This window comes from Pinus tabuliformis, chromosome 9 (genome assembly GCF_031772625.1).
Source record: "Pinus tabuliformis cultivar Carrire ecotype Pingquan chromosome 9, CPIR1, whole genome shotgun sequence".
NCBI lineage: Eukaryota > Viridiplantae > Streptophyta > Pinopsida > Pinales > Pinaceae > Pinus > Pinus tabuliformis.
The window spans coordinates 813,908,764-814,052,942 of NC_142307.1; positions in this window are offsets into that span (position 1 = coordinate 813,908,764).

The following is a 144,179-nucleotide window of genomic DNA, read 5'->3' on the forward strand; positions in this document are numbered from 1 at the left end:
AAACAGATAGATATATCATTTAGAGTAAACAAGATAGTTGATATACAATATGACATATGCATGAAATGTGCTAGCTCTATTATATTAATAAGTGAAAATTCCAGTCATGCAATACAACCATAAACAACCACTAGTTCAGACAGTGGAACGTTACAGTCACTACCGCGTAGTCCTCCAAAGAGATATACTAGCTCTGCAGAGTGGAGAAGCCAAGGCTCATTACAATACTCTCTAAGATTTCTCTAAGATACTCCTATCAGAAGCTTGTCTGACCAAAATCTTATACAATGAGTTATGAGGGACTATATATAGAGAAGAGTGGGGTGGCCCTTGACATTCCCCTTTGGACTGTTCATCTACCCTCATGACTCTTCATTTACTCTATGACTTTTACATCCAACTATTGACACTTGAACTTCCACTTCACAAGATGTTACATACAATCTGCACATGCACCCATGTGAGACAAAATAGGCTTGAGCAAGCTATACAAGACATCACTATGGCTTAGAGAACTGTGGGAAGACCAACTCTTCGGCATGCTCACAGTGGTCAATAGTAGCAAACTGATGCCAAGCTCGGTAGTCCGCGATGGTGTCCGTGTACTCTATCGTGACATCTTTCTGGAAATGAACTCTTGCCTCTGTAGCATCTAGGTACATTGTTCTAGTTCCTAGATCCAACTCATCTGATAACATGTGCATTAGTTTCATGAGTGCGGTTGAACAAACGACATATTTATGCATGGCGTCTGCATTGATCACTAAATCGGCATTGGTGGCTATGTGCATCAACTCGTCAAAGTATGATTCAAGCTCCAGTCAGACTTGTGCCTTTTTCTTTGCCTCAATGAGTGTCCCAATATATGGGATCACATATGCGTGCACACATACATACTCCATGCATGGAAAGCTTGTAAACTAGTGATGAGATGTGGGAGCTTTTCATAGTTCTGGATTTGACTCTGGATGCGTAACTTCAGCTCAACCACTCTAGGATTCATCATCTTGTGGAAGTGTAATGGGTCTCCCTTGTATCTCATTGTCCATGCTTGCATGTGGTCAAAAGCAATATGCATGTTTGACAAAATATCTTCTCTCCTTGTACATCATTGCTACGAACCGTTAAGATGGAAAACTACCTTGTGCATAGTACCAAACTTGGAATACAATGCTCGCATGACTATCTCAAGGGACAATACTTCATCTCGTATTGCCTTGTTCAACTCTACTCGGGCGGATGTTCTAACCAGCTCTCCTCCCTGCTTGGTCGCCTGTAACTCCTTAGCCATTCGCTCATTCTCAGTTATCAAGAAGCGAACACTCGAGCTAGTCACCTCGACATATTCTTTGGTAGCATCAGCTAATGATTTTGGATGCTTGCACATGTTGGACATGATCAATCGTTACTTAGACTGCATAGGAGATGTGTGATCATCCGGATTAGACACTCTGCGATTGTACAACTCTATGTGGCGACTCGTCGAATGATATATAAAGTAAAGCATCAACTTGGTGAGTCAACGCCCCAACCGATGGGCCAACTGGCATATAAGTAAAGCATTGGAATGGTGGCAAAAATCAATCAAGTAAAGCTTCCAAGTGTTTATGCAAGCTAGGAGGGCGAGCTACTTGGAGATTCTAAAATTAGGTGAAGTGCAGGCAGACTCTCGGGCCGTAGCACGGAGCTGAAGAAAACACAGAAAACATAGTTACAGGTCATGCGAAGGTGTTCGAGTGAGGGTGTGTGAGGGCATCAGCCTGAACAACCGAACGGGCGAGGGCGTCTGACAGCTTCTGTCTGAATGATCGTTCAAAGGCATTTAGATGAGAGCATGTGAAGGAATCCTCCTAGGGAACTGAAAAGGCGAGGTCGTTCGAAGGCGAATGGACAAGGGCATGCGAGGGCTGATGAGCCCCAAAAATGGATAATTATTTGGGCTCATTCAACCTCCTAATTCGACTTAATCCACCATTCTCATTAGTTTATTGCATGTTTTTTATTATATTTATGCTAATAGAGTGAATTGGGTTAGTCATTATGCCAACAAGTCTAATGGGTTCTTTGTGTAGCCTTTTTGGTCAATTTGGAGACAAAATTGAAGGTTTTAATGAGCACTTGGCAGCCAAATTCGTGGGAGAACAAGGGAGAGGATTTGTAGGAAGGTGTCCCCTTCATTTATGGGCCCTTACCTCGAATTCTCCACCATCAGCTCGGAGTTCAAGGGCCACCAAATCAATTAGCACAAGGGCAGCCAAGCAAGTCAAGTAGGACTGCTGTTAACTACAAGTTTTGGGCAGCCAAGTCCCTAAAGTTTAAGAGGACTGTTGGGGTCCTCAATTTGTATAAACAAGAAGGCTTAGGGCCTCATTTTGGTTAGCTGGTAGTTAGCTGGTAGTTAGTCATTTTGTAGCCAGTAGTTAGTCACTTTATAGTCATTTTTTAGTTCGATTTTTAGGCAGTAGATTAGCTTTGCTTTTAGCACATTTTCAAGTTCTCCTTGTGGACAGTTTTTGGAATGTAACATTTCTTGATCAATAAAGATGAATCCAGCTTTGTACCAGCCCTAAATCTCTCTTAGGAGGCTGCAGCTCTTGGGGTTGGGCCCATCTCAAGCACCCAGTACCTCCTTTGTTTATCTTTATGTGTTTTTGCTGCATTCTTAGAATAAAATCTGCTATTTATATTTAAATCTTGCTTTGTTATTTAGATTTCTTTTGATGGTTAAAGTAGCTTCTCATGTTTAGAATAGATTGGTAGGATAATAACAAAAAAAAGGCTCCAAAAAAGGGTCAGCAAACACTTTTGGTTTCACCTCTTCCTTATTGGATCAGGGGCTGGAGTTGGAATAACCGTGCTGTCCCAAACAAAAACACTAGTTTGCTTTACCATGCAATCCTTAGTGTGTTGTTTTCATTTGTAGAGGTTGGTTACATGTTCAGATCTTTGAATGCTTCATTTCATAGTTATTATACATGGTTTCCTTGCAAATATAGCTGTTGTCCATTCTCGTTAATGTTAGCTAGATCATATTAGGGTAGCATAACTAGATCTTTGTTTTCTTGCATGTCTTTGTTGGTTCAGTTGGAAGCACAAATTGCAGAGCACCTGTACCACTTCTCTATCTTCCCAGACTCCCTCAAACCCATCTTCTCCATCTCCTAACTTGGTTTCTTGCCTCACGTTGCCACATTGCCCTCATAACCCTACCTTGTGTGCAGCATTATTCCAGTCTTCTTAGAACAAGTCCAGCCATCTACACCTTCTCCTCAACTCCATCCTCCAAGTCTTGAACTCCCTTACACCCCTATTTCACCTCCATACTCATTCCTCCACCTTTTTCCCTCCATCCATGCTCCAAAATTCCATTACTAAACATCCTGTAGAAAAATTACAGAACATCCTGTAGAAATCCTAAACATCCTGTAGAACCCCTACAGACTTCCTGTAGAAGCTCACGAATGAGGTTTCTTGATAGCCAAACTCTGTGAAACTCTCTGGAAGGGTGTTTGGGACTCCTTAGACCCTCTCTGAACCTTCCCGACCTCTTCCAAGCATTTCTCCTCCTTGATCCACCTCTCCACAGTCAAAAATAGTTAAAAGCACATGCATGATAATTCCAACAACTTAATCAAAAATACAAAATGATGTTTTCTTCAGATAGAGGTAGTCTAGACACATGTATTTTACCTTCATAGAAGTAATGGCATCTCTTTCAGTAGTTTGCATGCTCTCCTTTGCGTGAGTAGGACTAGCTGGTAGAATTAGGGTTTGCTAGGGTTTGCGTTTCTTTTTGGCTTTCAGTTTCTTTTTGCAATTAGATTAGCTTCCTTCGAGTTAGCTTTCATCCATCAATTAAAAAGCTTCTTCTAAGAGCTCATAGAAGTTGGCTTAAGCTTCTAGCGGACTTGTGCCAGCTGACCAAGTGACAGCTGCAACGAGAGCTAGTACTTGTGCATACAACACCGTCGCTTCCAAGTTTGTTACGAACTACCGGGTTGATAAAATTAAAGAAGGGAGTTCCAGGAGTTGTAGCATTATTGCTACAATACTGGAGCCCACCATCTTTTTGGCGCCGTTGCTGGGGAAGCATCAGAGTATTGGTGATTGCTGCTTTTCTTCTATCTTCCACTACAACCTTCTGCTAAGTAGTTTATTTCATTTAATTTCCGCAAAAGTAGAGTAGACATTTCCCGCTTTCATAGATTAGCATTTCAATTCCGCAATTTCATTTCTGCAAGCGTAGATTAGCATTTCAATTCCGCAAGTGTAGACTAGCATTTCATTCCTGCAATTTCATTTGAGCAAAATAGATTAGTCATTTCCTGCTTTCATTTCAATTCCGCATTTTCATTTCAGCAAGATAGTTAGTTGCAGTTCAATCTATTTTAGTTTTTGCGGGTACAAGCAGAAAAGAGAAAAAACAACCAAAAAGATTTCCTTTCATGCCTTGTAGGAGTAGAGATAATTTAGAAAAATATTTGCACAACACCCCCCACTGCTTCACACAGCCAACCTTCTCTCTTCTTCGATGGTTGTGATTAAGAAGAAGCCATAGGTGGACATCAAGGCATATTTAAAGAACCTCTAGGGGAGAAGAAGAAGAAAACATTCCTCTGGAGAAAATGGCTACAAGCAGAAATGTTGGGAGCAGTACCTTATCCAAAAATGAATTTGCAAATCAGATCGAAGATTTCAAGAGTGATATGAGGCAGTTTCTTGCCATGTAACTGGATACCTTGCGGATCCAAAAGAAGCAAGAAGAAGCCAAGACGGCTTTGGCCATTTTTTGTCCTAGGTGCACTAGAAAGCATCCTAGGAACGAATGTCCATTGTACTCCATAGAAGTGTGTTTTATATGTGAAGAATACCATCCTACATATCAGTGCCCTTCCTTACCCAGAATCAAAGCTGCATATCAGAGAGCCAAAGGAGCCACTGAATCACTCTATTATATGAACCAAAGGAGGCCACATGAACCTAGATCTTATCAACAGGAACTGCAAGGGACATCCGAGACCTATTATGACCCCTATCAAGCCACTTTCATGCCTTCTTGGGGTCCCCCTGCTCATCCTTCATGGTTCACACCTCCTCCTTGTTCCTTCATAGATCCATATTATGCCCAACCAGCTGCTCATTTGTTTCACTCTTATGCTCAGCCACAGCCTCAGTGGAATGCACCTCATCAGGGGTGGAGGCCCCAGTACAACACTCCTCCCACTTCCGTTCCTCCACCACCTGCTCATCCACAACCATCGCCTCCTGCTCCACCAAGGCAACCCCAAATGCCTACCCAACCACAACCCCATCCGCATCCATCTCAAATACACACCTCCACTCAACTACCCGTACCACCATTTCCAAAACCATACCATGGAGCAGCTCAACCCAATTGCAAAGCTGAGGCACAACATGTCCAAACAACTGCTCTTGAGCTCAATGATCTTCACCATAGCTCAGTAAGAGTATTGCAAAAAAGAGACTATATTGAAAGCATTGAAGTACCACATCAGGCAAAAGAAGATTCAGAAGAGGAAATCAAAGAGCCATGGGCTTTACTTGATGAAGAGAAGACATCAGAAGCAGAGATAAAGAAAGATCCCTCATGGTTACCATCAAATATTCCATGTATTCAAGAGAAAGATCAGCAAAAAGAGGAAGATGAGAAAGTCATGTTAGAAGGTGACATGAAACATGATCCAGATCAGCAAAAGAACCAAGGATATCAGAGCTATATTGAGATATGGTTTCAGAAGGTCACTAAGTTGCAGCAGTACTCTCTTCTTCAGCTATGCTTGATCCCTTCAAAGTCAAATCATTTGGTCTCTGAGATCCGGATAGCTGTCAAAGCATGCATTTCAAGCCTCCACATCAGTTTATCTCTAATCTCGATGTGCACATGGCTCCATTGGAAGTATTCTTATACTTGAGAACGATTTTGTTTTTCAAGTAGGGTAGGGTAGAAAAAAAAAGAAAAAAAAAAGAAAAAAAAGAGAAAAAGAAAAAGAAAAAAATGAAAAATAGAGGAAAATAGAAATCTAAGGTGAAAACCTCCTCGGAGGCGCCTTAGATTGGCTCATTGATTGAAAACCTCCATGAGGTGGTCAATGAGTTGGGAAAAAAAAGAGAAAAGAGAATAAGATCTATGGGTGAAAACCTCCCTTGGAGGCGCTCAGGGTAGGCAATTAGGGTGAAAACCTCCATGAGGCACCCTAGTTGTTTTTCAAAAAAAAGAGAAAGAAAAGGAAAAATAAATCTAATTTCCATTGAATAATTTCAGGTTGCAGCAATGACATTGCAGGTCAGGAGGATCACTCAAAACAAAGACAAAGGAGTTTTTGTGCCTTCTAGAGGAAGTTTTATATTTCTACAGGAAACATCCTGTAGAACCCTCAAGCGAGCCAGATTCGATTTTGGAAGGGGATCTAAAGCTTGGAATTCATTGGTTATGCCTGCAAGCATCCATGTTCCCATTCCTCACCCTTTTCCATCATCTTTTCCACCTCATTGTGCTTCTTCATTGTGCTTCTACAGGAAGTTCCTGTAAAAATTGTAGGAAGCTAGAAATGGATTTCAAAAGGGTGGTTTGGCGAAAATGGTAGCTTCCTCAAGGGTTCAGAAGTCCTCTTGCACTTTTCAAACTCCTCCATCATCTCCATGCCTGCATCACAACCCAAGCTCAGTTTTTCTTACCATGCAACAAAACTGCAGAATGCCTTGAAGCAAAAATACATAGAACATAATTTGTTTTTGCCCTAACATGAAAACCATGCATCCATTTGAAAAATTGTTTTACAGGGAATTGTATAGGGATGATGGCAACATGCCCGAGCAGTTTCAGCCCATTCCGATGCACGGTTTCCAAGAAATCAACCTCCATCACCATCAGCCATTTTTGCATTTTCTCCATATACGTACATCCATTTCAAAACCTGTTTCATGGAGAGATGCATATGGGTGATAGTAACCTACCCAAGCAGTTTCAGCCAATTCCGATGCACGGTTTCCGAGAAATTGATCTCTGAAATCTTCAGCCATTTTCCATTTTTCTCGAAATCTGTGCATCCATTGATCGGGATTTTTCTATGGGAGGTGCATAATGATGATAGGAATGTGCTCAGCAAGTTTCAGATCAATCCGGTTTACCGTTTGGGAGAAATGGCGAAAACAAGTTCTGGTCCTGTGAAAATCCAGCAGCAGCAGCTCAAAGGTGCAGAATTGAACGTGGAAACAAATGCTTGTAGCTTAGATCTGGTCAGAGGACACCTGCACAAGGAAAACAACCAAAAAAAATCAGCATCCAAGCCACATGCAACCGCAAAAACCAGTGCATGCAGCAAATGACAAGCCACAGCACCTCACAGCAGCCATTGGACTTCCAGGTACGTGACTGAAACTCATTCCTCTGATTGCATGAATGTAATTTAGAAACTGCATGAGCAATGAGATGGTCAGGATTAAAAAAAATCAGTGGCCAGCTAACTGACCACCGTCATCCAGTTCAATAGCGCTCGGTGGGTGAATGAGACACGTGTGCTCAGCCATCTCAAGAGGGAATTAGAAAACAGGCAGTGGTGGACATGTTGAACTCCAGCGCACAGGACATCAGATGGTTAACAGATAGAAGAAGACATGCAGTTCATAACATCACTGCAGTTCGAAAAAGCCAGCGCACATGTTTTTGCCAGCTCACCGCAAATCATTCAACAACTAAAGTAGGCTCGGCTGAATCTCACGAATTGTTGTTCATCTGCACTTGCCACATCGTCAACTGAAGTTTGCACAAAATGATTAACTAGTCATCCTCCACCAGTTTCTCTACCTATCTTCGAGATTCTACTACATATCAGACTCGATCAGAAGTGCAGGGGCGCTCTACAGGCATTTCTACAGGAAGTCGTCTATAGGAAACGCAGAAAACAACTCTTCAGAAGGAAAACCCGAGAATTTTGTCAAAATTCAAGCTTGAAATGAGGTAGTCTTGGGGAAATCTATCTGCATATGACTTATTTGAATGATTAAAAACATAGCAGTGGATTGAAAAAAGAGTCAAGTTTAAAGTTCTACATGCATATTTTCCTTGAGTTCTACACAGTTCTCTGTTTCCTTCTCTGCACTCAAAGTTTGTCTCCTTCTTTCTCAAATTCCACTGTAAAGAAAATACATGCAACCATAGAAACCAACCTGTGTGAAAAAGGAAACAAATTTGCAAGACTGTCCACTCTCTGAAGCGAAACCTTGTGTTATAAATATTCTCTGTTTTGTCAAAGGTATTGATTTTTCTCAAAAATCGAGAAGCAAATTCAAGTTGGAAACAGTTCGAAGAAAAAATGGCAAATTGATGTTGTGAAAAAGAAGAACATGAGAAATTCCTGACTCCAGAAAGACAAACTTCACCGATTTCTCTATTTCTGGTTTTGAAAGTTTGTTTCCTCCCTCCTCACCTAAAAATGTCTAGCAGTCACCACACATCATGATAGGGATATTTTTAGAAATATGGCAAGGAAAGATAAGGAGGAAATAGAAAAAGATGAAAAGACCAAAATGGAGAAAGAAGAACTTGAAACGAAGGAGGGAATCAAAACAAAGGATGAGAAGGAAGATCCAGAACAAAAAAGAAAAACACTAAAGCAGAGAGGGCAGAGACTAAACAAGACAAGAAGAAAACCAAAACAGAGCACGAGGAAGCAAGCAAATAGAGGCAGAAAAGACCAAAGAAGAGAAAAAAAGGAGGAAGAGACACACCATGATATATCAGTGACAGTAAACCGAAACAGTTTCTACAGGAAGCCAAAAAATGGCCACTACAGGACTTTCTACAGGAACTTTGGGGAAAGGGCAGCAGAAGGAGAAATTGGCCGAGATTTTAGCTAGGGAGGCAACACCTGTGCTGGCCACCCTAAGCACATCCAATCCCTCCATGAACACTCATTTTTCAAGGTTCGGACACAATCTGGTCATGGTTCAACCTTCTACAGGAAGCTACAGGACTTTCTTAGGAAGTTCTGTATTTCTACCAAAAACATCCTGTAGAAGCCTTTGGGCAGGCCAAAATCAATTATGGAGAGGGATTTGAAGCTAGAAGTCTGTTGAGGAGGCATGCAACCACTCTTTTCTTCCATCCTCCACTGGTTTCATCTCCTTTCACCACCATTGCCACCATCAGATTGAATATACTTGCACAATCATACCAAAGCTGAAACTTCTCTAGGAAAAGGAGCACAGGCAGTGGGAAGAACAAAGAAGCATGGTTCCATGACAGAGAAGAGGACATCATTTCAGAAGTTTGGCATGACAGGGAGGCCACCAAGGCCATCAAATATGAGGAGATAGATTGGTTGCTCAGAGGATGAGCAACACTTTCAGTAGGGGGGTGATGATGAGCCCCAAAAATGGATAATTATTTGGGCTCATTCAACCTCCTAATTCGACGTAATCCACCATTATCATTAGTTTATTGCATGTTTTTTATTATATTTATGCTAATAGAGTGAATTGGGTTAGTCATTATGCCAACAAGTCTAATGGGTGCTTTGTGTAGCCTTTTTGGTCAATTTGGAGACAAAATTGAAGGTTTTAATGAGCACTTGGCAGCCAAATTCGTGGGAGAACAAGGGAGAGGATTTGTAGGAAGGTGTCGCCTTCATTTATGGGCCCTTACCTAGAATTCTCCACCATCAGCTCGGAGTTCAAGGGCCACCAAATCAATTAGCACAAGGGCAGCCAAGCAAGTCAAGTAGGACTGTTGTTAACTACAAGTTTTGGGCAGCCGAGTCCCTAAAGTTTAGGAGGACCATTTGGGTCCTCAATTTGTATAAATAAGAAGGCTTAGGGCCTCATTTTGGTTAGCTGGTAGTTAGCTGGTAGTTAGTCATTTTGTAGCCAGTAGTTAGTCACTTTATAGTCATTTTGTAGTTCGATTTTTAGGCAGTAGATTAGCTTTGCTTTTAGCACATTTTCAAGTTCTCCTTGTGGACAGTTTTTGGAATGTAACATTTCTTGATCAATAAAGATGAATCCAGCTTTGCACCAGCCCTAAATCTCTCTTAGGAGGCTGCAACTCTTGGGGTTGGGCCCATCTCAAGCACCCAATACCTCCTTTGTTTATCTTTATGTGTTTTTGCTGCATTCTTAGAATAAAATCTGCTATTTATATTTAAATCTTGCTTTGTTATTTAGATTTCTTTTGATGGTTAAAGTAGCTTCTCATCTTTAGAATAGATTGGTAGGATAAGAACAAGAAAAAGGCTCCAAAAAAGGGTCAGCAAACACTTTTGGTTTCACCTCTTCCATATTGGATCAGGGTTGGAGTTGGAATAACCGTGCTGTCCCAAACAAAAACACTAGTTTGCTTTACCATGCAATCCTTAGTGTGTTGTTTTCATTTGTAGAGGTTGGTTACATGTTCAGATCTTTGAATGCTTCATTTCATAGTTATTATACATGGTTTCCTTGCAAATATAGCTGTTGTCCATTCTCGTTAATGTTAGCTAGATCATATTAGGGTAGCATAACTAGATCTTTGTTTTCTTGCATGTCTTTGTTGGTTCAGTTGGAAGCACAAATTGCAGAGCACCTGTACCACTTCTCTATCTGCCCAGACTCCCTCAAACCCATCTTCTCCATCTCCTAATTGGTTTCTTGCCTCACATTGCCACATTGCCCTCATAACCCTACCTTTTGTGCAGCATTATTCGAGTCTTCTTAGAACAAGTCCAACCATCTACACCTTCTCCTCAACTCCATCCTCCAAGTCTTGAACTCCCTTACACCCCTATTTCACCTCCATACTCATTCCTCCACCTTTTTCCCTCCATCCATGCTCCAAAATTCCATTACTAAACATCCTGTAGAAAAATTACAGAACATCCTGTAGAAATCTTAAACATCCTGTAGAACCCCTACAGACTTCCTGTAGAAGCTCACGAATGAGGTTTCTTGATAGCCAAACTCTGTGAAACTCTATGGAAGGGTGTTGGGGACTCCTTAGACCCTCTCTGAACCTTCCCGGCCTCTTCCAAGCATTTCTCCTCCTTGATCCACCTCTGCACAGTCAAAAATAGTTAAAAGCACATGCATGATAATTCCAACAACTTAATCAAAAATACAAAAAGATGTTTTCTTCAGATAGAGGTAGTCTAGACACATGTATTTTACCTTCATAGAAGTAATGGCATCTCTTTCAGTAGTTTGCATGCTCTCCTTTGCGTCAGTAGGACTAGCTGGTAGAATTAGGGTTTGCTAGGGTTTGCGTTTCTTTTTGGCTTTCAGTTTCTTTTTGCAATTAGATTAGCTTCCTTCGAGTTAGCTTTCATCCATCAATTAAAAAGCTTCTTCTAAGAGCTCATAGAAGTTGGCTTAAGCTCCTAGTGGACTTGTGCCAGCTGACCAAGTGACAGCTGCGGCGAGAGCTAGTACTTGTGCATACAGCACCGTCGCTTCAATGTTTGTTACGAACTACCGGGTTGATAAAATTAAAGAAGGGAGTTCCAGGAGTTGTAGCATTATTGCTAAAATACTGGAGCCCACCAAGGGCGTCCACCGAATGACTAAATGGCATGGGGTATTGGGTTTGTTCTCCAATACCTTTTTTATCAACACCAAAGACAGATATTCTTCTCACTTTTTCTTTCATGAGAAAATGAGTGAAAATTCGCCATCATTTCCTTGTGGTTGAGCATCTCTTCCCTCCCTCCAAGTCCATTGACCAAACCAATGGAATTTTCCTCACTGCTTCCCATGCCTGAATAAATATCAATGGATCAAGTACTATAGAAATCAGTTGTCTATAGTGAGACTTTTTGGAAGCTTTTCTAGTGGTTTTTTCAGGTCTATTTTCTCTAAAATCTGGCAAGAATTTCTTGAAGTCACGCAACCCCTACACAATGTAAGTTCCCTAGGGATTTTTCAGGGTGTTGAATCCACATATATAGTCAAAACCCTAGTTTAAATAACGTAAATCAAGATTTCACCTCAATTTCTTTTGACATATTCTTGCACGAGAAAGTCTAAAAAATCGCACGAAAGACAACTCCGTATAGAAATTCTTACCACCAACAACATCATCACTTCCACTATGACTCGTTTCCATTAAAATTTTCATATACAGAGGTCTATTTATGTAAAGGGACCCACTTTTGAAAATTATGCACCAAATCATCGTCATTCCTTGACATTTGGAAATGATCAAAGAGGTATTTATCAAAGCCTTTGAGTTGATGATCCACCGATAACAATGGATAACTAGAAGGTTGACGTTGAGTTAGCGGTACATATTATCTTGATCTTTTCACACTCTTTGCATCCCTAGCCTCTGCACCCTTTTTATATTTTTTGTCATTATCGTGTTTTTTTAAAGCACCCACTGAATGAAACAAGAAGGCATCAAAGAAAGAAATGCGCTGATAGAAACTATTTTTTGAGGGAACCTTCCACTCATATAAAGGACTACGTATGAATCACCAAAAAATATTAATTTAATATGAAACAACCAAAATTTTGTCGCTCTGAGAATAACATTGTAATACATTGTATCATTTTGGCCCTCGGTGGTATAGTTCAATTTGCAAGGTTGGATACTGTGTAGTTGTGTATGGTTAATTTAAACATTAGAGGTTGGAATTAATTGATATTAATTGATAATATAATTTAACCATTTTATAAATTTAAATATAATAATTTATATTTTGAACTTCAGATAAAGGGAGGCAAAGACAGATCCACTAACACCTTGCTTATTGAAAGATCCATCGATTGAAGCAACAACTATAACAGATCATGGAAGAGGAGGGATTTAGTAGTTTCCTAGTTGTGTCACACTATTGGTTGTTTCATCATCCATGGTGGTCTCGTGGTGTTCATCCTCAACCTAGTCATGGTCCCAATTGTTGTGAATATTTATCCATGTCATTCATAAGGCTCACAACTTCTTTATGATGACACTTCCTCCTGTGCATCCGTTCCTTTGGTAGGGCTCTTACTTTTCTTCTTTCTTTCGCGGGCTTGATTTTGTGGATATGTGGGTGGAAGCAATCAAGAGTCTAGATGGAAAGCTAGGGAAAACCCATACTAGATCCCATTTGACATGATTAAGAGATTAAGAGCTAGAGAAAGTAATAGAAGAAGTAGTTGAAACAACAATTTTTCATGTTGATTTTTAGCTTGATATGACTACTATATCTATGTAGATCATATCAATAGAGGATAGTGAGGCCATGGGTTAGTAGAAGCCCATAAATCTAGTTGAGTACTCAAATTGTTAAATATCACCTTGCTTGAATGCATGTAGATTAGTAAATTGCCATGGGATGAGCTACTGATTGTAATGGTGTCACCCACTACAACGATATCTCTAAGAAATCTCTTTCTTTAATTAGTATATCTAATTTTAAAATAATAATAATTTTTCTGGGAGAGTTTATTTGGAAAGTGCCGGAAAATATAAAGTAAATTTAAGTACTTTTTATTTGACATTAAAAGTAGATAGTTATTAAAATATTTGTGTGACATTTGTAATTATGAGAATTTGTGAAGAAAAAAACTAGAGTGAGTTTGAAATGAAAAAATAGTTTGGAAGTTTTTCATTTTATTCATTAGCATCACGTGTCTTAAGTCTATTTTGGAATAGATTTTTTATAATTTTAATTTAATTATTGATAATTATTAGGTGGATATTTGTGTGATATTTGTAATTATGAGAATCTGTGAAGAAAAAACTAGAGTGAGTTTGAAATGAAAAAATAGTTTGGAAGTTTTTGATTTTATTCATTAGGATCATGTGCGTTAAGTCTATTTTGGAATAGATCTTCCATAATTTTAATTTAATTATTGATAATTATTAGGTGGATAGTAGGGATTGAAATTTTATAAATATTTTAAAATATAATTAGTAGTATTCACAAATCGAAGGTTGTGATTTATCTCCAAAATATGTCATTTACTTTTTTAAATTAAATCCATTAATTAAAACAAATATCATATGGAAAACTATGTGATATTGATAACCCATAATATTATAACAAATTCTATTTATAAATTAAAAACTATACAATAATTTAGAAATGAATTTAAAATATCAATACATATATCCTTAATTTATATCTTAATTCATAATAATAATAACTAATTTAAAATAAAATAATAATTTAACCAATTTTTATCATAAATATTTTAATATTTATTATGAATAGATAGATGATGATGATGATGATGATGATGATGATGATGGTGGTGGTGGTGGTGGTTAACGTTCGTTGAGACCAAATAATGGTCTATCCAACCTAAAGAAACAAATTATCTATTTTGATTTAAGATTTTATTCCTATGCTCAAAAAGCTTGGAGAGAAGCCTCCCGAGCTCACTATAATTTTGACATTGTAAAAGGCTAGGAAGATCAGTATTGTAACAAAGATTGTGAAACTGAGATCTAATGTGGTTATACGCGGGGCACTCTAAGAGGAAGTGGTTTTCATCCTCGATGTTCCTATTCTTACATATATGACAGATCCTTTCCGTCCATGGCGTTTTAGGAACTGCCCAACAACCTGTTTCACTATGGAGCTCATGAGAATTTGTTCTAATCTTTGCTATATTAATTTTCTTCTTTGAGCTAGTTAAAATAGAGAGATACTTTTGATCTTCTAGGGTGGGGTTGATGACCTTCTTATAATAACTTAATTTTCTTTTAAACATTATTTATATAATTCAAATGTAAACCATTTAATTTATATAATTCTATTTAATAAATGTGAACCTTCGTAACTTTTAAATTTTAAAGTATAAAAAAAATGAAATTATTTTTAAAATATAAAAAAAATCAAAATTTTTATATTTTAATGAATGAAAATTAAAAAAAAAAAAAAATATCCTTCGGAAAGAGACCATGCTTTGGGGCGGCATTGTCATATATAGCCCATAGGGTTTCCGTGTTCTTGGATTAGATACCCATTTTTTCTTCACAGGAATGAAGAAAGAGAAAGGCCGGAATTCTATTCGTCGCGACTAATGAAGTTTAAAATGGTTTTTTGAATCGTTCAACATGTGGATTTGTTTTTAGCATCTTCAACGAAAGTCAAGTCTCCAAACTGAGTCAAAGGTTCTATTACGAAAGTTAAATACATAATTTCAAAGTCAGTAATTGACGTCAGCTGGAATTTTACACGCAGCGATTTGGGGAAGACTTATGCACAGAGATCTGGATTCAACTTAGGAGTCTGGTTCATTCCATAAAGCCCACATTATAGAGTCATCTCTTAAACCTCGTTTCCGCGTTTTCTCTGTTCCCTGCCCTCCTCTTCTCCGCGTAATTACTTGCTATATACACACCCACACTCATAATATTCTTATTTATTTCTTTTGATATTCATATTGTTGCGATCAAATACTTCATCTGCAGCTGTGAAGAGAAGAAGTGTATAGATTGGGGCGATATGGAGATTAGACTATCATCTGCACGACTGATAATATTGATTGCCCTGCTTATGGTGGTGACCATGGTTAGTGAATGTTCGGCTGGTAGGCCACTGCATTTGAAATTCATATTTCAGGGAGATGAAATAGAAAATAAGATTAATATTAAGATGAAGAATGAGTGGTTGGAATCCCTTAGGGGTCCCGTAACTCCGTCAGGCCCCTCTCCCTGTCAGAACTACAGATCTCCCAGCGAAGGAGGTTCGTGTCCAGTTAACGAGATTAATGCAGTGGGTCTTAATGCATTAACAGATTGATCGATTGGAAATACAAGAGTTGGTGATAGTTCAGATCGTTCTGTTAGAAATAGCAATAGCTAGACATAGAATTCCAATCACAAATCACAAATCTATCAAAAAGAGAACGACCAAGGAAATATTTAGTACGGAATAATAAAATTGCCCGGATTATGAAAGCGAAAAAAAATAAGGCGGCTTGATAGAACATGCACGTACCATCTAATTTGGTCCAGCTGCATGTTCAGAAAGCACTTAGAATCCGGCAAAATCATGGGTGGCAAATTGTACTCTTTTAGATTTTTGTTCTTACTGTGATTGTTGAGATAGGCGAAAGAATATTCATTTATTCAAATCCTACGTGTCATTTGTGTCATATTGGATCACTATTATATAAAGGGGTTTTAGACGATTTTTGTAAGGGGTTTTAGACAATTTTTGTTGGATAAATTGTCTCAACTTAACACACAAAAAAAACTTGTGTATTGTTTTAAATATTGTTTTAAGCCAGCATTTCAAAAATTATTGTCTTCAAAATTTGTCTTTATAAAAACAATATATAACACAATCATTATTGTTTTTAGGAGACAATTTCATTTTTGTCTCTCTAGATACAGCACTCGGAATTACAGACAATATGTCTTTACTACTAGCTATTGTCTCTCTATAGAGAACAAATTTTTTATTTAAAGGTCACTTGTCTCTCTAGAGACAATATAAAACAATGAATCAAGAAATTTCTCACCATTGAAATAAATTGATATAAAAAATGTCTAATTAAAAATAAACTACAAAATCGTTGATTAATTCATGGTAGGGCACAGTGGAATCGAACCACCAACCTCTTTCTTGTGAGGTAGGTGCTCTTCCATTGAGCTAGCACACTTTAAAAAATTATGTGAAGAGTTATCGCAATCCTTAAAATTACATTCATAGGCATTGATTTAAGAAAAAAATGCTTGACACATGATCTATAATCTTTATAAAAACTATAATCATGAACATGCTATTTTTAACTCAGTAAAATAAGTCAAGGGAGTTACTTGAATGTCATACCCTGGAGCATGACTCACACAACTCATGGAGTCCATTCAATGTATTGCTAAAACACCATATTATCAACACAAGAATGAATTTGAGCACGAAAAGGCCAAGAATATCAATCATCAACAAAGCTTGCTAACAACCTTGCTTCTATATTGCCAACATACTATATGCTGCAAGTGAACGAAATTTTCCTAATCACCCAAGATATTGGTTTAAATTGTCAATATTACGTAATAATTGCCACTTGAATTTCAACCCATTTGCAATGAAGTAACTATAGAGAAACATATCTAACATAGTCCATCTCGACACTGATTTAAATTGCCAATTTGACATAATAATTCAAATTAAGAAAGGCATTAGCCTAAAGAAAGTGGAAGAGTTTCCACAGACAATGCAAAACCTTCCTAAGTACCCCTAGGGCTCAAGTTCGTTAAAAGACTTTGTACCATTTGAAGTCTCATCGAAAAGCATATTAAAATATATTATTAATTTGACAACATAAACTATTATTACAAATTGCACAGATAGAATTTGTAGTGGAGATCTAACTCAAAGGAACAAAAAGTGGATATCAACTTGGAATATTAAAGCAATATCTCAAAATCAAGGCATCATAAGTCAAGAACATCTCCAGAGAACCAATCGTCCCAAAATAACCTGTAAATTAGTGATATTAGAAAGTGGATCTATAGTCAAAGGATGTATGCATTATCATTCATTGGCCTCGAAAGCCAACTAGGGCCTCTCAAGATCGCATAGAGTCATATATATTGCAAATGTACAAACATTGTTGAAATATTCAAAGAATATTAGTTAAACAAAAAAAAAATAGATTTCAAACACTTTGGAATCTAATAATTCACGCCAGTCACTTGAAATTTTTGGTAGCTCTACATTATGGCGAGGGGTGAATAGTTTTTGTTGTCTTTTTTATACGAAGCGAGGTCTCTAAAATCCATAAAGGTTGTTAATGTCATCTGTACATTACGAATGTGTTTTTCATCCTATGCTAGACCGAAAAAGACATTTTTTTGTGGGGTTCTTTTTAGTCCTATAACTGCCTGCAAGATAAACTATTTATATTAATACCCGAAAAATGACCACAAAACTTGCTCTATATTTTTGTAGTTTCAAGAGAATAATTTCTTCTCCTGAAAACTACATAAAATAGAGCATGTTGTGGGCAAGCACATAAATCTCGCAAGTGCAAACAACCCTGAATTTAAATTTAAAAAAAACAAAAAAATCTATGTGTCTACAAGCAAGTGTTGCATTCCATTCTCCTATGCAAATGTGAGCCAACCAACAAATAACTAGCTGCGAGCACCCAATAAGATGAAGAAGTTTTAGCTACCCTTGGAGTATTATTTTGTGCATTGAAATGGAGAGAAGAGTCAAGACATTGTCATTTATTTATTTATTTATTAAAAATGTCATTTTATTTCATGAAACAAAGGGTTATATCGTGAAGCAATATTTACATCTAACAACAAGATTACAAGCAAATTACACAACTACAAAAGAAGAAAATGCTAGCATATGAGTCTTTTCCATAATAAGAAAGAATGTGTTTAACATCTTTATGAAAAACTTATAATTTGGCATTTACAAGCAAGGCCAATTCCTGCTAAAAAAGCCTCAATTCCCCTAATAGCTATGGGAGGAAGGTTCATCATGAAAATAAGTCATACACCTAGGTTTCTATAAATCCATTAGCCAGGAACTAAATTGTGTGCCCTAAAACATTGCAATTGTTTGTAATTATCTGAGTGTACCTAAGGAGAGGGCCTTTCCAAGGAAGAAACGGTGAAGAAAAAATTTGATTCGGCCTGAAATTGTGCTCAAAAAGTCATGGTGGACATGAATTTCCACTAGACATGCTCAGCTGGACATGCATTTCTGTTGCAAAACTTGCATGCAGTATTTGTAATGCCAACATTATGAAGCGACTTATTTATTTATCATTTTAAGATTTTTATTCTTCATGTAATGAAATATATTATCTAACACAACAATGTTTCACAATTTGAACCTTTAAACTTCTGATTGCAATGGATATCATAAAAATTGTCAACGGGATAAGATGTTTGTATACTAAATTACTTACCGCTACAACTTAAACTTCATCAAAATTGGTTGCTATTGTTTCCCACTGGTAGGTAACCACTAGCAAGGACAAATGACCTTTACCCTTAGTCTTATTTTTTACCTCAATCTTCCGAACATCCCTATATAAACAATGACCAATAATGGAATCATCCTCGTACCTTAAAATGAATTCAACATATAAGTATTAGAATCAATTTATCACAACTTCCTAAACAAATCAAATAAACAATGTAACATGATGAACACATCAATTATAAAAATAGTAAATACTTGTGTAAAAGTGCCTCGAATGAACCAAAAAGAAGAAAAAAGATAGGTTTGGCACAATAAGCCCTAGAGCTATCCCTCTTTAATACCACTTGTCATGATCTTACCTATGGCCCCATTCAACAAGGAAGGCATTCATGTACTTAAAATTTGGATTCTTTTGTGCAATCTATTTCCAGAATTTCCACCTTATAACAATTAAGGCTTTGGGTATAAGTTCTAAAATTGTAACAAATGAACTCATAATAAGGCTAATATGGCCTTCAAATCATGAGAACCACAATAGTCTATAAACAATAATGCAAAATCAAAGACTCCATAATATCTACAGCTTTACAAGTAGGAGGTTCCCTGTGAATCAACCCCAGATCCTTTCACTACAAATTGTTCAGATCTGAGCTCCATGCTTAAGAGAATTATAGATATGGGGTTGAATGTCCTCTTGCTTTCATGTATGAAAGGCCAAAAGATAATGGTCACATTAATTAGTTGTTATCAGAAAGATTAAATGTAAGAAAAATACGCAACTAAGGAAAATATGAAAAAACATGGATATAGATGCAATGGTTTGCATGCATTGGCACCACCAAACAGACACCCAATGATTTTGTTTACTACAAAAACATAGATCTTGTTATCTACAAACTATTTTGGAAGCATTAGAACAAAACTGAGATGTTGACCATGAGGCAACCAAGAAAAATTTTACTCAGGAAAAATGTAATTTTATTTAAAATATATATTATCACCAAAAGTACATGAAAGGTAAAATACCAACAAATTCATGCCTTCCTTTAAACCTGGACACAATGTATGAAGAATGGAATCATTGTGTTTTCATGATACCAGCAAAATAGAAATGAAAATATGCTTTATACCTCAACCCAAAGCTCACATAGTGCTTTCAAAATCAACACCCGGGAATGAGGATCAAGTTCCTTGTATGTTATGTTCTCCTCTCTACACAAAAAGGGAAGTCTTAGATCACAAAAAAATAAAATCCATAGAGGCACAAAAATATTAGAGGCTAAAACACTCACCCACGAGTTGCAATAATTGCAAATTCCCCTTCAACTACCTATATGTGAAAGTAAATAAGCTATTTAAGTCACAACAAATTTAAAAATTTGATTGTATTTAAAGTGGAATAACAGATTCTAGAACTATGTTGTTGAACTACATCAATCCTATCCTATTGTTATAATCTACCTAGTACGAGTGATCCTTAACCTTCTTACATAACACAAACACCCACATGTCACGCCTGAGAGCACTTTTAATTATAGGAGGAATCACCTACAAGAGAAATAACTAGAGGTTGAGATGTATTTCAATTGTTATGTTCAAGTGATCTTATTTAAATCTACATTAATAATAAATAATTGATAAAAAACAATTGATAAATGATATGAGAATGAGAAGAATGCACAAAAAATGATGTAATATTTGTTTCTGACTAAACTGACAAAGCCAAATGCAATTATCATTATGAAAAATGCACCAACAAAGTAGCAAAACAAAATTTACAACAATAAGTAATTTCTCCTGAGGTCAAAAACGAAATGGAAATATACCAAAATATTAATTTAAGGCTAAGCATGTAACCCAATGCAACTGTATGATGGAAAACCTACTAATTTAAATGAAAAAACACAAATTACAGTGATAATTTATGGATGTCCTAATAAATATAATTTTTTGTTTTTGGTATTTTTAATGTTTTCTTATGTTTAAATGCACAGAAACCAGGAAAAACATAATGAAGGTGAAATTATCGCAAGGTAATCTTGCTAAATTTGATTTAAAACTATACTAAAATGACCTATACGCCTACTTAGATATGCTGAAGATGCATGGTGTTCAACGTTTGATGCAAAAATTCATTTTAAATGAGAGATCAAGAACATAAGATTCAATAAACTAGTGCCTTTTATAGAGTCAAGAGAAAATGAAAAGATAAAAAGTGAATAGCGTGAAAGACAATCAGAATCATATCACTAAAACCTTATTAAGAACAAAGAATAAGCAATGAGGAAGGCCTAAGAAATATTGGTTGCAAATGAAAATTTGTCTTTATTATCAAAAGTAGCTATTAGAACAAAGTCCTAACAAGTTTCTGTTGGCATTATGACACAGGTTTGGCACTATGACATAGGTGTTATCCTTGATGGCAACTCACTCAGATGGCAGATCACAGTTCAGGCTCACAGAATGGAAGAAAAGGAATTATACACAGGTTCCCCTTCACCAAGCTGCGTATACATGCAGGCTCACAAACCAAAAGGCACGTATGCATATACATGCACTTTCACACAAGGAAAAGCGTGTACATGTTGGAAAACTTGGTTTTTGTCCATGGTATTTGGTCCCTAGTATTTCGACCTGTGGTATTGACCCAAGGTATCTTGACTGAAGTGTTAACCCCAGGTATTTGGTCCTAGGTATTGCTTCTAAGTGGTTTTGGACCATGGTATTGAGTAAGGCATAAGACTATAAAAGAAGAAGGAGATCATTAGGAAAAGGCACTCAAGTATTGAATATCTAATGAAGAGAAAGATCTAGGCCACTGTTCATTGTGTTATGGTGCATAGCTGGATCTGAATCAGGGAGCAACCTGAGTGCTTGAAGAAGGATAAATTTCTATTGATGGGTCAAGATCTTTAGGCTTGAAGAGAAGTATCTTTGTGTGGTTTTTATCTTTTATTGGAGCGTGTCATAATCTGTAAATCTGATGATCTCAGTATAACTGATGTTTGAATAGTTGTAAAGGTTAAATCATCTTTTACATATCTGTACACAAGTTCAATATAGAAAAGGCACGTATACATGCTGGTTCGGAATTTCAAAATAGCGTATATTCAAGTCTGCCTTTAGATAATAGCGTATGAACACAGGTTCGACACATTGAAGTAGCGTACATCTCATAAAATATGTTTTAGCTACTTTTGTTTGTTGTTGCAGTGTTCTGGGTTGTGCACTGGGTTCTGGTTACTGTTACTGTGTTCTGGTTACAACTTTCAGAAAAGTGATTATTTGATTCAGTTCTGGTTGGTGCAAAGGAGATTGATTGATGTAGATATATTTGATGTTTGATTGATGTTATTGATGGATCCAGTCTGAAAATTTATGAAACATGGTCCCTGGAAGAAAAGAGAAGGTTGTAGCCTTTTGTAGGTCAGCACTTATGTACTAGTACATCAGCTAGTACAAGAGCTAAGGGGGTTGTAGCTCGCTCCCGGGAGAATATGGAGAATGAGACAAGGTTGTAGCCTTCTACAAGTAGAAGCCTGTGTTCTGGTATAAGAATGCGCTAGTACAAAAATATTGTAAAAATAAGTTTCTTATTAAAAGAAGATAGAGACAAATTTCAACAGGTGTTGTTCACCCAAATTGGGTTTCCACCTTATATCTTGTGTTCTTTTGTGTGATTGTCTGCTCTGTTTTTACTATACCTGTTACTTCTTATATGGTTCTGATACACAGATTAAAGATCAACTGAGTAAATAATAAGCTTACAAGGTATACGCTGGTTGCTCTAAACATAGTTGTGTATATATGCAAGTTGCATTAACAGAAGTAGCGTATACAAATCTATTTATGGAAATGAAATATTGTTAAGTTGCTAATACTGATTCACCCCCTCCCTCTCATTATTATTTCCAACAATTGGTATCAGAGAAGGTGCTTTAGAAGAAGCTTGATCGCTTAAAGGAAGATCTATCATCATCAGCAACTACGAAAGAGAGGCATCCATCAGGCCACCAGTCTTTGATGGGAGAAACTTCGTCTATTGGAAGGTAGGAACCATAGCCTATCTTGAATCTCTTGGAACAGAAGTTTGGAATATCATGGAGGGAGGATACACATTTCCATTAGCAACTCCTACAGATATGGCAGGTAAAAAGCAGTATGAAACAAATTTAAAGGTTGTCAATACTCTATTGGAGAGTCTGTCACAATCACAATTCGTCAAGGTTATTTATCTCAAAACTGCCAAGGAAATATGGGACAAGATCATTCTAATCTATGAAGGAGACGATCAAGTAAAATGTGCAAAACTACAATCTCTCAGAATTCAATATGAAACTCTCAGAATGCACAATGATGAAAGTGTAGCTAATTATTTGTTATGTATAGATGAGATTGTTAATCGCATGAAAAACTTGGGTGAAGAGATAAAAGAAGTTACTTTAGTTGAAAATGTTCTAAGATCCTTGTCTTATAAGTTTGAATCAAAAGTTTTTTTCCATAGAAGAAAAGCAGGATCTTCAAAGTATTACTATGTCACAGCAGCACGGAATCCTAACTGCTTTCAAAATGTGAAAAGGGGGTCCATTAGATATGAGAGAAGCCATATTCAAAGCTTCAAGAAAAGGATAACTTAATGAGTTAGGACATACATCAAAAGGAGAGGAAGAATCAAACTTTGTCAAGAACCTTCAACAGGGTTCTGGAAGATTCAGAGGTAAACTACCTTTCAAATGTTTTTCTTATGGAAGAACAGGTCATTATGCTGCCAAATGTCCTCGCAAAGATAAACTTGATAAAGGTAAGGAATCGGAAAAATGGAATAGAAAACAAAGTGTAAATAAGAAGAGCTACTATACGGATGAAGATAGTGATGGTTTATCAAATAGTGATGAAGATGAAAATAATAATGATTATAGACTTCTGATGGTTTTTGAAGATGATGATTTCTTGGATGCTTTAGATGAAGATGGTATCTATGAAGAAATTTCTAAACTTAAAATCTATTTAGAAGAAAAGAGTATGATTATAGATACTCTTACATTCCAACTTGCTGAAAGGGAAAAACACAATGAAAAGTTAGAATGTGAAATTGTGGGTCTAAGAAAAGAAATTAAGAAAACAAAAGCTCGCAATCTTAAGTTTGCTAAAGAATCAAAAAATTTAGATGAAATTATCAAAGTGCAGTGTTCTCCTCTGATAGAGATAGGTCTTGGATGTACTGAAGAACCATCTCAAGCACATAAGCAATCAACCTCCAAAAGCTATCTTGATGCAGCAAGGAGAAATGAACAGGTTGACAATCGTCAGCAGAGGGTTAAAGCAGATCACCAGGTAAATCGATTTCAATGTATTTCAAGGATGAACAGAAGCTATAACCAACCACAAGTAAATCATTCTTAATTTGCTTCAAGAATGAATATCAATGGAAACTACAATCATCAGCTCAGTAGATCTGATAATCACAGAAATTTCTTTAATTGCCAATGTTTTTCATGTCATAACTTTGGACACAAACCTGCTCAATGTGTTGCTTACAAGACCATCATGACTAGAGAAGCACAAAATCAAATGAATATGATTCGGATCATGAAAAGGACCTACAATAACTTTTCTGCTCTTGAAAATGAAATAGAATGCTCTATCTATAACAACTTCGGTCATGAAGAATCTGAATGCAGAAGTAAATTTCGACAAACATCTCAGAAGGAGCAAGCTTCATTGGGTCCCAAAACATGGAAAAAGAAAGAACCCCAAACCGAAAGATGTGGTATAGCCTTATATGTAGAAGGATAATAAAATCAATGGTACATTGAAAGTGGATGCTCGAAACACATGACAGGTGATAAAGAAAAACTTCAGTCATATGGTGCTTTAGGAAAAGAAAGGAAGTCCTCATTTGGAAATGACACTGTTGCAGTCATAAAAGGTAAAGGCTCTGTTCTCATTAAAGAAAAAGTCAAAGATGGGAATGTTATGTAGGTTGATGTTTAAAGCATAATCTATTGAGTGTTAGTCAAATGTGTGATCAAGGAAATGAAGTAGTATTTCGATCAAATGGATGTGTTGTTTGTGAGCCTGATATGGGAGAAACAATGACCAAAGGCATAAGAACTCCAAATAATTTATACATAATCAAGGGAGGACATCAACAATGTTATCTAAGCAAAAATGATGAACACTGGCTATGGCATAGAAGATTCTGGCATCTAAGATTCCATTAGATAAGGAAAGCATGCAAATTCTAGGCTATTCATGATCTTCCTAACATCAGAATTCCAGAAAATACAATATGCAAATCATGTCAATTTGGTAAGAAAACTAGAACAGATTTCCCTGAGAAAAAAGGATCAGCGAGTAAGTTGTTTGAACTTGTTCATACTGATTTATGTGGTCCATCAAGGAAAAAGTCACCTCGTGGAGAAGAATACTTTATATTGTTCATTAATGACTTTTCCAGAATGTGATGGATAGGACTTCTATAGCATAAAGATGAAGCATTTGAAAATTTAAAAGCTTTCAAAGCTTTGGTTGAAAATGAATCAGATCACAAAATCAAATGTCTCAGATCTGATCAAGGAGGGGAATTTACCTCGGATGAATTCTTCGACTTCTGTGAAGAACATGGAATAAGAAGCGAAGTCTCTGCCCCAAGGACTCCTCAGCAAAATGGAGTGGTAGAAAGGATGAACAGAACTGTTCAACAAATGGCTCTTGCTATGCTAGATGATTCTAGAACTCCTACAACCTTCTCGGGTGATGTTACATTTGCTGTCGTCATTATTATCAACAAAACGAATGTTCGGGTAAATAGCACTCGAACTCCTCATGGACTTTGGTCTCGTAAGACTCCTACTATAAAATACTTCAAAGTTTTTTGAAGCAAATGCTACATCAAAAGGACTGATGAAAAACGTGGCAAGTTTGAACGTAGAGTAGATGAAGGCATTCTCCTTGGTTACTCTTCCTGAGGTAAAGGATGCAAGTGTTATAATAAAAGACTAGGAAGAATTTTTGAAAGTATTGATGTTGTGGTTGATGAAGCAAACAAAAATAAAAAGCAGGTAAAAACTGACGAGTGGGAAGATGATGAGGATTATCCTTCCACATCAAATTAGACTAATTCTGAAGAAGAAGAAACTAATGAAACACCAGAAGAGCAAATGACTGCAGAAGAAAAGACTCCATCCAGATATGTTCAAAAAAATCATCCAGAGACTCAAATTTTGGGACAGAAAGAGGCAGGTGTGCAGACAAGAAGAACTATTACAGATGCTTCAAGCTATCTAGCATTGCTCTCTTCCATCGAACCGAAAAATGTACATGAAGCATGCAAAGATGAATGTTGGGTCAAGGCCATGAATGAAGAGCTTGAGAAAATTGAAAATAATAATACTTGGGAGTTAGTTCCTAGACCTCATGATAAGAATGTCATAGGAACCAAATGGATATTCAAAAAAAAGCTGAATGAAAATGGAGAAGTTATTAGAAACAAGGCCAGACATGTTTGTAAAGGGTATGCCCAACAATGAGGTATAGACTTTGAAGAAAATTTTTCACCTGTCACTAGACTTGAAGCCATAAGAATGTTCCTTGCTCTTTGTAGCTTTCAGAAGTTCAAAGTATATCAAATGGATGTGAAATCTACCTTTCTTAATGGAGACATAGAAGAATAAGTATATATTGAGCAACTAGATGGATTCATTCTTGGAAATGATCCAAAACTTGTATGCAGACTCGAAAGGCTCTTTATGGTCTAAAACAAGCTCCAAGGACCTGGTATTATTTTATTGACAAATACCTTCGTCAACAAGGTTTTTCAAAAGGATCAGCTGATAGCAATCTATATATAAAAATTGACAATGATAAATTGTGAATACTTGTTGTGTATGTTGATGATATCATTTTTGGGAGTACTGAAGAAGCCATGAGTCAAAACTTTGCTTTGGTAACGAAAAAAGAATTTGAATTGTCCCTTCTTGGCGACCTCACATATTTTCTTGGTTTAAAAGTTCAACAAAATAAAGATGGTATCTTTCTATCACAAACCAAGTACCTCAAGAAGATCTTGAAGAAATATGGAATGGAATATTCTATACTAGTATGTACTCCTATGGTAACAGGATGTAACCTTAGTGCAAATGATGAATTAGCAGCAGTACATCAACCAACATACAGATCCATGATTGGTAGTTTGCTCTATCTAACAGGTACCCAACTAGACAACATGAATGTAGTGGGAATAGTTGGAAGATTGCAAGCAAATCCAAAGGAAGCACACCTTCAAGCAATCAAAAGGATTTTTAAATATCTTCAAGGGACACAAAAATTTCATTTATGGTATCCCAAAGATACAGATCTCACACTGCATTCATATACAGATGCAGATTAGGTAGGAAGCATGGATGGCAAAAAAAGCACTAGCGGTGCTGCATTCTATATGGGTTCCAAATTGGTGTCTTGGTTTAGCAAGAAACAAAGTTCAATTCCATTATCTACAGCTGAAGCAAAATATGTGGTTGCTGCATCTTGTTGCACACAACTCCTTTGGATGATGCAAACATTGCAAGACATTCAGATAACATGTACTCCACCCATCTCCATTCTATTTGATAATGCAAGTGCAATCAATATTTCAAAGAATCCAGTCATGCATTCCAAGACCAAGCACATACCTATCAAATGTCATTTTCTCCAAGAACAAGTACTTGAACAAAAGGTCAAATTGGAGTATTTTCCCTCTAAGGAATAGGCTGCTGATATATTCACCAAACCACTACCAAGAGAGACATTTGAATACCTCAGACAGAAGTTGGGAGTAGTTGATGCATCATCCTGTTGTTGACACTTACCTGTTTAAAAGAACAATGGTTGTACACAAATTTCATGAATTGTATCCGCGTACATACACTGGTTGATGTAGATACAATCGCGTATATGTTGGTTTGAAGAATATCAGTGGGCCAGACTTTGGATGAAAAGAGTCTAATATGGGTCTGACAGTGATCATCTAGCATAGGTTCCGGGGGAGCATATACTTCTAATAATGCATTGTTGGCATTATCTTGGAAGATCTTGGTACGATTTCACAGTTGTTTTTGATTCAAGCACAGAGGGAGACCATGGTTGTTGGTCTAGATGGTGATTGACAGATGCTACTGTTGATAGTTGCTGATGACTATCATAGTCTTGTTTTAGATATTTTGTCTCTATGTCATGTATATATTTTATTATCAAGATCATGTAACTACCTATTTTTTTCCCCACTATGCCTAGGATGGATGATGTAATGTTCTTGTTTTATCATGTATAAACTTTTGGTATATCCCCCTTGGTTGGATGGATGAGTCAATCTTGGTGTATCCCCGATGGATGCATGTATGAGTCTTTGGTGATAGGAAGGTCATTTATGATGTATAGAGTCATGTTCTTATTGTAAAAAATATCTTTACAGACCTTTCTTATAGTCAGGGGGAGCATGATCAACACACTTTAGCATATCAAAAAACTCAGCATGTACTCAGGGGGAGCACAAACCTTTGCCCTTGATGACATAGGGGGAGATTGACTTGGGGTTGCCATAAAGTCCAAAGGGGGAGATTGTTGGCATTATGACACAGGTTTGGCATTATGACATAGGTGTTTTCCTTGATGGCAACTCACTTAGATGGCAAATCACAGTTCAGGCTCACAAAATGAAAGAAAAAGAAGTATACACAGGTTCCCCTTGACGAAGCCACATGTACACGCGAGCTCGCAGACCAAAAGGCGCATATGCGTATACACACACTTTCACGCAAGGAAAAGCACATACATGTTGGAAAACTTGGTTTTGGTCTGTGGTATTTGGTCCCTGGTATTTTGACTCATGGTATTGATCCAAGGTATCTTGACTAAAGTGTTGACCCGAGGTATTTGGTCCTAGGTATTGCTTCTAAGTGGTTTTTGACCATGGTATTGAGTAAGGCATAAGACTATAAAAGGAGAAGGAGATCATTAGGAAAAGGCACTCATGTATTGAATATTTAATGAAGAGCAAGATCTTGACCACTAGTCATTAGGTTATGTTGCATAGCTGGATCTGGATCAAGGAGGAACCTGAGCGCTTGAAGAAGCATAAAGTTCTATTGATGGGTCAATATCTTTAGTCTTGACGAGAAGTATCTCTGTGTGGTATTGATATTTTATTGGCACATGTCGTAATCTGTAAATTTGATGATCTGGATATAATTGATGTCTGAATAGTTGTAAAGGTTAAATCATCTTTTACAGATCTGTACACAGGTTCAGTATAGCAAAGTAGCGTACGTCTCATAAAATATGTTTTAGCTACTTATGTTTGATGTTGTAGTGTTTTGGGTTCTGCATTCTAGTTACTGTTACTGTGCTATGGTTAAATCTTTTAAAAAAGTTGTGATTGTTTGATTCAGTTTTGGTTGGCACAAAGGAGATTGATTGATGTAGATATATTTGATGTTTGATTGATGTTATTGAAGGATCGAGTCTAAAAATTTATGAAATGTGGACCCTGGAAGAAAAGAGAAGGTTGTCGCCTTCTGTAGTTCAGCACCTATGTTCTAGTACATTAGTGAATATAAGAGCTAAGGGGTTTGTAGCTACCTTCTAGGAGAAGCTGGAGAATGAGAGAAGGCTGTAGCCTTCTGCAGGTAGAAGCCTGCATGCTGGTATAAGGCTGTTTGGCATTATGACACAGGTTTGGCATTATGACACAGGTGTTTTCCTTGATGGCAACTCACTTAGATGGTAGATCACAGTTCAGGCTCACAAAATGAAAGAAAAAGAAGTATACACAGGTTCCCCTTGACCAAGCCACGTGTACACGCGAGCTCGCAGACAAAAAGGCGCGTATGCGTATACACACACTTTCACGCAAGGAAAAGCACATACATGTTGGAAAACTTGGTTTTGGTCTGTGGTATTTGGTCCCTGGAATTTTGACTCATCGTATTGATCCAAGGTATCTTGACTAAAGTGTTGACCCGAGGTATTTGGTCCTAGGTATTGCTTCTAAGTGGTTTTTGACCATGGTATTGAGTAAGGCATAAGACTATAAAAGGAGAAGGAGATCATTAGGAAAAGGCACTCAAGTATTGAATATTTAATGAAGAGCAAGATCTTGACCACTAGTCATTAGGTTACGTTGCATAGCTGGATCTGGATCAAGGAGGAACCTGAGCGCTTGAAGAAGCATAAAGTTCTATTGATGGGTCAATATCTTTAGTCTTGACGAGAAGTATCTCTGTGTGGTATTGATATTTTATTGGCACATGTCGTAATCTGTAAATTTGATGATCTGGGTATAATTGATGTCTGAATAGTTGTAAAGGTTAAATCATCTTTTACAGATCTGTACACAGGTTCAGTATAGCAAAGTAGCGTACGTCTCATAAAATATGTTTTAGCTACTTATGTTTGATGTTGTAGTGTTTTGGGTTCTGCATTCTAGTTACTGTTACTGTGCTATGGTTAAATATTTTAAAAAAACTGTGATTGTTTGATTCAGTTTTGGTTGGCACAAAGGAGATTGATTGATGTAGATATATTTGATGTTTGATTGATGTTATTGATGGATCGAGTCTAAAAATTTATGAAATGTGGACCCTGGAAGAAAAGAGAAGGTTGTTGCCTTCTGTAGTTCAGCACCTATGTACTAGTACATTAGTGAATATAAGAGCTAAGGGGTTTGTAGCTGCCTTCTAGGAGAAGCTGGAGAATGAGAGAAGGCTGTAGCCTTCTGCAGGTAGAAGCCTGCATGCTGGTATAAGACTGCGCTAGTATAGAAATATTGTAAAAAGAAGTTTCCTATTAAAAGAAGATAGAGACAAATTGTAGCAGGTGGTTTTCACCCACACTGGGTTTCCACCTTATATCTTGTGTTCTTTTGTGTGATTGTCTACTCTGTTTTTACTATACATGTTACTGCTTATATGGTTTTTATATACAAATTAAAGATCAACTGACTAAATAATAAGTTTACAAGGTATACGTTGGTTTCTCTAAACATAGTTGCATATATATACAAGTTTCATTAACAAAAGTAGTGTATACAAACCTATTTATGGAAATGAAATATTATTAAGTTGCTAATACTGATTCACCCCCCCTCTCAATATTATTTCCAACAGTTTGGACAACACACACAATGGTATAAATAAACTCTATTGAATGGAACAATACTAGTAATAATACAACACAACCAATCCACCATGATTGATACTCCATGCTAGTACTTGATCTCAATCTCTCTATGAGGAATAAGTGCAAAAGAAGGGAAAGATGAAAGAATGAATATCTCACACAAGAACATAAAACCATTCTCTTTTCTTCTTACAATATATAGAACTAGAATGACAAAAGAATGAGGACAAATATTTTACACAAGAAAATCAAACCCTTCTATTTTCTTGTTACAATATATAGAACTAGAATGACAAAAGAATGAGGATGAGAGAGGAACAAAATAAGTTTAAATAATGACGTTTAACATATTTTTTGTAGTTCTATGTTTTGGTGTGACTCACTCTTTGGAATGATCTCTAGAACAATCAATATTTTTCGTTGCATTGCCTTCCCCATAAGAACAACCTTTCACACTTTTGGGAGCTCTGAAAGATTGTAATTAACTTATTAGATAACACAATAACTATGAAAGGGTATAAGTAAAAGAAATACTATAAAAAGGATTATAATCAGTTAGAAATTTCAAAAGAACATATTCTTGATAAGAATTTGTAGTAGAGTGAAAGATATTAAATTAAAATATATTACTGCTCATTTCAACAAATTTCAACATTTTCTTCATGACATTAGATGTGTTCTAATCCACATTAATTCTAATGTCAACAGAATTAATGTGGATTAATGCACATCTAATGTCATGAAGAATTTGTTGAGGCATAAGGAAAATCTTTGTGGCTCCTTATATCTCCCTAAGGAAGTGAAACCACTGGGGTGCTATGTGGAAATGATATTCCAGTTGATCAATAAAGGCAAGGGCGATGAAGAAGTAACCAAGGTTTGGGGTGAAATAAGGAAAAGGGATGGTGATGGTGATCAATGGTGATTTTAATTGGTTCATATACTGGGGGTTCATGTTTGTCATCTCTTTCTTGATTTTACCCCATACCTTGGTTATTTTTTCATCGGTGCCAAAGAGATTGATGATTAGACCGCTATCTCTCATAACTTCAACTCCCTCATTTTTATTGATCAATTAGAATAAATAACACCGCAGTGTTTTCACTTCCTTAGGGATATACAACGAGTCACAAAGGTTTTCATCATGTTTCACCAAATTTTCCATGACACTATATGTTTTTTCGTCAACATCAATTTTAGGCAAGTGAAACATGTAAGTTCTCATGTCGAACTAAATTTCATTGAGTTTCCCTATGTGTGTAGCGAATTTCATGCATCTCTCCCAAGTGATCTCTACCACATTTTGGGGTTTGGTGGGTATAATTATGGGTTTTCTAGTGATTAATGTAGACAAATAACTATAGGTTGAGATCTATTTCAATTGATATGTTCAAATGACCTTATTAAAATCTACATTAATAACATAGAAATTCCAAAAACATATTGATTCTATACCCTTCTAACCATGTTCCTAAAACATTCAAAACATATCCAAACAAAATAATATGTAATAAACTACAACATCCTATTATTTTCCTGTAGCTTTTATGCTTCACACTACATGTCTATAATATTTTTTCTAGAATCCAGACTCACTTTCTCCAAATATTCGATCTTGTGGATTATCTCATTCCAAGTAGTCTTGATTTCTAGCCTGGAAACACATATATAAACATTCACAAACAGTTTCCTTCCCCATGTTCATCATGCATACACCCAGCTTACATGGACTAAATTTCCTACTTTAACTTTCCATGCTTGGCATACCAAGAAGAGCTACCACTAGTGACAATGACTAGTAGTAAAGAAGAAATAAGACATAAATAGATTGAAAAATATATATTCCCACTGATACCATCAACTTAGGGTGAAGTGTAATGAAATGGCCTTTCAAAGAAAAAAAACTCTTTCAATCCAAGTGTGACATCAAGTTAGATTTTCCTATGGAGGAATCTGGAAACCTATTAACATAAAGCTTCCTAGAACTCTGAAAATTCTAGAAATAGAAAAATCTATGGCATGGGGATATTTTGATGGTGTGAAGGATCACCATGTATGTGTGAAGCAGGGGACATCCCATTCTTGCATGAAAATAATTTTATTTATTTCAAACTTGTTGTTGGGTAAGGGGCTAACAATTAAGTGAAATGTATGCTTCACTGTTACTTCCTAAAATTGCATCTATAAGATACCCAGTACCCTCTGTCAACCATTGAGGATAGGTATTACTTCTGAAGATTATATTTTTTTCATTTTTCTATACTCTTATAACAATTTCTCCACTTCCCCGCCAATAATATAAGAATACATGTGACAAGTGTTGGTGCACTAAGATGTCTTTTTATAGAAAATCTTAATTCGTACATTAATTGTCAACCCAAGGTAAGCATTTTTATCTCTAGAGTGTCAGCACTATATGTGCAGTGAATTCAAAGGTTATCTAATGATAAATTGTTGCAATCACTAATAACTATTTCTTCAACTCACTCCAAACAATTCTTAAAGAAATAACTATGGAAGAAATAACTCTTAACACACTATGTAACTCTATTTAGCTTCTTCCGAAATCAAATGAATCTGAATGAAAATGCAAAGGATCATGCTTGGCAATATTCAAATAGAATTAAAACTAACTCACTCAATCAACAAAGGGAACTGTAACAACTGCACAACAATGATAATCTACAGCAAATCTAAATTGAACAACAAATCCAATTGAACTGCAATCCTAATCAAACAATGAATCTCAATTGAATGAAAAATAATAATTGAACAACAAATGAGCATATAATGATAAATATATCTAAACAGAAAATGACTTATGTAAGCCAATTATGAAAATTTATCAATGTTATCTCTAAGATCTATTAAAGCATAACTTAGAATGGACAACACTCTACTATTGAAACTAACATAACTAGTCCAATCGAAGCATTACTCAGATATATCACATAGCTAAGTTTGAATCTAAATGAACAGCAAGATGAATCAAAATCATCAATCTTCACAATAAGTGAAATGATATTAACTTAACAGTAACAATCAATAAAAACTAAATAGAAAATATTATAACACAAGAAAGCAATAGAACTTCTCTTGACTGGGCCCAGAATCGCTAGAAGTCTCCACTACGAAATACTCAGAATATAAGTATGGATCAAATGCAATCTTTCTTCATTAAAATAAGCAACACGGTTACAACATCACTGAGATAATAATATTATAGGTCTCAAAAAAATAATTAGAAGCGATGAAATTCGGAACTGTATGTAGTTTTGCCTTTCGGCCTTATATATTACATTTAGAAAATAAATAGATAAAACAAAATTCTGAGGATCAGGGGTTCCTAAGGATTTCGCTATACATAATCTAATTCTATCATGAAATAACATCATTATGCTTGGTCTCTCGTTGCCTTTGTTGCCTCAGACGTTGTAGTTTTCCTTTTATGGCTTGATGTTGCTATGTCGATTGAACAACTATTGTTCAATCCACATGTTCTGTATATAAAGATAGCAAAAAGTCAGTTTCGTGTGGTATATTTATATAATTTGTTACTAAGTGCTTTTACCCAATTTTAGTTGTTATTTCCTTTACATTGATCCATAAACAAGGATAATCATGTCACGATAAATGCTTAATAACGTTATTTAAAAAGAGAAAACATACCTTTTTCTTGACCCAACATACTCCTCAGCTTACCTTGTTTCATTTCCGCTTGTAATTAAATAGTTGATGTGTAGCTGAGTTGGGGAATAGGCAGGATATACTCCTCCTTATAATTTCTAAAGCCATTTTTCTTCTTTAGTATAGAAAAAGCCTAGGGAACGTCTTGATCCTTCAAGGTGTAGTCACAACAATACTTCTTTGGAGGATACCATATGATTGGAGTCCTATACTAACATCCTATCCATTCTGGCCCCATGGTTAAGACCATGTTACTGTACTTGTGGAAACGAGAAGAGGGAGCTTTAAAGTTCTGGTATCCAATGGTTCTTGATTTCTAACATTAATGTTGGAGACTTCCCACCTTTGTCTGGCTGCAAACAAGGCTTCCTCCTTAATATCTTGGAAGTAATCCTTTCCATATTGTATAATGTCTGTGTGAAATGGCCCCAATTGGCCCACAACACCATCTCGCTTCATGAATTTCTTGTGTATGACAGAGAGATGCAGAGGTTTGGTTGGTTCCCCTCTCACCCATAGGTTGATTCCTTCTTCACGCTTCCTAAAAGTATTTTGAGCCTTGGCCCACTTGAGTTGATTAGTGGCAAAAGAGAGAAATGCCTGGAGTTGTACATCTGCTATAAAGGGGCCAAGGTTGTTGTCTCTATGATCTTTTAGAAAGAAATTGTACATATAAAATTCATAGGGGAGGTGATATACTTTCTCGTTCTATTCTCTGAAGCACTTGACAAAGTCCTGGATAGTCTTGATTTCCATAGACTTCCCAACATTAACAGCTTTGACTTTCGGCAGGAGGTATCTCTCCAGGAGGAATAAGGAATAATTTGTAGTAGGGCCTCTGCATGAAAGGGTGTCTAAATAAAGAGAGCAAATAGTTTAAAACTGCTCTTTAGCCTTTTTTAATTTGTCCTGTGCTTTCTCAAACCTTTTTCTGTTTAGCCTTGTATTGAGTAAAGGTCTCATCCTCAGTCACTATAAGTGCCTCAAACTTTTTCTTTAACTCTTTATGTATATGTGGGGCCACTACCTTTTCCTTGTGTTGCGCTAATTCCTGTTGAACCTTCGGTAGTTCATTCTACAACCTCCAGATAACTGCCTCTCTTACCAAAGGAATGTAAGCAGGTGTCTCCTCTATTTGGGATTCTCCATCATGGGTTTCCATCGGATCGATCTGAATAAAATCTTCGGCTACCTCTTGAATTATGCAGTGAACAATTGGAATGTCCTCTTCAACATCTGTTTGAACAACAACATTCACAGTAGGGTAGTCCGTTTGGGTCTCTTGTGAGAAAACATAGTGTTCTTTAGTATGCATTTTAGTGTCTTCTACAAGACATGGCTTTGTCTGATTTTGCTTTGGATAGGTCAAAAGATCCTCAGTTTGGGTTTTAACATCCTTTACAGAACAATGTTCTGTCTGTGTGCCTATGGTCTCCTTTTCTACTTTCAAATTCCTAGCTCTAATGGCTCCTTTTAACCATTGCTTTAGCTGCCCAATTATTTGCTTCTGTTTTCTATACTTCTTAAGCATGTTTCTGAGATTTTCCTTGTAGGAATTCTTTATTCTAGGACTTCCAACCAATGGTGGTTTGACTGCATTATCCTTTGGTTCCTGTACATGTGATATTGTGTCAGCATCTCGGAGGGTTCCAAATGGAACTGTATCGCTCGATGGAGCTTCACCTTCTAGCTCCTCTTTGTCATGGATTTCTCTTTCAAGAGATCCCAATAAAATGGTTTCTCCTGAAAGACTGTCATTCTTTGGGTTTTCTTCTAGGTAGGTCTTGTCCTCAGGGGACTTAGAAACAATAGTATTTCCTGGTTGATTTACATCTCCCAAGGTTTCATCTATAGTATTTTCTTCAGCCGAGGGGTCCATTGGACCAGTATCTACTGTCTAATTTTCTTCTCTAATGACTTCCTCTTCATGCATCTCAGCTTCAAGGGGTTTTTCCACAGAAGGGATTGGTTCCCTCTGTTCTTCCACAGAATCAGTAAATGGCAGGGTTTGCGCATGACCCGGGCTATTAGCAAAGGCAGACTGGTTGGGATTAAAATTTTGTTCTTCAACATTCCCAGATTGTTCTCTACCCTCACCAAATATCCCCATGTTATCCAATACCCTGGCCACTTCCTCCTCATAGTCTTGCAAAGGGGGATTTTTCGGACTTGGAGGTGGCGTGCTCGATGGTCTAGCCTCATTTGTTTGAATTGGGATACGTCATTAGGCTCTAACCCGCACATACCGCCTATGTTTTGTTGGATTCAAGGCCACAAAGGAATTATTTCTTTTCAGTGTCCTTCTCAGACCTGGGGTTCTTGGCCCTTGCTGCTCTGTTGCTATATTTTCTGGAGGTGGGGCCAAAGTAAGATTTACAATATTGTCCCAGGTTAACTGCTATTGGGCCAGTCCATGTATGATAAGAAATTTAATCAGTCCATGATGACTAATGATAGTATGTGGGTCCTTAGATTTCCTAACTCATCGAGCGACATCATCCAATAGAGAATTCAAATAAAATGACAAATTAACTGAAATTTTCTATTTTAGGATGGTAACAATTTGAGTTAACGGGGCTTTACCACATCCTAGCGACCATCGCATGTGATATACCATTTCAAGATGACTGCCAACTCCTACCAATGGTGTATTAACAATGAAGGGTGAATCGCTTTCCCTATTCTATCTATTTGCTCATCCTGGTCCTGGAAAATTGCAACCGCATTGTGCAAAAGGACATGATTTTCTATCCATTTAGTTCCCTCAGCCGGAAGTCTAGTGACTTCAGCTATGACCACTTCAAAATCTATTATATCCCTGCCTTTGACTGTGTTGCTACCATTCTGCAAGTTTAGCAAGAATTTGAGTGTTATTTCATCATGAAATCCCTGAAATTTATTTAGATATTGTAGCCATCCTGTGTGATCGATAATTTCCTGAGCTTGGTTCAATACCTTGAGCACTGAGGTCTCATTTTGGATAGTTCTTCCTCCCATGGTTGTTGTACTTCTGACTGGTTCACTTATAAGCAATTGTTTTACACTTCTGAAATTCAGAACAGCAATAGAGAATGCTAAAGAAATTGACATAGAAATGACGATGTTTTGAGAATTAATATCATATTTAGTTAAGTAATTTGTCTCGTTAGCCATAATTAACACTAGATAATGAGTCCACATGCCAGCCATAATGGTTGTCATCCTTTCCCCAATCATAAATACTTGCTAATTATTATGCATTCATAATGATCATGCAATCCTTACCCAAAAGTTAATTCAAATGATTATCACACAATTATCCACAACTGTCACTCACGCCATTCATACGCAGGCCATCCACGCTCTGATGATAAAAGGGTGTCTATGTCTTTCAAGCATGTGAAAAGCAAACGAAAGCATTGACAATTCATAAATGTCAACAACCAATACAAAAAAAATGGCGTGCTAATCGGTAAGGCAATTAAATCAATACACGTCATCAAATGTGAAATGGCTGGGAAAAGAATTAAAATAGAGATTTTAATTCATTATGACAAAAGATTTTCACCATAAGTGGTAATAATAACAAAGGCATAATTGGCGATATGTATTAATGACTATCATAAAATGATTGGACAATTAAAATATGATGAATATATAATATAAGTTACCATGTAGGTCGGATTGTAAGAGTGTTGTTCAAATGGGAAATTCCCTTTGGAAACAAATCCATAGGTGGTAATAGATAGAAATCATTTGACAGTTTAAGATGATACTCCAATACCATAAGCAGAGCCGTTTCTTCCAGCAGGCATTCATAGCCTCAACAAGGTTGCTTTTCAACCCCACAAATGAGCCAGAGTACTCCTTTTAGTATTTCAATGGTTCTTCTTTTCTTGTCATAAAGGGACCACTATGCTGGCATGGTGAACAGATGACCATAGTGCCATTTACAAAGATATAAGAAGTGATCAGGCTGTCTCGTGATGAGAATCCCTGCCCTTCTAACAATTTTAATCATCAAGAAGGTCATTACCTTGGTTTGGTGGCCAAATTGGAATGTCCCCCGTTACATCCTTATGAACATGGTAGGTTGGCTCGAGATGAGATCCCCTATCCTCTTTAAGACAATGTTTGATGAATTTTCATATTTCATTATTTCCATTTTTTCTTTTGAAATTTTTCCTGTAGCAAGAGGGAGGCTCATTTGCTCCTTAAGAGTCAGGGATGGTGTAAGAAGTAAAAGGATTCCAGTGAAAGTTTATACTCTTACCCCCATATCGTCGTATCAACAGGATTTATCCATTTGAAAGTGTAAACATAAGCCAACATGGTTTGAAAATAGTAAATCATTTTATCATGTGTCCAAATAAGAGATGTTCCGTTAGTCATTATAAAGATACATCGTATCATCTTTTGAATAAAGATAACCATCAAAAGGCTTCATAGGTCATAATGATATTATCATTACTCTTTTTTCTTATATTAGGCACAAATCCATTCAAATGGTGTTTATTCAAAACATAAAAGAAAAAAGAAAGATGACACAATGATCGGTAATTAAAGAATTCATAGTTTGTCCTATTTAAAAAGACCAAAAGTGCAGTTCAATGGATTGAGTAGCAATCATTCAATAGTTTGAACAACAAAAATTAAAAGAAAAAAAGCACACAAACGTGTTGTTCAATCGATTGAATAGCAATCATTCAATCATTTCAACAACAAAAATCACAAACACAAAAGTGTTGCTCAATCGATTGAACAACAATCGTTCAATTGTATGAATGAAAAAGGAAAAAAAGAGAAAGTGTTTTTCAATCAATTGAACATCAATTGTTCAATCGTTTGAACAAGCTAAAAGAAAAAACATAAAAGTTTTGTTCAATCGATTGAATAACAATAGTTGAATCATTTGAACAGTAAAAACAAAAACGAGAAAGTGCTATTCAAACAATTGAACAACAAAAAGCAAAAAAGTAAAATTGTTGTTCAATCGATTGAATAGAAATTGTTCAGTCATTTGAACAACAAAAATCAAAAACAACAAAATGATATTCAATCAATTGAAAATCAATTGTTCAATAATTTGAACAACAAAATGCAAAAACCAAGAAAGTGTTGTTTAATCAATTGAACAACAAAAACAAAAACGAGAAAGTGTTGTTCAATTGATTGAACAATAATTGTTCAATCATTTGAACAAAAAAACCAAAGATGTAAAAGTGCTTTTCAATTGATTAAAAAATCCAAAGACGTAATAGTGTTATTCAATCAATTGAACAAGAAAATAAAAAAAATACAAAAGTGTTGTTTAATCGATGGAACAGTAATTGTTCAATCATTCGAACAACAAAATCAACAAAAATGTAAAAAGTTTTGTTCAATCGATTGAACAACAAAAAACAAAAAATAAAAGTGATGTTCAATCAATTGAATAGCAATTGTTCAATCGTTTGAACAACAAAATCAACAAAAACGTAAAAAGTGTTGTTCAATTGATTGAATAACACTTATCAAGCACTCAAAAAAATCCTCATGTTTAAATGGTGATGCATAATCTAAATTGCAATCAATCAAAGAGAATATATATGTTATTTACAATTTGAAGAAATCTCAATATTTTTAAAGAAAATTTGTTGGGTCATCACTCCTTATAGTGAAGATTTGCATGGAGGGGTCCTCGCATACCTGCTCGTAAAAAGACTCGTTCGTGAGCGGTTTGTGATAGAGATGCACTCGATGCCCATTCACCTTAAAAGAATGGCTAGATCCATCAATCGTAGTCAAGGTAAGAGTACCATTACTATGCACTTCTTGAACCTTATAAGGGCCAAACCGTCTTGTTTTCAATTTTCCCAGAAAATCTTGGAATATAGAGTCGTAAAGGAGTGCCCAATCCCCTTTTTGAAACATATTCCACTTGGTAAGGTTGTTGTGCTACTTTGCCCTTTGTTGCTGAATAATTTCAGTCTATTGCAAATTGAGCAGTCGAGCCTCATCTAGTTCATTGATCTATTGAAGTCGCTTGGTTTGGGCTTCTGTTAGATCCAATCCCACTTCTTGGGCCATTCTTAGAGTCTTTATTTTGAATTCGATTGTAAAAATAGGTTCTTTACCGAACACAAGTTGGTACGGAGAGTATCCAGTAGTATTCCTCTGAGTCATGTGATCGGCCCACAATGCCTCTGGCAGTCTAGCAGCCCAGTCTTGCTAATGTGTGGAGACTGTCTTGGTCATAATCTCTTCAGTGACCTTATTGGTTCTTTCTACCTGCGTTTTCATTTGCGGGTGATGCGGGGAAGTGATCATGTTCGTAATATGATGGTTTCTGGGAGTGGCAGTAATCTTGTGTCCTATGAATTTCCCTCCCCCATCTGTGATCAATTCTCGTGGTAAACCATTTCACACAAATAGCCCAAAAAGGAAGTTAATCACAACTTCCTCTATGGCTTTTGGTAAATCTACTATTTCCACCCATTTTGTCACATAATCCATGGCAAACAATATGTAGGCCTTCTAATTAGATGGTAGATGGAATGGGCCAACAAAGTCCAATGCCCATCTCTCGAAGCATTCTATGACTAGTTGGGGTTGCAGAGGCATTCCATCAGATTGGCCAAGTCTGCCCATCCTTTGGTAGCTATCACAAGCCTGGGCATATTTCATAGAATCCTTAAAAATAGTGGGCCAATAATAGCCCATATGTAATACCTTATGCCCTTTCCAATGATCTGTGAAGTGTCCCCCAAGGGCTTGTCATGGAAATCTTTCAAGATGTCATCAATATCATCCTCGCAAATGCATATGCTTATACACATGTTAGCCCCTGAGTGAAAAAGATATCCACCTATCCAAGAGAATCGGGCGCTGCGTTGAATGACATGTTTCATCTCTCTTGTCGTAAAATTCCTAGGTAGCTTCCCTACTACTAGATAATTTTCCACATCTATGTACCATGGTGTCTTGATGACAAAGAGATGTTCATATGGAAATTGGTCATCTACTGCAAGTGGATCATTCACCTTTGGGATTCGAGATAGAAAATTGGCAATTAGGCTTTCCTTCCCTACATGATCCTTGATAGTAATTTCGAACTCCTACAAAAGTGATAGCCACCGTGTCACTCGACCATTTGTGATAGGTTTATGAGCTAGACACTGAATGGCAGAGTGATCAGTATACATAAAGACTTGGTTGCCAGTTGTATAATGTCTAAACTAGCTTATCGCATAAATAACAGCTGAGAATTCTTTTTCTGTTACTGTATAATTGAGTTTTGCAGAATTGATTTTTGCTAATATGATATATAACATAAGGTTTCCTGTCCTCCTCCTAGCCCAGGACAACGCCTATAACTACATTTGATGCGTCTGTGGATATGTGGAAATGTAGCTCCCAGTTTGGTCCACATAATACTGGTGCTATTGAGACTACTTTATTTAGACTTCTAAAAACTGTGTCACATTTGTCAGACCATTTGAAATCAACATTTCCAGTTAAAGCATATAAATGCGCAGCAATTTGTGAAAAGTTTTTAATAAACCTATGATAATAGCCTTCATATCCTAGGAAGCTATGTACCTCTGTCTAAGTGTATGGGGTAGGCAGTAAAAGAATTACCTGAATTTTTTCGAATCTACCTGTATCCCTACTACAGAGATATATTGTCCCAAGATTACGCCCTTGATCATCATCATCTAACACTTGACATTGCTTAAACATAACCTAGTAGCAATGCATCATTCGAAGACTTTTTCTTATCTTTGCAATGCTTGGTCGAAGTCATCCCCATATGGAGTAATGTCATATACACCTCAAGTCCTTCATTTATCAAATCAGCAAAAATGATGCGTATAGCTCTCTGGAATGTAGCCGGGGCATTACACAACCCAAATGGTAATACTCTATATGTGAATGTACCTCAGGGACAGGTGAAGGTTATTTTTTCTTGGTCTTCATGGGCAATCAGAATCTAATTGTAGCCTCTGAAACTATCTAGGAAGGAAAAGCTCTACTTCACTGCCAGAGTATCAAGGACTTGATCAATGAATGGAAGGCGGAAGTGATATTTCTATGTTGCCTTGTTCAATTACTGGTAGTCTACACAGATACACCAGTTCCTAGTTTTGTTGGGGATGAACACCAAATGAGAGACCCATTTACTGTCTGAAATAGGATAACTGAAGTTCACATCCATCAGCTACTATAAATCTTCTTTCATAATGTCCTTGAGATGTGGATTCAATCTTCGTTAAGGCTACCATATGGGTCGAGCATCCTTCTCCGTATAGATGTGGTGTGTACATGGTTCTGGGTCTATACCCTTCATGTCGAGATAATCCCAGGAAAAAGCCCCTTTGATATTTCTGCAGGGCATGTATGAGCTTTTGCTACTGATTGCTATCCAGACTATCATTAATGTTTAGAACTTTTCCTAGTTCAACTCAACAAGCTTGTTGTTATGAACGACAATCATCTGGATATCTTGGTCATCAGTATCCTTCAAAGCATCTTCCATGGATTCATTATCAAGGATTTCTTTCAACATTTGACACTTTACATTGGTCACATTAGTTGACTGATTGATAAAATTGTTGATAATGTCATCTTGAGTCTTATCTTTGAATTACATTGTTTCTGCTACTATGACTGGTAAACAAATGCTTTCCTCCAAGTATGTTGGTGGTTTTTTACATATTTTTACAATTGGTAGACTAGGCTTGATAGGAGGATATAACACCAAATTTTTTATGACATCCCCCTTTGCAATAGTCATGCTTCCTTCTTGGTAGTCAATATAAGCATCAGCTATCGCCAGCCAAGGCTGGCCCAGAATCTGAGGATGCCCATCCAATCGAGTCTTTGGGTTTATGACAAGAAAATCTACTGGATATTCCCATGAATCAATAGAAACTGCAATATCTTGTAAGGTCCCTTCTGGCCTTACCACTGAATGATCAGCTAGTTCTAATAAAGTGGTGGTTGGTTCTAGGGCTGTAATACCAACTTCTTGACAGGTTTATATTGTTAAAATATTAATGGCTACACGCAGATCAACTAGTGTATTGGGAAAAGAGCGACCATATATTTGAACTGTCACTATGGGATTTCCAGTATCTTCATACTTTACCAGAGTTTCCCCTCCCAAGAGTAAATCAGATAAGGTTCCTACAACATGAATGGTGGGTGAAGTTTTTTCTTTCCTCATAGGCTTCTTTCCACATAGCTATTTGATTGGTTTAGCATAGATGGAATATCTTGAATGGGCTGGAGGAGAGGAATTTTAATACAAAATTTTTTGGTTCCCCTACAAGATCAAAATCTAGGTAAATAGTAGGTTTAGGTATCGTTGACCTTTTAGGGAATGGGGGAGAAGTGAACAGGAGTTTTTCAGGGTCTTCACGCTAATCTGTCTCTTCCCCTTGATTTTGTTCAATATTAATTACACTTGGTGGTATATGTACATGTGGGGTTGCATTTTCAATTGATGGCTAATCCCCATTTTCCTAGTGGGTGATGATACGCACTGACCTCAATCTAAGTTCATTACATTCTTTTTGCTCAATCTCATAATCTGAGATTTGTAATTTGTACCAATTTGGACCAATATGCTATTAGGATTCGGATTCAGCTGAGCTGGCAATTGAAGGCGCAAAAGAGGTTGAGGATTTTGCTATAATGTATATGGAGCTGATAGTGCAGGTTGAGGCTGCCAAACTGTTCCCATAGGTGCATTGGATATCCCGATAATTTGTTGCCAATTTGTAGACCAGTTTAGATTTTGAGAGGTGGAGGAAGGCCACTGGGATTGATAGGGATTTCCCTACCAAACAGGAGTAAAAGGAGAATTTGGCCAACCATTACATGGAAAGGATTGAGTTGGCCTGGATGCCATAGGGAATGGCTAGGATTCAGTCTTTGGGTAAGGTGATTGGCCTTGCATTGTTGCCCCAAGGTTCTGTTGCTGATTAAACTGTGAAGAAGGAAACAACTGGGATGCGTCTTATGACATACCTGTAGGTTTTGTCCTGCCACTATCGACATTGATTCATCAGACACATTGGCTCTGTTTCTTCTTCTTCTTCCTTGAATACTTCTTTCAGGCCCGACACTGATGGACATTGCTCAGTGGTGTGACCTTTGGTACAGTTAGCACATGTCTAATGGACACTCCCATTGGTTGTGCTTCTTTTGACAACATGGACAGAAGATGACCAAGTTTTGTTCTGCTGAGGCTTGCTTTTTTTATCCTATAACATGTCAAACTGCATTATGAGAAATCTCGAGATGTCCATCTTCAAATCTTCCAGGAGGTTACTAATTTCCATCCGTGTTACACCTCCACTGTGTGGTTTTCTTCCCTTGATTGTGGGATCTTGGCTTCTTGCTCCTGTGTGTGTGCTTCCACACGAACACCCGATACACAAGTGAACAATCTCATCATAATATTCCTGAGAAATATCTCCTTTACCCATTAAATTTAGAGTTTCTAACTATTCTTCTTTCATCCCTTTAATTAAGATAGCCCTTAGGACTTCTTTAGGAAAGGTGGTGTGTGGAGATCTCTGCCAATTATAATTAAACCATTCTACATACCCTTCTAGAGTTTCATTATCTTTTGCAGTCATCTTAAAGATTTTACCTTTTAGCTCCCTAGTCTTGCAAAAGTCCTGGTATCTTGTGAGGAAAGAGGTTTTGAATGCATGGTCACTAATTGCTAGTAATGTAAATGAATGTATGTGATTATTGAAAAACACTAAGCTTTTTTTTTAAGTAAATGCATTGGTTATGTGCACTGGTTGTGACGGTATTTAATTCTGTTACCGGTAATTGGTAACTATGGTGACATGTGTTCTTTTAAAGAGTTCAAATAGTAATCTTCCTATATACAATGGACTCTTTCTAGATTGACTTTTGTGCTTCTAATTTAGGTGGTTTTTCATGCAAACGGTAAGATAGCAAGTGATCTTTGCAGGCTTAAAATTATGAAGTCATCAACCTGTATCAGCACAGTGTCAATGAACTATATATAAACTACTGATGGATTAATGATGGAATGAGAATTTCACATGGGATGCTACTATTTCACTTCATTACACAGTCTCAATGTATATAAGCCATATGCTGGTATACATCAATTATTGATGGACAAAAGTTTTTCTTTTTTTTAATGCTATATCTATAACTACCACTAAGGGTTGCATGCAATTCCTGTGGCAGTTGCATAATAGTTCAGTATTATTTGGATGCACATTTTCCTAGGTTTTCCCTATATAGGTTTTCCTCTATTGTTCAATGTTTGATGCTATGATTAAATGTAGAGCATAAGTGAATTCCTTTTTGTACTCATTAACGACCCCTAGTGTCACTTTGGTGATGATATTTGGTATGCATAGAAAGCACTTATAGTATGCCATAATTGTATGAATGTTCTATGTATTAATGTGCTTTAATAATTAGTCTATTGAAACTTAGCCTCCTTCAAAATTTGAAACACATACCTTGTAGTTGGATTCAAAATTTGTCCACATGGAGGGTGCTTTTTGCTTATTAAATTAGTGTAGAAATTGACTTACTTATGTATTTAATGTGTTTCCGTGAGATGATTTAGCATTTTAATGCACATAATCATGCATACATGTATAATTTATCTTTCACTATGCATAATACCAACCTGTTTTAGTATGATGTCAAGAAATCATGGAGTTCACAAGAATGTTAGAGGTATGAGTAGCCATTAGGATGACTTCTTGGTCTACTTTTATTGGCTAGAGGTGTGTATTTTAATTTCAAGCAGATCACTAAAGAACCATTCAATCTCGTGAAGCTCAAATGTAGTTTCTCTATTTCTAGTTCATAAGGACAAGACCCAAGTTAATTTTCTTAATGATGATAACAAAGCTTTAGAAATTGTATCGCAAATGTATTAATGTTGCTAGACAATGTTCTTAACATATCAGCTAAAATTGCTTCAAGTATTATGGATTCCTTCCAATAACAAATTAATGATCCACGCGGTAATGGATGTGCATACTAATGATGCGTAATTACTGTTACAACATTCTTTCTGTACACATTGGATTACTTAAATCTTGAATGACCTAGCTAATACTAAAATAATATTATGGATTATGTCCAATAAAAATTTAATGATCCACACACCCACGGATGTGCATACTAATGATGTGTAATTATTGTTACAACATTATTTATGTACACATTGGATTACTTAAATATTGGTTGACCTAGTTAATATTAAAACATGATAACAAGCAATACATATTACAGGTCTAATGGAGTATTTATGGATTCCTTACAGACCATAATTTTATACAATGCCCCAATCCATAGAACTTATAACTTTATAATTTTATTTTCTTGAGGCTTGCATGGTTTAATAAGGCTATTAACCATTGAATTAATTTCTATCCATGTTGGGGAAAACCAAGAGCATGTGGTCACAAGTGCTTATTTATAGAATTTCTGAATTTTATATTTACTGGCCGTCCCAGTAAACATACTTCAATTTTTTTTAAAGATAATTATTTTACTAATGAATTGATTCTAACATAAAATGCAACAAATTCAAACTCCTCCTTTCAAAATTTCTGAGTTGATCTATACGCCAAGTACGTGAGCTATGTTACAACATGGTTGTTCTTCTCAAGGAGTAAGAGCTTGTAGGTACCTTTAGACAGATATATATGTGGATAACTACGAGGATTTGGATTTGGGACTAGATTTTCCATTTTGTGGAGAAACTACTCCCCATATGGGTGGATGTCTCAATCTACACTTTCACTTATTGGGCAAAATGTGATGGAATTTTCACCCATCCCACTCCTTTTGTTCGAGTACCCACCGGATGTTTTATAGAAACATGGCCTAGATTCGACTAAAGAATAATATGAATAATCGAAGGATGGTTTTATTGCAAAAGAATCATATGAATTGGAGTCTCTTACATGAGGAGGTGATGAACGATTTCAGCCATAAAGGGAGAACTTAGAATTTTTGTGAGCTTTTTTCCTGCAGAAATTAACTGCTTAGGCTTCTTGGAATCCTTACTAGTTTTAGACTTTCACTTAATATTAGCATGATGATCTATAGGGTTGAAAGGCTTATTTATAGAACAAAAAGTGTCAACCCTAACAGATGATTTTCCGTTTGAATCTTAGAAGAATTCTCCACCAACATCGCATTAGCATGCCATGTTTCCACTACCGGCCGCATGATGATAATTTTCCTTTTTTTTAGGAGTAGGAATGGAAGAAATATTTTGGTAGAGGGACTCTTATGCAAAGATAAGGTGAACACATGGATTCAAGTATAAGCCTTAACCTTTGATAGCTAAATCATAAAATGTTGTATTTTCCCATGTATAGGTAGATATTAGGTTACCATTTTGGGAGGCTAAGTTGCTCCCAACGAAATATAATGAAACCCTATATTATGTCCCTGTTCAATGTACATCAATATCATTCCTTTTATGGCACAAGAACGAGGGCGAAACCATGAAACTTCAAATTCAACAACAATATTTAGCTTGTGGCACTTGTTTTCCTAATTGAAGTTATCAAAGAAATATTAATTTTGCAAAGCATGTGTTCAAATTTTAGTCTCTCATTAATTCCATACAATAATTTTTTTTTTTCCGAACCCAATATACATGAATTTCATATGAATAAGATTATTACAGCTAAGAATTAATACAAAGGGAGAAAAAATAGTAATTACAATCTCCATCAACATTAATTGTTCTGGTGAAGTAGTGGTTGCCTCACTTGTTAATCCCAACCAGTGTGCTAAGGCGTAACCAACCCACAATCCTTGATACCAATTTCTCTATGGATTATTTCTACGCTCTACATCATACTGCTTGTTAGGGATACTCTAGAGCTCCACCTCCTAGGGAAGACACATTTAGTACATATTTTTAGCCCAAACACTCGTAAAAATTAATACCCTAAATTTTTTATTTAAAAAAAGGATTCCCACATGGGCACCAAGGATATGAAGTTTCTCTCCTACCCACTTCCCCTTATACAGAGAGCTCGTTGAACATACCCGGCAATAGAAGCTGACTAGAGATACCATAAGCACTTGAGGTGTGGTTACATTGTAGAGTTCTTAAGGGTGGCTTGAGGAAGAGCTTCCTCTCACCCCATGCCTCTTGCATGCTGTATCAGAGTGCTCAAGGGTGGATCGATATGGAGAAATTTCATTGCAGAGTGCTCTTGCCATGGCACCTCTCAAACTTTGTATCACATTGCTTAGGGGTGGATCATGTGGATCATTTTCATTGCAGAGTGCTCGGGGGTGGCTTCATGCAGAGCTTCCTCTTGTCATGACAACTCTTGGCTACTACATTAGAGTGATCATGGGTGGCACGATGTGGAACATTTCTAATGTGAGATAGAGAAGAGGAACCCAAAACTTCTCAGGACCCTAGACCACAAAGAATGGAAGATTCAAACTTGCATAGGCAGGCTAAAGACAAGTAGAGTGCGGGGTATATGACAAAATTATAAAATTTTAAGAAAAAAGGGCTTTGAAAAGCACCAAAGACTTGTGGATTTGAAAAAAGGGGCTTAAGATAAAATAAAATTTTAAGAAGAAAAAGACTTAAGACAAAAATGATAACTTTAAGATAAAATTGTTATTTCATCTTAAATTATTGTTTTAAATATCTCAGGTTCTTCGGTTAGCATCACTGTGACTACTGAAATCATAGGTTTTAGATAGGGTTATGGTTTTCTTGCAAGTGATGAAAATAGATCTATTCATGCATATAAAGAAATCAGTCTACGGTCTTCCCTGACATATTTTCATGTACTCTGGTGCACTTCACCATGACTATTTCCACAATGAGAATAAGATAAGTGTTGGAATGATGTTGGACCTCTTTAGGTGGTTGCATCTAGAACCTTGATCGACGATCTTCCCTAATGGATCAAGGAGTTAATGACATGCACTACGGTTAGGTCAGTGTTAGGGTTTGTGTTGTGTCCACAGGTTAAGGTATTTTTCAGTGACAGTTTTATTTTTTACTCCCTTGAAAGGCTTGATAGTGTTTAGAAGATATATTTATGGAGGAGGATTTGATAGATTACTTGGAAGACCCGACAAAGAATATCTCCACCAAGACAAGCCCTCCACCTTAGTAGCTTATAATACAGAACGAAGGGAGACCTGGCTCACCAAACATGAAATTTTTTGCATCACTGGAAAATATCATGGAAGGAATTCCCTCTTCCTCAAAATATTCTAGAACCGATGAGTCTGCATCCTCCCTGCAACATAAGGAGGCGTCATCTGAGATCCTGACAAAAATATCAATGGATTTGACTGAACAACTATCTCTTTCACCATGTTTCTCAATTGAGGCCCTATATTTCATCGAGTCCTAGTTAAACTACAGTAGTGCATTAAAAACTTTCAAACCTGTTAGCATTGAATCTAATGTTTAGTAGCCTTCGGGAAAACATAGTGGTATTTTCCTGAGAATTTAATATTTCGGGGGCATTTTCGGGGGCTCTTTTGGGGAACATGGTTGGTCATGTGGAAGACCTACTGACAGTTCAACAAGGGAAGGCTAAAATATCTTACAATTTCAGTGTTGGCTCATTAGACTCACCCTATTGTTTCGTTCATGATGTAGGGCATGAAGGCAGATCACTAAACATGGGTATTCCTTGCACCGAAGATCCACCAAGGGTACATCCTCAAAATACAACCACACCCTCTGAAGAAGCTTCTGTAGTAGGCTAAAAGAAGAAGGCAAGGAAGATAAAATTCCCTAAGGTAAAAGAGAGGAACCAAGCATTAGTACTTGGGGAGGGTACCAGATTAGATGAAATTATGTCTACAACAGAAGTGGTTTTGGTCAGGAGAATTAGAGGTAGGAACTACTCTACAGACGTCTAAGGAGGTGGGTGTATGAGAATTTGGGACACATTCTAGATGTGATTCCATCTGTATGCACCATGAACACAAGATGCTTTTATTTCAAATTTAGTAAAGAGGAGCATGCAAACTAGGTTTGCTCGCATTACTTGAGCAAATAAATGTCCCCTATGTATTTGAAAAGGTGGAATCCCTTCTTTGACTTTGAGCAAGAATAGCCAGGTGCAAAGCCAATATGGTTGAGGTTCCCAAGCCCCCCCCCCCCTTCAACATTGGATGGAAGATGTCTTTCGATGTATAGGGGATGAACTTGTGAATTATCTTGACTTCGACAGATCATACTTGGAAACGAGGGAAATGTATTATGCCATGATCCTTTTCTATCTCAACACCAGGGATGGATTGGTGGAAATTATGATACTCCACTACCTAGGATATGTGCGCAACCAAATATTCGATTATCAAGGGATATCATTTAGATGTCGATGCTGCCGCGAAGCCAACCATGTTTACAAATAATGCCCCTTGTTAGAATATAGTATTATTTGATATATAAATAATGATTAATACAAGAGATGACAGAAAGCAACCCTTAAATAACATGATACAAGTTAACCCTCCCCTGTGCATTTTTACTACATCATATCACCCACAAAAAAAATTGACTGATAAAAAAATTTCCAAGTCGTCTTCTTTAATAATCCTAATGCACATGTATTTTTATCCCTGTGACATCGATGGTGCACTCCAACATGAAGAAAGACTAAATCATGTATTTTAGTCACCCTCGTGTAAATTGAAGAACCCTCTCATCGAAAATGATTGATAACTTTGAGTGTGCCAACCTACAAAACATCCTATATAAATTCTTGTGTTAAAAAAAACCTTCTTCCAACCATATATGATATATTTCTCCAAATACAAAGTAAATGAAGTACAATAATAACTAAGGGCCTAAAGCCGAAGGTAAGATGTAGTACAGGAGATGAAACCTAATAGAAACTAAATAGTATGCATCATTTTGTGGAAAGAAACCTCAATGAAGTTGAATTCTTCATATCGAGAATAAAAGTCATGTTCCATTTCAAGAGAATAAGTGTTTTAATGTCCAAGAATTCCATATGCACGAACTCAAAGTCTCTTAATGGCACCAAAAGGATATATTTGAAGATGATGCTTTGAAGACAAGATAATATAAAGTAAAAATGTCAAATGATTGTTTCAAAAACTTGGTCTAAACAACTTCAACGAACCACAATAACCATTAACAAGGTCCTTGCCTGAATCCTTTCTAGTCACTCTACTCATACCACAATATTTTTACACGTGCTAGACACCCAATATTTTGGGTTTGTAAAAAACGTGGATTAATAGTGAACAAAGTTGGAGATGGTTTCACATTTTAGTTATTTATAAATTACCTTGTGAATTAATGTATATAGAAAATTCATCACTTTAACTATCTTCTAAGAAGAGAGCATGTTCATTTTCTATTTGCAACAAAATTCAAAAATTAACTTGAAAACTCTTTTGAAATTCAATAAATAAAGTGACTTGGGGAAAAATCACATCCATAAAAAAAATTTGAAATGTAATTGTCCCATTTGAGAGGAAGCCTTGACCACTCTATGGCTCATTCCAATTAAGGAAATTGTATGGACTTGATCCATAATTATTTTTTGAAATGTAATTGTCCCATTTGAGAAGAAGCCTTCACAACTCTACCTTAGAATCGCTTTTCATCTAGGTGTCATTTCTACTAAGGGAATTCTTAACTTGTTGAAACTTGCATTGCTTCCTATCTTGTTGAAGATGGAAAACTATGTCAGGGGATCTCCCTAGTGAGAAGTCCCAACTAGACCTCAAATCGTTTGGTGTAGGAATCCCAGTAGTTGGTCATACAGTATCACCTTGGCCACAATTATGTGTAGATCCAAGTAAGATGTTCATGTTGGTAGCAAGGGTGTGACATATGCAAAAAGTCAAGGAAGGTGCATGAGCGGTTCTAACACACACAGGGTGAGGTGAGTGCACCCCTTGGAAACCTATGAAAGCACAGATTTAAGAAGGCAACATAGGAGAAGAGATGCATCAAAAACTAGAAGGAAAGTAAGCTAGCAATCCAAAGTGATGGCTAAACCAACAACACATTTCAAAAATATTCATACATACATATACATAAAATAACTACACATGTATGCATAAGCAAACAGATAGATATATCATTTAGAGTAAACAAGATAGTTGATATACAATATGACATATGCATGAAATGTTCTAGCTCTATTATATTAATAAGTGAAAATTCCAGTCATGCAATACAACCATAAACAACCACTAGTTCAGACAGTGGAACGTTACAGTCACTACCGCGTAGTCCTCCAAAGAGATATACTAGCTCTGCACAGTGGAGAAGCCAAGGCTCATTACAATACTCTCTAAGATTTCTCTAAGATACTCCTATCAAAAGCTTGTCTAACCAAAATCTTATACAATGAGTTATGAGGGACTATATATAGAGAAGAGTGGGGTGGCCCTTGACATTCCCCTTTGGACTGTTCATCTACCCTCATGACTCTTCATTTACTCTATGACTTTTACATCCAACTATTGACACTTGAACTTCCACTTCACAAGATGTTACAAACAATCTGCACATGCACCCATGTGAGATAAAATAGGCTTGAGCAAGCTATACAAGACATCACTATGGCTTAGAGAACTGTGGGAAGACCAACTCTTCGGCATGCTCACAGTGGTCAATAGTAGCAAACTGATGCCAAGCTCGGTAGTCCATGATGGTGTCCGTGTACTCTATCGTGACATCTTTCTAGAAATGAACTCTTGCCTCTGTAGCATCTAGGTACATTGTTCTAGTTCCTAGATCCAACTCATCTGATAACATGTGCATTAGTTTCATGAGTGCGGTTGAACAAACGACATATTTATGCATGGCGTCTGCATTGATCACTAAATCTGCATTGGTGGCTATGTGCATCAACTCGTCAAAGTATGATTCAAGCTCCAGTCAGACTTGTGCCTTTTTCTTTGCCTCAATGAGTGTCCCAATATATGGGATCACATATGCGTGCACACATACATACTCCATGCATGGAAAGCTTGTAAACTAGTGATGAGATGTGGGAGCTTTTCATAGATCTGGATTTGACTCTGGATGCGTGCCTTCAGCTCAACCACTCTAGGATTCATCATCTTGCGGAAGTGTAATGGGTCTCCCTTGTATCTCATTGTCCATGCTTGCATGTGGTCAAAAGCAATATGCATGTTTGACAAAATATCTGCTCTCCTTGTACATCATTGCTACGAACCGTTAAGATGGAAAACTACCTTGTGCATAGTACCAAACTTGGAATACAATGCTCGCATGACTGTCTCAAGGGACAATACTTCATCTCGTATTGCCTTGTTCAACTCTACTTGGGCGGATGTTCTAACCAGCTCTCCTCCCTGCTTGGTCGCCTGTAACTCCTTAGCCATTCGCTCATTCTCAGTTATCAAGAAGCGAACACTCGAGCTAGTCACCTCGACATATTCTTTGGTAGCATCAGCTAATGATTTTGGATTCTTTCACATGTTGGACATGATCAATCGTTACTCAGACTGCATAGGAGATGTGTGATCATCTGGATTAGACACTCTGCGATTGTACAACTCTATGTGGCGACTCGTCGAATGATATATAAAGTAAAGCATCAACTTGGTGAGTCAACGCCCCAACCGATGGGCCAACTGGCATATAAGTAAAGCATTGGAATGGTGGCAAAAATCAATCAAGTAAAGCTTCCAAGTGTTTATGCAAGCTAGGAGGGCGAGCTACTTGGAGATTCTAAAATTAGGTGAAGTGCAGGCAGACTCTCGAGCCGTAGCACGGAGCAGAAGAAAACACAGAAAACATAGTTACAGGTCATGCGAAGGTGTTCGAGTGAGGGTGTGTGAGGGCATCAGCCTGAAAAACCGAACGGGCGAGGGCGTCTGACAGCTTCTGTCTGAATGATCGTTCAAAGGCATTTAGATGAGGGCATGTGAAGGAATCCTCCTAGGGAACTGAAAAGGCGAGGTCGTTCGAAGGCGAATGGACAAGGGCATGCAAGGGCTGATGAGCCCCAAAAATGGATAATTATTTGGGCTCATTCAACCTCCTAATTCGACTTAATCCACCATTCTCATTAGTTTATTGCATGTTTTTTATTATATTTATGCTAATAGAGTGAATTGGGTTAGTCATTATGCCAACAAGTCTAATGGGTTCTTTGTGTAGCCTTTTTGGTCAATTTGGAGACAAAATTGAAGGTTTTAATGAGCACTTGGCAGCCAAATTCGTGGGAGAACAAGGGAGAGGATTTGTAGGAAGGTGTCCCCTTCATTTATGGGCCCTTACCTCGAATTCTCCACCATCAGCTCGGAGTTCAAGGGCCACCAAATCAATTAGCACAAGGGCAGCCAAGCAAGTCAAGTAGGACTGCTGTTAACTACAAGTTTTAGGCAGCCGAGTCCCTAAAGTTTAGGAGGACTGTTGGGGTCCTCAATTTGTATAAATAAGAAGGCTTAGGGCCTCATTTTGGTTAGCTGGTAGTTATCTGGTAGTTAGTCATTTTGTAGCCAGTAGTTAGTCACTTTATAGTCATTTTGTAGTTTGATTTTTAGGGAGTAGATTAGCTTTGCTTTTAGCACATTTTCAAGTTCTCCTTGTGGACAGTTTTTGGAATGTAACATTTCTTGATCAATAAAGATGAATCCAGCTTTGCACCAGCCCTAAATCTCTCTTAGGAGGCTGCAGCTCTTGGGGTTGGGCCCATATCAAGCACCCAGTACCTCCTTTGTTTATCTTTATGTGTTTTTGCTGCATTCTTAGAATAAAATCTGCTATTTATATTTAAATCTTGCTTTGTTATTTAGATTTCTTTTGATGGTTAAAGTAGCTTCTCATGTTTAGAATAGATTGGTAGGATAATAACAAAAAAAGGGCTCCAAAAAAGGGTCAACAAACACTTTTGGTTTCACCTCTTCCTTATTGGATCAGGGCTGGAGTTGGAATAACCATGCTGTCCCAAACAAAAACACTAGTTTGCTTTACCATGCAATCCTTACTGTGTTGTTTTCATTTGTAGAGGTTGGTTACATGTTCAGATCTTTGAATTCTTCATTTCATAGTTATTATACATGGTTTCCTTGCAAATATAGCTGTTGTCCATTCTCGTTAATGTTAGCTAGATCATATTAGGGTAGCATAACTAGATCTTTGTTTTCTTGCATGTCTTTGTTGGTTCAGTTGGAAGCACAAATTGCAGAGCACCTGTACCACTTCTCTATCTGCCCAGACTCCCTCAAACCCATCTTCTCCATCTCCTGACTTGGTTTCTTGCCTCACGTTGCCACATTGCCCTCATAACCCTACCTTGTGTGCAGCATTATTCCAGTCTTCTTAGAACAAGTCCAGCCATCTACACCTTCTCCTCAACTCCATCCTCCAAGTCTTGAACTCCCTTACACCCCTATTTCACCTCCATACTCATTCCTCCACCTTTTTCCCTCCATCCATGCTCCAAAATTCCATTACTAAACATCCTGTAGAAATCCTAAACATCCTGTAGAACCCCTACAGACTTCCTGTAGAAGCTCACGAATGAGGTTTCTTGATAGCCAAACTCTGTGAAACTCTCTGGAAGGGTGTTTGGGACTCCTTAGACCCTCTCTGAACCTTCCCGACCTCTTCCAAGCATTTCTCCTCCTTGATCCACCTCTGCACAGTCAAAAATAGTTAAAAGCACATGCATGATAATTCCAACAACTTAATCAAAAATACAAAATGATGTTTTCTTCAGATAGAGGTAGTCTAGACACATGTATTTTACCTTCATAGAAGTAATGGCATCTCTTTCAGTAGTTTGCATGCTCTCCTTTGCGTCAGTAGGACTAGCTGGTAGAATTAGGGTTTGCTAGGGTTTGCGTTTCTTTTTGGCTTTCAGTTTCTTTTTGCAATTAGATTAGCTTCCTTCGAGTTAGCTTTCATCCATCAATTAAAAAGCTTCTTCTAAGAGCTCATAGAAGTTGGCTTAAGCTCCTAGTGGACTTGTGCCAGCTGACCAAGTGACAGCTGCAACGAGAGCTAGTACTTGTGCATACAACACCGTCGCTTCCAAGTTTGTTACGAACTACAGGGTTGATAAAATTAAAGAAGGGAGTTCCAGGAGTTGTAGCATTATTGCTACAATACTGGAGCCCACCATCTTTTTGGCGCCGTTGCCGGGGAAGCGTCAGAGTATTGGTGATTGCTGCTTTTCTTCTATTTTCCACTACAACCTTCTGCTAAGTAGTTTATTTCATTTCATTTCCGCAAAAGTAGAGTAGACATTTCCCGCTTTCATAGATTAGCATTTCAATTCCGCAATTTCATTTCTGCAAGCGTAGATTAGCATTTCAATTCCGCAAGTGTAGACTAGCATTTCATTCCTGCAATTTCATTTGAGCAAAATAGATTAGTCATTTCCTGCTTTCATTTCAATTCCGCATTTTCATTTCAGCAAGATAGTTAGTTGCAGTTCAATCTATTTTAGTTTTTGCAGGTACAAGCAGAAAAAAGAAAAAACAACCAAAAAGATTTCCTTTCATGCCTTGTAGGAGTAGAGATAATTTAGAAAAATATTTGCACAACACCCCCCACTGCTTCACACAGCCAACCTTCTCTCTTCTTCGATGGTTGTGATTAAGAAGAAGCCCTAGGTGGACATCAAGGCATATTTAAAGAACCTCTAGGGGAGAAGAAGAAGAAAACATTCCTCTGGAGCAAATGGCTACAAGCAGAAATGTTGGGAGCAGTACCTTATCCAAAAATGAATTTGCAAATCAGATCGAAGATTTCAAGAGTGATATGAGGCAGTTTCTTGCCATGTAACTGGATACCTTGCGGATCCAAAAGAAGCAAGAAGAAGCCAAGACGGCTTTGGCCATTTTTTGTCCTAGGTGCACTAGAAAGCATCCTAGGAACGAATGTCCATTGTACTCCATAGAAGTGTGTTTTATATGTGAAGAATACCATCCTACATATCAGTGCCCTTCCTTACCCAGAATCAAAGCTGCATATCAGAGAGCCAAAGGAGCCACTGAATCACTCTATTATATGAACCAAAGGAGGCCACATGAACCTAGATCTTATCAACAGGAACTGCAAGGGACATCCGAGACCTATTATGACCCCTATCAAGCCACTTTCATGCCTTCTTGGGGTCCCCCTGCTCATCCTTCATGGTTCACACCTCCTCCTTGTTCCTTCATAGATCCATATTATGCCCAACCAGCTGCTCATTTGTTTCACTCTTATGCTCAGCCACAGCCTCAGTGGAATGCACCTCATCAGGGGTGGAGGCCCCAGTACAACACTCCTCCCACTTCCGTTCCTCCACCACCTGCTCATCCACAACCATCGCCTCCTGCTCCACCAAGGCAACCCCAAATGCCTACCCAACCACAACCCCATCCGCATCCATCTCAAATACACACCTCCACTCAACTACCCGTACCACCATTTCCAAAACCATACCATGGAGCAGCTCAACCCAATTGCAAAGCTGAGGCACAACATGTCCAAACAACTGCTCTTGAGCTCAATGATCTTCACCATAGCTCAGGAAGAGTATTGCAAAAAAGAGACTATATTGAAAGCATTGAAGGACCACATCAGGCAAAAGAAGATTCAGAAGAGGAAATCAAAGAGCCATGGGCTTTACTTGATGAAGAGAAGACATCAGAAGCAGAGATAAAGAAAGATCCCTCATGGTTACCATCAAATATTCCATGTATTCAAGAGAAAGATCAACAAAAAGAGGAAGATGAGAAAGTCATGTTAGAAGGTGACATGAAACATGATCCAGATCAGCAAAAGAACCAAGGATATCAGAGCTATATTGAGATATGGTTTCAGAAGGTCACTAAGTTGCAGCAGTACTCTCTTCTTCAGCTATGCTTGATCCTTTCAAAGTCAAATCATTTGGTCTCTAAGATCCGGATAGCTGTCAAAGCATGCATTTCAAGCCTCCACATCAGTTTATCTCTAATCTCGATGTGCACATGGCTCCATTGGAAGTATTCTTATACTTGAGAACGATTTTGTTTTTCAAGTAGGGTAGGGTAGAAAAAAAAAGAAAAAAAAAAAGAAAAAAAAGAGAAAAAAGAAAAAGAAAAAAATGAAAAAAAGAGGAAAATAGAAATCTAAGGTGAAAACCTCCTCGGAGGCGCCTTAGATTGGCTCATTGATTGAAAACCTCCATGAGGTGGTCAATGAGTTGGGAAAAAAAGAGAAAAGAGAATAAGATCTATGGGTGAAAACCTCCCTTGGAGGCGCTCAGGGTAGGCAATTAGGGTGAAAACCTCCATGAGGCACCCTAGTTGTTTTTCAAAAAAAAGAGAAAGAAAAAGAAAAATAAATCTAATTTCCATTGAATAATTTCAGGTTGCAGCAATGACATTGCAGGTCAGGAGGATCACTCAAAACAAAGACAAAGGAGTTTTTGTGCCTTCTAGAGGAAGTTCTATATTTCTACAGGAAACATCCTGTAGAACCCTCAAGCGAGCCAGATTCGATTTTGGAAGGGGATCTAAAGCTTGGAATCCATTGGTTATGCCTGCAAGCATCCATGTTCCCATTCCTCACCCTTTTCCATCATCTTTTCCACCTCATTGTGCTTCTTCATTGTGCTTCTACAGGAAGTTCCTGTAAAAATTGTAGGAAGCTAGAAATGGATTTCAAAAGGGTGGTTTGGCGAAAATGGTAGCTTCCTCAAGGGTTCAGAAGTCCTCTTGCACTTTTCAAACTCCTCCATCATCTCCATGCCTGCATCACAACCCAAGCTCAGTTTTTCTTACCATGCAACAAAACCGTAGAATGCCTTGAAGCAAAAATACATAGAACATAATTTGTTTTTGCCCTAACTTGAAAACCATGCATCCATTTGAAAAATTGTTTTACAGGGAATTCTATAGGGATGATGGCAACATGCCCGAGAAGTTTCAGCCCATTCCGATGCACGGTTTCCAAGAAATCAGCCTCCATCACCATCAGCCATTTTTGCATTTTCTCCATATACGTACATCCATTTCAAAACCTGTTTCATGGGGAGATGCATATGGTTTATAGTAACCTACCGAAGCAGTTTCAGCCAATTACGATGCACGGTTTTCGAAAAATTGATCTCTGAAATCTTCAGCCATTTTCCATTTTTCTCGAAATCTGTGCATCCATTGATCGGGATTTTTCTATGGGAGGTGCATAATGATGATAGGAATGTGCTCAGCAAGTTTTAAATCAATCAGGTTTACCGTTTGGGAGAAATGGCGAAAACAAGTTCTGGTCCTGTGAAAATCCAGCAGCAGCAGCTCGAAGGTGCAGATTTGAACGTGGAAACAAATGCTTGTAGCTTAGATCTGGTCAGAGGACACCTGCACAAGGAAAACAACCAAAAAAAATCAGCATCCAAGCCACATGCAACCGCAAAAACCAGTGCATGCAGCAAATGACAAGCCACAACACCTCACAGCAGCCATTGGACTTCCAGGTACGTGACTGAAACTAATTCCTCTGATTGCATGAATGTAATTTAGAAACTGCATGAGCAATGAGATGGTCAGGATTAAAAAAAATCAGTGGCCAGCTAACTGACCACCGTCATCCAGTTCAATAGCGCTCGGTGGGTGAATGAGACACGTGTGCTCAGCCATCTCAAGAGGGAATTAGAAAACAGGCAGTGGTGGACGTGTTGAACTCCAGCGCACAGGACATCAGATGGTTAACAGATAGAAGAAGACATGGAGTTCATAACATCACTGCAGTTTGAAAAAGCCAGCGCACATGTTTTTGCCAGCTCACCACAAATCATTCAGCAACTAAAGTAGGCTCGGCTGAATCTCACGAATTGTTGTTCATCTGCACTTGCCACATCGTCAACTAAAGTTTGCACAAAATGATTAACTAGTCATCCTCCACCAGTTTCTCTACCTATCTTCGAGATTCTACTACGTATCAGACTCGATCAGAAGTGCAAGGGCGCTCTACAGGCATTTCTACAGGAAGTTGTCTATAGGAAACGCAGAAAACAGCTCTTCAGAAGGAAAACCCGAGATTTTTGTCAAAATTCAAGCTTGAAATGAGGTAGGCTTGGGGAAATCTATCTGCATATGACTTATTTGAATGATTAGAAACATAGCAGTGGATTGAAAAAAGAGTCAAGCTTAAAGTTCTACATGCATATTTTCCTTGAGTTCTACACAGATCTCTGTTTCCTTCTCTGCACTCAAAGTTTGTCACCTTCTTTCTCAAATTCCACTGTAAAGAAAATACATGCAACCATAGAAACCAACCTGTGTGAAAAAGGAAACAAATTTGCAAGACTGTCCACTCTCTGAAGTGAAAACTTGTGTTATAAATATTCTCTGTTTTGTGAAAGGTATTGATTTTTCTCAAAAATCGAGAAGCAAATTCAAGTTGGAAACAGTTCGAAGAGAAAATGGCAAATTGATGTTGTGAAAAAGAAGAACATGAGAAATTCCTGACTCCAGAAAGACAAACTTCACCGATTTCTCTATTTCTGGTTTTGAAAGTTTGTTTCCCCCCTCCTCACCTAAAAATTTCTAGTAGTCACCACACATCATGATAGGGAGATTTTTAGAAATATGGCAAGGAAAGATAAGGAGGAAATAGAAAAAGATGAAAAGACCAAAATGGAGAAAGAAGAACTTGAAATGAAGGAGGGAATCAAAACAAAGGATGAGAAGGAAGATCCAGAACAAAAAAGAAAAAGACTAAAGCAGAGAGGGCAGAGACTAAACAAGACAAGAAGAAAACCAAAACAGAGCACGAGGAAGCAAGCAAATAGAGGCAGAAAAGACCAAAGAAGAGAAAAAAAGGAGGAAGAGACACACCATGAGATATCAGTGACAGTAGACCGAAACAGTTTCTACAGGAAGCCAAAAAATGGCCACTACAGGACTTTCTACAGGAAGTTTGGGGAAAGGGCAGCAGAAGGAGAAATTGGCCGAGATTTTAGCTAGGGAGGCAACACCTATGCTGGCCACCCTAAGTACATCCACTCCCTCCATGAACACTCATTTTTCAAGGTTCGGACACAATCTGGTCATGGTTCAACCTTCTACAGGAAGCTACAGGACTTTCTACAGGAAGTTCTGTATTTCTACCAAAAACATCCTGTAGAAGCCTTTGGGCAGGCCAGAATCAATTATGGAGAGGGATTTGAAGCTAGAAGTCTGTTGAGGAGGCATGCAACCACTCTTTTCTTCCATCCTCCACTGGTTTCATCTCCTTTCACCACCATTGCCACCATCAGATTGAATATACTTGCACAATCATACCAAAGCTGAAACTTCTCTAGGAAAAGGAGCACAGGCAGTGGGAAGAACAAAGAAGCATGGTTCGATGACAGAGAAGAGGACATCATTTCAGAAGTTTGGCATGACAGGGAGGCCACCAAGGCCATCAAAGATGAGGAGATAGATTGGTTGCTCAGAGGATGAGCAACACTTTCAGTAGGGGGGTGATGATGAGCCCCAAAAATGGATAATTATTTGGGCTCATTCAACCTCCTAATTCGACGTAATCCACCATTATCATTAGTTTATTGCATGTTTTTGATTATATTTATGCTAATAGAGTGAATTGGGTTAGTCATTATGCCAACAAGTCTAATGGGTGCTTTGTGTAGCCTTTTTGGTCAATTTGGAGACAAAATTGAAGGTTTTAATCAGCACTTGGCAGCCAAATTCGTGGGAGAACAAGGGAGAGGATTTGTAGGAAGGTGTCGCCTTCATTTATGGGCCCTTACCTCGAATTCTCCACCATCAGCTCGGAGTTCAAGGGCCACCAAATCAATTAGCACAAGGGCAACCAAGCAAGTCAAGTAGGACTGCTGTTAACTACAAGTTTTGGGCAGCCGAGTCCCTAAAGTTTAGGAGGACCGTTGGGGTCCTCAATTTGTATAAATAAGAAGGCTTAGGGCCTCATTTTGGTTAGCTGGTAGTTAGCTGGTAGTTAGTCATTTTGTAGTTCGATTTTTAGGCAGTAGATTAGCTTTGCTTTCAGCACATTTTCAAGTTCTCCTTGTGGACAGTTTTTGGAATATAACATTTCTTGATCAATAAAGATGAATCCAGCTTTGCACCAGCCCTAAATCTCTCTTAGGAGGCTGCAGCTCTTGGGGTTGGGCCCATCTCAAGCACCCAATACCTCCTTTGTTTATCTTTATGTGTTTTTGCTGCATTCTTATTATAAAATCTGCCATTTATATTTAAATCTTGCTTTGTTATTTAGATATCTTTTGATGGTTAAAGTAGCTTCTCATCTTTAGAATATATTGGTAGGATAATAACAAGAAAAAGGCTCCAAAAAAGGGTCAGCAAACACTTTTGGTTTCAACTCTTCCATATTGGATCAGGGGTTGGAGTTGTAATAACCGTGCTGTCCCAAACAAAAACACTAGTTTGCTTTACCATGCAATCCTTAGTGTGTTGTTTTCATTTGTAGAGGTTGGTTACATGTTCAGATCTTTGAATGCTTCATTTCATAGTTATTATACATGGTTTCCTTGCAAATATAGCTGTTGTCCGTTCTCATTAATGTTAGCTAGATCATATTAGGGTAGCATAACTAGATCTTTGTTTTCTTGCATGTCTTTGTTGGTTCAGTTGGAAGCACAAATTGCAGAGCACCTGTACCACTTCTCTATCTGCCCAGACTCCCTCAAACCCATCTTCTCCATCTCCTAACTTGGTTTCTTGCCTCACGTTGCCACATTGCCCTCATAACCCTACCTTTTCTGCAGCATTATTCCAGTCTTCTTAGAACAAGTCCAGCCATCTACACCTTCTCCTCAACTCCATCCTCCAAGTCTTGAACTCCCTTACACCCCTATTTCACCTCCATACTCATTCCTCCACCTTTTTCCCTCCATCCATGCTCCAAAATTCCATTACTAAACATCCTGTAGAAAAATTACAGAACATCCTGTAGAAATCCTAAACATCCTGTAGAACCCCTACAGACTTCCTGTAGAAGCTCACGAATGAAGTTTCTTGATAGCCAAACTCTGTGAAACTCTCTGGAAGGGTGTTGGGGACTCTGTAGACCCTCTCTGAACCTTCCCGACCTCTTCCAAGAATTTCTCCTCCTTGATACACCTCTGCACAGTCAAAAATAGTTAAAAGCACATGCATGATAATTCCAACAACTTAATCAAAAATACAAAAAGATGTTTTCTTCAGATAGAGGTAGTCTAGACACATGTATTTTACCTTCATAGAAGTAATGCCATCTCTTTTACTAGTTTGCATGCTCTCCTTTGCGTCAGTAGGACTAGCTGGTAGAATTAGGGTTTTCTATGGTTTTCGTTTCTTTTTGGCTTTCAGTTTCTTTTTGCAATTAGATTAGCTTCCTTCGAGTTAGCTTTCATCCATCAATTAAAAAGCTTCTTCTAAGAGTTCATAGAAGTTGGCTTAAGCTCCTAGTGGACTTGTGCCAGCTGACCAAGTGATAGCTGCGGCGAGAGCTAGTACTTGTGCATACAGCACCGTCGCTTCCATGTTTGTTACGAACTACCGGGTTGATAAAATTAAAGAAGGGAGTTCCAGGAGTTGTAGCATTATTGCTAAAATACTAGAGCCCACCAAGGGCGTCCACCCGAATGACTAAACGGCATGGGGTATTGGGTTTGTTCTCCAATACCTTTTTTATCAACACCAAAGACAGATATTCTTCTCACTTTTTCTTTCATGAGAAAATGAGTGAAAATTCGCCATCATTTCCTTGTGGTTGAGCATCTCTTCCCTCCCTCCAAGTCCATTGACCAAACCAATGGAATTTTCCTCACTGCTTCCCATGCCTGAATAAATATCAATGGATCAAGTACTATAGAAATCAGTTGTCTATAGTGAGACTTTTTGGAAGCTTTTCTAGTGGTTTTTTCAGGTCTATTTTCTCTAAAATCTGGCAAGAATTTCTTGAAGTCACGCAACCCCTACACAATGTAAGTTCCCTAGGGATTTTTCAGGGTGTTGAATCCACATATATAGTCAAAACCCTAGTTTAAATAACGTAAATCAAGATTTCACCTCAATTTCTTTTGACATATTCTTGCACGAGAAAGTCTAAAAAATCGCAGGAAAGACAACTCCGTATAGAAATTCTTACCACCAACAACATCATCACTTCCACTATGACTCGTTTCCATTAAAATTTTCATATACAGAGGTCTATTTATGTAAAGGGACCCACTTTTGAAAATTATGCACCAAATCATCGTCATTCCTTGACATTTTGAAATGATCAAAGAGGTATTTATCAAAGCCTTTGAGTTGATGATCCACCGATAACAATGGATAACTAGAAAGTTGACGTTGAGTTAGCGGTACATATTATCTTGATCTTTTCACACTCTTCGCATCCCTAGCCTCTGCACCCTTTTTATATTTTTTGTCATTATCGTGTTTTTTTAAAGCACCCACTGAATGAAACAAGAAGGCATCAAAGAAAGAAATGCGCTGATAGAAACTATTTTTTGAGGGAACCTTCAACTCATATAAAGGACTACGTATGAATCACCAAAAAATATTAATTTAATATGAAACAACCAAAATTTTATCGCTCTGAGAATAACATTGTAATACATTGTATCATTTTGGCCCTCGGTGGTATAGTTCAATTTGCAAGGTTGGATACTGTGTAGTTGTGTATGGTTAATTTAAACATTAGAGGTTGGAATTAATTGATATTAATTGGTAATATAATTTAACCATTTTATAAATTTAAATATAATAATTTATATTTTGAACTTCAGATAAAGGGAGGCAAAGACAGATCCACTAACACCTTCCTTATTGAAAGATCCATCAATTGAAGCAACAACTATAACAGATCATGGAAGAGGAGGGATTTAGTAGTTTCCTAGTTGTGTCACACTATTGGTTGTTTCATCATCCATGGTGGTCTCGTGGTGTTCATCCTCAACCTAGTCATGGTCCCAATTGTTGTGAATATTTATCCATGTCATTCATAAGGCTCACAACTTCTTTATGATGACACTTCCTCCTGTGCATTCGTTCCTTTGGTAGGGCTCTTACTTTTCTTCTTTCTTTCGCTGGCTTGATTTTGTGGATATGTGGGTGGAAGCAATCAAGAGTCTAGATGGAAAGCTAGGGAAAACCCATACTAGATCCCATTTGACATGATTAAGAGATTAAGAGCTAGAGAAAGTAATAGAAGAAGTAGTTGAAACAACAATTTTTCATGTTGATTTTTAGCTTGATATGACTACTATATCTATGTAGATCATATCAATAGAGGATAGTGAGGCCATGGGTTAGTAGAAGCCCATAAATCTAGTTGAGTACTCAAATTGTTAAATATCACCTTGCTTGAATGCATGTAGATTAGTAAATTACCATGGGATGAGCTACTGATTGTAATGGTGTCACCCACTACAACGATATCTCTAAGAAATCTCTTTCTTTAATTAGTATATCTAATTTTAAAATAATAATAATTTTTCTGGGAGAGTTTATTTGGAAAGTGCCGGAAAATATAAAGTAAATTTAAGTACTTTTTATTTGACATTAAAAGTAGATAGTTATTAAAATATTTGTGTGACATTTGTAATTATGAGAATTTGTGAAGAAAAAATCTAGAGTGAGTTTGAAATGAAAAAATAGTTTGGAAGTTTTTCATTTTATTCATTAGCATCACGTGTCTTAAGTCTATTTTGGAATAGATTTTTTATAATTTTAATTTAATTATTGATAATTATTAGGTGGATATTTGTGTGATATTTGTAATTATGAGAATCTGTGAAGAAAAAACTAGAGTGAGTTTGAAATGAAAAAATAGTTTGGAAGTTTTTGATTTTATTCATTAGGATCATGTGCGTTAAGTCTATTTTGGAATAGATCTTCCATAATTTTAATTTAATTATTGATAATTATTAGGTGGATAGTAGGGATTGAAATTTTATAAATATTTTAAAATATAATTAGTAGTATTCACAAATCGAAGGTTGTGATTTATCTCCAAAATATGTCATTTACTTTTTTAAATTAAATCCATTAATTAAAACAAATATCATATGGAAAACTATGTGATATTGATAACCCATAATATTATAACAAATTCTATTTATAAATTAAAAACTGTACAATAATTTAGAAATGAATTTAAAATCTCAATACATATATCCTTAATTTATATCTTAATTCATAATAATAATAACTAATTTAAAATAAAATAATAATTTAACCAATTTTTATCATAAATATTTTAATATTTATTATGAATAGATAGTTGATGATGATGATGATGATGATGATGATGATGATGATGATGATGATGATGATGATGATGGTTAACGTTCACTGAGACCAAATAATGGTCTATCCGACCTAAAGAAACAAATTATCTATTTTGATTTAAGATTTTATTCCTATGCTCAAAAAGCTTGGAGAGAAGCCTCCCGAGCTCACTATAATTTTGACATTGTAAAAGGTTGACATTGTAAAAGGCTAGGAAGATCAGTATTGTAACAAAGATTGTGAAACTGAGATCTAATGTGGTTATACGCGGGGCACTCTAAGAGGAAGTGGTTTTCATCCTCGATGTTCCTATTCTTACATATATGGCAAATCCCTTCCATCCATGGCGTTTTAGGAACTGCGCAACGACCTGTTTCACTATGAAGCTCATGAGAATTCGTTCTAATCTTTGCTATATTAATTTTCTTCTTTGAGCTAGTTAAAATAGAGAGATACTTTTGATCTTCTAGGGTGGGGTTGATGACCTTCTTATAATAACTTAATTTTCTTTTAAACATTATTTATATAATTCAAATGTAAACCATTTAATTTATATAATTCTATGTAATAAATGTGAACCTCCGTAACTTTTAAATTTTAAAGTATAAAAAAATTAAATTATTTTTAAAATATAAAAAAAATCAAAATTTTTATATTTTAATGAATGAAAATTATAAAAAAAAAAAAAATCCTTCGGAAAGAGACCATGCTTTGGGGCGGCATTGTCATATATAGCCCATAGGGTTTCCGTGTTCTTTGATTAGATACCCATTTTTTCTTCACAGGAATGAAGAAAGAGAAAGGCCGGAATTCTATTCGTCGCGACTAATGAAGTTTAAAATGGTTTTTTGAATCGTTCAACATGTGGATTTGTTTTTAGCATCTTCAACGAAAGTCAAGTCTCCAAACTGAGTCAAAGGTTCTATTACGAAAGTTAAATACATAATTTCAAAGTCATTACTTGACGTCAGCTGGAATTTTACACGCAGCGATTTGGGGAAGACTTATGCACAGAGATCTGGATTCCACATTATAGAGTCATCTCTTAAACCTCGTTTCCGCGTTTTCTCTGTTCCCCGCCCTCCTCTTCTCCGCGTAATTACTTGCTATATATAGTTGCATCTATATTTGCTATATACACACCCACACTCATAATATTCTTATTCATCTTCTTTTGATTTCGATATTCATATTGTTGCGATCAAGTACTTCATCTGCAGCTGTGAAGAGAAATTCATATTTCAGGGAGATGAAATAGAAAATAATATTAATATTAAGATGAAGAATGAGTGGTTGGAATCCCTTAGGGGTCCCGTAACTCCGTCAGGCCCCTCTCCCTGTCAGAACTACAGATCTCCCAGCGAAGGAGGTTCGTGTCCAGTTAACGAGATTAATGCAGTGGGTCTTAATGCATTAACAGATTGATCGATTGGAAATACAAGAGTTGGTGATAGTTCAGATCGTTCTGTTAGAAGTAGCAATAGCTAGACATAGAATTCCAATCACAAATCACAAATCTATCAAAAAGAGAACGACCAAGGAAATATTTAGTACGGAATAATAAAATTGCCCGGATTATGAAAGCGAAAAAAAAATAAGGCGGCTTGATAGAACATGCACGTACCATCTAATTTGGTCCAGCTGCATGTTCAGAACGCACTTAGAATCCGGCAAAATCATGGGTGGCAAATTGTACTCTTTTAGATTTTTCTTCTTACTGTGATTGTTGAGATAGGCGAAAGAATATTCATTTATTCAAATCCTAGGATCACTATTATATAAAGGGGTTTTAGACGATTTTTGTAAGGGGTTTTAGACAATTTTTGTTGGATAAATTGTCTCAACTTAACACACACAAAAAAAATTTGTGTATTGTTTTAAATATTGTTTTAAGCCAGTCATCTCAAAAATTATTGTCTTCAAAATTTGTCTTTATAAAAACAATATATAACACAAGCATTATTGTTTTTAGGAGACAATTTCATTTTTGTCTCTCTAGATACAGCACTCGGAATTACAGACAATATGTCTTTACTACTAGCTATTGTCTCTCTATAGAGAATAAATTTATTATTTAAAGGTCACTTGTCTCTCTAGAGACAATATAAAACAATGAATCAAGAAATTTCTCACCATTGAAATAAATTGATATAAAAAATGTCTAATTAAAAATAAACTACAAAACCGTTGATTAATTCATGGTAGGGCACAGTGGAATCGAACCACCAACCTCTTTCTTGTAAGGCAGGTACTCTTCCATTGAGCTAGCACACTTTAAAAAATTATGTGAAGAGTTATTGCAGTCCTTAAAATTACATTCATAGGCATTGATTTAAGAAAAAATGCTTGACACATGATCTATAATCTTTATAAAAACTATAATCATGAACATGCTATTTTTAACTCAGTAAAATAAGTCAAGGGAGTTACTTGAATGTCACACCCTGGAGCATGACTCACACAACTCATGGAATCCATTCAATGTATTGCTAAAACACCATATTATCAACACAAGAATGAATTTGAGCACGAAAAGACCAATAATATCAATCATCAACAAAGCCTGCTAACAACCTTGCTTCTATATTGCCAACATACTATATGCTGCAAGTGAACGAAATTTTCCTAATCACCCAAGATATTGGTTTAAATTGTCAATCTTACATAATAATTGCCACTTGAATTTCAACCCATTTGCAATGAAGTAACTATAGAGAAACAGATCTAACATAGTCCATCTCGACACTGATTTAAATTGCCAATTTGACATAATAATTCAAATTAAGAAAGGCATTAGCCTAAAGAAAGTGGAAGAGTTTCCAACAAGACAATGCAAAAACCTTCCTAAGTACCCCTAGGGCTCAAGTTTGTTAAAAGACTTTGTACCATTTGAAGTCTCATCGAAAAGCATATTAAAATATATTATTAATTTGACAACATAAACTATTATTACAAATTGCACGGATAAAATTTGTAGTGGAGATCTAACTCAAAGGAACAAAAAGTGGATATCAACTTGGAATATTAAAGCAGTATCTCAAAATCAAGGCATCATAAGTCAAGAACATCTCAAGCGAACCTATCGTCCCAAAATAACCTATAAATTAGTGATATTATAAAGTGGATCTATAGTCAAAGGATGTATGCATTATCATTCATTGGCCTCGAAAGCCAACTAGGGCCTCTCAAGATCGCATAGAGTCATATATATTGCAAATGTACAAACATTGTTGAAATATTCAAAGAATATTAGTGAAACAAAAAAAATTTAGATTTCAACCACTTTGGAATCTAATAATTCAGGCCAGTAACTTGTAATTTTTGGTAGCTCTACATTATGGCGAGGGGTGAATAGTTTTTGTTGTCTTTTTTATACAAAGTGAGGTCTCTAAAATCCATAAAGGTTGTTAATGTCATCTGTACATTACGAATGTGTTTTTCATCCTATGCTAAACCGAAAAAGACAATTTTTTTGGGGGGTTCTTTTTAGTCCTATAACTGCCTGCAAGATAAACTATTTATATTAATGCCCGAAAAATGACCACAAAACTTGCTCTATATTTTTGTAGTTTCAAGAGAATAATTTCTTCTCCTGAAAACTACATAAAATAGAGCATGTTGGTGGGCAAGCACATAAATCTCGCAAGTGCAAACAACCCTGAATTTAAATTTAATAAAAAAAAAAAAATCTATGTGTCTACAAGCAAGTGTTGTATTCCATTCTCCTATGCAAATGTGAGCCAACAAACAAATAACTAGCTGCAAGCACCCAATAAGATGAAGAAGTTTTAGTTACCCTTGGAGTATTATTTTGTGCATTGAAATGGAGAGAAGAGTCAAGACATCGTCATTTATTTATTTATTTATTAAAAATTCCATTTTACTTCATGAAGCAAAGGGTTACATCACGAAGCAAGATTTACATCTAACAACAAGATTACAAGCAAATTACATAACTACAAAAGAAGAAAATGCTAACATATGAGTCTTTTCCATAATAAGAAAGAATGTGTTCAACATATTTATGAAAAACTTATAATTTGGCATTTACAAGAAAGGCCAATTCTTGCTAAAAAAGCCTCAATTCCCCTAATAGCTATGGGAGGAAGGTTCATCATGAAAATAAGTCATACACCTGGATTTCTATAAATGCATTAGCCACGAACTAAATTGTGTGCCCTAAAACATTGCAGTTGTTGGTAATTATCTGAGTGTACGAAAGGAGAGGGCCTGTCCAAGGAAGAAAGGGTGAGAAAAAAAAATGATTCAGCCTGAAATCGTGCTCAAAAAGTCATGGTGGACATGAATCTCCACTAGACATGCTAAGCTGGAGATGCACTTCCATTGCAAAACTTGCATGTAGTATTTGTAATGCCAACATTATGAAGTGACTTATTTATTTATCATTTTAAGTTTTTTATTCTTCACGCAATGAAATATATTATCTAACACAACAATTTTTCACAATTTAAACCTTTAAAATTCTGATTGCAATGGATATCATAAAAATTGTCAACGGGATAAGATGTTTGTATACTAAATTACTTAACGCTACAACTTGAAATTCATCAAAATTGGTTGCTATCGTTTCCCACTGGCAGGTAACAACTAGCAAGGACAAATGGCATTTAACCTTAGTCTTATTTTTTACCTCAATCTTTCGAACATCCCTATATAAATGATGACCAATAATGGAATCATCCCTGTACCTTAAAATCAATCCAACATATAAGTATTAGAATCAATTTATCACAACTTCCTAAACAAATCAAATAAAGAATGTAACATGATGAACACATCAATTATAACAATAGTAAATACTTGAGTAAAAGTGCCACGAATGAACCAAAAAAAAGAAGAAAGATAAGTTTGGCACAATAAGCCCTCGAGCTATGCCTCTTTAATACCACTTGTCATGATCGTACCTATGGTTCCATTCAACAAGGAAGGCACTCACGTACTTAAAATTTAGATTCTTTTGTGCAATCTATTTCTAGAATCTCGACCTTATAACAATTAAGGCTTTGGGTATAAGTTCTAAAATTGTAAGAAATGAACTCATAATAAGGTTGATATGGCCTTCAAATCATGAGAATCACAACAGTCTATAAACAAGAATGCAAAATCAAAGACTCCATAATATCTATTCCATGTGAATCGACCCGAGATCCTCTCACTACAAAATGTTGAGATTTGAACTACATGCTTAAGAGAATTATAGATATGGGGTTGAATGTCCTCTTGTTGTCATCTATGAAAGGCCAAAAGATAATGGTCACATTAATTAGTTGTTGTCAGAGAGATTAAATGTAAGAAAAATATGCAATTAAAGAAAATTTGAAAAAACATGGATATAGACGTAATCGTTGCAAGCATTGGCACCACCAAGCAAACACCCAATGATTTTTTTTTACTACAAAAATAGAGATCTTGTTATCTACAAACTATTTTGGAAGCATTACAACAAAACTGAGATGTTGATCATGAGGTGACCAAGAACAATTTTACTTAGGAAAAATGTAATTTTATTTAAAAATTTAAATTATCACCAAAAGTACACGAAAGGTAAAATACCAACAAATTCATGCCTTCCTTTAAACTTGGTCACAATGTATGAAGAATGGAATCATTGTGTTTTCATGATACCAGCAAAATAGAAATGAAAATATTCTTTATACCTCAACCGCAAGCTCACATAGTGCTTTCAAAATCAACACCCGGGAATGAGGATCAAGTTACTTGTATGTTATGTTCTCCTCTCTACACAAGAAGGGAAGTCTCAGATCACAGACAAATAAAATCCATAGAGGCACAAAAATATTTGAGGCTAAAACACTCACCCACGGGCTGCAATAATTGGAAATTCCCCTTCAACTACCTATATATGAAAGTCAATCAGCTACTTTAGTCACAACACATTTAAAAATTTGATTGCATTTAAAGTGGAATAACAAATTCTAGAACTATTTTGTTGAACTACATCAATCTTATACTATTGTTATAATCTACCTGGTACCAGTGATTCTTAACCTTCTTACATAATACAAACACCCACATGTCATGCTTGAGAGCACTTTTGATTATAGGAGGAATCACCTACAAGACAAATAACTAGAGGTTGAGATGTATTTCAATTGACATGTTGAAGTGATCTTATTTAAATCTACATTAATAATAAATAATTGATAGAAAACAATTGATAAATGATATGAGAATGAGAAGAATGCACAAAAAATGATGCAATATTTGTTTCTGACAAAACCAAATGAAATTATCATTATGAAAAATGCACCAACAAAGTAGCAAAACGAAATTTATAGCAATAAGTAATTTCTCCTAAGGTCAAAAATGAAATGGAAATATACGCAAATATTAATTTAAGGCTGAGCATGTAACCCAATGCAACTATCTGATGGCAAACCTACTAATTTAAATGAAAAAACACAAATTACAATGATAATGTATGGATGCCCTAATAAATATAATTTTTTGTTTTTGGTATTTTGAATGTTTTCATATGTTTAAATGCACAGAAACTGAGAAAATCATAATAAAGGTGAAATTATAGCAAGCTAATCTTGCTAAATTTGATTTAAAACAGTACTAAAATGACCCATACGCCTACTTAGATATGCCAAAGATGCATGGTGTTCAATGTTTGATGCAAAAATTCGTTTTAAATGAGAGATCAAGAACATAAGATACAATAGACTAGTGCCTTTTATGGAGTTAAAAGAAAATGAAAAGATAAAAAGTGAATAGGTTGAAAGACAATAAGAATCATATCACTAAAACCTTAGTAAGAACAAAGAATAAGCACAAATGAAAGCCTAAGAAATATTGGTCACAAATGAAAATTTGTCTTTATTATCAAAAGTAGCTGGTAGAACCAAGTCCTAACAAGTTTGTGTTGGCATTATCACACAGGTTTGGCGCTATGACACAGGTGTTGTCCTTGATGGAAACTCACTCAAATGATAGATTACAGTTCAGGCTCACAGAATGAATGAAAAAGAAGTCTACGCGGGTTCCCCTTGACCAAGGTGCGTATACACACAGGCTTGCAGACCAAAAGGCACGTATGCGTATACACGCACTTTCACGTAAGGAAAAGCACGTACATGTTGGAAATCTTGGTTTTGGTCCATGGTATTTGGTCCCTAGTATTTTGACCCATGGTATTGATCTAAGGTATCTTGACTCAAGTGTTGACCCTATGTATTTGGTCCTAGGTATTGCTTCTAAGTGGTTTTGGACAATGGTATTGAGTAAGTCCGAAGACTATAGGAGGAGAAGGAGATAATTAGGCAAATGCACTCAACTATTGAATATCTAATGAAGAGAAAGATCTAGACCACTGGTCATTGGGTTATGGTGCGTAGCTGGATCTGAATCAAGGAGGAACCTGAGCGCTTGAAGAAGGATAAAGTTCTATTGATGGGTCAAGATCTTTAGGCTTGAAGAGAAGTATCTTTGTGTGGTTTTGATCTCTTATTGGCACATGTTGTAATCAGTAAATCTGATGATCTGGGTATAATTGATGTCTGAATAGTTGTAAAGGTTAAATCATCTTTTACAGATCTGTACGCAGGTTTAGTATAGCAAAGGCACGTATACACACTGGTTCGGCATTTCAAAATAGCGTATATGCAGGTTTGACTTCATATAACAATGTATGAACACAGGTACAACACATTGAAGTAGCATATGTCTCATAAAATATGTTTCAGCTACTTCTATTTGCTGTTGCAGTGTTCTAGGTTCTGCATTAGGTTCTGGTTACTGTTACTATGTTCTAGTTACAGCTTTTAGAAAAGTGATTGTTTGATTCAGTTTTGGTTGGTCCAAATGAGATTGATTGATGCAGATATATTTGATGTTTGATTGATGTTATTGATGGATCCAGTTTGGAAATTTATGAAACGTGGTCCGTGGAAGAAAAGAGAAGGTTGTAGTCTTCTATAGGTCAGCACCTACGTACTAGTACATCAGCTAGTACAAGAGCTAAGGGGGTTGTACCTCCCTTCCAGGAGAAGCTGGAGAATGAGAGAAGGTTGTAGCCTTCTGCAGGTAGAAGCCTACGTGCTAGTATAAGACTGCGCCAGTACAAAAATATTGTAAAATGGAGTTTCTTATTAAGAGAAGATAGAGACAAATTGCAGCAGGTGGTTTTCACCCACATTGGGTTTCCACCTTATATCTTGTGTTCTTGTGTGTGAATGTCTGCTCTGTTTTTACTATGTCTGTTACTGCTTATATGGTTCTGATACACATATTAAAGATCAACTGACTAAATAATAAGTTTACAAGGTATACGTTGGTTTCTCTAAACATAATTGTGTATATACACAAGTTGCATTAACAGAAGTAGCGTATACAAATATATTTATGGAAATGAAATATTGTTAAGTTGCTAATACTGATTCACCCCCCCAGTATTATTTCTGACAATTGGCATCAGAGCAGGTCCTTCAGAAGAAGCTTGATCACTTGAAAGAAGATCTATGATCATGAGCAACTACAAAAGAGAGGCATCCATCAAGCCACCAATCTTTGATGGGAGCAACATCATCTATTGGAAGGTAAGAACCACATCCTATCTTCAATCTCTTGGAACAAAAGTTTGGGATATCGTGGAAGGAGGATACACATTTCCATCAGTGACTCCTACAGATACAACAGGTAAAAAGCAATATGAAACAAATGCAAAGGATGTCAATACTCTATTGGGGAGTCTGTCCGACTCCACTGGGGAATAAATTATTTTTTTGTTGGTATTTTTCGTTTTATAAACTACAGACAAAGCCTGAAGGTTAGCTAGGTAGCCATCAAAATTCTTTTTCTTTGCATTAGCCCAAGTAGATAAACAATACTTCAGTTAATCTCTGGTCTATTCTTATGAACGGAGTATCTAACTTACAGATCACCCCAGTACATCTGAGAATTCTAAGCTTTTGGATGATAAGTTTAGGATTTGTTAGGCTGAACAAGTTGTTAATGTCCATTTTATTTCTTAAAAATAATAACACACTGGCTTCCAGAAGACATACGAGAGCAAATCCAAATCCCGATCCCCCTCTTGTCTACAAAAATCCCAATCTTATTCCAAGAATCATTCACCAAGGAAGTTCTATCATTCCTGTGTTCAAAGCTCAATCGTGTCTTGTTCGTTTTGAGTATCTTGAGGATCTTGAGTTTGATGAGCAGTTTGAGTTGTCTTTGTTTGAAACCAAGTCTAAAAGTGATGTCGCTTCAACTGCCTTAAATCCTGAGTTTGTTAGAAATCTTGAAACTGAAAGGGCCAATAAATCCGTTGATGATTATATTTTGAACCAGCTCCAGACTACAATTGTGGCTTCTAATATTGCTAATTTCTTAGAGACTGCTTTTGCAAACCTTGGGTCATCTACAACTACGTCTAGTTCAAGAATTCCCACCGAACCTCCTTTCATTCCTACTATTCCTGTGCAACCTACTGTTTTTGATAAAAAATCTGCAGGAGTATCACCTCCATCTACTCCTAAAACATCCAAGATTTCTTCCCCTCAGCATACACCTCCTCATACCCCCTATACATCAGCTCCATGCACTCCCCCAACATCCCCAAGACCGATTGCAAATCCACCAAGAGCAATGGCTGCTCGTTTTGCACCTCTTGCACTGCCTCAAAATTTGGATGATATGCCCGCCGATTATCAAAGCAAAATTCCTTTGTTTGATGGCACTCCTCATAGTGTTATGACTCAGTAACATGTGGATAGAATGAAGGATTTCTTTGATCTCCATGAGATTGATGCAGAAAATGTAACCATGAGACTCTTTGTACAAACATTTGGTGGTGAAGTAAGGAAATGGTTCAGAGCGTTGCCGGCTGCAACCATCACTACATTGGCCAATCTACAGAGACAATTCTTAGACTGCTGGGAAGTGAAGAAAAATCCCCTTTAGATTCTTTCCGAGTATGAGAACATCAAGCGAAATGCTGGTGAGTCTATTCAAGATTATTGTATTAGATTCAATTCAGTTTACAATGCAATCACTGATCATATAAAGCCACCCATGGGGCTAGCCTTGATTAAGTTTCCGGACGGTTTTGATACTGATATGGCTTATCAATTGAGAGAGAGAGAGATCCAACTACTTTGAAAGATATGCAGAAGATTGCAGTCAACGTGGAAGCAAATCTGCTGGCCAAAAGAGCTAGAGCAAGAGCTGAAAAGAAAGTCACAATAAAAGAAGAGTCTTCTTCATCAGATCATGTGCTTCGAAAGGTGGAGCAGATGCTTGATAAAATGAAGCTTGAGAAATTTGAACCACCAAATCCTAATTTCCGTGGCCAGTAGCCCCAATATAGGATCAAAGAAAGAGAGCAATGAGCCCAAGATCCAGAAGCGCAGCAACAAGTGCAAACACCTCTACAACAGAATGTAGTACTTGGTCTAGAATCAGAAGAGGAGGAGAATGTGATTAGAGAAGGAAATCATTTCTTTATGCCTGATGACATGCCAATTTACATCACTGAAGATAAGGAGTATTCCGAGAATCCAGCTGAACAAGGGGATGAAAATTTTATTTTAGTGAATGAGACAGTTCTTGAGGAAGAGTCCGATGATTACCAAAGAGGACACATGAATGCTTTGTCAGCTCATAATCAGCAATATTCACTTCGAAATATAGATGTGCCTATAAATACAATTCAAAAAAGGAAGGAGGTAGCAGCGTCAAAGAATGATTCTCCTAATGTGTAGAAAAAGGGAAAAGAGACAGTTGATCCTAGCACTAGCAAAATGACATCAGCAAGTGAAAGACTAAATCAGCCAAATGTGTCAAAGGAGAAAACGGAAAAGAAGGATGTTCCAACAAAAGAGGTACAAAAAGTCTCAGTTTTTAACTTAGAAAATGAAATTGCTAAGTTTTCAGAAATATCCATTCCTTTGACCGAGTTGATGAAGAACAACAATTATAAAAGTCAGGTGTCCAAAATTTTGAGTTTAGATCCATCATCCGACATGGTAAATGTGGAGGATGACAATCCCGAGCTGATCTTTGGGCCAGCGTTGGAAGGTCAGTCCCAAGATAGTGATGTTGCTCCTTTCTATATCAGTCTCAGGGTGCATGACTTTGTTTTACATAATGCTATGTTTGATTCCAGAGCTTCTCATAATCTCATGCCGAAAGCCATCATGGAGAAAATAGGATTGGATATCACTAGAAAATATCATGACCTTTACTCTTTTGATTCTGGTAGAGTAACGTGCATTGGGTTTATCAAGATTTGGTGGTTAGTTTAGATCAGATTCCGGCTAAAAACGTTTTGATGGACGTGGTGATGGCGGATATACCTCCTAGATTTGGCATGCTTCTTTCCAGATCTTGGGGAGCAAATATTAAAGGGACAATGCAGCTTGATTTCTCCTATGCTACGATTCCTATGTTCGGACAGATGAGGAAACTATAACGTGAACAGAAAATGAAGTACATGATCACTAGCAAGGAGAAACTGGTAAATCATCTGATCAACTATGTACATACTGATCTAGAGTCATTTGTTTTGTATTTAGATAGTTTTAATAATGTAAATAGTCAACTAGTGGAAGTAGAAGACATTCCCGAGATTACTGAAAATTTCAGAGAAGTCTTAAGACAAGAATGGCAAAGACTTGATGGTACTGCTGAGCAATCAGAAGTCTGACAACAACAACATAATGATGGACAGCAAGGGAAAGAAAAATAAATTCATCATTTGGAAGAGGATGAAACAGGTTTATGGAGTATGGACTTTGATGGCGCTGTAGGAAGGGAAGGTGTTGGAATTGGTATTTGGATACGTAACCCTATTTTCGCCCCAAACAAAGTGCCAAGCAATGTAAGGATCTACTCTTATAAATAAGCTTTTGACTGTTCAAACAATGAGGCTGAATATGAAGCTTTGATTGCTGGTTTGAAAATTCTTAGAAAATTAAATGCTAAAAGGATTTCAGTGTATCGCGACTCTGAGTTAGTTATCAAGCAGGTGAAATGTGAATAGCAAGCTAAGCATCCTCGAATGCAAGCCTACTGCAATGTGGTGTTGGATATCTTGAAGGTATTTTCTGATTACACTATAACTTGTGTGCCCGTGCTTAGAATGTCATTGCAGATTCACTTGCAACAACAGCAAGCAATTTGAAGATTCCTATGAACTCAAACAATAAGTTCGAGATTCACGTGAAGCATTTCCTGGTTGTCCTTGACAATCAATGGTATTGGAAAGTGTTCCAAGATGATGATGAGATTGATGAATTTCTGCAGAATAAAGGTAAATTCAAGGACATTTCTATTGATATGGAGTATGATGATGGTGATGAGAATATGGAAGTCAATCAGATGGAAGTTTTGCAGCTCAAAGACAACATCATTCCTAAAGGTCTAATACCTTTAGAGGAGCTCTTCGATCAAGACGATGTGGCTAAAAAACCGACCTTACTGCCAACCGGAAAAGGAGTTGAAGGCGTGAACATTCGATTAGCTGAAAATCCCAAGATGGTGAAATTATCAAAAGCACTGCCCCCATAGGTAAAAGCAAAGTATATCAGTTTTTTGTCCTCTTTTACTGATGTATTCGCTTGGGATTATTCAGATTTGAAGGCATATGACACGAGCATAATCCAGCATGTGATCCCGATCAAGCCAAATCAAAAGCCTTTTCGTCAAAAGCTAAGAAGAATAAATCCAAAGCTGCTGCCCTCAATTGAGAAGGAGGTGAATAGGTTGTATAAAGTTGGTATCATAGTCCCCATACGATTTTCAGATTGGATTTCAAACTTGGTGCCCGTCCGCAAGAAAACAGGTGAGATCCGGTTATGCATTGATTTTAGAAATCTGAACAAAGTTTCCTTGAAAGACAACTATCCATTGCCCAAGATGGATCATATACTTTAGTGAGTAGTTGGAGCATCACAGATGTCACTACACGAGGGTTATTCGAGTTATAACCAAATTCTGGTCCCTGACGATGATCGTGACAAAACAACGTTCACCACTCCGTGGGGAACTTTTCATTACGCAAAGATGTCGTTTGGACTGAAAAATGCTGGTGAAACCTTTCAATGGGCGATGGATATAGAATTTGCTAATGAAAAAGATCTTTTTCTAATTGTTTATCGTGATGACTTAACAGTTTTCTCTAATACAGATTAAGAGCACCTCTATCATTTGAAGATTGTTTTTCAGCGGTGTAGGAAATATGGCATCTCGCTCAATCCAAAGAAAAGCTTGTTTGCCATGGATGAAGGCAATCTTCTCGGGCATATTATCTCAAAGGAGGTTATCCGCATTGATCCAGATTGGATGGAGGCCATTCAAAAGATTGATTTCCCACAAAGTAAGAAAGAAATCCAATCCTTCAATGGTAAAAACAAATTCTTACGTCGCTTTGTGCCCAATCTTGCAAAACACTTAAGAGAAATCACAAACATGTTGAAAAAGGATAGTGTAGTAAGGTGGACCGAGGAAGCAGTTAAGTCTTTTAATTTGGTGAAATTAGCTCTTTCTTCAGCTCCAGTTTTGATCAGCCCGGACTATACTCAGGATTTTATTTTGTTTTCGTTTGCCTCGGATCATACTATGGTAGCGGTCTTGATGCAAGAAAGAGACCAGCTCGAGAAACCAATTGCATTCCTCAACAGAACCATAAGGGATGCAGCATTGAAGTATAATATTATTGAAAAACAGGCCCTTGCGTTGGTAAAAGCATTGAAAGATTTTCAAGTTTATATTTTTCATTCTCACATCCTTGCTTATATTCCTAATGCTGATGTTAAGGATGTCCTAGTGCAAATAGATCCGGAGGGAAGGAGAGGCAAATGGACCGCTGCCTTGCTAGAATATGATGTGGAAATCAAACTGACAAAGCTCATTAAAGGATAGTGACTAGCAAAAATAATGGTTGAGTCAAATCTGCATGCCTTGGACATTAATCTAATTGCTACTATGTCCGAGGAAGATGAAGAAAATCTGCCCACTCAGGTATCAAAAATTTTCCTCCTTTCTCCTTGGTATTCGGACATTGTTTATGTACTTCAAAATCTGTCATCACCTCTCGGAATGGCCAAGAACAAAAGTAGAACACTAAAATTGAAAGCTGCAAGATTTTGTATCATGAATGGTGCACTTTATTGGAAAGATCCCTGTGGTCTTCTGTTGAATTGTTTAGTAGAAGAAGAGGCGAAACAAGTGATGGAAAATTTTCACAAGGGAGATTGCGGAGGCCATCTTTTCTGAAAGACAACAACCAATAAAATCTTGAGAGCGGGGTATTATTGGCCAAGTCTATTTACTGATGTGTACAAAACAGTGGCCAGCTGTCACGAATGTCAAATTTTTCAAGGTAGGCGGAAGTTGCAGCCTTTACCACTCAAGCCCATTGAAGTAAGCGCTTCATTTCAGCAGTGGGGTTTGGATTTTATTGGTGAGATTCACCCCTCTTCTTTAGCGCATCATAAGTGGATCCTCACAGCAACGGATTATTTCACCAAATGGATTGAGGCAATTCGTACAAGGCAGGTCACTGATTCGGTAATTATTTCATTTCTTGAAAACAACATTTTGTCTCATTTTGGATGTCCAAATAAGTTGATCACTGACAACACAACACCCTTTAAATCGAAAAGGATGATTGACTTTTGTCATAAGTATCAAATCACTTTGGGGCATTCGACTGCCTATTACCCACAAGGAAATGGATTGGTGGAATCCTCAAACAAATCTCTTGTCAACATCATCAAAAAGCTGCTGGAAACTAACAAGAAGAGTTGGCACAAAAAGCTGGTCAATGCACTTTGGGAAGATAGGGTAAGTCAAAATAAATCTATTGGTATGTCTCCTTTTGAGCTTGTGTACGGTGTGGACACAGTGTTCCTGACCTCTTTGGCTTTCTCAGTGGTGAAGCTATTGCAAGAAGCTTACAATGAGGACGATAGTTTGTAGCGGAGGATCAATCAAATGATACATTTGCAGCAAACCAGAGAGGAGGTATTTCAGCACACTTCTAAGCTACAGGATAGAATTAAGAGAATATATGACCGGAAAGCAAAGGTGGATAGGTTTGAAATCAGAGGCATCGTGTTGAAATGGGATGTGAGGAATGAAGAAAAGGGTAAGCACGACAAATTTGAAAATCTCTGGAAAGGACCGTACAAGATTGCTGCACATCGGGGCCAGAATGCTTTCCTTTTGCAAGAGCTGAATGGTGAAGACTATCCTGGCGGGCTGGTCAATGGTCGACTCCTCAAAAGGTATATTGTGTGATTTGTTTTTTGTTGTCCTACTCATCATTGTATATACCGGTTTGTTCAAATTCTAATTCAAGAGTGTGTTGTTTTCATTCTTCAGCTTGGGGCTCGAGGTGAAGGCTATAAAGCTGAGGTTTGATTTCAGTTTTGGTTTGGTTTGTTAGAGTCAAGTTTTTCGGTCAATTTCAGTCTTGAAAATGAGTCAATTTAAGTCACATTCAGTCCTGAAATTGAGTCTTTAAGTCAAGATTTCAGTTTTTTGTGTTGAAATTTTTTACTCCATAGCCCAATGGACGAAGGCACTACCTACCTTCCCAGAGATCTGTAGTTCTTGGCACCTCCAAGGGGCTACCATCCCCATTGGAGCCAATGTTAGAGTCGGTATTTTCATCCCTTCGTCAGAGATCAAATCCTCTTGTTGCATTTCATATTAGGTGTCCCGCCCGATCATTTGTATTCCATTAGGCACATGGATCATCTGACGGTAGTGGCATTCCTCAAGTTTCCCTCATGTTATCTACCTGATCGCTCATGTTTGTTCATTTAAAAAAAACATATACAGTCTTCTTTTATCTTAAAATTGTAAAGGTTGTCTTTAGGGTTTCATTGTCAATTAAGTCTAGGGTTTCATTAGGGTTTTCGTCAAAAAATGTTTTAGAGTGTCCAGTAATTACCAGCAGGCCATGAGGAGGGTTCAATATCAATAAATTTCATCGCCAAGTGTTTGAAAATCAGATTTTTGAGGGAAAAACAACATATTTAGATTTTATTGTTAAAAAATCATGAAAATTTTGTTTTCCTCATTGTAAATTTCTTCATCTGTAATCCTGGTTTCCTTCCTTAGCCCCAGAAAGCTCCATTACCTACAAAACAAGCAAAGCTTAGGTCGTTTAGTTCATCACAAAACTCAAATGAAGTGAAAAAGTGCAAAAAACAGAGTTTGAAGATAAAGTCATTTGAAAAACATTATGAAAGTGGGTTTTGGCAAAATAAAATTTGAAAATCTCATGTATAAATCATCTCTCCAAGTGTTTGAAGTTGATTTTTACTCCAAGAGTAAAGAGAAGCAAAGTAAGCGATTTTGGGTGAATAAGTGACAAGTTTGGGTGAAAATTGACCGGCGCAGCACACTGGGCAAGAGGCGCGGCGCACTCACCAAGTGCGGCACATTGGGCCTCGTTTTGCAGTGTAAAACAACACGGGCGCGGCGCATACAGAGGGTGTGGTACATTGAGCTAGATGGGCGGTGCATATAGCCAAAGAGCCCGAAAATTTCAAGAACTCGCTCAAATCACCCAAAAACGCAAGTATTTGTCATGTAGAGCCTCCATTACCATTTTCTATCAAAGTTGGGTGCTTGCTTCATGGTGCTTGTTTCATGGTGATTGTTTAAAGAAATCAAACCCTACCATTTGAAGTTTCTCAAACAAAAATTGTTTTCTAGGGTTTTGATGACTGTTTTGCCACCAAGTTCACTCCCTTATCCCTTTTTTTCCATTGATTCTCTTATTTCCTAAGTTCCCCTACACCCTAAATCCACTAATCCCCTATCCCAAGTTCCCTTTCCAAAAATCCCAATTGTAAAATCCCAAACCCTAATCCTATACATAAAGTCCCAAAACATCCCATATTTACCTAACTAAATCTATCTCAACAGTCCCTAAAGTCTCCACTATTTTTCCCTTCCCTTACAGTCCCTCATTTCACCATTTTCCTTGGTGTCAGAGGTAAAACAATCATCAAAGGTAGTCCAATACAGTCTGACACATCAGTACCTATTTCTCCAAGGAAATTTGTCTACTAGCAGCTATGGCATCTGATCCTTCATATGGTTATGAAGAGGAGACCCAAAGTGACTCACCCACAGAGGGACATGCACCCAGGAGGCCTCATAGAGGTGGCAGACATATCAGAGATGAACCAACGACTCTTACTGAATTATAGGCCTGCCCTCTTGCCATTATTTGTTTCCAGCATCAGTCATGTTATGAATTTTGTGAGAAGGTTGCTAATATTCAGTTTCATCATGAGATGGCCCGCTTATTTGTGTTGCATTTACATGGTGATCAAGCCACTCTCGCTGGTGTCACTTTCACATTAACACCATAATCCATTTCATTAGCAACCGGCATAGCAAACATCGGAGAACCATGGAACAAGAGGCAGAAAATTGATAGGCAACACTATGAACCTGTTAAGTTATGGTATGTTCTATGCTTATAACAGTTTACTTCTTTTTATTATTATATTCCACCGATTAGAAATCACATGTACATAAAGTAAAGTGCAGATAGAGCATTAAACGATCGACAGAAAACAAGTCAAGACAAGAGACACAAGATGTGGTGGCTAGCCAGGGAAAAACCCCACAATGTGTGGGGAAACCCTTTGATCAAATCCTCTTTTATCTTCAATAATTCAGCAGAGAGAAGTAGTACAATAAATCTAATTCATATCAGTAGTAGCAAACCCTAGATCAGTAGCATCAGCATTAGCGACTTCATTATCAAACTATGGCAGACCATATCTCACAAACCGACAGTCAAATTGACTTCATTCCACCACCAAAAGTTTCGGCTTACAGAGGAGGTTCAGATGAACCTACAGTGCAGTTCATATGAGGAGATCTTCTAGGCCACACAAGTCAATCTTTACTTCTGCAGTTGCAGCTTCAGTTTCAGCAGTTTCCGGCTTCAAACTAGGGCAGTCGATATCTTGCAAACCGTTCATCGGATTGACTTCATTCCACCACCAAAAATTGCGGATTTGAAAGGAGGTTCAGATGAACCTACAGCACAGTTCTAAATAGGAGATCTTCTAGGCCACGCAAGTCAATCTTTACTTCTGCAGTTGTAGCTTCAAATTCAACAGCTTCCGGCTTCACATGTGTGAGAGAGAGAGACCCATTTCAGCGCAGTAGAGAAGAGACTCATATCTGCGCAGTAGAGAGAGAGAGATATGATGAGATGAGTGAGTCCAAATGAGGTAAAGTCCTATTATATGTATACACAACGTTGGTGGGTGAATAGACGCGACTGTTGGGCTTCTGAGCCTACATGAGTTGTAGGTCGGCTTGATAATAATTCCATAATCAAAATAAATTCATATCTCCATGAATACTTATCGGAATTGGATGATCTTTATATCAATCCTACACCTCTCGACGAGAGGAATCTAATAAAAATATTATTAGCCATGAATAAGATGACCCAATTGAAGTTTTTCCCTAGTTTCCAATTTTAACACTCTCTCTCAACCATGGAGAACTTCATCTGCAATCTATCTATCGGTCGTTACTATTCATCCATCAAATGCACTGCCTTGTACAGCCTGACCCTTGCCCTACTCTACTCTATTTTGCCTGTTTTGCTCTGTCTTGTTCTGCCCTGCACTGATCTGTACTGTTTTGTTCTGTTCTGCTCTGCTCTTGCATTGTTCTGTTCTACTCTGCTTTTGTCCGAATTATGAAGAAGAAGAAATGATCGAGGATGTATCATACTGAATCAAAGTCAGTCTCAGAGTATGTACCACTGGTCCTAGACTAGTCTCAACCAACCCAAAGTCAGTGTCATAGTGAGTACAACTCCAATGGTCCCAGACCAATATCATCCTCCACTGACTCAAAGTCAGTCACAGAGTATGTACCACTGATCCCAGACCAGTCTCAACCGACCGGAAGTCAGCGTCATAGTATGGTACAACTCCTACCACTAGTCCCAGACCAGTATCATTGATCCCAGATCAATGGAGGTCATCCTAGTGTAGGGAGTACAGTAGTTACAACGATGCGTCCATCGGTACTACTATGGTCCCTAACTTCATTTCCTTGCTCATTGATCAAATGAGAGGTACTTCCCATGAGTCCCAGACTGCATGGGTAGGATGCCTCGACAGGAGAACTAATCAATCCTGTCCTCACATGAGAACACATCAATCCTGCTACAATTTCCATGGAGAACACATCAATCCAGGCCTCACAGGAGAACACATCAATCCTGCTACAATTGCCATGGAGAACACATCAATCCAGGCCTCACAGGAGAACACATCAATCCTGCTACAATTGCCATGGAGAACATATCAATCCAGGCTGCCATGGAGAACACATCAATCCAGGCCTCACAGGAGAACACATCATCCTGCTACACAGGAGAGCGAATCATCTTGTTCCAGTGTGCACCACCAGGGGAGGGTGAGTCACCCTGTGGTCATATGTTGCTCCAGTAGGAACCGCAAGCCCTCATAGCTCCCAGGGCTCAATGTATGCAACATGCAGGACCCTTGTACAAGGGTTTCTTGCTGACTCCAAGTCGTTTGGGAAAATCAGAGATTAGATCTTTCCTCGGGGCTTTGACAAGGTGTATCAACCTATACATCATCTTAATGTGATGGAGCTTCCTTGCTCATCAACTTACCATATCCTAGATGATGTCTATCTGTTGGAGCAATTGACGAATATGGGATTCCTCAATAATCGAATCCCACCTTTGGTTGTTACAGAGAATCACAGTGGTATCTAATATAAATCCAAACAGCTCACTGAAGAGCTTTCAAAACCAGACTGCCTCACACGAGGTTATGCTAGCAACAATATGTCCTGCTTCAACGGTGCTCAAAGCCACCGACTTCTGCTCCCTGCTCATCTAGGATATCGAAGCAGATCCAAAGGTGAAACAGTACCCGTAAGTGCTCTTACGGTCCACCACACTGCCTGCCCAATCAACATCAGTATATCCAAGTAGTCTCACATCTCCGGCAGTGTATCTTAATCCATGAGAGATTGTGTCCTGAAGACATCTCAGAAGATTCCTGGCATCAATCCAGTGAGGCTCAACCAAATATGAGCTCACAATGCTAACTGAAAAACATATGTTCGGACGGAGGTTCACCAAGAACATCAATGCGAAGGAGTTTTTGAAACTCAGAGGCATTTCCAAAGTCTGGTCCGACATCACTACCATATAACTTCTAAAAGTTAAGATCCTCGAGGTAGTCACAGGCTTGCAATCCATCATACCAAATCTTTCCAATATATTTACCACATATTTTCCTTGAGATAGGAAAATTTCCCTTGGCTTCTACCACACTTCAAGTCCTTGGTCCTTCATTTCAAATTCAGAAGCCATCTCCCTCTTACATTTGTGAATGAGAGGGTTTGCACCTGTTAGAAAGAGGTCATCCACATACAACACCAGTATGAGAGGCTTGTCATCTTCAACCTTAAAAGTAAAGGTTAGGATCAGCTTCACTCCTAGTGAATCCTAGCTTCATCAAGTAGCTATCGATCCTCTCATACCATGCTCGGGGTGCTTGCTTCAGCCCATAGAGAGCCTTATTCAACCTGCATACATGAGATTTTCAATCATAAATCTCAAATCCTTCAGGTTGCTCCACAAATACCTCTTCTTTGATAGAACCATGCAATAACGTGGTCTTAACATCCATCTGATGTAGGTTCCATCCTTGTGAAGCCACAAGGGCTATGATCAAGGAGATGGTCGTATATCTGGCAACAGGTGAAAATATCATAGTCTATACCTCCCTTCTAGGATAAACCACGAGCAACAAAATGAACCTTATACTTTTCCATACTTCCATTTGCTGCATGCTTTATCTTGTAAAGCCATTTTGAAGTAACAATTGTCTTGTCCAGGGTCTGGGAACTACTTCCCAGACATCATTATCCATAATAGACTCATATTATATGGTCATAGCATCCTTCCATAGTTAATGCTTGATGACATCTCAGAATGATGAAGGTTCATTTTGTATGATCGTGCTCATGATGGTCAAGTATCCCTGACACTTGTTAAGTTTCTTACTTTGATGGAAGGTTCCTCAGGGTGCAGCATGTCCTTCAGCATCATCAAGTATCCCCCTAAGCCATGAATGCCTCTTCTTAGAAGAGGAAGGCTCATGTGGATGAGGATCAATAGGATCCATGGGTTCTTCTACATCAGGCATTGATTCATCATCCTTTTCTTTCAGTTCCCTGGTGTCAGCTTCTTGAGAGCTACTCAAAGTCAGCAGATTGTCCACCTTGCTGAGAGCCATATCTTTGTCAAAGGTGACATCATGACTAATCATGACTTCCCTTTGACTGGTGGTGAACATTTCTTCAGGAGTTTAGGAACCCAATGCTTGATGAGGGCATCAATTTTGTACATATACGGTGGTGATTGTAGTTTCAGCCCATAGAAACTTTGGAAGTCTTTGATCATGTAGCATGGCCCGGACAGCTTCCATCATCGTGTGGTTCTTCCTTCCCACCACACCATTCTGCTCAGGAGTATGTGGTGTAGCAGTCTCCCTCTTAATGCCAACCTCAGGTACGCCTGAGTAAACCAATTGTAATATATCGGAGGTCTTGATTTGGCTTGAGGGGAATGGTCCCCTTTTGACCTTTCCTTTGGCACATCCCGGACATACACCTTCTTTCTCTACTTGGAATTCGGGCATCCCTGTTACCATCTGTCTTACATCGGGTAGAGATTTTTAATGAAGGTGGGCAAACCTCCAATGCCAAAGTTTGGACTAAAGAGTTGTGTCACAAGACATGACACCTAGCAGACTTCCATTGACCTGATATAATGAATCAACACTAAACCCAAGAGTAAAGGCATATTTAACATTATTTTTCCATATACGTACCTTGTAGCCTCTATCTTCCATTGCCGAGATTGATACCAAGTTCTTTTTGAGATCAGGTACATATAATACATCTTGTAAGTGAATCGTATTACCTTGATTCAGTTTAAGAGAAACATTGCCTACACCTTTCACTAGGTATTTCATGTCATCTCCAAGGTGTTATAGACATTTTTGTGCCTTACAGCTATAAGCATGAAATGTCCATAATCCAAGGGATCCAAAGTCCCTAAACATGTTGTTCCTACCCCTAGAGGAACAAGGCGAACAAACCACATCAATTCACATAAGTTCTCCACCAGAAACTACTCAAAAACAAGTCAATTCAGGATCAATTCAGAGGCTCCACTAGCTGCCTACGTTGAAATGCAGAGGCTACACTGGCTAGTTGCGTTGCAACACAGGTGGAAGCACTAACAGGGTGCGTTGAGCGGGAAATGACAAATGGCAGGGTCCTTTGTGCGAGGTGTAAAGACTGTGGAAGCTTCCAGAATCTTCCTCCATGACACTTGCCTTGATGAGTTCGACTAAGTGATGAGTAAGAGGCTCTTAGTCTCCAAGTGGAAGCAAGAACTGACAGAGGGAGAGGACACTAGTCAGATCTCAAGCTGACTCATCCTCTCTCCAAACATCTATATATGGATCTCTCCTCCATGAGATCCAGGAGGCTGGAATTTTGTTATTGCAAAGAATTGTTGTTAGTTTGAGATTGGAATCATTGGGTGCTTAATGCTTTGAAGGGAGGTGAAGAAAGAATTTCATTCGCTGGGAGGTAGATGCTGGATTGGAACTCTCTTGGTTGTATCTCCTCCTGAACCTTGTTATTCATCAATAAAGCTATCTTGGTTTCTCCTATATACTGATGTATCTTTGATGTATGATTGCATTAGTATGTTTAGTTTATTTCTAATCCTGAACTAGTTATGAATATGAATCTATGTCTTTGTGTAGTGTTCTCTTCTTGTGATCTTGCAGGAACCTGTTGAAGCTGGGCAAGCGAGAAGGCAAGTAGCTGGGAACTCTCAAAGAGAAGAGAAACTGGATCGAGGGTCAAACGGAAGACACCGGTTAGTCCACCCATCTCTCTTCATTCTTAATTCATAAAGGAAGAATACTAGAATAGCTGTCTCTGTTTGTTGCTAAGGCACTGTCACACCTTAGGTGGATAGGATCGTCCTGCATAGGCATTTTTCCCCACAACAAATTGGCGACTCCGCTAGGGAAATATGTTTATTCATTTTATTTGTGTCTCTATCATTGTTTGTTTCATAGACTCAAGAGCAGCAATCGAACTGCATCTGCTATTTTCAGATGCGAAGTAGATAGCTGCTGCTTTGATCCAATCACTGGATTTATCTATGATCTGAACAATGGACTCACAAATGATTTGATGATCCTTTGTGATAGATCTTAGCCCTCCTTCAAATCATCCCTTTGATTGTACCTAATTGATAGCTTTGATCCGGCCAAAAACTGTTGATTTAACTGCAAACCGTAACCCAGAACCCAGAAACAACTCTCGTTTCTGCTTCAGCGCAGACTCTGTGAAGAGGTTCTGCATTTCAACGCAAGTCCCGTGAAGGCTACCTGCGCTGAATGTCAAAACCTCTATGTTAAGAGTGCGCTGATCAGTCTTTGCCTTGTGCAGCTGTGGTTCTCTGTTTCTTTTAGCTCAGTTTTATCTCTGTTTTTTGCAGCCTGTTATCAGTCAGTATACCTATCTGAAACTCCTTTTCTCTGCTTTAATTCCGCCTCCTTTTGTACAAAACGACTGTGAGTGTTTTTATGTGTTTGTGGCGTCATTTACAGTTTTCCTTTGCAAGAGTGAAATAGTCGACTTGTAGCCCTTGATTCAGATCTCTTGATTTTGATCTTAGAAGAGAGTTCATTGGCTGATTGACAGTTGATTATACGTTTACTTTTGCTTTTGGTTTTAGTTTGTCTCTTTTAAGTGTCGAAACAAGTGTTCATTTCGAAAATCGTGAAGTGTTGTATTCTCTTCTACCCTTTCTGATTTCGAAAAAGTAAACTTGTTTGTATTTGTCATTTAAAAGCAAATTCAAAGTTGTACAAAAATATTTCTTTTTAGGCATCAATATTAAGAGAGCGAAAAACAAACACCTGCATTGTGCATTTGCATCTTGATAGTTTGCATGCTTGATTTAGGAAAAGTGCATTTAGAGTGTGCTGATTGCTCTTTGAGAAAAGATGGTGTCTTTCTTTTCCCTTTGTAGCTAGGATTTTCATTGTTGAAAAAGAGATAAAATTTGCTTATCATCTTTTAGATTGCATTTAGGAGTTGTATCTACATCTCGTGGTGAACCTCAAAAGGAAAACTTCTAAGAAAGATCAAGCTAAAATAAATTGAATGAACTTAACAACGCTTCGTAACTTAACACACAACATAGAGGTCTAGGCTAGAGACGTGTTCCGGCGTCGTAAAGCCTGGTGACTGTCGATCTCGCTGATGGTGGGTGATTCATCCTGAGGGACGATAGCGCCAGTACGGATTGTGCTCCCACATACCGTCGAGTATATATTGGGAGACCCCTATAGGCATAAAACCTTTATCCTTAGGAAGCTGTGTCGGCCGCCCTACTGATCGCAATGCACTGAACACAACATTCAGGAAGATTGACCGCCCGTACCTTAAAAAGTATTCTGCGGTTTTGCGAAAAGTTTGGCACACCCTCTACCTAGAACTCCAGAGCAGTTCCTTTTGGCCTTTTTCAGACTCTATAACGGAAAAAGTCCATCTGAGCATTTGTCACTTCGGGCTCGTTAAAACATCGAAGGAGACTAGAGTCATCTTTAGCTTTTTCTCGACTCTTTAAAATTGAAAAAGCAAGTTGTGTCTAAAGCGTCGTTAAAATTTATTTTAAACGGAACAATCACCCCTTTTTCCTGCGTTGATCTTTAGGTTGAGGAAATGGAGCACACCAACCAAGGAATTCCCCTTGGTGGAAATCCTAGTCCCTTCTCCTCTTGGGGAGATGTTGGTGCGCCCCATATGGCCACATTGTCGCTTCCAGGACTGACAATTGGCTTGCCGGTCTGGCTCTTCTCAACCAATGTCGTTCAGAACACCACTATTCCTGAACAGTCGAATCAACAGTTAGACCAGACCAGAGTTACCCACCAGCCTTCTACTTCATCTAATTCTTCCTATCCTCCTTCCTCTTCGCTTGACGGAACTGGTAAAACAAAAAACCAAGTTCCTAAGGAGAAGAAGGAAAAGAAGAAGAAAGAGAAGAAGAAGAAGGAGCCAAAAGCGACTGGGGGCAAACAAGTGTCGTCTGACAAAAATCCACACACAGCAATGACTAGGCCTAAATTGCCATGTGTCATATGCAAGGGAGACCACTTCCACAGAGATTGTCCCTGCATCCCTCGGATACTAAGGGAATGGTCTCCCCGTTTGCACAATTCGGTGGTGTCAACCTCTGATAGCCATGTTGACAGCACACTGTCAACTAGTGAAAATGAAGCCATAGGACAGAGAGGGAGAGCTATTTTTCCCTGCAAACTGTGTGAAGGCGACCATGCCATCCACCGTTGTCCGTTCTTAAACGAGGCTAAAACAGTTTTGGAAGATCGCCCGGTTTTACTAGCGCAACTTCCTCCTGGATATCAAAAGCTCCTGCCAAGTCCTTCACCAGTTGAGAACCCGGCTGGCCCACTCAGGTGGTCAGCCGAAGCACCTATCATTGAGGATGAACCGTCTGAATCCATACCTGACGAAAGTCAAAAGTTCGAGGCGGCAGTTGACCCGGTCTCGCCTTCAGAGGTTCTATCTTCGAATGATACCATCAGAGAAGAGAATAAATACGACACCGTCCAAATTCTCTTCATCAACACAGACTCTGACGAACACGGGGGCACTCCCCCCATTCCTTTATCGCAGGAAGGAAGTTCGTCAGAGCGATACCCGGCCATTTATTCGGTCCCACCACCAAGCAACTTAGTTGTCTCCTTCGACTGGAACCAACTAGGCAGCCCCCGTTTGCCAGCAATCATACCATTCAGAATTATCGTCCAAATATACAGAATGGTCATGGCTGGCACCATCATTGATGAAGGGGCATCTGTGAGTATCCTTTCCTCAACTGCTTGGAAAGCGCTTGGTTCGCCAGCGCTTTTGCCTGAAATGAGAAATCTGACAGGCTTTGATAAAGGAACCAGTCGACCTTTAGGGATCCTCCCCAATGTGCCTATAACATTGAGAGGGAAGACCGTTCAAATGAACGTGATGGTCGTTCAAGGACCCTTGGATTATAACCTACTATTTGGACGAGACTATATATATTGCATGGGAGCCATCGTCTCCTCACTCTTTAGAGTAATGTGTTTTTCGCACGAAGGAAGAGTGGTCAAGCTCGTGGACCAGCTTTCATTTCCCGGATCACGCATCGCAAATAGTCATATACCATCCCTAAATTGTCTCTTCATGCAAGAAATGTCTCAACCCACAGTCCGTCCTCCCGATGAGCGCGAGTAATTCGAAGGATATGACTGGAACCCAGGGGGCATGCGTCCTGGTCTGCTTCGGCAGGAAAACTTTGGGTATAGAGTAGGTTTCCGCGGGAGAATATGACTAGTCCGTACCCCGTCCATGATTGAGACAGGGGTTGTTCTAGAATAAGATTCTTTTGTCGAAGTTATGTGTTTGACAGAACAGAGTCACTCACCTTTGTTCATCTCGGTGGACATCGCTGAAGAAGTGTTTTGTTTGAAAGATTAACAGGACAATCTTTGGGTAACCTGAAAGAGGTAGGCCTCTCTCGGTAAAACAATTGTTTTGGCGGAAGTGAAGTAGAGGTAACCTTGAAACTCTGTTTTATACCTGGGGGCATGCAAACCTTTTGGAGTGCAAGCAAGGGGCGGCTATTTATTTTTTAAATTTTTAGGACCTCTAACCCTTTAAACTCGTAGGATTAGTCGTTTCCGAACTTGCATAAAGAAAGGATTCCAGGAGCATAGCTTTGTGAGGCGCAAGCTCCATAAAAAATGGAATCTTACATGAGACATTCTTATCATATGACTGGAAAATCGAATAGTTTTAGTACATAGTTCATGCTCGTTAAAAAATAAACATAAGTCCGAGCAGTTTTAGCGCATAGTTCATGCTCGTTAAAAAATAAACATAAGATCGAGCAAATATTTCCGCCCGCGTTTAAGCTCGTTAAAAAATGAACTATTCCGGTAAATAACCACCGTGAATGTAATATTATCAGCCATTAAAACCTTGGTCGTGTTTGCACCGTCACCTCCACTTTTCCATTGGCCGATCGTTCACCTCCATATGATTGTTTACCCATTTTGAGGAACAGCTGCGAAGAGTGATTTCACTAGCCATCCTTGTGACACTGCCGTGATTGGAAAATTCCAACCCGTACCTGGAATTAGCTGCTAACCCGTTTTATGACTCGTTCCTCAAAAGACGAGTCTTCTTTAAGCTCTTTTCATCTGACTCGTAAAATATGAAGAGATTGCCGAGTTTTGGCCTTCCAGCTCGTTAAAGCGACCAGAAGTGTTATCCCTCCTCTAGATTTTAATCTTTTTGGACCTGAGGGATTATTGCACAAAAAGATCGAGCGCTTGTTTTGTTCGGCTCGTTAAAACTATCGAAAAATCATCCCTTCTGTATTGTTTTATACTTTTTCGGACTTAAGGGATTAGATGACGAAAAAGGACTTTCGGAGTTGACTTTACGTACCTTTTCAGACTCTCTAAAAATGAAAAGGACCGAGTTATCTTTGTCGTTAGACTCGTTAAAAGCATTAAATAGCGACAAACTTGTCTTTAGACGAGAACGAGTTTCACTATCGCTAGGCTTGTTAAAACATAGCGATGGGTTTGCCCGAAGGGCAAATTATAGAACAAGCATATGTTATCCTCCTCAAGCTTGACAGAAATAAAGAGGTACTGGTCAGCAATGACTGGGGAAAAATTGGGAGAAACTCAAGAAAACTTTGATGGTAGCAAGTCGCTCTTGAACATGACACTTTTCCTTCGTACCACAATCGGGTTGGGTTGTTTCATTCACCGGTCACCTCGCCATGGTCTCGCCATACCATCCATATTTGGGGTAATGCTATCGATCCATCGCATAAGTGTCGCCATATATTCAAGAGAAGTCGTTCAGAGAAGTCACCTGTGTGCCATCCACTAGCATACATTATACTCTTTCATGACCGCCACCCTGAATCATATGTCATCAGATCATTTTCACCTCCATCAAAATCATTAGCTCCGTTCCGTGTCATTGATGTGGGATTCATTAAGGCCCTCCTTTGACGGATCACTTCTTGTCGACATCAGCTCATTATCCAAGAAGTTGATCTAGGAACACCCCCTTCAGTACTTTGAAGCTTGCATGCCTCAATGGCAAGTTTCTCACTTCCGGCGACAGGTACACATCAATGACCTTCGACCGAAAGATTTTGCGTGGTGTTTGACGCCAAGTCCTCTATTCACACCACGTGAATTGTACTGCAGTACCTTGAGGGTCATCTTCATTATCGGTGATTCCTCTCGTGCTTGTTAACAGTTTACATCATTGACTGGTAATCAAGCGATGTCTTTCCATGTTCGACTTCAGAACAATTCTCACATGGATCGACTTGTACTTAGAGTGAAGATCAGATGAGATTGAAGACCCGGGATCTAGTTTCATCCATCCGGGCTGCGATATATATTCGGAAAATAAAGGCATAGAAATGTACAGCTTTACAGCACAGATAATCATCCTACCAAAAGGATGATGGCTCTATCAGAATGATCAATCTATCATCAGACGATTGTCTGTTATATGTACATGAAAATGAATTTATAAAGCTGAGCATGGGAATGCCCGCCTCAGCTAGATCGTGAAAACAGTATGAAAATAATGTATTGTATTGTATTGTATTACAGGTCTCCTCCCAGCATTGAAAGAACTTCGGATCCTCCTAATAAAGCATTTCACCCGATAAACGGCCTCATACTTTAGGGGGCAACTGTTATAGACATTTTTGTGCCTTACAGCTATAAGCATGAAATGCCCATAATCCAAGGGATCCAAAGTCCCTAAACATGTTGTTCCTACCCCTAGAGGAACAAGGCTAACAAATCCACAGCAATTCACAGAAGTTCTCCACCAGAAACTGCTAAAAAACAAGTCAATTCAGGATCAATTCAGAGGCTCCACTAGCTGCCTGCGTTGAAATGCAGAGGCTACACTGGTTGGTTGCGTTGCAACGCAGGTGGAAGCACTACCAGGGTGCGCTGAGCGGGAAATGACAAATGGCAGGGTCCTTTGTGCGAGGTGTAAAGACTGTGGAAGCTTCCAGAATCTTCCTCCATGACACTTGCCTTGATGAGTTCGACTAAGTGATGAGTAAGAGGCTCTTAGTCTCCAAGTGGAAGCAAGAACTGACAGAGGGAGAGGACACTAGTCAGATCTCAAGCTGACTCATCCTCTCTCCAAACATCTATATATGGATCTCTCCTCCATGAGATCCAGGAGGCTGGAATTTTGTTATTGCAAAGAATTGTTGTTGGTTTGAGATTGGAATCATTGGGTGCTTAATGCTTTGAAGGGAGGTGAAGAAAGGATTTCATTCGCTGGGAGGTAGATGCTGGATTGGAACTCTCTTGGTTGTATCTCCTCCTGAACCTTGTTATTCATCAATAAAGCTATCTTGGTTTCTCCTATATACTGATGTATCTTTGATGTATGATTGCATTAGTATGTTTAGTTTATTTCTAATCCTAAACTAGTTATGAATATGAATCTATGTCTTTGTGTAGTGTTCTCTTCTTGTGATCTTGCAGGAACCTGTTGAAGCTGGGCGAGCGAGAAGGCAAGTAGCTGGGACAAACGGAAGACACCGGTTAGTCCACCCATCTCTCTTCATTCTTAATTCATAAAGGAAGAATACTAGAATAGCTGTCTCTGTTTGTTGCTAAGGCACTGTCACACCTTAGGTGGATAGGATCGTCCTGCATAGGCATTTTTCCCCACAACAAATTGGTGACTCCGTTGGGGAAATCTTTTTAGTCATTTTATTTGTGTCTCTATCATTGTTTGTTTCATAGACTCAAGAGCAGCAATCGAACTGCATCTGCTATTTTCAGATGCGAACTAGACAGCTGCTGCTTTGATCCAATCACTGGATTTATCTATGATCTGAACAATGGACTCACAAATGATTTGATGATCCTTTGTGATAGATCTTAGCCCTCCTTCAAATCATCCCTTTGATTGTACCTAATTGATAGCTTTGATCCGGCCAAAAACTGTTGATTTAACTGCAAACCGTAACCCAGAACCCAGAAACAACTCTCGTTTCTGCTTCAGCGCAGACTCTGTGAAGAGGTTCTGCATTTCAATGCAGGTCCCGTGAAGGCTACCTACGCTGAATGTCAAAACCTCTGTGTTAAGAGTGCGCTGATCAGTCTTTGCCTTGTGCAGCTGTGGTTCTCTGTTTCTTTTAGCTCAGTTTTATCTTTGTTTTTTGCAGCCTGTTATCAGTCAGTATACTGTGAGTGTTTTTATGTGTTTGTGGTGTCATTTACAGTTTTCCTTTGCAAGAGTGAAATAGTCGACCTGTAGCCCTTGATTCAGATCTGTTGATTTTGATCTTAGAAGAGAGTTCATTGGCTGATTGACAGTTGATTATACGTTTACTTTTGCTTTTGGTTTGAGTTTGTCTCTTTTAAGTGTCGAAACAAGTGTTCATTTTGAAAATCGTGAAGTGTTGTATTCTCTTCTACCCTTTCTGATTTCAAAAAAGTAAACTTGTTTGTATTTGTCATTTAAAAGCAAATTCAAAGTTGTACAAAAAGCTTTCTTTTTAGGCATCAATATTAAGAGAGCGGAAAACAAACCCCTACATTGTGCATTTGCATCTTGATAGTTTGCATGCTTGATTTAGGAAAAGTGCATTTAGAGTGTGCTGATTGCTCTTTGAGAAAAGATGGTGTCTTTCTTTTCCCTTTGTAGCTAGGATTTTCATTGTTGAAAAAGAGATAAAATTTGCTTATCATCTTTTAGATTGCATTTAGGAGTTGTATCTACATCTCGTGGTGAACCTCAAAAGGCAAACTTCTAAGAAAGATCAACCTAAAATAAATTGAATGAACTTAACAACGCTTTGTAACTTAACGCACAACATAGATGTCTAGGCTAGAGACATGTTCCGGCGTCGTAAAGCCTGGTGACTGTCGATCTCGCTGATGGTGGGTGATTCCTCCTGAGGGATGATAGCGCCAGTACGGATTGTGCTCCCACGTACCGTCGAGTATATATTGGGAGACCCCTATAGGCATAAAACCTTTATCCTTAGGAAGCTGTGTCGGCCGCCCTACTGATCGCAATGCACTGAACACAGCATTCAGGAAGATTGACCGCCCGTACATTAAAAAGTATTCTGCGGTTTTGTGAAAAGTTTGGCACACCCTCTACCTAGAACTCCAGAGCAGTTCTTTTTGGCCCTTTTCAGACTCTATAACGGAAAAAGTCCATCCGAGCATTTGTCACTTCGGGCTCGTTAAAACATCGAAGGAGACTAGAGTCATCTTTAGCTTTTTCTCGACTCTTTAAAATTGAAAAAGCAAGTTGTGTCTAAGGCATCGTTAAAATTTATTTTAAACGGAACAATCACCCCTTTTTCCTGCGTTGATCTTTAGGTTGAGGAAATGGAGCACACCAACCAAGGAATTCCCCTTGGTGGAAATCCTAGTCCCTTCTCCTCTTGGGGAGATGTTGGTGCGCCCCATATGGCCACATTGTCGCTTCCAGGACTGACAATTGGCTTGCCAGTCTGGCTCTTCTCAACCAATGTCGTTCAGAACACCACTATTCCTGAACAGTCGAATCAACAGTTAGACCAGACCAGAGTTACCGACCAGCCTTCTACTTCATCTAATTCTTCCTCTCCTCCTTCCTCTTCGCTTGACGGAACTAGTAAAACAAAAAACAAGTTCCTAAGGAGAAGAAGGAAAAGAAGAAGAAAGAGAAGAAGAAGAAGGAGCCAAAAGCGACTAGGGGCAAACAAGTGTCGTCTGACAAAAATCCACACACAGCACTGACTAGGCCTAAATCGCCATGTGTCATATGCAAGGGAGACCACTTCCACAGATATTGTCCCCGCATCCCTTGGATACTAAGGGACTGGTCTCCCCGTTTGCACAATTCGGTGGCGTCAACCTCTGATAGCCATGTTGACAGCACACCGTCAACTAGTGAAAATGAAGCCACAGGACAGAGAGGGAGAGCTAGATTTCCCTGCAAACTGTGTGAAGGTGACCATGCCATCCACCGTTGTCCCTTCTTAGATGAGGCTAAAAGAGTTTTGGAAGATCGCCCGATTTTACCAGCGCAACTTCCTCCTGGATATCAAAAGCTCCTGCCAAGTCCTTCACCAGTTGAGAACCTGGCTGGCCCGCTCAGGTAGTCAGCCGAAGCACCTATCATTGAGGATGAACCGTCCGAATCCATACCTGACGAAAGTCAAAAGGTCGAGGAGGCAGTTGACCCGGTCTCGCCTTCAGAGGTTCTATCTTCGAATGATACCATCACAGAAGAGAATAAAGACGACACCGTCCAAATTCTCTTCATCAACACAGACTCCGACGAACACGGGGGCACTCCCCCCATTCCTTTATCGCAGGAAGGAAGTTCGTCAGAGCGATACCCGGCCGTTTATTCTGTCCCACCACCAAGAAAACTAGTTGTCGACTTCGACTGGAACCAACTAGGCAGACCCCGTTTTCCAGCAAGCATACCATTCAGAATTATCATCCAAATATACAGAATGGTCATGGCTGGCACCATCATTGATGAAGGGGCATCTGTGAGTATCCTTTCCTCCACTGCTTGGAAAGCGCTTGGTTCGCCAGCGCTTTTTCCTGAAATGAGAAATCTAACAGGCTTTGATAAAGGAACCAGTCGACCTTTAGGGATCCTCCCCAATGTGCCTATAACATTGAGAGGGAAGACCGTTCAAATGAACGTGATGGTCGTTCAAGGACCCTTGGATTATAACCTACTCCTTGGACGAGACTATGTATATTGCATGGGAGCCATCGTCTCCTCACTCTTTAGAGTAATGTGTTTTCCGCACGAAGGAAGAGTGGTCAAGCTCGTGGACCAGCTTTCATTTCCCGGATCACGCATCGCAAATAGTCATATACCATCCCTAAATGGTCTCTTCACACAAGAAATGTCTCAACCCACGGTCCGTCCTCCCGATGAGCGCGAGTAATTCGGAGGGATATGACTGGAACCCAGGGGGCATGCGTCCTGGTCTGCTTCGGCAGGAAAACTTTGGGTATAGAGTAGGTTTCCGCGGGAGAATATGACTAGTCCGTACCCCGTCCGTGATTGAGACAGGGGTTGTTCTAGAATAAGATTCTTTTGTCAAAGTTATGTGTTTGACAGAACAGAGTCACTCACCTTTGTTCATCTCGGTGGACATCGCCGAAGAAGTGTTTTGTTTGAAAGATTAACAAGACAATCTTTGGGTAACCTGAAAGAGGTAGGCCTCTCTCGGTAAAACAATTGTTTTGGCGGAAGTGAAGTAGAGGTAACCTTGAAACTCTGTTTTATACCTGGGGGCATGCAAACCTTTTGGAGTGCAAGCAAGGGGCGGCTATTTATTTTTTAAATTTTTAGGACCTCTAACCCTTTAAACTCGTAGGATTAGTCGTTTCCGAACTTGCATAAAGAAAGGATTCCAGGAGCATAGCTTTGTGAGGCGCAAGCTCCATAAAAAATGGAATCTTACATGAGACATTCTTATCATATGACTGGAAAATCGAGCAGTTTTAGTACATAGTTCATGCTCGTTAGAAAATAAACATAAGTCCGAGCAGTTTTAGCGCATAGTTCATGCTCGCTAAAAAATAAACATAAGATCGAGCAAATGTTTCCGCCCGCGTTTAAGCTCGTTAAAAAATGAACTATTCCGGTAAATAACCACCGTGAATGTAATATTATCAGCCATTAAAGCCTTGGTCGTGTTTGCACCGTCACCTCCACTTTTCCATTGGCCGATCGTTCACCTCCATATGATTGTTTACCCATTTTGAGGAACAGCTGCGAAGAGTGATTTCACTAGCCATGCTTGTGACACTGCCGTGATTGGAAAATTCCAACCCATACCTGGAATCAGCTGCTAACCCGTTTTATCACTCGTTCCTCAAAAGACGAGTCTTCTTTAAGCGCTTTTCATCTGACTCGTAAAATATGAAGAGATTGCCGAGTTTCGGCCTTCCAGCTCGTTAAAGCGACCGGAAGTGCTATCCCTCCTCTAGATTTTAATCTTTTTGGACCTGAGGGATTATTGCACAAAAAGATCAAGCGCTTGTTTTGTTCGGCTTGTTAAAACTATCGAAAACTCATCCCTTCTGTATTGTTTTATACTTTTTCGGACTTAAGGGATTAGATGACGAAAAAGGACTTTCGGAGTTGACTTTACGTACCTTTTCAGACTCTCTAAAAATGAAAAGGACCAAGTTATCTTTGTCGTTAGACTCGTTAAAAGCATTAAATAGCGACAAACTTGTCTTTAGACGAGAACGAGTTTCACTATCGCTAGGCTCGTTAAAACATAGCGATGGGTTTTCCTGAAGGGCAAATTATAGAACAAGCATATGTTATCCTCCTCAAGATTGACAAAAATAAAGAGGTACTGGTCAGCAATGACTGGGGAAAAATTGGGAGAAACTCAAGAAAACTTTGATGGTAGCAAGTCGCTCTTGAACATGACACTTTTCCTCCGTACCACAATCGGGTTGGGTTGTTTCATTCACCGGTCACCTCGCCATGGTCTCGCCATACCATCCATATTTGGGGTAATGCTACCGATCCATCACATAAGTGTCGCCATATGTTCAAGAGAAGTCGTTCAGAGAAGTCACCTGTGTCCCATCCACTACCATACATTATACTCTTTCATGACCGCCACCCTGAATCATATGTCATCAGATCATTTTCACCTCCATCAAAATCATTAGCTCCGTTCCGTGTCATTGATGTGGGATTCATTAAGGCCCTCCTTTGACGGATCACTTCTTGTCGACATCAGCTCATTATCCAAGAAGTTGATCTAGGAACACCCCCTTCAGTACTTTGAAGCTTGCATGCCTCAATGGCAAGTTTCTCACTTCCGGCGACAGGTACACATCAATGACCTTCGACCGAAAGATTTTGCGTGGTGTTCAACGCCAAGTCCTCTATTCACCACACGTGAATTGTACTGCAGTACCTTGAGGGTCATCTTCATTATCGGTGATTCCTCTCGCGCTTGTTAACAGTTTACATCATTGACTGGTAATCAAGCGATGTCTTTCCATGTTCGACTTCAGAACAATTCTCACATGGATCGACTTGTACTTAGAGTGAAGATCGGACGAGATTGAAGACCCCGGATCTAGTTTCATCCATCCGGGCTGCGATATATATTCAGAAAATAAAGACATAGAAATGTACAACTTTACAACACAGATAATCATCCTACCAAAAGGATGATGGCTCTATCAAAATCATCAATCTATCATCAGACGATTGTCTGTTATATGTACATGAAAATGAATTTATAAAGCTGAGCATGGGAATGCCCGCCTCAGCTAGATCATGAAAAAAGTATGAAAATAATGTATTGTATTGTATTGTATTACAGGTCTCCTCCCAGCATTGAAAGAACTTCGGATCCTCCTAATAAAGCATTTCACCCGATAAACGACCTCATACTTTAGGGGGAAACTGTTATAGACATTTTTGTGCCTTACAGCTATAAGCATGAAATGCCCATAATCCAAGGGATCCAAAGTCCCTAAACATGTTGTTCCTACCCCTAGAGGAACAAGGCTAACAAACCACAGCAATTCACAGAAGTTCTCCACCATAAACTGCTCAAAAACAAGTCAATTCAGGATCAATTCAGAGGCTCCACTAGCTGCCTGCGTTGAAATGCAGAGGCTACACTGGCTGGTTGCATTGCAACGCAGGTGGAAGCACTACCAGGGTGCGCTAAGCGGGAAATGACAAATGGCAGGGTCCTTTGTGCGAGGTGTAAAGACTGTGGAAGCTTCCAGAATCTTCCTCCATGACACTTGCCTTGATGAGTTCGACTAAGTGATGAGTAAGAGGCTCTTAGTCTCCAAGTGGAAGCAAGAACTGACAGAGGGAGAGGACACTAGTCAGATCTCAAGCTGACTCATCCTCTCTCCAAACATCTATATATGGATCTCTCCTCCATGAGATCCAGGAGGCTGGAATTTTGTTATTGCAAAGAATTGTTGTTGGTTTGAGATTGGAATCATTGGGTGCTTAATGCTTTGAAGGGAGGTGAAGAAAGTATTTCATTCGCTGGGAGGTAGATGCTGGATTGGAACTCTCTTGGTTGTATCTCCTCCTGAACCTTGTTATTCATCAATAAAGCTATATTGGTTTCTCCCATATACTGATGTATCTTTGATGTATGATTGCATTAGTATGTTTAGTTTATTTCTAATCCTGAACTAGTTATGAATATGAATCTATGTCTTTGTGTAGTGTTCTCTTCTTGTGATCTTGCAGGAACCTGTTGAAGCTGGGCGAGCGAGAAGGCAAGTAGCTGGGAACTCTCAAAGAGAAGAGAAACCGGATCGAGGGACAAACGGAAGACACGGTTAGTCCACCCATCTCTCTTCATTCTTAATTCATAAAGGAAGAATACTAGAATAACTGTCTCTGTTTGTTGCTAAGGCACTGTCACACCTTAGGTGGATAGGATCGTCCTGCATAGGCATTTTTCCCCACAACAAATTGGCGACTCCGCTGGGGAAATCTGATTAGTCATTTTATTTGTGTCTCTATCATTGTTTGTTTCATAGACTCAAGAGCAGCAATCGAACTACATCTGCTATTTTCAGATGTGAAGTAGACAACTGCTGCTTTGATCCAATCACTGGATTTATCTATGATCTGAACAATGGACTCACAAATGATTTGATGATCCTTTGTGATAGATCTTAGCCCTCCTTCAAATCATCCCTTTGATTGTACCTAATTGATAGCTTTGATCCGGCCAAAAACTGTTGATTTAACTGCAAACTGTAACCCAGAACCCAGAAAAAACTCTCGTTTCTGCTTCAGCGCAGACTCTGTGAAGAGGTTCTGCATTTCAACGCAGGTCCCGTGAAGGCTACCTGCGCTGAATGTCAAAACCTCTGTGTTAAGAGTGCGTTGATCAGTCTTTTCCTTGTGCAGCTGTGGTTCTCTGTTTCTTTTAGCTCTGTTTTATCTTTGTTTTTTGCAGCCTGTTATCAGTCAGTATACCTATCTGAAACTCCTTTTCTCTGCTTTAATTCCACCTCCTTTTGTACAAAAAGACTATGAGTGTTTTTATGTGTTTGTGGCGTCATTTACAGTTTTCCTTTGCAAGAGTGAAATAGTCGACCTGTAGCCCTTGATTCAGATCTTTTGATTTTGATCTTAGAAGAGAGTTCATTGGCTGATTGACAGTTGATTATACGTTTACTTTTGCTTTTGGTTTGAGTTTGTCTCTTTTAAGTGTCGAAACAAGTGTTCATTTCGAAAATCGTGAAGTGTTGTATTCTCTTCTACCCTTTCTGATTTCGAAAAAGTAAACTTGTTTGTATTTGTCATTTAAAAGCAAATTCAAAGTTGTACAAAAAGCTTTCTTTTTAGGCATCAATATTAAGAGAGTGGAAAACAAACACCTGCATTGTGCATTTGCATCTTGATAGTTTGCATGCTTGATTTAGGAAAAGTGCATTTAGAGTGTGTTGATTTCTCTTTGAGAAAAGATGGTGTCTTTCTTTTCCCTTTGTAGCTAGGATTTTCATTGTTGAAAAAGAGATCAAATTTGCTTATCATCTTTTAGATTGCATTTAGGAGTTGTATCTACATCTCGTGGTGAACCTCAAAAGGCAAACTTCTAAGAAAGATCAACCTAAAATAAATTGAATGAACTTAACGACGCTTTGTAACTTAACGCACAACATAGATGTCTAAGCTAGAGACGTGTTCCGGCGTCGTAAAGCCTGGTGACTGTCGATCTCGCTGATGGTGGGTGATTCCTCCTGAGGGACGATAGCGCCAGTACGGATTGTGCTCCCACGTACCGTCGAGTATATATTGGGAGACCCCTATAGGCATAAAACCTTTATCCTTAGGAAGCTGTGTCGGCCGCCCTACTGATCGCAATGCACTGAACACAGCATTCAGGAAGATTGACTGCCCATACCTTAAAAAGTATTCTGCGGTTTTGTGAAAAGTTTGGCACACCCTCTACCTAGAACTCCAGAGCAGTTCTTTTTGGCCTTTTCCAGACTCTATAACGGAAAAAGTCCATCCGACCATTTGTCACTTCGGGCTCATTAAAACATCGAAGGAGACTAGAGTCATCTTTAGCTTTTTCTCCACTCTTTAAAATTGAAAAAGCAAGTTGTGTCTAAAGCGTCGTTAAAATTTATTTTAAACGGAACAATCACCCCTTTTTCCTGCGTTGATCTTTAGGTTGAGGAAATGGAGATTTTGGTGTGCCCCATATGGCCACATTGTCGCTTCCAGGACTGAGAATTGGCTTGCCGGTCTGGCTCTTCTCAACCAATGTCGTTCAGAACACCACTATTCCTGAACAGTCGAATCAACAGTTAGACCAGACCAGAGTTACCAACCAGCCTTCTACTTCACCTAATTCTTCCTCTCCTCCTTCCTCTTCGCTTGACGGAACTAGTAAAACAAAAAACCAAGTTCCTAAGTAGAAGAAGGAAAAGAAGAAGAAAGAGAAGAAGAAGGAGCCAAAAGCGACTAGGGGCAAACAAGTGTCGTCTGACAAAAATCCACACACAACACTGACTAGGCCTAAATCGCCATGCGTCATATGCAAGGGAGACCACTTCCACAGAGATTGTCCCTGCATCCCTCGGATACTAAGGGACTGGTCTCCCCGTTTGCACAATTCGGTGGCGTCAACCTCTGATAGCCATGTTGACAGCACACCGTCAACTAGTGAAAATGAAGCCACAGGACAGAGAGGGAGAGCTAGATTTCCCTGCAAACTGTGTGAAGGTGACCATGCCATCCACCGTTGTCCCTTCTTAGACGAGGCTAAAAGAGTTTTGGAAGATCGCCCGGTTTTACCAGCGCAACTTCCTCCTGGATAACAAAAGCTCCTGCCAAGTCCTTCACCAGTTGAGAACCTGGCTGGCCCACTCAGGTGGTCAGCCGAAGCACCTATCCTTGAGGATGAACCGTCTGAATCCATACCTGATGAAAGTCAAAAGGTCGAGGCGGCAGTTGACCCGGTCTCGCCTTCAGAGGTTCTATCTTCGAATGATACCATCACAGAAGAGAATAAAGACGACACCGTCCAAATTCTCTTCATCAACACAGACTCCGACAAATACGGGGGCACTCCCCCCATTCCTTTATCACAGGAAGGAAGTTCGTCAGAGCGATACCCGGCCGTTTATTCGGTCCCACCACCAAGCAAACTAGTTGTCTCCTTCGAATGGAACCAACTAGGCAGACCCCGTTTTCGAGCAAGCATACCATTCAGAATTATCATCCAAATATACAGAATGGTCATGGCTGGCACCATCATTGATGAAGGGGCATCTGTGAGTATCCTTTCCTCCACTGCTTGGAAAGCGCTTGGTTCGCCAGCGCTTTTTCCTGAAATGAGAAATCTGACAGGCTTTGATAAAGGAACCAGTCGACCTTTAGGGATCCTCCCCAATGTGCCTATAACATTGAGAGGGAAGACCGTTCAAATGAACGTGATGGTCGTTCAAGGACCTTTGGATTATAACCTACTCCTTGGACGAGACTATATATATTGCATGGGAGCCATCGTCTACTCACTCTTTAGAGTAATGTGTTTTCCGCACGAAGGAAGAGTGGTCAAGCTCGTGGACCAGCTTTCATTTCCCGGATCACGCATCGCAAATAGTCATATACCATCCCTAAATGGTCTCTTCACGCAAGAAATGTCTCAACCCACGGTCCGTCCTCCCGATGAGCGCGAGTAATTCGGAGGGATATGACTGGAACCCAGGGGGCATGCGTCCTGGTCTGTTTCGGCAGGAAAACTTTGGGTATAGAGTAGGTTTCCGCGGGAGAATATGACTAGTCCGTACCCCGTCCGTGATTGAGAGATGGGTTGTTCTAGAATAAGATTCTTTTGTCAAAGTTATGTGTTTGACAGAACAGAATCACTCACCTTTGTTCATCTCGGTGGACATCGCCGAAGAAGTGTTTTGTTTGAAAGATTAACAGGACAATCTTTGGGTAACCTGAAAGAGGTAGGCCTCTCTCGGTAAAACAATTGTTTTGGCGGAAGTGAAGTAGAGGTAACCTTGAAACTCTGTTTTATACCTGGGGGCATGCAAACCTTTTGGAGTGCAAGCAAGGGGCGGCTATTTATTTTTTAAATTTTTAGGACCTCTAACCCTTTAAACTCGTAGGATTAGTCGTTTCCAAACTTGCATAAAGAAAGGATTCCAGGATCATAGCTTTGTGAGGTGCAAGCTCCATAAAAAATGGAATCTTACATGAGACATTCTTATCATATGACTGGAAAATCGAGCAGTTTTAGCACATAGTTCATGCTCGTTAAAAAATAAACATAAGTCCGAGCAGTTTTAGCGCATAGTTCATGCTCGTTAAAAAATAAACATAAGATCGAGCAAATGTTTCCGCCCGCGTTTAAGCTCGTTAAAAAATGAACTATTCCGGTAAATAACCACCGTGAATGTAATATTATCAGCCATTAAAGCCTTGGTCGTGTTTGCACCGTCACCTCCACTTTTCCATTGGCCGATCGTTCACCTCCATATGATTGTTTACCCATTTTGAGGAACAGCTGCGAAGAGTGATTTCACTAGCCATCCTTGTGACACTGCCGTGATTGGAAAATTCCAACCCATACCTGCAATCAGCTGCTAACCCGTTTTATCACTCGTTCCTCAAAAGACGAGTCTTCTTTAAGCTCTTTTCATCTGACTCGTAAAATATGAAGAGATTGCCGAGTTTCGGCCTTCCAGCTCGTTAAAGCGACGGGAAGTGCTATCCCTCCTCTAGATTTTAATCTTTTTGGACCTGAGGGATTATTGCACAAAAAGATCGAGCGCTTGTTTTGTTCGGCTCGTTAAAACTATCGAAAACTCATCCCTTCTGTATTGTTTTATACTTTTTCGGACTTAAGGGATTAGATGACGAAAAAGGACTTTCGGAGTTGACTTTACGTACCTTTTCAGACTCTCTAAAAATGAAAAGGACCGAGTTATCTTTGTCGTTAGACTCATTAAAAGCATTAAATAGCGACAAACTTGTCTTTAGACGAGAACGAGTTTCACTATCGCTAGGCTCGTTAAAACATAGCGATGGGTTTTCCCGAAGGGCAAATTATAGAACAAGCATATGTTATCCTCCTCAAGCTTGACAAAAATAAAGAGGTACTGGTCAGCAATGACTGGGGAAAAATTGGGAGAAACTCAAGAAAACTTTGATGGTAGCAAGTCGCTCTTGAACATGACACTTTTCCTCCGTACCACAATCGGGTTGGGTTGTTTCATTCACTGGTCACCTCGCCATGGTCTCGCCATACCATCCATATTTGGGGTAATGATACCGATCCATCACATAAGTGTCGCCATATGTTCAAGAGAAGTCGTTCAGAGAAGTCACCTGTGTCCCATCCACTACCATACATTATACTCTTTCATGACCGCCACCCTGAATCATATATCATCAGATCATTTTCACCTCCATCAAAATCATTAGCGTCGTTCCGTGTCATTGATGTGGGATTCATTAAGGCCCTCCTTTGACGGATCACTTCTTGTCGACATCAGCTCATTATCCAAGAAGTTGATCTAGGAACACCCCCTTCAGTACTTTGAAGCTTGCATGCCTCAATGGCAAGTTTCTCACTTCCGGCGACAGGTACACATCAATGACCTTCGACCGAAAGATTTGGCGTGATGTTCGACGCCAAGTCCTCTATTCACACCACGTGAATTGTACTGCAGTACCTTGAGGGTCATCTTCATTATCGGTGATTCCTCTCGCGCTTGTTAACAGTTTACATCATTGACTGGTAATCAAGCGATGTCTTTCCATGTTCGACTTCAGAACAATTCTCACATGGATCGACTTGTACTTAGAGTGAAGATCAGACGAGATTGAAGACCCCGAATCTAGTTTCATACATCCGGGTTGCGATATATTTTCGGAAAATAAAGACATAGAAATGTACAGCTTTACAGCACAGATAATCATCCTACCAAAAGGATGATGGCTCTATCAGAATCATCAATCTATCATCAGACGATTGTCTGTTATATGTACATGAAAATGAATTTATAAAGCTGAGCATGGGAATGCCCGCCTCAGCTAGATCGTGAAAAAAGTATGAAAATAATGTATTGTATTGTATTGTATTACAGGTCTCCTCCCAGCATTGAAAGAACTTCGGATCCTCCTAATAAAGCATTTCACCCGATAAACGGCCTCATACTTTAGGGGGCAACTGTTATAGACATTTTTGTGCCTTACAGCTATAAGCATGAAATGTCGATAATCCAAGGGATCCAAAGTCCCTAAACATGTTGTTCCTACCCCTAGAGGAACAAGGCTAACAAACCACAGCAATTCACAGAAGTTCTCCACCAGAAACTGCTAAAAAACAAGTCAATTCAGGATCAATTCAGAGGCTCCACTAGCTGCCTGCGTTGAAATGCAGAGGCTACACTGGCTGGTTGCGTTGCAACGCAGGTGGAAGCACTACCAGGGTGCGCTGAGCGGGAAATGACAAATGGCAGGGTCCTTTGTGCGAGGTGTAAAGACTGTGGAAGCTTCCAGAATTTTCCTCCATGACACTTGCCTTGATGAGTTCGACTAAGTGATGAGTAAGAGGCTCTTAGTCTCCAAGTGGAAGAAGAAACTGACAGAGGGAGAGGACACTAGTCAGATCTCAAGCTGACTCATCCTCTCTCCAAACATCTATATATGGATCTCTCCTCCATGAGATCCAGGAGGCTGGAATTTTGTTATTGCAAAGAATTTTGTTGGTTTGAGATTGGAATCATTGGGTGCTTAATGCTTTGAAGGGAGGTGAAGAAAGGATTTCATTCGCTGGGAGGTAGATGCTGGATTGGAACTCTCTTGGTTGTATCTCCTCCTGAACCTTGTTATTCATGAATAAAGCTATCTTGGTTTCTCCTATATACTGATGTATCTTTGATGTATGATTGCATTAGTATGTTTAGTTTATTTCTAATCCTGAACTAGTTATGAATATGAATCTATGTCTTTGTGTAGTGTTCTCTTCTTGTGATCTTGCAGGAACCTGTTGAAGCTGGGCGAGCGTGAAGGCAAGTAGCTGGGAACTCTCAAAGAGAAGAGAAACTGGATCGAGGGACAAACGGAAGACACCGGTTAGTCCACCCATCTCTCTTCATTCTTAATTCACAAAGGAATAATACTAGAATAGCTGTCTCTGTTTGTTGCTAAGGCACTGTCACACCTTAGGTGGATAGGATTGTCCTGCATAGGCATTTTTCCCCACAACACATGGACAATTTCCAGGTTAGTTTCTTTCTCTACAAGATTATAGAGTACTTCTTTGTAACCAGTGAAGTGTCTTGAGGCACCACTATCAATGAGTCAAATTCCCATTGAGTCCGAAGGAGCGAGGTAGATAAAGCAGCTGGTAGATAATATTCAGCCTGCTTATCGTCAACAGTGTTAGATTCATACCTGGAATTTCTAGCCTTCTTGAATGGTTGCCCTTTTCCTTGATTTCCCGCATTCCTTTTTCCTTTGTTGTTGAATTTTCCATTCCTTTGATTACCATGCAAGGGATTTTGATCATTGTCACGGTGAGAGTCCTTTTTATCAGGGCATTCCCTTGCATAGTGACCTGCTTTATTGCAAATGAAACATCGTCCTTTTCTTCCACCCTTAAACTCGGCCTTTCTTTTCGATTTAGACCCAGAATTATTTCTTTTCTTAGCATGAGAAGAAAAAGTAGTAGGAGGACCTTTAGGCAAGGGAATTTCCTGCTCTTCTACCCTTGTTTGTTCTTGAATGCATCTAGCCATTAATTCCTCAAAACTAGGAATTACATTATTGCTCAGAAGAGTAGTCCTGAACAGATACCATTCAGATGGTAATCCTTCGAGAGTTGTGAGTGCCATTTCTCTGTCAGTAATGGTTTCCCCAATAGATAGGAGATCATTCTTGATCTCGGTGATTCTTAAGAAGTATGCTTGCATACTTTCATCTTTACCCTTCTTGATTTCCCTCAACTTATTTCTAAGAAACAAAACTTGATTTGCATCATTAACTTTAAATAAACTCACCAGTCTATCGTTGATTTCATTGGAGGTGTCTAGATCAGAGATGTAGGCCACCAAGCTCTTGTCGATAGAGTCTCAGATGATCTTCTTTGTTTTGACTTCTCCATTTTTCCATTTGTTCCAGGCAGCAGCAGATGTTGATGAAGGCTTAACAATATTGCCTCTTACATGGTCCAACACTCCTTGATTTTCAAGGGTTAGATCGATAGACATCTTCCATCCGTGATAGTCAGCTTTCTCACGGAGCTTTTCTTCGGCAGGAAAGAGTGTTGAGGACCCCATAGTTCTTTTAGGATAGCCTTGCCAATCTTCTCTTCAATGATTGCTCTTGCTCTTGCTCGGGCTTTGTCTTCACCTCAGCTCCGATACCATGTTAAGTTATGGTATGTTCTATGCTTATAACAGTTTACTTCTTTTTCTTATTATATTCCACCGATTAGCAATCACATGTACATAAAGTAAAGTGCAAATAGAACATTAAATGATCGACAGAAAACAAGCCAAGACAAGAGACACAAGATGTGGCGGCTAGCCAGGGACAAACCCCACAATGTGTGGGGAAACCCTTTGATCAAATCTTCTTTTATCTTCAATAATTCAGCAGAGAGAAATAGTACAATAAATCTAATTCATATCAGTAGTAGCAAACCCTAGATCAGTAGCATCAGCATTAGCGGCTTCATTATCAAACTAGGGCAGACCATATCTCACAAACCGACAGTCCGATTGACTTCATTCCACCACCAAAAGTTTCAGCTTCCAGAGGAGGTTCAGATGAACCTACAACATAGTTTAGATGAGGAGATCTTCTAGTCCACGCAAGTCAATCTTTACTTCTGCAGTTGCAGCTTCAAATTCAACAGCTTCCGGCTTCACATGTGTGAGAGAGAGAGACCCATTTCAGCGCAGTAGAGAAGAGACTCATATCTGCGCAGTAGAGAGAGAGAGATGTGATGAGATGAGTGAGTCCAAATGAGGTAAAGTCCTCTTATATTTATACACAACGTTGGTGGGTGAATAGATGCGACTGTTGGGCTTCTGAGCCTACATTAGTTGTAGGTCGACTTGATAATAATTCCATAATCAAAATAAATTCATATCTCCATGAATACTTATCGGAATTGGATGATAGTTATATCAATCCTACACCTCTCGACTAGAGGAATCTAATAAAAATATTATTAGCCATGAATAAGATGACCCACGTGAAGTTTTGCAATGGTTGCCAATTTTAACAGAACCGTACATCAAGCTCGACTTTTTGAGACAGCTCAAGAGAGTGTTTCCTTTTCAGTACCTTAGAGATGAATATGTTCCTTTAATGAAACTCATCATGAAGTATTTCACCTGTGAGGGCCGGTTCTCCCGCTTATATGCTTATCAAATCAGGTTGTTGATGCATTTTACTCAGGTACGAATGATGAACATTCCTTACTTCATATGCTGAAACATAGACAAGATGACCACTCTTGTGCAGCATAAGACCCCTCAGCAGCAGTTCAATAGTATTTATCATTTTGCTCTCATCGAAATTGTGGTCGGTCATCAGCTTGGTTTATAGGGCATCACTTGGGATGACTTCATCTCTCATGAGTTTTTCAGAGCTTCACAGGGACCTTCAGAGGTTGGGCATGAGACAGGTGGACCTTCCTATCAGCATGAGGGCCATGAGACACAGACTGCTAGTGTGCCAGTGTTCATCACCTATCAGCAGGGCACTAGACGGTTATTTGTAGCAGCAAAGAGAGTGTTATCTCCACCCGGAGTGGAAGGGGCCTCACTTCCATCATCAACACAGCAGGTTCAAGACCGAGGCAAGAGGCCGCTATAGGAAGAAGGACCATCATGTGAGCGGGAGACTAATTTCATCCTCAATGAGGGTGATGATACCAATATGGGCACAAACCTTAGAGAAATCATTAAGGAGTAGCAGGCGACATTGATGCCTTGTTTACCAACTTGGATAGAGCACAATGGGCTATACAGTACCTAGAGAAAAGGAACAAAAAGCTTGAGGACCAGCAGGTGATTATGGAGTTGCAAAACATTCGGGAGAATCGCCAAGTTGCCTAAAGGAGGAGGGTGGAGTTCACTTCATTGGAACAAGAAATCAATGCCGACAGGGAGTCATGGCTCGAAAGGGTCAATATACACTTGGAGAGGAAGCCGGAGAAGGCCGTCAATGAAAAGAATATGCTTAGAAACCTGTCATATTATTACTTGTCCCGGAACTTCGTGTGTCAAGCAAGAATGAGGAGTTTAAAAGCAAAGTTGAAGAGAGCATCAAGGAGGAAAAAAGAGGATGAAGGACTTTAGATCTTGGCTGAGGCTTCCTTGGCCCAACATCATTCTTGATAAAGAATACTCAACCCAAATTTCAAGAAATTTGGAGCAATTTTTGCATTTTGCAAATTTTTGGCACAAAAAACAGGTTTTTCTGCCCTATGCGCCACGCCACGTGGTTCTCGCTTTTGCTAGAGGCCTCCAAATCACAAAAACTCAGCATTTTTAGATTTGTCATGCAAAATTACACTTGCCTACCTATGGCCAAGAAATTTGGGCAGGTTTTGAGACCTCAAAAAGGTAAAAAACACTCAAAAAATGACTTCACTGCCCCTATTTTGTCACACTATTGGTTGTCTCATCATCCATGGCGGTCTCATGGTGTTCATCCTCAACCTAGTCGTGGTCCGAATTGTTGTGAATATTTATCCATGTCATTCTAAGGCTCACAACTTCTTTATGATGACACTTCCTCCTACGCATCCATTCCTTTGGTAGGGCTCTTACTTTTCTTCTTTCTTTCGCTAGCTTGATTTTGTGGATACGTCGCTGGAAGCGATCAAGAATCTAGATGGAAAGCTAGAGAAAACCCATACTAGATCCCATTTGACACGATTAAGAGATTAAGAGCTAGAGCAAGTAATAGAAGGAGTAGTTGAAACAACAATTTCTCAGGTTGATTCTTAGTTCGATACAACTACTATATCTCCGTAGATCATTTCAATAGAGGATAGTGAGGCCATGGGTTAGTTGAAGCCCATAAATCCAGTTGAGTACTCAAATGGTTAAATATCACTTTGCTTGAATGCATGTAGATTAGTAAATTACCATGGGACGAGCTACTGATTGTAATGGTGTCACCCACTACAATGATATCAGATAAAGAAAGTGATGAACTACACAGTGTTAGTTTTAAAGCACTCATCGACTAGATGGCCATTTACAATTTTTTTTTCCATTTAAAAATAATTTAGCTAATTACATCAATTTAATTTGCCCAAGACAATTTATTAAACAAACATTAATGTTTTACTTATCATGCATTACTAAAATTAAGAAAAAATGTTGCTTATGTGTTGTCATCTCATTTGATATTGGGTTGTAAATATAACAAGCAAAACCATTTTACCCTAATGTTTGATACCACCTCATCTCACTGTTTTGAGGTTTGGCTAAACCACCCATGCTAACTCCTCATACCACCTTTACTGCAGATGACCCCCACACTAGCTTACATAAACAACCCAGGCAAAGCACTAGTACTGTCACGCATAACAGTGTTAGTGTCAGTATAAGTGTTAGAGTACTCATTGATAGAATGATGATTTACAAAATTATCCTTTTTTTCATTTTGAAATGATTTGTCCGGTGCTGACAAATAAGACAGTGAAAGCACATTATCTATGATGCATCAATTTGGCTCAGACAACCAAACAAAGTCGAAATTTAGTCCTTTTTTAAAGAGTTCTTGAATCATGTTTTTGATGGTGGAATTGGAACAAAAACTATCAAAAAACCTTGGGGCACCCAAAAACATGGGGGTTGACAACTATAACTTGGATTTCCAAAAAATACCGCAGGATTTTATCAAAATCATGCCAAAATTCTCATTGTTTCCCAAAAAAAAAGCAAAATTGTATTCAACTACCGAAAATAAAAATACACTTTAAAAAGAAATATTATGTCCCATCAATGTGCTCTAGCCAAATCAAAAAATAATTTTTTTTTCAAAAATTATAAAATTATTTTAAAATTAAAAAAAAAAAGTTAAATATTTTGGTTATCCCGAGGAAAATCATCAAAATTAATAAAAAGTCTCAGCGAACTAATACACCATTAAAAAACAATTGTTATAGTCCCCCGCTAAGGCAAAGACTAACAATTTAACTTAATAAAACTAATATTATTTAGCGTAACCAACGTCTATCTCAACCTAAATGCTACAAGTGGGTATTTAAGCGGACCAATTTGGATATAAAGATAAAAGTGGTTGTGTAAATGGATCGAATTGCATATAAATGTAACGAGGGAAACTCTATAATATCTGCATAAATAAAATTCATCACAATAATGCATATCATGTAATAGCTTAAATTACCAAACTCTAAAAATACGGACTCGAGGTATTCGCTGAACACAACAACCCATAATATTATAACAAATTCTATTTATAAATTAAAAATTATATAATGTTCGCTGATTGCCATGCTTATGGTGGTGACCATGGTTAGTGAATGTTCGGCTGGTAGGCCACTGCATTTGAAATTCATATTTCAGGGAGATGAAATAGAAAATAAGAATAATATTGAGATGAAGAATGAGTGGTTGGAATCCCTTAGGGGTCCCGTAACTCCGTCAGGGCCCTCTCCCTGTCAGAACTACAGATCTCCCAGCGAAGGAGGTTCGTCTTAATGCAGTGGGTCTTAATGCATTAACAGATTGATCGATTGGAAGTACAAGAGTTGGTGATAGTTCAGATCGTTCTGTTAAAAGTAGCAATAGCTAGACATAGAATTCCAATCACAAATCACAAATCTATCAAAAAGAGAACGACCAAGGAAATATTTAGTACGGAATAATAAAATTGCCCGGATTATGAAAGCGAAAAAAATAAGGAGGCTTGATAGAACATGCACGTATCATCTAATTTGGTCCAGCTGCATGTTCAGAAAGCAGTTAGAATCCGGCAAAATCATGGGTGGCAAATTGTACTCTTTTAGATTTTTGTTCTTACTGTGATTGTTGAGATAGGCGAAAGAATATTCATTTATTCAAATCCTACCTGTCATTTGTGTCATATTGGATCACTATTATATAAAGGGGTTTTAGACCATTTTTGTTATAAATTGTCTCAACTTAACACACAAAAAAAAAAATATTGTGTATTGTTTTAAATATTGTTTTAAGCCAGTCATCTCAAAAATTATTGTCTTCAAAATTTGTCTTTATAAAAACAATATATAACACAAGCATTATTGTCTTTTAGGAGACAATTTCATTTTTGTCTCTCTAGATACAGCGCTCGGAATTACAGACAATATGTCTTTACTACTAGCTATTGTCTCTCTATAGAGAATAAATTTGTTATTTAAAGGTCACTTGTCTCTCTAGAGACAATATAAAACAATGAATCAAGAAATTTCTCACCATTGAAATAAATTGATATAAAAAATGTCTAATTAAAAATAAACTACAAAACCGTTGATTAATTCATGGTAGGGCACAGTGGAATCGAACCACCAACCTCTTTCTTGTAAGGCACGTGCTCTTCCATTGAGCTAGCACACTTTAAAAAATTATGTGAAGAGTTATCGCAGTCCTTAAAATTACATTCATAGGCATTGATTTAAGAAAAAATGCTTGATCTGATCTATATCTTTATAAAAACTATAATCATGAACATGCTATTTTTAACTCAGTAAAATAAGTCAAGGGAGTTACTTGAATGTCACACCCTGGAGCATGACTCACACAACTCATGGAATCCATTCAATGTATTGCTAAAACACCATATTATCAACACAAGAATGAATTTGAGCACGAAAAGACCAATAATATCAATCTTCAACAAAGCCTGCTAACAACCTTGCTTCTATATTGCCAACATACTATATGCTGCAAGTGAACGAAATTTTCCTAATCACCCAAGATATTGGTTTAAATTGTCAATCTTACATAATAATTGCCACTTGAATTTCAACCCATTTGCAATGAAGTAACTATAGAGAAACAGATCTAACATAGTCCATCTCGACACTGATTTAAATTGCCAATTTGACATAATAATTCAAATTAAGAAAGGCATTAGCCTAAAGAAAGTGGAAGAGTTTCCAACAAGACAATGCAAAAACCTTCCTAAGTACCCCTAGGGCTCAAGTTTGTTAAAAGACTTTGTACCATTTGAAGTCTCATCGAAAAGCATATTAAAATATATTATTAATTTGACAACATAAACTATTATTACAAATTGCACGGATAAAATTTGTAGTGGAGATCTAACTCAAAAGAACAAAAAGTGGATATCAACTTGGAATATTAAAGCAGCATCTCAAAATCAAGGCATCATAAGTCAAGAACATCTCAAGCGAACCTATCGTCCCAAAATAACCTATAAATTAGTGATATTAGAAAGTGGATCTATAGTCAAAGGATGTATGCATTATCATTCATTGGCCTCGAAAGCCATCTAGGGCCTCTCAAGATCGCATAGAGTCATATATATTGCAAATGTACAAACATTGTTGAAATATTCAAAGAATATTAGTGAAACAAAAAAAATTAGATTTCAAACACTTTGGAATCTAATAATTCAGGCCAGTCACTTGTAATTTTTGGTAGCTCTACATTATGGCGAGGGGTGAATAGTTTTTGTTGTCTTTTTTATACAAAGCGAGGTCTCTAAAATCCATAAAGGTTGTTAATGTCATCTGTACATTACGAATGTGTTTTTCATCCTATGCTAAACCGAAAAAGACAATTTTTTTGGGGGGTTCTTTTTAGTCCTATAACTGCCTGCAAGATAAACTATTTATATTAATGCCCGAAAAATGACCACAAAACTTGCTCTATATTTTTGTAGTTTCAAGAGAATAATTTCTTCTCCTGAAAACTACATAAAATAGAGCATGTTGGTGGGCAAGCACATAAATCTCGCAAGTGCAAACAACCCTGAATTTAAATTTAGTAAAAAAAAAAAAAAAAAAAACTATGTGTCTACAAGCAAGTGTTGTATTCCATTCTCCTATGCAAATGTGAGCCAACAAACAAATAACTAGCTGCAAGCACCCAATAAGATGAAGAAGTTTTAGTTACCCTTGGAGTATTATTTTGTGCATTGAAATGGAGAGAAGAGTCAAGACATCGTCATTTATTTATTTATTTATTAAAAATTCCATTTTACTTCATGAAGCAAAGGGTTACATCATGAAGCAAGATTTACATCTAACAACAAGATTACAAGCAAATTACATAACTACAAAAGAAGAAAATGCTAACATATGAGTCTTTTCCATAATAAGAAAGAATGTGTTCAACATATTTATGAAAAACTTATAATTTGGCATTTACAAGCAAGGCCAATTCTAGCTAAAAAATCCTCAATTCCCCTAATAGCTATGGGAGGAAGGTTCATCATGAAAATAAGCCATACACCTGGATTTCTATAAATGCATTAGCCACTAAATAAATTGTGTGCCCTAAAACATTGCAGTTGTTGGTAATTATCTGAGTGTACGAAAGGGGAGGGCCTTTCCAAGGAAGAAAGGGTGAGAAAAAAAAATGATTCAGCCTGAAATCGTGCTCAAAAAGTCATGGTGGACATGAATCTCCACTAGACATGCTAAGCTGGAGATGCACTTCCGTTGCAAAACTTGCATGCAGTATTTGTAATGCCAACATTATGAAGTGACTTATTTATTTATCATTTTAAGTTTTTTATTCTTCACGCAATGAAATATATTATCTAACACAACAATTTTTCACAATTTAAACCTTTAAACTTCTGATTGCAATGGATATCATAAAAATTGTCAACGGGATAAGATGTTTGTGTACTAAATTACTTACCACTGCAACTTGAAATTCATCAAAATTGGTTGCTATCGTTTCCCACTGGAAGCTAACCACTAGCAAGGACAAATGACCTTTACCCTTAGTCTTATTTTTTACCTCAATCTTTCGAACATCCCTATATAAATGATGACCAATAATGGAATCATCCCTGTACCTTAAAATCAATCCAGCATATAAGTATTAGAATCAATTTATCACAACTTCCTAAACAAATCAAATAAAGAATGTAACATGATGAACACATCAATTATAACAATAGTAAATACTTGAGTAAAAGTGCCTCGAATGAACCAAAAAGAAGAAGAAAGATAGGTTTGGCACAATAAGCCCTGGAGCTATGCCTCTTTAATACCACTTGTCATGATCGTACCTATGGTCCCATTCAACGAGGAAGGCACTCACGTACTTAAAATTTGGATTCTTTTGTGCAATCTATTTCCAGAATCGCGACCTTATAACAATTAAGGCTTTGGGTATAACTTCTAAAATTGTAACAAATGAACTCATAATAAGGCTGATATGGCCTTCAAATCATGAGAATCACAACAGTCTATAAACAAGAATGCAAAATCAAAGACTCCATAATATCTATTCCATGTGAATCAACCCTAGATCCTCTCACTACAAAATGTTGAGATTTGAACTCCATGCTTAAGAGAATTATAGATATGGGGTTGAATGTCCTCTTGTTGTCATGTATGAAAGGCCAAAAGCTAATGGTCACATTAATTAGTTTTTGTCAGACATATTAAATGTAAGAAAAATATGCAACTAAAGAAAATCTGAAAAAACATGGATATAGATGTAATGGTTGCAAGCATTGGCACCACCAAACAGACACCCAATGATTTTGTTTACTATAAAAACAGAGATCTTGTTACCTACAAACTATTTTGGAAGCATTACAACAAATTGAGATGTTGATCAAGAGGCGACCAAGAACAATTTTACTCAGGAAAAATGTAATTTTATTTAAAAATATAAATTATCACCAAAAGTACACGAAAGGTAAAATACCAACAAATTCATGCCTTCCTTTAAACTTGGTCACAATGTATGAAGAATGGAATCATTGTGTTTTCATGATACCAGCAAAATAGAAATGAAAATATGCTTTATACCTCAACCACAAGCTCACATAGTGCTTTCAAAATCAACACCCGGGAATGAGGATCAAGTTCCTTGTATGTTATGTTCTCCTCTCTACACAAGAAGGGAAGTCTTAGGTCACAGAAAAATAAAATCCATAGAGGCGCAAAAATATTTGAGGCTAAAACACTCACCCACGGGCTGCAATAATTGGAAATTCCCCTTCAACTACCTATATATGAAAGTCAATCAGCTACTTGAGTCACAACAAATTTAAAAATTTGATTGCATTTAAAGTGGAATAACAAATTCTAGAACTATTTTGTTGAACTACATCAATCTTATACTATTGTTATAATCTACCTGGTACCAATGATCCTTAACCTTCTTACATAATACAAACACCCACATGTCATGCCTGAGAGCACTTTTGAATATAGGAGGAATCACCTACAAGACAAATAACTAGAGGTTGAGATGTATTTCAATTGATATGTTGAAGTGATCTTATTTAAATCTACATTAATAATAAATAATTGATAAAAAAACAATTGATAAATGATATGAGAATGAGAAGAATGCACAAAAAATGATGCAATATTTGTTTCTAACTGAACTGACAAAACCAAATGCAATTATCATTATGAAAAATGCACCAACAAAGTAGCAAAACAGAATTTATAGCAATAAGTAATTTCTCCTGAGGTCAAAAATGAAATGGAAATATATGCAAATATTAATATAAGGCTGAGCATGTAACCCAATGCAACTATATGATGGAAAATCTACTAATTTAAATGAAAAAACACAAATTACAGTGATAATTTATGGATGCCCTAATAAATATAATTTTTTTGTTTTTGGTATTTTGAATGTTTTCTTATGTTTAAATGCACAGAAACCAAGAAAAACATAATAAAGGTGAAATTATAGAAAGCTAATCTTGCTAAATTTGATTTAAAACAGTAATAAAATGACCCATATGCCTACTTAGATATGCCAAAGATGCATGGTGTTCAATGTTTGATGCAAAAATTCATTTTAAATGAGAGATCAAGAACATAAGATTCAATAAACTAGTGCCTTTTATGGAGTTAAAAGAAAATGAAAAGATAAAAAGTGAATAGGGTGAAAGACAATAAGAATCATATCACTAAAACCTTAATAAGAACAAAGAATAAGCACAAATGAAAGCCTAAGAAATATCGGTCACAAATGAAAATTTGTCTTTATTATCAAAAGTAGCTGGTGGAACCAAGTCCTAACAAGTTTGTGTTGGCATTATCACACAGGTTTGGCGCTATGACACAGGTGTTGTCCTTGATGGCAACTCACACAAATGACAGATCACAGTTCAGGCTCACAGAATGAAAGAAAAAGAAGTATACGCAGGTTCCCCTTGACCAAGGTGCGTATACACACAGGCTCACAGACCAAAAGGCACGTATGCGTATACACGCACTTCCACGTAAGGAAAAGCACGTACATGTTGGAAAGCTTGGTTTTGGTCCATGGCATTTGGTCCCTAGTATTTTGACCAGTGGTATTGATCCAAGGTATCTTGACCGAAGTGTTAACCCCAGGTATTTGGTTCTAGGTATTGCTTCTAAGTGGTTTTGGACCATGGTATTGAGTAAGGCATAAGACTATAAAAGGAGAAGGAGATGATTAGGAAAAGGCACTCAAGTATTGAATATCTAATGAAGAGCAAGATCTAGACCACTGTTCATTGTGTTATGGTGCATAGCTGGATCTGAATCAGGGAGCAACCTGAGTGCTTGAAGAAGGAAAAAGTTCTATTGATGGGTCAAGACCTTTAGGCTTGAAGAGAAGTATCTTTGTGTGGTTTTGATATTTTATTGGCGCATTTCATAATTTGTAAAGCTGATGATCTCAGTATAACTAATGTTTGAATAGTTGTAAAGGTTAAATCATCTTTTACATATCTGTACACAGGTTCAATATAGCAAAGGCACATATACATGCTGGTTCGGATTTTCAAAACAGCGTATATGCAAGTCTGCCTTTAGATAACAGCGTATGAAAACAGGTTCGACACATTGAAGTAGCGTACATCTCATAAAATATGTTTTAGCTACTTTTGTTTGTTGTTGTAGTGTTCTGGGTTGTGCACTGGGTTCTGGTTACTGTTACTGTGTTCTGGTTACAGCTTTCAGAAAAGTGATTATTTGATTCAGTTTTGGTTGGTGCAAAGGAGATTGATTGATGTAGATATATTTGATGTTTGATTGATGTTATTGATGGATCCAGTCTGAAAATTTATGAAACATGGTCCCTGGAAGAAAAAAGAAGGTTGTAGCCTTTTGTAGGTCACCACCTATGTACTAGTACATCAGCTAGTACAAGAGCTAAGGGGGTTGTAGCTCCCTCCCAGGAGAATCTGGAGAACGAGAGAAGGTTGTAGCCTTCTACAAGTAGAAGCCTGCATGCTGGTATAAGACTGCGCTAGTACAAAAATATTGTAAAAAGAAGTTTCTTATTAAAAGAAGATAGAGACAAATTGTAGCAGGTGGTTTTCACCCAAATTGGGTTTCCACCTTATATCTTGTGTTCTTTTGTGTGATTTTCTGCTCTGTTTTTACTATACCTATTACTGCTTATATGGTTCTGATACATAGATTAGAGATCAACTGACTAAATAATAAGCTTACAAGGTATAAGCTGGTTGCTTTAAACATAGTTGTGTATATATGCAAGTTGCATTAACAGAAGTAGCGTATACAAATCTATTTATGGAAATGAAATATTGTTAAGTTGCTAATACTGATTCCCCCCCCCCCTTTCAGTATTATTTCCAACAATTAGTTTCAGAGAAGGTCCTTTAGAAGAAGCTTGATCGCTTAAAGGAAGATCTATCATCATCAGCAACTACGAAAGAGAGGCATCCATCAGGCCACCAATCTTTGATGGGAGAAACTTTGTCTATTGGAAGGTAGGAACCATAGCCTATCTTCATTCTCTTGGAACAAAAGTTTGGAATATCATGGAGGGAGGATACACATTTCCATTAGCAACCCCTACAGATATGGCAGATAAAAAGCAGTGTGAAACAAATTTAAAGGTTGTCAATACTCTATTGGAGAGTCTGTCACAGTCACAATTCGTCAAGGTTATTTATCTCAAAACTGCCAAGGAAATATGGGACAAGATCATTCTAATATATGAAGGAGACGATCAAGTAAAATGTGCAAAACTACAATCTCTCAGAATGCACAATGATGAAAGTGTAGCTAATTATTTGTTATGTATAGATGAGATTGTTAATCGCATGAAAAACTTGGGTGAAGAGATAAAAGAAGTTACTTTAGTTGAAAATGTTCTAAGATCCTTGTCTTCTAAGTTTGAATCAAAAGTTTTTTTCCATAGAAGAAAAGGAGGATCTTCAGAGTATTACTATGTCACAGCAGCACGGAATCCCAACTTCTTTCAAAATGAGAAGAGGGGGTCCATTAGATATGAGAGAAGCCATATTCAAAGCTTCAGGAAAAGGATAACTTAATGAGTTAGGACATAAATCAAAAGGAGAGGAAGAATCAAACTTTGTCAAGAACCTTCAACAGGGTTCTGGAAGATTCAGAGGTAAACTACCTTTCAAATGTTTTTCTTATGGAAGAATAGGTCATTATGCTGCCAAATGTCCTCGTAAAGATAAACTTGATAAAGGTAAGGAATCGGAAAAATGGAATAGAAAACAAAGTGTAAATAAGAAGAGCTACTATACGGATGAAGATAGTGATGGTTTATCAAATAGTGATGAAGATGAAAATAATAATGATTATAGACATCTGATGGTTTTTGAAGATGTCTTGGATGCTTTAGATGAAGATGGTCTCTATGAAGAAATTTCTAAACTTAAAATCTATCTAGAAGAAAAGAGTATGATTATAGATACTCTTACATTCCAACTTGCTGAAAGCGAAAAACACAATGAGAATTTAGAATGTGAAATTGTGGGTCTAAGAAAAGAAATTGAGAAAACAAAAGCTCTCAATCTTAAGTTTGCTAAAGTATCAGAAAACTTAGATGAAATTATCAAAGTGCAGTGTTCTCCTCTGATAGAGATAGGTCTTGGATATACTGAAGAACCATCTCAAGCACAGAAGCAATCAACCTCCAAAAGCTATCTTGATGCAGCAAGGAGAAATGAACAGGTTGACAATCGTCAGCAGAGGGTTAAAGCAGATCACCAGGTAAATCGATTTCAATGTACTTCAAGGATGAACACAAGCTATAACCAACCACAGGTAAATCATTCTTAATTTGCTTCAAGAATGAATATCAATGGAAACTACAATCATCACGTCAGTAGATTCGATAATCGCAGAAATTTCTTTAATGGCCAATGTTTTTCACGTCATAACTTTGCACACAAAGCTTCACAATGTATTTCTTACAAGACCATCATGACTAGAGAAGAACACAATGAAATGAATATGATTGGGATCATGAAAAGGACCTACAATAACTTTTCTAATCTTGAAAATTAAATAGAATGGTCTATCTATAACGACTTCGGTCGTGAAGAATCTGAATGCAGAAGTAAATTTCGACAAACATCTCAGAAGGAGCAAGCTTCATTGGGTCCCAAAACATGGAAAAAGAAAGAACCCCAAACCGAAAGATGTGGTATAGCCTTATATGTAGAAGGATAATAAAATCAATGGTACATTGAAAGTGGATGCTCGAAACACATGACAGGTGATAAAGAAAAACTTCAGTCATATGGTGCTTTAGGAAAAGAAAGGAAGTCCTCATTTGGAAATGACACCCCTGCAGTCATAAAAGTTAAAGGCTCTGTTCTCTTAAGAGAAAAATTCAAAGATGGGAATGTTATGTAGGTTGATGTTTAAATCATAATCTATTGAGTGTTAGTCAAATGTGTGATCAAGGAAATGAAGTAGTATTTCGATCAAATTGATGTGTTGTTTGTGAGCTTGATATGGGAGAAACAATGACCAAAGGCATAAGAACTCCAAATAATTTATACTTAATCAAGGGAGGACATCAACAATGTTATCTAAGCAAAAATGATGAACACTGGCTATGGCATAGAAGATTGGGGCATCTAAGCTTCCATCAGATAAGGAAAGCATGCAAATTCTAGGTTATTCGCGATCTTCCTAACATCAGAATTCCAGAAAATACAATATGCAAATCATGTCAATTTGGTAAGAAAACTAGAATAGATTTCCCTCAGAAAGAAGGATCAGCTAGTAAGTCGCTTGAACTTGTTCATACTGATTTATGTGGTCCATCAAGGAAAAAGTCACCTCGTGGAGAAGAATACTTTATATTGTTCATTGATGACTTTTCCATAATGTGTTGGATAGGACTTCTATAGCATAAAGATGAAGCATTTGAAAATTTCAAAGCCTTCAAAGCTTTGGTTGAAAATGAATCAGATCGCAAAATAAAATGTCTCATATCTGATCGAGGAGGGGAATTTACCTCGGATGAATTCTTCGCTTCTGTGAAGAACATGGAATAAGAAGGGAAGTCTCTGCCCTAAGGACTCCTCAGCATAATGGAGTGGTAGAAAGGATGAACAGAACTATTCAAAAAATGGCTCGTGCTATGCTAGATGATTCTAGAACTCCTACAACCTTCTGGGGTGATGTTGCATTTGTTGTCGTCACAATTCTCAACAAAATGAATGTTCAGGTAAATGGCAGTCGAACTCCTCATGAACTTTGGTATGGTAAGACTCCTACTATAAAATACTTCAAAGTTTTTTGAAGCAAATGCTACATCAAAAGGACTGATGAAAAACTTGGCAAGTTTGAATGTAGAGTAGATGAAGGCATTCTCCTTGTTTACTCTTCCTAAAGTAAAGGATGCAAGTGTTATAATAAAAGACTAGGAAGACTTGTTGAAGTTATTGATGTTGTGGTTGATGAAGCAGGAAAAAATCCAAAGTAGGTAAAAACTGAAGAGTGGGAAGATGATGAGGATTATCCTTCCACATCAAATTAGACTAATTTTGAAGAAGAAGAAACTAATGAAGCACCAGAAGAGTAGATGACTGTAGAAGAAAAGACTCCATCTAGATATGTTCAAAAAAATCATCCAAAGACTCAAATTTTGGGACAGAAAGAGGCATGTGTGCAGACAAGAAGAACTATTACAGATGCTTCAAGCTATCTAGCATTGCTCTCTTCCATCGAACCGCAAAATGTACATGAAGCATGCAAAGATGAATGTTGGGTCAAGGCCATGAATGAAGAGCTTGAGAGCTAGTTCCTAGACCTCATGATAAGAATGTCACAGGAAGCAAATGGATATTCAAAAACAAGCTGAATGAAAATGGAGAAGTTATTAGAAACAAGGCCAGACATGTTTGTAAAGGGTATGCTCAAGAATGAGGTATAGACTTTGAAGAAAATTTTGCACCTGTCACTAGACTTGAAGCCATAAGAATGTTCCATGCTCTTTGTAGCTTTCAGAAGTTCAAAGTATATCAAATGGATGTGAAATCTACCTTTCTTAATGGAGACCTAGAAGAAGAAGTATATATTGAGCAACTAGATGGATTCATTCTTGGAAATGATCCAAAACTTGTATGCAAACTCGAAAGGCTCTCTATGGTCTAAAAAAAGCTCCAAGGACCTGGTATTATTTTATTGACAAATACCTTCATCAACAAGGTTTTTCAAAAGGATCAGCTGATAGCAATCTATATATAAATGTTGACAATGATAAATTGCGAATACTTGTTGTGTATGTTGATGATATCATTTTTGGGAGTACCGAAGAAACCATGAGTCAAAACTTTTCTTTGGTAATGCAAAAAGAATTTGAATTGTCCCTTCTTGGTGAGCTCACATATTTTCTTGGTTTAAAAGTTCAACAAAATAAAGATGGTATCTTTCTATCACAAACCAAGTACCTCAAGCAGATCTTGAAGAAATATGGAATGGAAGATTCTAAACTAGTATGTACTCCTATGGTAACAGGATGTAACATTAGCGCAAATGATGAATCAGCAGCAGTACATCAACCAACATACAGATCCATGATTGGTAGTTTGCTCTATCTAACAGGTACCCGACTAGACAACATGCATGCAGTGGGAATAGTTGGAAGATTGCAAGCAAATCCAAAGGAAGCACACCTTCAAGCAATCAAAAGGATTTTTAAATATATTCAAGGGACACAAAAATTTCATTTATGGTATCCCAGAGATACAGATCTCACACTTCATTCATATACAGATGCAGATTAGGCAGGAAGAATGGATGGCAGAAAAAGCACTAGTGGCGGTGCATTCTATATGGGTTCCAAATTGGTGTCTTGGTTTAGCAAGAAACAAAGTTCAATTGCATTATCTACAGCTGAAGCAAAATATGTGGTTGCTGCATCTTTTTGCACACAACTCCTTTGGATGATGCAAACATTGCAAGACATTCAGATAACATGTACTCCACCCATCTCCATTCTATGTGACAATACAAGTGCAATCAATATTTCAAGGAATCCAGTCATGCATTCCAAGATCAAGCACATACCTATCAAATATCGTTTTCTCCAGGAACAAGTACTTGAACAAAAGGTCAAATTGGAGTATGTTCCCTCTAAGGAACAAGCTGCTGATATATTCACCAAACCACTACCAAGAGAGACATTTGAATACCTCAGACAGAAGTTGGGAGTAGTTGATGCATCATCCTGTTGTTGACACTTACCTATTTAAAAGAACAATGGTTGTACGCAAATTTCATGAAGCGTATCCGCGTACATACACTAGTTGCTATAGATACAACCACGTATATGTTGGTTTGAAGAATATCAGTGGGCCAGACTTAGGATGAAAAGAGTTTGATATGGCTTTGACAGTGATCATCTAGCATAGGTTTAGGGGGAACATATACTTCTAATAATGCATTATTGGCATTATCTTGGAAGATCCTGGAACAATTTCACAGTTATTTTTTATTCAAGCGCAAAGGGAGACCATGGTTGCTGGTCTAGATGGTGATTGACAGATGCTACTGTTGATAGTTGCTGATGACTATCATAGTCTTGTTTTAGATATTTTGCCTCTATGTCATGTATATCTTTTATTATCAAGGTCATGTAATGACCTATTTTGTTTCCCCACTATGCCTGGGATGGATGATGTAATGTTCTTGTTTTATCATGTATAAACTTTTGGTATATCCCCCTTGGTTGGATGGATGAGTCAATCTTGGTATATCCCCGATGGATGTATGTATGAGTCTTTGGTGATAGGAAGGTCATTTATGATGTATAGAGTCATGTTCTTATTGTAAAAAATCTCTTTACAGACCTTTCTTATAGTCAGGGGGAGCATGATCAACACACTTTAGCATATCAAAGAATTCAGCATGTACTCAGGGGGAGCATAACCCTTTGCCCTTGATGACAAAGGGGGAGAATGACTTGGGGTTGCCATAAAGTCCAAAGGGGGAGATTGTTGGCATTATGGCACAGGTTTGGCGCTATGACATAGGTGTTGTCCTTGATGGCAACTCACTTAGATGGCAGATCACAGTTCAGGCTCACAGAATGAAAGAAAAAGAAGTATACACAGGTTCCCCTTGACCAAGCCACATGTACACGCGATCTCGCAGACCAAAAGGCGCATATGCGTATACACACACTTTCACGCAAGGAAAAGCACATACATGTTGGAAAACTTGGTTTTGGTCTGTGGTATTTTGTCCCTGGTATTTTGACTCATGGTATTGATCCAAGGTATCTTGACTGAAGTGTTGACCCCAGGTATTTGGTCCTAGGTATTGCTTCTAAGTGGTTTTGGACCATGGTATTGAGTAAGGCATAAGACTATAAAAGGAGAAGGAGATGATTAGGAAAAGGCACTCAAGTATTGAATATCTAATGAAGAGCAAGATCTTGGCCACTAGTCATTAGGTTATGTTTCATAGTTGGATCTGCATCAAGGAGGAACCTGAGTGCTTGAAGAAGCATAAAGTTCTATTGATGGGTCAATATCTTTAGTCTTGACGAGAAGTATCTTTGTGTGGCATTGATCTTTTATTGGCACATGTCATAATCTGTAAATTTGATGATCTAGGTATAATTGATGTCTGAATAGTTGTAAAGGTTAAATCATCTTTTACAGATCTGCACAGAGGTTCAGTATAGGAAAGGCACGTATACACACTAGTTTGACATTTCAAAACAGCGTATACGTAGACCTGCCTTCAAATAATAGCGTATGAATGCAGGTTCAACACATTAAAGTAGCGTACGTCTCATAAAATATGTTTTAGCTACTTATGTTTGATGTTGCAGTGTTCTGGGTTCTGCATTCTAGTCACTGTTACTGTGCTCTGGTTACATCTTTTAAAAAAACTGTGATTGTTTGATTCAGTTTTGGTTGGCACAAAGGAGATTGATTGATGTAGATATATTTGATGTTTGATTAATGTTATTGATGGATCAAGTCTAAAAATTTATGAAATGTGGTCCCTGGAAGAAAAGAGAAGGTTGTTGCCTTCTGTAGGTCAGCACCTATGTACTAGTACATTAGCGAGTACAAGAGCTAAGGGGTTTGTAGCTCCCTTCTAGGAGAAGATGGAGAATGAGAGAAGGCTATAGACTTCTGCAGGTAGAAGCCTGCATGTTGGTATAAGACTCCGCTAGTACAGAAATATTGTAAAAAGAAGTTTCTTATTAAAAGATGATAGAGACAAATTGCAGTAGGTGGTTTTCACCCACACTAGGTTTCCACCTTATATCTTGTGCTCTTTTGTGTGATTGTCTACTCTGTTTTTACTATACCTATTACTTCTTATATGGTTCTGATACACAGATTAAATATCAACTGACTAAATAATAAGTTTACAAGGTATACGTTGGTTGCTCTAAACATAGTTGTGTATATATACAAGTTGCATTAACATAAGTAGTGTATACAAATCTATTTATGGAAATGAAATATTGTTAAGTTGATAATACTGATTCACCCCCCCTCTCAATATTATTTCCAACAGTTTGGACAACACACACAATGGTACAAATAAACTCTATTGAATGGAACAATACTAGTAATAATACAACACAACCAATCCACCATGATTGATACTCCATGCTAGTACTTGATCTCAATCTCTCTATGAGGAATAAGTGCAAAAGAAGGGAAAGATGAAAGAATGAATATCTCACACAAGAACATCAAACCATTCTCTTTTCTTCTTACAATATATAGAACTAGAATGACAAAAGAATGAGGACAAATATTTTACACAAGAAAATCAAACCCTTATGTTTTCTTGTTACAATCTATAGAACTAGAATGACAAAAGAATGAGGATGAGAGAGGAACAAAATAAGTTTAAATAATGATGTTTAACATATTTTTGTAGTTCTATGTTTTGGTGTGACTTACTCTTTGGAATGATCTCTAGAACAGTCAATTTTTTTCGTTGCATTGCCTTCCCCATAAGAACAACCTTTCGCACTTTTACAACTCTGAAAGATTGTAATTAACTTAATAGATAACACAATAACTATAAAAGGGTATAAGTAAAATAAATACTATAAAAAGGATTATAATCAGTTAGAAATTTCAAAAGAACATATTCTTGATAAGAATTTGTAGTAAAGTGAAAGATATTAAATTAAAATATATTACTGCTTATTTCAACAAATTTCAACATTTTTTTCATGACATTAGATGTGCTCTAATCCACATTAATTCTAATGTCAATAGAATTAATGTGGATTAATGCACATCTAGTGTCATGAAAAATTTGTTGAGACATAAGGAAAATCTTTGTGGCTTCTTATATCTCCCTAAGGAAGTGAAACCACTGAGGTGCTATGTGGAAATGATATTCTAGATGATCAATAAAGGCAAGGGCGATGAAGAAGTAACCAAGGTCTAGGGTGAAATAAGGAAAAGGGATGGTGATGGTGATCAATGGTGATTTTAATTGGTTCATATACTCGGGGTTCATGTTTGTCATCTCTTTCTTGATTTTACCCCATACCTTGGTTATTTTTTCATCGGTGCCAAAGTGATTGATGATTAGACCGCTATCTCTCAACACTTCAACTCCCTCATTTTTATTGATCAATTAGAATAAATAACACCTCAGTGTTTTCACTTCCTTAGGGATATACAACGAGTCACAAAGGTTTTCATCATGTTTCACCAAATTCTCCATGACACTATATGTTTCTTCGTCAACATCAATTTTAGGCAAGTGAAACATGTATGTTCTCCTGTTGAACTAAATTTCATTGAGTTTCCCTATATTTGTAGCAAATTTCATGCATCTCCCTCAAGTGATATCTACCACATTTTGGGGTTTTGTGGGTATAATTATGGGTTTTCTAGTGATTAATGTAGACAAATAACTATAGGTTGAGATCTATTTCAACTGATATGTTCAAATGACCTTATTAAAATCTACATTAATAACATAGAAATTCCCAAAACATATTGATTCTATACCCTTCTAACCATGTTCCTAAAACATTCAAAACATATCCAAACAAAATAATATGTAATAAACTACCACATCCTATTATTTTCCTGTAGCCTTTATGCTTCACACTACATGTCTATAATATTTTTTCTAGACTGCAGACTCACTTTCTCCAAAGATTCGATCTTGTGGATTGTCTCATTCCAAGTAGTCTTGATTTCTAACCTGGAAATACATATATAAACATTCACAAACAGTTTCCTTCCCCATGTTCATCATGCATACACCCAGCTTACATGGACTGAATTTCCTACTTTAGCTTTCCATGCTTGGCATACCAAGAAGAGACTAGTAGTGACAATGACTAGTGACAAAGAACTATCAAGAGCTACCACTACTGACAATGACTAGTAGTAAAGAAGAAATAAGACATACATAGATTGAAAAATATATATTCCCACTGATACCATCAACTTAGGGTGAAGTGTAATGAAATGGCCTTTCAAAGAAAAAATTCTTTCAATCCAAGTGTGACATCAAGTTAGATTTTCCTATGGAGGAATCTGGAAACCTATTAACATAAAGCTTCCTAGAACTCTGAAAATTCTAGAAATAGAAAAATCTATGGCATGGGGATCTTTTGATGGTGTGAAGGATTACCATGTATGTGTGAAGCAGGGGACATCCCATTCTTGCATGAAAATAATTTTATTTATTTCAAACTTGTTGTTGGATAAGGGGCTAACAATTAAGTGAAATGTATGCTTCACTATTACTTCTTAAAATTGCATCTATAAGATACCCAGTACCCTCTGTCAACCATTGAGGATAGGGATTACTTCTGAAGATTACATTTTTTTCATTTTTCTATACTCTTAAATACCAATTTCTCCACTGCCCCGCAAATAATAGAAGAATACATGTGACAAGTGTTGGTGCACTAAGATGTCTTTTTATAGAAAATCTTAATTCCTACATTAATTGTCAACCCAAGGTAAGTCTTTTTATCTCTAGAGTGTCAGCACTATATGTGCAGTGAATTCAGAGGCTATCTAATGATAAATTGTTGCAATCACTAATAACTATTTCTTCAACTCACTCCAAACAATTCTTAAAGAAATAACTATGGAAGAAATAACTCTTAACACACTATGTAACTCTATTTAGCTTCTTCCGAAATCAAATGAATCTGAATGAAAATGCAAAGAATCATGCTTGGCAATATTCAAATAGAATTAAAACTAACTCACTCAATCAACAAAGAGAACTGTAACAACTGCACAACAATGATAATCTATAGCAAATCTAAATTTAACAACAAATCCAATGGAACTGGAATCCTAATCAAACAATGAATCTCAATTGAATGAAAAATAATAATTGAAGAGCAAATGAGCATATAATGATAAATATATCTAAACAGAAAATGACTTATGTAAGCCAATTATGGAAATTTATCAATGCTATCTCTAAGATCTATTATAACATAACTTAGAATGGACAACAATCTACTATTGAAACTAACATAACTAGTCCAATCAAAGCATTACTCAGATATATCACATAGCTAAGTTTGAATCTAAATGAACAGTAGGATGAATCAAAATCATCAATCTTCACAATAAAATTAACTTAACAGTAACAATCAATAAAGGCTAAATAGAAAATATTATAACAAAATAAAGCAATAGAACTTCTCTTTACTGGGCCCAGAATCCCTAGAAGTCTTCGCTACGAAATACTCAGAATATAAGTATGGATCAAATGCAGTCTTTCTTCATTAAAATAAGCAACACGGTTACAACATCGCTGAGATAATAATATTATAGGTCTCAAAAGAATAATTAGAAGCGATGAAATTTGGAACTCTGTGTAGTTTTGCCTTTCGGCCTTATATATTACATTTAGAAAATAAATAGATAAAAGAAAATTCTGAGGATCAGGGGTTCCTAAGGATTTCACTATACATAATCTAATTCTATCATGAAATAACATCAGTATGCCTGGTCTCTCGCTGCCTTTGCTGCCTTAGACGTTGTCGTTTTCCTTTTATGTCCTGATGTTGCTTTGTCGATTGAACAACTATTGTTCAATCCACATGTTCTGCATATAAAGATAGAAAAAAGTCAGTGTCGTGTGGTATATTTATCTAATTTTTTAAGTGCTTTTACCCAATTTTAGTTGTTATTTCCTTTACTTTGATCCATAAACAAGGATAATCATGTCATGATAAATGCTTAATAACGTTATTTAAAAAGAGAAATCATACCTTTTTCTTGACCCAACATACTCCTCAGCTTACCTTGTTGCATGTCCTCTCCTCATGTAATTAAATAGTTGATGTGTAGCTCAATTAGGGAATAGGCAGGATATACTCCTCCTTATAATTTCTAAAGCCATTTTTCTTCTTTAGTATAGCAAAAGCCTAGGTAACGTCTTGATCCTTTAAGGTGTAGTCACAACAATACTTCTTTGGAGGATACCATATGATTGGAGTCCTATACTAACATCCTATCCATTCTGGCCCCATGGTTAAGACAATGTTACTGTACTTGTGGAAACGAGAATAGGGAGCTTTAAAGTTTTGGTATCCAATGGTTCTTGATTTCTAACATTAATGTTGGAGACTTCCTACCTTTTTCTGGTTGCAAACAAGGCTACCTCCTTAATCTCTTGGAAGTAATCCTTTCCATCTTGTATAGTGTCTGTGTGAAATGGCCCCAATTGGCCCACAACACCATCTCGCTTAATGAATTTCTTGTGTATGATAGAGAGACGCAGAGGTTTGGTTGGTTCCCCTCTCACCCATAAGTTGATTCCTTCTTCACGCTTCCTAAAAGTATTATGAGCCTTGGCCCACTTGAGTTGATTAGTGGCAAAAGAGAGAAATGCCTGGAGTTGTACATCCCCTATAAAGGGGCCAAGGTTGTTGTCTCTATGATCTTCTAGAAAGAAATTGTACATATAAAATTCACAGAGGAGGTGATATACTTTCTCTTTCTATTCTCTGAAGCACTTGACAAAGTCCTGGATAGTCTTGATTTCCATAGACTTCCTAGCATTAACAGCTTTGACTTTCGATAGGAGGTATCTCTCCAGGAGGAATAAGGCATAATTTGTAGTAGGGCCTCTGCATGACAGGGTGTCTAAATAAAGAGAGCACATAGTTTCCAACTGCTCTTTAGCCTTTCTTAATTTGTCTTCTGCTTTCTCAACCTTTTTCTGTTTAGCCTTGTATTGAGTAAAGGTCTCATCCTCAGTCACTGTAGGTGCCTGAAACTTTTTCTTTAACTCTTTATGTATCTGTGGGGCCACTACCTTTTCCTTGTGTTGCGTTAATTCCTGTTGAACCTTCGGTACTTCATTATACAACCTCCAGATAATTGCCTCTCTTACCAAAGGAATGTAAGCAGGTGTCTCCTCTATTTGGTTTCTCCATCCTGGGTTTCCATGGGATTGATCTGAATAATTATGCAGTGACCAATTTGAATGTCCTCTTCAACATTTGTTTGAACAACAACATTCACGGTAGGGTAGTCCGTTTGGGTCTCCTGTGAGAAAACATAGGGGTCTTTAGTATGCATTTTAGTGTCTTCTACAAGACATGGCTTTGTCTGAGTTTTCTTTGCATAGGCCAAAAGATCCTCAGTTTGGTTTTAACATCCTTTACAGAATAATGTTCTGTTTGTGTGCCTATGGTCTCTTTTTCTACTTTCAAATTCCTAGCTCTAATGGCTCCTTTTAACCATTGCCTTAGCTGCCCAATTATTTGCTTCTGTTATCTATACTTCTTAAGCATTTTTCTGAGCTTGTCCTTGTAGGAATTCTTTATTCTAGGACTTCCAACCAATGGTGGTTTGACTGCATTATCCTTTGGTTCCTGTACATGTGATATTGTGTTAGCATCCCAGAGGGTTCCAACTGGAACTGTACCGCTCGACGGAGCTTCACCTTCTAGCTCCTCTTTGTCATGGATTTCTCTTTCAAGAGATCCCAATACAATGGTTTCTCCTGAATAACTGTCATTCTCTGGGTTTTCTTCTAGGTAGGCCTCATCCTCAGGAGACTTAAAAAAAATAGTATTTCCTAGTTGATTTACATCTCCCAAGGTTTCATCTATAGTATTTTCTTCAGCCGAGGGGTCCACTGGACCAGTATCTACTGTCTAATTTTCTTCTCTAATGACTTCCTCTTCACGCATCTCAACTTCAAGGGTTTTTCCACAAAAGGGATTGGTTCCCTCTGTTCTTCCACAGAATCAGTAAATGGCAGGGTTTGCGCACGACCAGGGCTGTTAGCAGAGGCAGACTGGTTGGGGTTACAATTCTGTTCTTCAACATTCCCAGATTGTTCTCTACCCTCACCAAATATCCCCATGTTATCCAATACCCTTGCCACTTCCTCCTCATAGTCTTGCAAAGGGGGATTTTTCGGACTTGGAGGTGTGTGGTCGATGGTCTAGCCTCATTTGTTTGAATTGGGATACGTCGTTAGGCTCTAACCTGCACATACCACCTATGTTTTGTTGGATTCAAGGCCACAAAGGAATTATTTCTTTTCAGCGTCCTTCTCAGACCTGGGGTTCTTGGCCCTTGCTATTCTGTTGCTATTTTTTCTGGAGGTGGGGCCAAAGTAGGATTTACAATATTGTCCCAGGTTAACTGCTATTGGGCCAGTCCATGTATGATAAGAAATTTAATCAGTCCATGATGACTAATGATAGTATGTGGGTCCTTAGCTTTCCTAACTCATCGAGCGACATCATCCAATAGAGAATTCAAATAAAATGACAAATTAACTGAAATTTTCTATTTTAGGATGGTAACAATTTGAGTTAATGGGGCTTTACCACATCCTAGCAACCATCGCATGTGATATACCATTTTAAGATGACTGCCAACTCCTGCCAAGGTTGTATTAACAATGAAGGGTGAATCCCTTTGCCTGTTTTGTCTATTTGCTCATCCTGGTCCTGGAACATTGCAACCGCATTGTGCAAAAGGACATGATTTTGTATCCATTTAGTTCCCTCAGCCGGAAGTCTAGTGACTTCAGCTATGACCAGTTTAAAAACTATTATATCCCTGCCTTTGACTGTGCTGCTACCATTCTGCAAGTTCAACAAGAATTTGAGTTTCATTTCTTCATGAAATCCCTGAAATTTATTTAGATATTGTAGCCATCCTGTGTGCTCGATAATTTCCTGAGCCTAGTTCAATACGTTGAGTACTGAGGTCTCATTTTGGATAGCTCTTCCTCCCATGGCTGTTGTACATCTGACTGGTTCACTTGTATGCAATTGTTTTACACTTCTGAAATTTAGAACATCAATAGAGAATGTTAAAGAAATTGACAGAGAAATGACCATGTTTTGAGAATTAATATCATATTTAGTTAAGTCATTTGTCTCGTTAACCATAATTAACGCTAGATAATGAGTCCACATGCCAGCCATAATGGTTGTCATCCTTTCCCCAATCATAAATACTTGCTAATTATTATGCATTCATAATGATCATGCAATCCTTACCCAAAAGTTAATTCAAATGATTATCACACAATTATCCACAACAGTCACTCACGCCATTCATACACAGGCCATCCACCCTCTGATGATAAAAGGGTGTCCATGTCTTTCAAGCATGTGAAAAGCAAACAAAAGAATTGAAAATTCATAAATGTCAACAACCAATACAAAAAAAAAATGGCGTGCTAATCGGTAAGGCAATTAAATCAATACACGTCATCAAATGTGAAATGGCTGGGAAAAGAATTAAAATAGAGATTTTAATTCATTATGAAAAAATATTTTCACCATAAGTGGTAATAATAACAAAGGCATAATTGGTGATATGTATTAATGACTATCATAAAATGATTGGACAATTAAAATATGATGAATATATAATATAAGTTACCATGCAGGTCGGCTTGTAAGAGTGTTGTTCAAATGGGAAATAACCTTTGGAAACAAATCCATAGGTGGTAATAGATAGAAATCATTTGACAGTTTAAGATGATACTCCAATACCATAAGCAGAGCCGTTGCTTCCAGCAGGCGTTCATAGCCTCAACAAGGTTGCTTTTCAACCCCACAAATGAGCCAAAGTACTCCTTTTAGTATTTAAATGGTTCTTTTTTTCTTGGCATAAAGGGACCACTATGCTAGCATGGTGAGCAGATGACCATAGTGCCATTTACCAAGATATAACAAGTGATCAGGCTGCCTCGTGATGAGAACCCCTGCCCTTCTGACAATTTTAATCATCAAGAAGGTCATTACCTTGGTTTGGTGGCCAAATTGGAATGTCCCTCGTTACATCCTTATGAACATGGTAGGTTGGCTCGAGATGAGATCCCCTATCCTCTTTAAGACAATGTTTGATGAATTTTCATATTTCATTATTTCCATTTTTTCTTTTGAAATTTTTCTTGTAGCAAGAGGGAGGCTCATTTGCTCCTTAAGAGTCATGGATGGTGTAAGAAGTAAAAGGATTCCAGTGAAGGTTTATACTATTACCCCCATATCATCGTATCAATGGGATTTATCCATTTGAAAGTGTAAACATAAGCCAGCAAGGTTTGAAAATAGTAAATCATTTTATGACGTGTCCAAATAAGAGATGTTGAGTTAGTCATTATAAAGATACATCGTATTATCTTTTGAATAAAGATAACCATCAAAAGGCTTCATAGGTCATAATGATATTATCATTACTATTTTTTCTTATATTAGGCACAAATCCATTCAAATGGTGTTTATTCAAATCATAAAAGAAAAAAGAAAGATGGCACAATGATCGGTAATTAAAGAATTCATAGTTTGTCCTATTTAAAAAGACCAAAAGTGCAATTCAATGGATTGAGTAGCAATCATTTAATAGTTTGAACAACAAAAATTAAAAGAAAAAAATCACACAAACGTGTTGTTCAATCGATTGAATAGCAATCATTCAATCATTTCAACAACAAAAATCACAAACACAAAAGTGTTGTTCAATCGATTGAACAACAATCGTTCAATTGTATGAATGAAAAAAGAAAAAAAGAGAAAGTGTTGTTCAATCGATTGAACATCAATTGTTCAATCGTTTGAACAAGATAAAAGAAAAAACATAAAAGTTTTGTTCAATCGATTGAATAGCAATAGTTGAATCATTTGAACAGTAAAAACAAAAACGAGAAAGTGCTATTCAAACAATTGAACAAGAAAAAGCAAAAAAGTAAAAGTGTTGTTCAATCGATTGAATAGAAATTGTTCAGTCATTTGAACAACAAAAATCAAAAACAAGAAAATGATATTCAATCAATTGAAAATCAATTGTTCAATGATTTAACAACAAAATGCAAAAACCAAGAAAGTGTTGTTTAATCAATTGAACAACAATTGTTCAATTGTTTGAACAACGAAAAGAAAAACGAGAAAGTGTTGTTCAAATGATTGAACAATAATTGTTCAATCATTTGAACAGAAAAAACCAAAGATGTAAAAGTGTTTTTCAATTGATTAAAAAATCCAAAGACGTAATAGTGTTGTTCAATCAATTGAACAAAAAAATAAAAAAATACAAAAGTGTTGTTTAATCGATGGAACAATAATTGTTCAATCATTTGAACAGCAAAATCAACAAAAATGTAAAAAGTTTTGTTCAATCGATTGAACAACAAAAAACAAAAAATAAAAGTGATGTTCAATGGATTGAATAGAAATTGTTCAATCGTTTGAACAACAAAATCAACAAAAATGTAAAAGGTGTTGTTCAATCGATTGAATAACACTTATCAAGCACTCAAAAAAATCCTCATGTTTACATGGTGATGCATAATCTAAATTGCAATCAATCAAAGAGAATATATACGTTATTTGTAATTTAAAGAAATCTCAATATTTTTCAAGAAAAATTGTTGGGTCATCACTCCCTACAGTGAAGATTTGCATGGAGGGGTCCTCGCATACCTACTTGTAAAAAGACTCCTTCGTGAGTGGTTTGTGATAGAGATGCACTCGACGCCCATTCACCTAGAAGAATGGCTAGATCCATCAATCGTAGTCAAGGTAAGAGTACCATTACTATGCACTTCTTGAACCTTATAAGATCCAAACCATCTTGTTTGCAATTTGCCCAGAAAATCTTGGAATCTAGAGTCGTAAAGGAGTGCCCAATCCCCTTTTTGAAACATCTCCCACTTGGTAAGGTTGTTGTGCTACTTTGCCCTTTGTTGCTGAATAATTTCAGTCTATTGCAAATTGAGCAGTCGAGCCTCATCTAGTTCATTTATCTATTGAAGTCGCTTGGTTTGGGCTTTTGTTAGATCCAATCCCACTTCCTGGGCCATTCTTAGAGTCTTTATTTTGAATTCGATTGTAAAAATAGGTTCTTTACCGAACACAAGTTGGTACGGAGAGTATCCAGTAGTATTCCTCCAAGTCATGTGATCGGCCCACAATGCCTCTGGTAGTCTAGCAGCCCAGTCTTACTAATGTGTGGAGACTGTCTTAGTCATAATCTCTTCAGTGACCTTATTGGTTCTTTCTACCTATGTGTTCATTTGCGGGTGATACGGGGAAGTGATCCTGTTCATAATATGATGGTTTCTGGGAGTGGCAGTAATCTTGTGTCCTATGAATTTCCCTCCCCCATCTGTGATCACTTCTCGTGGTAAACCATTTTACACAAATAGCCCAAAAAGGAAGTTAATCACAACTTCCTCTATGGCTTTTGGTAAATCTACTGTTTCCACCCATTTTGTCACATAATCCATGGCAACCAATATGTAGGCCTTCTGATTAGATGGTAGATGGAATGGGCCAACAAAGTCCAATGCCCATCTCTCGAAGCGCTGTATGACTAGTTGGGGTTGCAGAGGCATTCCATCAGATTGGCCAGGCCTGCCCATCCTTTGGTAGCTATCACAAGCCTGGGCATATTTCATAGAATCCTTAAAAATAGTGGGCCAATAATAGCCCATTTATAATACCTTATGCCCTTTCCTACGATCTGTGAAGTGTCCCCCACAGGGCTTGTCATGGAAATCTTTCATGATGTCATAAATATCATCCTCGCAAATGCATCTGCTTATACACATGTTAGCCCCTGAGTGAAAAAGATATCTGCCTATCCAAGAGAATCGGGCGCTGCGTTGAATGATATGTTTCATCTCTCTTGTCATAAAATTCCTAGGTAGCTTCCCTACTGCTAGATAATTTTCCACATCTATGTACCATGGTGTCTTGACTACTATGACAAAGAGATGTTCATATGGAAATTGGTCATCTACTGCGAGTGGATCATTCACCTTTGGGATTCGAGATAGAAAATTGGCAATTAGGCTTTCCTTCCCTAGATGATCCTTGATAGTAATTTCGAACTCCTACAAAAGGATAGCCACCATGTCACTCGACCATTTGTGATAGGTTTATGAGCTAGACACTGAATGGCAGAGTGATCAGTATACAGAAAGACTTGGTTGCCAGTTGTATAATGTCTAAACTTGTTTATTGAATAAATAACAGCTGATAATTTTTTTTCTATTACTGTATAATTGAGTTTTGCAGAATTGATTTTAACTAATATGATATATAACATAAGGTTTCCTATCCTCCTCCTAGCCCAGGACAACACCTATAACTACATTTGATGTGTTTGTGGATATGTGGAAAGGTAGCTCCCAGTTTGGTCCACATAATACTGGTGCTATTGAGACTATTTTCTTTAGACTTGTAAAAACTGTGTCACATTTGTCAAACCATTTGAAATCAACATTTCCAGTTAAAGCATATAAATGCACAACAATTTGTGAAAAGTTTTTAATAAACCTACGATAATAGCCTTCATATCCCAGGAAGCTATGTACTTCTGTCTGAGTGTATGGGGTAGGCAGTAAAAGAATTACCTGAATTTTTTCCGAATCTACCTGTATCTCTGGAATGTAGCCAGGGCATTACACAACCCAAATGGTAATACTCTATATGTGAATGTACCTCAGGGACAGGTGAAGGTTATTTTGTCTTGGTCTTCATGGGCAATCTGAATCTAATTGTAGCCTCTGAAACTGTGTAGGAAGGAAAAGCTCTACTTCACTGCCAGAGTATCAAGGACTTGATCAATGAATGGAAGGTGGAAGTGATATTTCTATGTTGCCTTGTTCAATTCCTAGTAGTCTACACAGATACGCCAGTTCCTAGTTTTTTTGGGGATGAACACCAATTGAGAGACCCATTTACTGTCCGAAATAGGATAACTGAAGTTCGCATCCATCAGCTACTATAACTCTTCTTTCATAATGTCCTTGATATGTTGATTCAATCTTCGTTAAGGCTACCATATGGGTCGAGCATCCTTCTCCGTATAGATGTGGTGTGTACATGGTTCTGGGTATATACCCTTCATGTCAAGATAATCCCAAGAAAATGCCCCTTTATATTTCTACAGGGCATGTATGAGCTTTTGCTACTGATTGCTATCCAGACTATCATTAATGTTTAGAACTTTTCCTAGTTCAACTCAACAAGCTTGTTGTTATGAACGACAGTCATCTGGATATCTTAGTCATTAGTATCCTTCAAAGCATCTTCCATGGATTCATTATCAAGGATTTCTTTCAACATTTGAAACTTTACATTGGTCACATTAGTTGACTGATTGATAAAATTGTTGATAATGTCATCTTGAGTCTAACCTTTGAATTCCATTGCCTCTGCTACTATGACTGGTAAACAAATGTTTTCCTCTAGGTATGTTGGTGGTTGTTTACATATTTTTACAATGGGTAGACTAGGCTTGACAGGAGGATATAACACCAGATTTTTTACGACATCACCCTTTGCAATAGTCATGCTTCCTTCTCGGTAGTCAATATAAGCATCAGCTATCGCCAGCCAAGGCCAGCCTAGAATCTGAGGATGCCCATCCAATTGAATCTTTGGGTTTATGACAAGAAAATCTACTGGATATTTCCATGAATCAATAGAAACTGTAATATCTTGTAAGGTCCCTTCTGGCCTTACCACCGAATGATCAGCTAGTTCTAATAAAGTGGTGGTTGGTTCTAGGGCTGTAATACCAACTTCTTGACAGGTTTCTATTGTTAAAATATTAATGGCTACACGCAGATCTACTAGTGTATTGGGAAAAGAGCGACCATATATTTGAACTCTCACTATAGGATTTCCAGTATCTTCATACTTTACCAGAGTTTCCCCTCCCAAGAGTAAATCAAATAACGTTCCTACAACATGAATGGCAGGTGAAGTTTTTTCTTTCCTCATAGGCTTCTTTCCACATAGCTATTTGATTGGTTTAGTATAGATGGAATATCTTGAATGGGCTGGAGGAGAGGAATTTTAATACAAAAATTTTTTTGGTTCCCCTACAAGATAAAAATCTAGGTAAATAGTAGGTTTAGGTAGCGTTAACCTTTTAGGAAATGGGGGAGAAGTGACTAGGAGTTTTTTAGGGTCTTCACGCTAATCTGTCTCTTCCCCTTGATTTTGTTCAATATTAATTACACTTGGTGGTATATGTACATGTGGGGTTGCATTTTCAATTGATGGCTGATCCCCATTTTCCTAGTGGGTGATGATACGCCCTGACCTCAATCTAAGTTCATTACATTATATTTGCTCAATCTCATAATCTAAGATTTCAGTAATTTGTACCAATTTGGACCAATCTGCTATTAAGATTCAGATTCATCTAAGCTGGCAATTGAAGGCACAGAAGAGGTTTAGGATTTTGCTATAATGTATATGGAGCTGATAGTGCAAGTTGAGGTTGTCGAATTGTTCCCATAGCTGCATTGGATATCCCCATAATTTTTTGCCAATTTGTAGACCAGTTTATATTTTGAGAGGTGGAGGAAGGCCACTGGGATTGATAGGGATTTCCCTGCCAAACAGGAGTAAAAGGAGAATTTGGCCAACCATTACATGGAAAGGATTGAGTTGGCCTGGATGCCATAGGGAATGGCTAGGATTCACAATTTGGGTAAGGTGATTGGCCTTGCATTATTGCCCCAAGGTTCTATTGCTGATTAAACCGTGAAGAAGGAAAGAAATGGGATGCGTCTTATGACATACCTGTAGGTTTTTTCCTGCCACTATCGACGTTGATTCATCATATACATTGGCTCTGTTTCTTCTTCTTCTTCGTTGAATACTTCTTTCAGGCCCGACATTGATGGACATTGTTCAGTGGTGTGACCTTTGGTACAGTTAGCACATGTCTAGATTATGTCTAATGGACACTCCCATTGGTTGTGCTCCTTTTGACAACATGGACAGAAGATGACCAAGTTTTGTTCTACTAAGGCTTGCTTTTTTTACCCTATAACATGTCAAACTGCATTATGAGAAATCTCAGGATGTCCATCTTGAAATCTTCCAGGAGGTTACTAATTTCCATCCGTGTTACGCCTCCACTGTGTGGTTTTCTTCCCCTGATCATGGGATCTTGGCTTCTTGCTCCTGTGTGTGTGCTTCCTCATGAACACCCGATACACAAGTGAACAATCTCATCATAATCTTCCTGAGAAATATCTCCTTTACC